A 144,179-nucleotide genomic window follows, 5' to 3' on the forward strand; every position below is an offset into this window, starting at 1 on the left:
ACTCCCAGGACCTGTCTGACGGCGTCGTGAGCAGGAGAACTTTCTCACACTCGCGGTGACGTTCGACAGGTTATAGGAGTTCACCATGAGACACTGGGCGGTGATAGCAGATGCTGCTCAGTGTCTCCGCTGGATGGTAGGCTGTATGGTCGCATCATGCAACAATGCAGCCTGTCATCTAGATGTAGCAGAGCTAGACCCATCGGTGGGAAAATGGATTATTATCTTCTCGGAGGAGAGGTGAGGAATATTGTTATTATTGCAGGGCTTTTAACAAAGAAACCTGTGGCCTTCAGCCACATGGAAAACCTGGGTCTGGAATGAAACGGACTGCACGACTGCCATCCTGCAGTCTGTTTCACAACACAACATCCCAGAGCAGGTTTTCCCTACATCTGCTTTGTAAACTAGCATGTCCAAGACTATACACTTTTTTTTATTCTGCATTGCAGCCACCGCTATGCCTGTAACTGCAATGCACGCCTATGGCCTTCATACGCCTCCGTACACATCCTGGGGAGACGGCACAGCGACTCCTACATGTGACATCGGTCACTGCTTCACCACTGCAATCACAGCGACACCTGCGACTGCAATGCCCCCTCATGACCTCAATATGCCTCCGTGCGCATCCTGGGGAGAACAAACAGCGACCCCTACCTGCCTCACAATATATATTATATATAATTCCTAGAAGCTTTTTTAAAATCTGACATGAATGAAAATTCATCTAAAAGGCAAAACAATATCTGTTGAGAGCCATCTCTGCATTAGTGAGGAGCAGGACTTGTTGTGGCTCTTTATCACTTTGCGTTGGGCTCCTAATAATAAGGTTTCTACCAAGTAACAATAATGTTTCAAATACAAAATAGACAAAAGAAAACCCTTTTGACTGGAACTGAAAAGATGAAAGTCACTAAGTCCAATAATGGCAGTGACAGAAGTGGTTTTTTCCAGTATCGTCCTCACAGTCAACAACTTAAAGCGGTAAAATGTGTAAAGTAATTGTCAAAACAATTTACTTGTTATAAAAAGCAATGTTTTTCTTTCTGAAGAAGGGAGGGATTCTTCATTGTTCTATTTCTCAGTTGCCGCTCTTGTGTTCCGTCTTCTTGTTTTTATTGATAATTGCAATCTTTTCCAGGGAATATTCGGTGACATCTGAATGCAGATGAAATCAGACTCTTATCGCTATGTGGATATCGTGTTTTCTTCCAGCCTCAATAAGAGCAGCGTCTCTACAGAACGCATTAGCATCCAGGAGAGAAGCGGCATTCACAGACGTATCTACACTGCTGCAGATTTCTTCCAGTTGTTAAATATGCAGCGACACGAGAGATAATATTATGTCATTAGGATGTAATAATAATGTGGAATGGAAGTAGAGCAGATCTCCCCTCTCTTTCATGTTTCGTCTTTTCTTCTCCGAGTATCCCACGCATTTCGGTGCTCACAGATACAATAGAGGAGGCTTCATGCCATTAAATATAAATATGAACCTGTGGGCGAGAAGATAACAAATATGAAACAAACTCAGAACCCCCCAACCCTGATCTGTACAAAGTCTCTTCTCTGATCTTATTTACTACAGCAATAAAGTATTTACAATATATGAAGGTAAAAAATGTAAGAAAAGATACAAAATGAATACAAATGTTCTAATAGAAGAACATTGGGTGAATCCTGGCATTGCAGAGATTCAGGAAACTCTGAATGTATCTCTTTGCTGGGCCATGCTGAGATATGTAGTACCACAGGTGGTCGGCTGGGTAAAATATCTCCATCTTTGTGCATTTATAGTTCTGCGACCACAAGAAGATCTTCTCAAAGTGTCATGGCACCCACCTTATGAAAATCAATGGTATAAGGTTTTATGCAAGTGGTCGTATGTTTTTCACAGAGAAAATAACAGAAGAATACAAGAATACCCTTGTAGAAAAGGGCGGACACAGACAGAAGAGGCCCCTGAGCGAGTACAATACATTACATGTCCATTAGCACATCATAAAGCCCCTGCTTCGGAGATGGATGCGGCCCCCTGACCTCTCAGGCCCCTGTGTAGCTGCACAGATTTCACCTACAGTATGTCCGCCCCTGCTCGTAGGCATATGAAGGTTACATCTGGTACCATGCTCTACTGGATGAAGCATGGAAAGAACACATTAACTTCTGGGGGAGAAAATGTCTCAATCGTATCCAGAGCATAAAATCCTCTGTAAACTAACAGCAGCACAATTCTGTCTCCTGCACAGAAACCTTGATACAATGTATCACTGCAGGGAAAATGTAGCAGCCTAGAATTCAGAGATGGGTCTAGAATCAGATGGTTCCATTACAACAGTTACATAGTTAGAAAAAGACCAGGTCTGGGTGAAAATGACTAGGTCTGTCAAAGTTATTAGATAAGAATGTGTCGATGATAAAATCCTAGCATGTTAGAGTTGGAAGGAACCTCCAGGGTCATCGGAACCTCTGGAGACCTCCAGGGTCCTCCTGTCCAACCCCTGCTCAATGCAGGAGTCACTAAATCATCCCAGTCAGATGTCTGTCCAGCCTCTGAAGACTTCCATTGAAGGAGAACTCATCAACTCTCGTGGCAGCCTGTTCCACTCATTGATCACTCTGTCAAAAAGTTTTTTCTAATATCTAATCTGTGTCTCCTCCCATTCAGTTTCATCCCATTGCTTCTAGTCTTTCCTTGTGCAAATGAGAATAAAGTTGATCCTTCTACAATGTGACAGCCCTTGAGATATTTGTAGACAGCTATTAAGTCTCCTCTTAGTCTTCTTTTTTGCAACTGTACTGTAACAGGAACATGGCCCAGGCAAGACATTACCTAGATTGTTTTTTTCAATGCAAATAGACATTGATGAATAAAAGCACAATGTAAAAAAGAAGAACTGATCAGACAGCAAAGCAACTATGGAGGGGGAAAATGTCATTTAGTAACTTTAACCATAGCGATAATCTGCAGTACCGCATCTCAGAACATAAAGTATACTGTTAGCGCACGGCATTAACTCACCAGGGATCACTTTATGGTAGCGGGAGCCTATTCGTGCCCCCAAACATCAGGAGTGCGGCACAGACTTCTCACCCTGCCATAAAATAGCGATGTAATCTCTAAAGACGTTTTGGCACAACTTCAAAGTGGTGGTGCGCAAGTAGGGTCCCAATCCGTATGCTAGTATAAAAAATAAGAGGTACTCAGGTGACCTATATGCGCCATGCTGCTGGTCAAGAAATATGTGATAGTAATAAGGTATCTTACCGGTGGTGATAGCATGGAACAGTATATAGGTCACCTGAGTACCTCTTATTTTCAGGCTCTTTTTAAGGAGATAAATTAACCCTCTATGCTCTAGCATTATTCTCGATGGTATGTAGCACCTTTTTGATATTATGGGCACATGGTGACTTAGACATGGGCATACATAATAAACGTCTACAATAGAATATCTTCTCTTTATAGATTGCCCTATATAAAAGTGCAGTCAGTACACTATATAGGTCCGTGCATACATATAATTTTGAATCTTTCAGGGTGTCTGTAATCATTAAATTCTGTATTACAATTTTTGCTATAAGCTGTTATTGGTATATGGCATAATTTCAATTTTTGCATATACTTGTACCCAAGATTACCTATATTGTATGTACTTTGTTTGATTTATTTGAAATTTTGTAATTTTTATTTTCAGTACATTGACGAAGGTCGTTGTGACCGAAACGTTTACTGTATGTACTGCACCTTATTAAAACACCCCCTTTTCACTTGCAATCATTCACGTGTGTGTGCCAAGTTCTTTTATACTAATAAAATAGCGATGGACTGTATCATCAGAAAATGGAAAAAAAAAGTTTTTGTATTACATGTATATATACAGTATATATATATATATATATTTTTTTTTTTTTCACATTGCTATCTTTCTTACGAGAAACCGTAATCTGGCAATTTTCATGCTGGCTACTAAGGCTTTTTTATATTCATACTTACAGGTCTTTCAGGAACAGTTTACAGCAGCCTCTTTATCATCAGAGGCAAGATTAATGACTGATAACACCTCTATACAGTAGATAACACAGGATCCAGCATTCACAATAGGTGACATCACAGCTCACCTTCTCCCCTAAAAACAGTGGCTAACACAGGATCCATCATTCACAATAAGTAATGTCACAGCTCACCTCCTCCTCCTCCAGCCTTCCCTTTACATTGATTTTTGCACACACTCTGTAGACTAATACAGTCTGACCGTTGTGACTGATGTGCAGTATATGTGAGGTTTACTAAAAGAAAAGGCAGTAATGAAGCCTCAGTGGCCGCTGTGAAATTGAAAGATTTCTATTTTTTTTCCTCCTTTAACGCAGATTGTGACATATTTAAAAAATGTAAAAAAAAAAAAAAATAGATGTAACACAAAATCTTGATCTCAATGACAGGTGACTTTCTGATGACACATTCCCTTTAACTCAACATTTCACATGCCTTTGAGACTCTTAAAGTTACTGACGATCGCTCTGAATCAGGTCTCTGATTAATCACATTATAGGCGAGCGGCAAATTGAATCGCTGAGTTTGACCCGAGGATCAATTTTCCCCGGCAGTTGTTAACAATCTCATCAATCTGCTCACGACCGACCCGGAGACAGAAACTGGAGACGATGACTAATTGTAACGCGCAGAACATAAAACGCTGCAGACTTCAGCCCCGATCAGCCTTATAAATGCTAATCATAAGCCTCAATGGGAAAGTAACGTGACAACATGAACTAAGAGTGGTGTCCTCCTGTGTCCCGCAGCTCTGACTGATGATGAAGCCATTGTCATGTTTGCTACATCTATGACTCTCTCTTGTGAGACATGCACATAAAGAGCCGTCTTGCACAGCGTGTCCACATAGGGCAGCGCCTTTCTGAATCCTGCTCATAGAGGTATTGTTCACATGATCAGGTTTTAAATACATTAGATAGGACTGCTCCGAGATGGGTATACTGTGACGTTGGTGGAGCGGCTTAGTATACATTTTTTTGCAAAAAAAAGTATCAACTAAATACCCAGTTTTTGTTATCCTCTCTTACCAGCACTTGCTGCTTACTGTTATATATTTTTTACAGCAGAGTATTTTTGCACGTTTGTCATGCTGTGTTTTTCCTTTGTGTTTCAGTCTTTGGGTGGTGTGAACACTGTCTGACCGACCTAGTACACTTTTGTGCATGTCACATGTGTTTTTAATATTTGCTACAATACAAATTTTATTGCAGAAAGACAACACCATAGATAAAAACATTAAAAGTCATAAAAATGACACATGGAACAAACAGGGCCCATAATAGAGCCAGCAAAGCGCACCCTATGTCATGAAAGCTGCTAAATAGGCTCGGAGCATAATACACATCAGCCGTGCACTGGTGCCTCTAGAAGAAATGTGTAAGCCAAGGCTGTTCCTGATGATGGAAAAAGAATTGAGCCCCAAACTACTGGACATACCACAGTATTAACTAGTTCAGAATAACAATGAATGAAAGTGTATGGAAAATGCCACATAACATGTAAGAACCATATGTATGCCCATGGGTGGTTAAACACAATATGAGTACAATAGACGTCTGTACCCTATGAGAGTCATGCACACAGACAAAGGTAAGGCGCACTCACTAAAGCAAGAAAAATACAACTATCTGTGAAGAAAATAGTAACCATGAACAAGCCAAAAGGCTAAAAAATGCAAAACCACAGCTATTGAATCCTGCCTATGTTATCTCAGAGTAGTAGCGCTCACAAGGGGGGATCTTGTGGAGTGCCCGACACGTGTCGCCCGGAGTCCTGATCGGTGCTGCCCGCTCCTGGCACGAAAAGTGATGGCGGCGCAGCGGAGAGCGGCATAGCAAGTCCACGGAGCTGCTAAGTATTCCCCCCCTAATTCCCGGTTGGATTATTCCTTGGCTTCATGTTACTAATTGGGACTGATCCATAGCACGCTTTCTGGCGGGGGATAACAGGAGTTCAGATGGTTGTCTTGTGGCAATGAAATTAGACAGACAGCTGAGTGCGGAGGGAGTTATTCACTGCTTGGGATTTCCCATGAACCCAGCGCTGCATTAATTCCTGTGATCCTCGTTTGTTCATGTGGAAAGGGGAGTGATGCTGAACATTTTCACAAGCAGGCCAATTTGTGACCAAAAAAAAAAAAAATGATGATGAAAACTTATTTACCTGGAGAATCATAATGATAGGTCAGTTTCAGCACTTATTGAACATTGGGAAAAAAAGCAAAAAAAAAAAAAAATTGTAGAATTGCTTTTTTTTTGCAATTTCATAGCACTTGGAATTTATTTCCTGTTTCCCAGTACACTATACGGTAAAATCAATGGTGTCGTTGAAAAATGCAAAAATAAAATAAGCTCCATACGGACACATTGATGTAAAAATAAAAAAGTTATGGCACAGGACTTGTTTCAAAAATGCATCAGGCTTGTTTAGATGTTCTTTTTCACACTTCTGATGCTGAATTTTATGGTGAGGACGCAGGAGAGGTTTTCTTCTGATGACTATTTCATGAAGGTCATATTTGTGCAGGTGTGTCTGAACAGTAGAACAATGTATCACAACTAAAGAGTCTGCTAATTCTTTCTGGAGGTCTTTTGCGGTCAAGCAGGGGTTCTGATTTCCTCTCTACAAGTCCTACCAGCTGCTCTCACTGAAATTTTGCTTGGTCTTCTAGACCTTATCTTGACCTCCACTGCTCCTGGTAAATGCCATTTCTTATCTACATTTTTAACTGAAGAAAGGGTAACTTTAATGTGCTTTGCCATCTTCTCATAGCCTTCTCCTGCTTTGTGGCCTCCACCATTTTCATTCTCAGAGTGCTCGGCAGCTGCATAGAAGAAACCATAGCTGCTGGTTTTTGGCTCAAGGTTAGAGGACGCTTGTTTTTATGAAGCTGGGAAATTTGTATCACCTGGCCTTTCCTAGCAATGATCGTGAAAGTCAAACTTTTGTATTGGCCCATTTTCATTTTTATAATTTTTAAAATGTAAAATATGAAAATATATATATGTTTTTTGCCTAAAATACAAAGAAAATGTGTCATCTGCAACTTTTAAAGATTATTTCATCTTCAGCTTGCTTAACTGTTCACAATAACAGCAATTTTGACCAGGGGTGCACAAACTTTTACATGACAGTGTAGCTGCCATATTGGACTAACATGTTTGTATACATAATATAAATCATACCTTTACAGTAATTAATAGGTTAAGAAACCAGTATGTAAGTATCATTGCTCCTCCATGTGATGATACAATGTTTATAGATACATTTGAGGGTAAGGCATTAGTATATTGACCCTCACAGTATAAGATTCAGAGTCTCACATTGGGGGACATTTGAGCCCAATCGTTTTCCCAATGATTTTCCCTACATAAGAACATCTCAGCAATCAGAGGAAAGTAATACGTGATGCCTAATAAAATCAATGAGCAGAATGAGGAAGGGACAGTTTTTTTGCCTTTTTGTGTCCGTCTTGTGGTTGAGCTTATTGAGGCTTTGTCAGAGGGAAGAACACAAGAACAAGACGGTTGTAATCAACAAGGAGAGAGTTACTGGACGGCTGGGGTCACACAACATTCTAAACCAGTCTCACTCTCTCCCAGAAAAGGGACAATTTCTACCTCCTCACTTGTCATCCATGTGCAATCCGTTTTACAGAACTGCAAAATGTCCATAAAAATCAAATGATATAAGGTGACATCCAATTTTTTTCTCGCACCCATAGACTTGAAAGGGTGATTCTCATCTTAGGGTCAAATAGTAACACGAGGAAAACATTTTCATACACAGATTCTGTCAGTGAATCATCCATCATCAGTATCTCACTGAATAACATGGGTAGTGTGTGACCCAATAAATTATACGGTGGGGGGAATGCGCCCCCACTCCGTACAGCATGGTCTGGAGCCGCGTACAGTTGAGACACAGGCCCAGAATATTAGTACACCCTGGGATGTGGACTAAAAGAGCTGCCTGCAAATTACCCTGGAGAAGTTTACAGACTTTGGGATGTACACGAGATCAAACCCCAAACTCCATCATCACTTCAAGTGGTAAACTAAGAGTGACCATGGTCTTCTGGCTTCTTAAAGGAACAGCAGATGGATGCTTGGTGTCACGACAGTTCCTATGGACTAAGACACTAAGCCTACTATATAACTTTACCTTGCTTTGCTTTCAAAGCTGCTCATCGAAGTGCCACCCCCTGACATCGGCGCCCCCTGACATCGGCACCACCTGACATCGGCGCCCCCTGACATCGGCACCACCTGACATCGGCGCCCCCTGACATCGGTGCCCCCTGACATCGGCACCACCTGACATCGGCGCCCCCTGACATCGGCGCCCCCTGACCCTGACATCGGCGCCCCCTGACATCGGCGCCCCCTGACATCGGCGCCCCCTGACATCGGCACCACCTGACATCGGCACCCCCTGACATCGGCGCCCCCTGACATCGGCACCACCGCCCAGGACTCCTTTTCGGGAAGGAAGTTTTGCAATTACTCTTTGCTGTTGTTAAGAGCTCGTTCACAGAACCTTATTTTCACTTGAACTGCTGTCCATTAAAAAAAAACAGATCACACTCGGACCAATGTTATTCAATGCAGCAGAGTGGGTGAGTGATTTTTTCTCACTCACTGAATCTGCATGTGAAAAAAAAAAAAAAAAAAAAAAACACATTATGCACAATTTTCTCCAAAAATTGGATGAGACTCAATCATTCAAGTATATTGGTGTGAGGAAAAAAATTGGATGCCAAATGGAGCCACGGAATAACATCCGATTTTTACAGATGCATTGCAATTCTGTAGCATCGGAAACTGTAAGGGTGTGTGCACACGTTGCGGATTCTACTGCGGATCCGCAGCAGTTTCTACTGCGGTATACAGTACCATTTTTGTCAATGCAAAATGAAAACCGCAGTGCCCACGGTGCAGAATTTTCTGCGCGGATTTGCTGCGGTTTCAAATCCGCAGCATGTCACTTCTTTGTGCGGATTCCGCAGCGGTTTGGCACCTGCTCCATGATCAGGTGTCAAACCGCAGGGGAGAACCACAGGCTAATCCGCAGGTAAAACCACAGGTCTTTTGAGCAGCAGATTTACCTGCGGATTTAGGCAAATCTGCGCGGACATATCCGCAGCAGATTCCGCAATGTGTGCACACACCGTAAACAGTTGTGTAATCGATTCACAGTCACTCCTGAAAAAAACAGTTTGTATACGTATGACGTGAGTGTCGGCTCACCAGGGTGGAATAAATGTGTATACCTATGTCCACATCACTATAATAATTAATAATGTAACCGTGCACGCACCTCCCTACGTTCTGGTGCCAAAATACTCAAGGCTGGGATAGTGTCTGTAGTTAGACAGGCATATTGACTGTTTCAGGCCACGTTTATTGCCAATATCAGCATCCGGAACGTCCAGATTTGCTGCCACGTTTCCGATTGTTCTGTAATTAAGAATCCTAATCCACCCCTAGGTGCTGACACGGCTCGCAACAGACTTCAGACCAAACTTGAACTTATTTCTGTTTCAGGAGAGATTTTCTGTGGAACTTTATCGTGCGGGACAAATGTTCATCTTGGATAGACTTCGTTCACATCTAAATAGCCAATAAGTATTTTCGATATAGTTGAGGATGGACTATTCTTCTAAGTTCATTGGAGTCACATCGGGACCAGAGCGGGATATTTGGTTGGGGGATAGAGGTTGTAAGATTGGTTGTAATATTGTACACTGTCATGCTGTACTGCAGGTGAGACTGTGCATTACACCCATATTATTGTCTCAGTTCTCAGGGTGTAAACAGGTCACAGGCAACCGCTTTAGAGAGGCACGCCAGTAGGTAGATTTATAGAAAGTGCAGTGGGTACAGATGGTTTGGGTGCCACGCTGTACAGCACAACGCTCTCATCCTCCTGGCTGAATGTCTGCATAATGTTTTGACTATTTTCTGGTTGCGTCATCCACATAACTAAGTAAAATAATTACGGTGAGTGAACTGTGTAGGAGTCGGTTTTCTCACCCGGGACTGAAGAACACATCCCGGTACATGACTTACATACTGATGACAAGTTAAAAAAAAATTTAAAAAAATCATCCCACCTTTCTGGATAAAACTCTGAACGATTTTTTATACACTGATGTGATCCAGATCCTCGGCCTGCGGGGATTAGGTGTTACCTCTTCACTTTTGACTCTAAATTTTTCTAATCTGGTATTAAAAAACTGACTTTCTAAAATGAATTAAATAAACAGTTGTTTGCTCCAAAAGCAAGGGACATTTCTTTTCAGTCAAGGAGTGGAGCCAAGGAAAGGGAGGAAAGAGAGTCAAATAAACTGCTTCAAAACGTCAAAGTGTGAATTGAGCCAAATGTCGAGATTGCTGAAGTAGAGTGGTGATCCCTCACCCCATCCAGATGATACGGGGGCTTCAGTTGTCTTCATGCACCGTCCACCATAGCTACATCCCTGATGTCAATGTGCCAAGAAGGAACTCTGTAACCATAATGGAGTCTCACCGACTGTGATATAAATTCCCTCCTAATATCTAGAACCTTCAATAAAAATGCAAATATGACTCCTTGAATATTAATTAGGTTTAATTTCTGGTCAGATTCCTGACCCGCGGTTCACACTCAATACAGATAATCTCTGAGCACACAGAAAGTAACAATGGATTCTGGAAGGGGACATTAAATATTTATGGAATATTTTTCCACTTCATTGCTCCTATTGAAAGAAAAGCAAATATAATCTCTTAGGTCCGCGATGAGCATCAGGTACAGAGAACTTTTATTCCCTCAATTTCCCTCCGCACAGAATTAAACAAAGCACAGAATAGAAACACATTCAAGAAAATAGCAACATTGTATCACAAGACGTTCTGTTACTGTTGTGTTGCCGGGATACGAGTTGTGTGACTTTGCCATCAGTGTGGCACTCCTTGCTCTGTCTAATTAGACATTGATTCCCAGGTTAAAGCGGCCGGTAAATACATTCATCTGCCCACAGGTTTCTATAGAAAAAAAGCACTTTATGTTGATTTAATAACTCTGAGCTACAATATGTAGAAAAGCAATTTACATTCCATCTGTGAGATGTAAGATAATGTATATGTCATGATGGGTTCTATATACAGTGTCTGCATATTCTGCCCTGCTGTCTGCACAATGTATATTATCATAGACATGACACAATTAGGTATCTGCTAAAGAAGAAGAGTGAGTCTTTTGAAATGCAAATTTGTCAGCTTGAATTTTTCCTAAAAATTTGATTCACAGTAAATTGATTGGATGCAAACCACAAATACTGCAATATTTCAAATTGCCCAGAAAAGATGTGTGAGAACACCTAGGACCATTTCCAACCCTTTGCAAGCCCTGACATGCAGAACATAGCCATAGTAATGACCTCTGGTGTCTGGCTATGGGTAATTGGATGGTAATCAGTGGTAATAAAAATCTCCTTTAATAACACACCGCACAGACTGTTTTTTTTACTTTTTAAAATCTAAAAACTGTTTGAAAATTATCCCTTTTGGGGAGCAGATGTTTGCTGTTCACACTCAGGTGGTGCACACAGAACAAAACATGACTTTTGGCAGGAAGTGTTGCACAATTCCTCTCTGTTTGGGGCATTTTCAGCAGGTTTCTTGTTTGTGAAATTAAGAAACTTTAATTTTTACCAAACATCCAAAAATTATCCTATTTTTTTCATGGCAGCAATAGATTTGCTGTTTGGAAAGAGAAGAAGCAATGTCTATTTTGTAACAAACTGTCCAATAATTTTCCCTATTTTAGAATCAGCCACAGAACAACCTGCAAGAAGGAATAAACCCACTCAATGGACCAAAAACAGTTTAAGCTGCAAATATTCAGCTTTAGCGCACTAAGAACTGAAACCTATAAATCCATATTCAAACAAATAAGCCACATGATTGAATGAAAAATATATATATTATTAATAAATACACAAGATGACTCGCATGTATAAGACAAATAACATGAAAGGCAAGAAATATTAAAATCGAAAAAATGGAAGCAGAGGAGCACAGAAATGATGAGCAGATGAGAACATAAATGAATATATATTAGATAGACAGGTACAGCAAATAACAAAATGGCAATATGAAAACGTTAGAAATATCTCTCATCATAACTGGTGTGCCGTACAGCAGAACTGCAATGGACGGTCAAAATGAATGAATAGTAGAATATATGTGTCACAGTATTTGTTTCCTATGGTAATGCCCCAAAGTAGTAGCAAAAGTAAGTCCAATAATATAATACCAGACCTGACTCCTCGCAATAAGTAACAAGAAGTAAGATGTATAAACCCAACAGGGGATAGAATACAAGCTGTTCCTTCCAGTAAGGAATCATTGGATGTGGAGTGAAGTCAGATTATTCCAGTATTGTTACATACAGTATATACAATTGTAGCAGCAACTGCACAGGATAGAATATAATGGAGCGGACAAGGAGATGTCCGGATATTTAGGCTCAGCACTGGTAACCCCAGCAGTACAGTATAGCTATAGAGCACATTGGGCAGGCAGGAGATGTGTGGCCATTGGCAGTGGCAGGAGAAGTGCCTGCGCAGGAGCCGCGACAGGAAGGAAAGAAGAGGACGTCACCGTTAGAAGATGTGAGGCGCCGGACCGGACCGCGACACCTATCGGACCAAAACTGGACCTGGACCGCCCCTGGGTGAGTATAAAATAACTCATTTTTCTTCTCTTTCAGGTTGCATCGGGGGCTTATCGACAGCATTACAGAATGCATTACAGAATGCTGTAGATAAGCCCCTGATGTCGGTGCCTGCAGCTGATAGGCGAAAAATAGGGTGGCAGATTCCCTTTAATGAGCAGGATATACAATTTTTTCTTGTAATGCGTCAAATCTAACTCTCTTTCAGAAAGGGATAAAACTCCCATATTGCTTTTATAGCGAGGGACTAAAAGCATGGCTGTCGAATAATGATCTGGTTGCCTGATGATAATGATAAATTTGTCAGCTAAAGGTACACCTGAGCATACAGCTAAGGGCCCAGTTATTTCTCTTTCTGCACCCTGCTATGACGGTAGGTAATCATGGCCAGCATGATTGTCATTATCTATTTCACAATAGCCGTCTCCTGCCTATGCCTGGGATAACATTGGGATAATATTCACTACCGCATGCACCGGTTGCTCCACTTAATCATCCTCCATCTCCTGCTCCACATTCTGCTGCATGGAACATTAAATTAAAAACACATGGGGCATGCACAAGAATGAACAGGTTAATAAGACAATGCTCACACCACCCAAAGACTGAGACACAGAAAAAACACATAGTATGACAAACGTGCATGAATACTCTGTTCTAAAATATATGTAACAATAAGCAGCAAGTGCTGATAAAAGATGATAGCAAAAACAGGGTATTTAGTTGATACGTTTTTTTGCAAAAAATGTATACGAAGCCACTCCACCACGTCACGGTATACCCTTCTCGGAGCAGTCCTATCTAATATATTTAAACATGATCATGTGAGCAATACCTACATGAGCAGGATTCAGAAAGGCGCTGCCCGGTATGGGCACGCTGGGCAAAATGGCTCTTCATGTGCAAATCCCACAAGAGAGAGGCGGGGATCTCCCAAAGCTTGCACAAGCAAGAAATTAATAAATTAAAAACACATGGGACATGCACAAGAATGAACAGGTCTGCTCCGAGAAGGGTATAACGTGACGTGGTGGAGCGGCTTCGTATACATTTTTTTTAAAAAAACGTATCAACTAAATACCCTGTTTTTGTCATCTTTTACCAGCACTTGCTGCTTATTGTTATATATTTTACAACAGAGTATTCATGCACGTTTGTCATACTGTGTGTTTTTTCTGTGTCTCTGCATGTAACATTAACCTTGAGGATCCCCAGTGATGAACCTTGTGAGCCTTCTCTGGCTGATGCAATCATCTGCTTTGTGTAAACGCATGATGGAAATTTTCTAGATGATTTTTGAAAATCAAACTATAAATTGTTTGAATTCACTGGATCCACTAAATTTCCTAAAATTCAACACAAATTAGATTTTCATTGAAACGATTCACTCATCTCCGGTAACTACATATTAGCAACGTTACAGTGTTCCTGTGGCTTCAGATGACTGTTCAGACTACGCTGTACTTTTTGTGTCAACATGAAGAATAACACTATTTTGTGCCATTATATGACTTCTATCCTGCATTCTTCACCAGTTTCTTCTTTTTGCATGCTCCATATCTAATTTTCAGTTCAGGAGAGTGGGCTAGCTGTAATTATGACTTTCATGGCAACACAGACTTGAGGGATTCCTTCTCACTTTTCTCTGTATAGCACATACAGTGGGGCAAAAAAGTATTTAGTCAGTCAGCAATAGTGCAAGTTCCACCACTTAAAAAGATGAGAGGCGTCTGTAATTTACATCATAGGTAGACCTCAACTATGGGAGACAAACTGAGAAAAAAAAATCCAGAAAATCACATTGTCTGTTTTTTTTTCCTTTTATTTGCATATTATGGTGGAAAATAAGTATTTGGTCAGAAACAAGCAATCAAGATTTCTGGCTCTCACAGACCTGTAACTTCTCCTTTAAGAGTCTCCTCTTTCCTCCACTCATTACCTGTAGTAATGGCACCTGTTTAAACTTGTTATCAGTATAAAAAGACACCTGTGCACACCCTCAAACAGTCTCACTCCAAACTCCACTATGGTGAAGACCAAAGAGCTGTCAAAGGACACCAGAAACAAAATTGTAGCCCTGCACCAGGCTGGGAAGACAGAATCTGCAATAGCCAACCAGCTTGGAGTGAAGAAATCAACTGTGGGAGCAATAATTAGAAAATGGAAGACATACAAGACCACTGATAATCTCCCTCGATCTGGTGCTCCACGCAAAATCCCACCCCGTGGGGTCAGAATGATCACAAGAACGGTGAGCAAAAATCCTAGAACCACGCGGGGGACCTAGTGAATGAACTGCAGAGAGCTGGGACCAATGTAACAAGGCCTACCATAAGTAACACACTACGCCACCATGGACTCAGATCCTGCAGTGCCAGACGTGTCCCACTGCTTAAGCCTGTACATGTCCGGGCCCGTCTGAAGTTTGCTAGAGAGCATTTGGATGATCCAGAGGAGTTTTGGGAGAATGTCCTATGGTCTGATGAAACCAAACTGGAACTGTTTGGTAGAAACACAACTTGTCGTGTTTGGAGGAAAAAGAATACTGAGTTGCATCCATCAAACACCATACCTACTGTAAATCATGGTGGTGGAAACATCATGCTTTGGGGCTGTTTCTCTGCAAAGGGGCCAGGATGACTGATCCGGGTACATGAAAGAATGAATGGGGCCATGTATCGTGAGATTTTGAGTGCAAACCTCCTTCCATCAGCAAGGGCATTGATGATGAAACGTGGCTGGGTCTTTCAACATGACAATGATCCAAAGCACACCACCAGGGCAACGAAGGAGTGGCTTCGTAAGAAGCATTTCAAGGTCCTGGAGTGGCCTAGCCAGTCTCCAGATCTCAACCCTATAGAAAACCTTTGGAGGGAGTTGAAAGTCCGTGTTGCCAAGCGAAAAGCCAAAAACATCACTGCTCTAGAGGAGATCTGCATGGAGGAATGGGCCAACATACCAACAACAGTGTGTGGCAACCTTGTGAAGACTTACAGAAAACGTTTGACCTCTGTCATTGCCAACAAAGGATATATCACAAAGTATTGAGATGAAATTTTGTTTCTGACCAAATACTTATTTTCCACCATAATATGCAAATAAAATGAAAAAAAACAGACAATGTGATTTTCTGGATTTTTTTTTCTCAGTTTGTCTCCCATAGTTGAGGTCTACCTATGATGTAAATTACAGACGTCTCTCATCTTTTTAAGTGGTGGAACTTGCACTATTGCTGACTGACTAAATACTTTTTTGCCCCACTGTATTCAGAAGCAAGAGAAGCATCAAGGAAGAGATCATAAACAGTCCCGAGAAGTATTGCTGTGACTTTAGCTCTGGCATGAGATAAAACACTTACTAGAAAAAGAGCAGTATGGTTGGCTTTATACAGCAGCATTGACCATCCAACACCTGGATGAGAGAAAACACAAACTAAAAATCAGTAGCAACATAACTGACATCATACAGCAGTCCTCAACAGTAGAACAATTAATCCACCATTGCAATGAGATAGGACCCTTACTGTGAGATAAAACACTTATGATAAAGGAGCAGAACGGGAGACGACATACTAAGCAGAGTAGCTGTGAATAAATCTTGGGATGAGTTGAGCACTTTCTAGAATAGTAGAATCAATTACATGGAGGACATTATATGGGAGTTATAGCTGTGAATCCAGGACTATGGTGAGAAACTCTTACTAGAAAACTGTATCTTGGGTCATTTTGTGCATCTCCCTGCTCCTCCTCGCCCCTTCACTCTCCTTTGATTTTAATAAAGATGCAATCTGATTACAGCATTAATCATCACTTGACCATAGGGTTTAGCTGTTTTTCAGAGTGAACGAGGAGATCTGGGGGCAGATGATGGGGAAGAAAGGGCTCATAAGTGGAGAAAGAAGCAGATTACTCAGATGAGATATTATACAAAGTTTAAATACAAAGACATGACAATAACCATTGAATTATACGGTTTCTCTATTTTATAAGTTTTAATGAATCGCTCATCTGATGCCCAGAAATATCCCGCACTCCTGGAGTGTCTTTAGTTCTGCCGGATGATACATTTTAGGGATAAAGCGCATTAGTAGGTACTTTATACCTTGCTCTTATTTATATTGTTTATCGCATTTACTCTTTGAAGTTTGTAGATTTTTATTCCTTTGGGTTTTCTGTATAAAATGTTCTTTTCATCTGAGCAACTTGATAGATTGAATCGAGCTTTTCGATACAGTTCTGCGGAGCTGGAATATGAATCTATTATGTTGATCCGTTCCAGAATAAAAGCTGAAATGAAAAGCACGACGGGTCCGCACAGCCCATCTGCTACTGTCTGCCAACAGATTTGTATTTTTTCCTTTTTTTTTTTGGCGCTGGCGTCTCTCCTTCTTACCATGTGTTAAAGGGTAGGACGTTATGTATCAGAAGGGTTAATTGCAGAGCTCGAGACTATTCTAGTCCTGAGTGTCGGCTTTTATACTAAGGGTTGTGCTGGAACCATCGCTTTCATCTTTCATGTATTAAAAAGTGCCAGCGGAGGTGAAGACTAATCGGAATTGTGGCGAGCATGGGAGTTTCTTTGTTCAAAAAGGGTCTTGTGCCAAAAAGGATCATAAAAGGCAGCACGTTGCTGTTATGTATAACCATAATTATACTATAATAGTTTCCTGAAAAGTTCAACTTTTAGGTGGTCATCAATCAAAGTAGAGGAGCTCAGCAGATGGCAGGAAAGGCCTTTAAATAATTGCCATCAGAATCAGCTCACTGGTGGACTCTTAGTTTACTCGTTTTGCAGCCAACTGTGTAAAATGGAGCACACAGTGAGTAAAAGCAAATCCATCCAAAATCTATCATGAAACCTGTACGCAAATATGACTTTAGGACAAAATATATACAGGTCATGTACATAAAAAAATATAATGTCCTGAAGGTGTTCACATCCTATAAGGCTCTCTTAGACCCTTATAAATGAAGCCCCCATCTCTGACAGAAGAAGCACACGCCAGCGATATGCTATGAGTGCTATTGAGGTTCTCCTGCAGAAACTGAGAAGCGCGGCCACTCATTTACATTGTATCGATGTCATTTGCAGAGCGCATTCGTGAAACGTATTCGGCATTTATAAGGCTGGCTTCACATTAGCGTTTTTTTGTGCAGCGCATCGTGCACATGCGTCATGCATACCTATGTTTAACATGGCGTGCGCATGGTCTTGCGTTTGCATGCATGCGTCTGCGTTTTCGTGCGCATGCGTTTTTTCAAGGTGTGCGCCAGACGCAACTTTGTTGCATTTTTGGGTCCGACCAAAGGCGTCAAAAAAAGCATTACAGTCTATGGGAACGCAGGTGTGCACATGGACATGCGTACGCATGCGTTTTAAGAGTAAACGTGGTCAAATACTGAACGTGTCCTGTCTCTCAATGACTGAGCTGCAATATCCTCTCACTGTCCAGGTTCACCATAAATGGCTGCTACATTCCCTGCCTCAGGTTTTATATAGACTATGATAGTCCCGCCCGGACTGGCTGGTGTGATAGCTGCAAGGTATTATAGTGGAGCTCATGCGGCCGCACTTGAGATCATGTGAGCCTTATTTCTCCATTTTATGGGCCTTTAATGTTGGGCACATGATCTTAATACCTATCAGCAGGTCTTTGGAGAGTGGGAGAAAACAGAATTTTTCTATGGAAATCCACGCAAACACGAGGAGAACATACAAACTCCTTGCAAATGTTGCCCTTGGTGGGATTTGGACCCAGGACCCCAGTGTTTCAAGCAAAGTACCGTATTTTTTGGACCATAAGACGTGCTTTTTCCCCCAAAATTTTTGGGGAAAGTGGGGGGTGCGTCTTATGGTCGCAATATACTTACTTGCGACCAAAGCTGGTGGCTGGTGCGGGTGCCGCGAGGCTCTGTGGTGGCAGCGGGCTGTGCTCCGGTGCAGGGGTAGCGGCTCTCTGTGCTCTGTGGGGGGCTACGCCGGCATTTCATCGAAGCCCGGAGGCCCCCGCACATCCGTTGCTGGCTGCCGCCATGTTGCGGTGGCCTCTGGGAACATGGACGCTGGCAAGATGGCTGCCGGTCTGGGGACGGCGCATGCGCAGGTTCAGATCTCATCCCAAGATCTCAGGAGATGAGAGTCAAATCTCGGCAACGAGATCTCGTCCCCCGAGATCTCGGGACAAGATCTCAATCTGCGCATGCGCCGTCCCCGGACTGGCATACATCTTCCCGGCGTCCATGTTCCTTGAGGTCACCACAACATGGCGGCAGCCAGCAATGGATGTGCGAGGGCCTCCGGGCTTCGAGGAAATGCCGGCGGAGGCGCCGCCCCTGCACCGGAGCACAGCCCGCTGCCACCCTCACCCCACAGAGCACACCTGCCCTAGCCCAGCACAGCTGCCCCAGCACAGCTGCCCCAGCCCAGCACAGCCCATCTGCCCCAGCACAGCTGCCCCAGCACAGCACAGCCCACCTGCCCCAGCACAGCCCACCTGCCCGAGCCCAGCACAGCCCACCTGCCCCAGCACAGCCCACCTGCCCCAGCACAGAGCCGCTGCCACAGCACCAGCCTGGACCACTGAATGACCCCTGTGACCACTCCTCCACCTGTGCCGGATCCCTTCCCAGGTAAGCTGAATTCGGACTGTAAGACGGACCCCCATTTGACACATTATTTTTTTCCCTATTTTCCTTCTGAAAATTGGGGTGCGTCTTATAGTCCGAAAAATACGGTAAAATAGCAGCTGATATTTTTTGCCGTTTGTAAGCAATTGTTTGAATTTGCCGATTGCACAAATTTCCTGAATTTCTACAGGAATCTGATTACCCTTCATTAAGCGCCATCTGAGGACACTTCTTCTCTGGATCAGGATATTAGACGCTCGGGCACAATGGATTTTCTGGGTGAATTAGCCAAAGTTTCATCTTAGAGAATAGTGAAATCCCGGCCATTTGATCAATTATTGATAACTATGTGGAGAGTTCTGAGATTTATAGGAAGTTTTCGTGGACGGCAGAGGTTTAGACAAAAGTTTACCGAGAGCTCGCACTATGCAGAAATCATTCTTAGGACCTTTCTTGTAGTTACATAGGGTTACATGATATTAATACTGAACATCAGCGAGGAAAATCACAGGATTGCTCGGGAAGGTTTGCTCTTATACGCAGGGATACATCCCTACAGGATCCTTTGTACTAAGTATCGCACTATATTCTCCGCCATTGATACATTTCCGTACAGGCAGACGCTGTGGACACGTCAGGATGGATTCTACTTCTACCTATAATCACTGTTTAATCTGAATAAGCAGATAAGTGACTATGACATGAAATGGGACATCGGGGTCCATCACTGGGTCATCCGGAAAATGACGGCTCATTAATAGAAGCAATGAGGATGATTGATGCCTGCGAGGGAGACGTCCCATCCATATGTGATGTCTCTTATATCACAGAGTAATTGCCCATACATCCTGTCAATGGATCTGCAGCAAACACAGACGTAGGTGGATGAAGGGTTGTGCTGTCAGACACTGGAAGTAGGAATCATTGCCTAGGAAGAATGTCTGCACCATTCTTGTCTGTTATCTTCACCATCTTTAAGATCTTTCTGAGTCTTAAGAGAATACATTATTTTTCACATTCAGAGCTTTCCTGATTATTATTCCATTATTCCATGGCCTTCAGGTCACTAATGTTGTCAGGTTTGCTGCAAACGCCTTCTTTATATCCACATAAAGATTTTACTTGGTCAGGCGACTGACGGCTACTCCAGAATGTTACAGGTCTTTTTTAAACCAAATCTAGGTGGACTGTGTGGTGCAGAGATCATTGTCCTATTGGAAGGTTCAAGGTCGCCCATGCTGCAGCTTCATTACAGAAGACAATAACGTTTTCTCCTAGGATTTCTTAATACTCGATTGAATCCATCTTGTCCTCCAAACATTACAGGTTTCCAGTACAAGAGAAATAAAAGTAGCCCCAGATCATAACGTGGCCACCACCATACTAGACTGTGGACATCACAGAGTCTCCTGCCATGCTTAATTGTAGATATCACTGAGCCCCCACCTTGCTTCATCACAGAGTCCCTGTCGTGCTTCTCTGTAGGAATCACTGAGCCCTCCCTATGCTTCAGCATAGATATCACTGAGCCCCCACCATGTTTCACTGTAGACATCACTGAACCCCTTGCAATGCTTCACTGAAAATATCGCCAAGCCCCCACCTTGCTTCATCACCGAGTCCCTGTGATACTTCTCTGTAGGAATCACTGAGCCCTCGCTATGCTTCACCATAGGCATTACTGAACCACCATACTTCACTGTAGACATTAAGGGGACACCGCCATGTTTCACTGCAGACTTCAGCGAATCACCACCATGCTTCACTGTAGGCATCATTGGGCCATCACCATGCTTTACTGTAGGCATCACAGAACTCCTGCCATGCTTCTCTGTAGACATTGCCGAGCCCTCGCTAGGCTTCACTGTAGACATCACTGAGCCCCTGCTGTGCTGTGCTGCACTGTAAACATTTCTGAGTCGCCAAGACCTCACCAAGCCCCAGCCTTGGTTCACTGTAGACATCACAGAGCCGCTGACAAGTTTCATTGTAGACTTCACCAGGCCCTTGACATACTTCACTGTAGACATCATCAAGCCACCACCATAATTCATCTTAGATATCGCTGAGACTTGCCACAAGCCACTACGTCTGGCAGATTCTAGAGGAACTCCAACCTTCACCCTGTAACACCGGTACAAAGATCTGATCATACAGTGGGGTCCACAGGATTGCTTCCACGGAAGGCCTGCCAGTCAGAGAAGTGAATCAGAGTCAAGAAGGGTCAACATGCGGGGTCCATGCCAAGAGGTCATGTAAGGGAAAAAAAAAAAAAAACACAAAACAAGTGATTTGTCAAAATTCAAGCCAAGGTCAGAAAATGGGAGAGATCAACAATTAACCCCTTATCTCCATGTTCTAGAGGCACCAAAAGTCCCAGAATGAAATAGGACTGATGTTGTCACGTGTCACTCGCAAAAAAGGCGTGGCGCCCTCTAGTGGCCAACGCAGAAACAGGGGAAAGGAACTGGCACCGATGCTTCAATTCTAAATAAATGCCTGAAGATTGTCTGACAAATACGTATATAGAAATGATTATGCGTCTGACATTTTCTTTCTAGAATCACAGAGGATAAATTATCACCGGCAATTGGATCACACACTAAATGATATATAAACATATGTATTTTGCGGTTGATCCTGGGGCACCACTTATTTAGCCTCATTAGGTAGTCAGAAGGTTCCTCAGTTGGCTCTTGGCTTCAAGGCTCGGATGCTAAAACTTAAAAATGGATCGCTCGACGTATTGACGTTTCTTCATCGACAAGGAAAATCTATTTGGCAAAATTGTTTGAAGAGCAGATAAAAGGTGTAATGGTGAATTCAACGCTGAGAATTTGTTTTATCTTCCTGCTCATCGAGAAGAGAGCGCATTGCATTAACAGTGGACGGACAATATCGACTTTTCTTGGCTTTTCCCAGGGATCAATAACTATAAGGAATGAGTTACTTACAAGTGATTGCTGGCGCTCGAGGCGATGAAGGAAAACTCTGCAGTGTCATGACTTCTACAGCGCGTCTGTCCGGCTCATATATCGCAGACAGGTTTACGGTGAAGGTCTAGTTTGGTCGCTCTATATCGGATGTGGGAAAGTTCATTACGGTAATTATATGGCTGAAATATCTAATCTCCGACAATTCTGTCAATCAATTTATCTTCTGACAAAGTTTTGATACAGTGTGCATCCTATGTGTGTGACAGTCAGACCAGCGATCTCTGCTTTGCTCAAGTGCTTTTATGTTAAAAGACGTCTCTGATACCAGGATCAGCTGAAGACACCTCCAGAGTCGAGGGGCCGGAGACAGAAGATCCTACAAGGGCTGGAGAACTAAATCACAAAATTGCCTCAAATCACTAAACCCGTATATAGCATGGGTTAATGTACCGCCAAATAGCTACAATATCACTGTTTTTGGCAACCAGAAATGAAATAATGGTTCCAAGAAATGGTACTTTGAAACTTTAAAATATCACTTTATTGTAAAAGACAATTAAAAAAACAAATACATAGAGAGAGATGTTGATCCAATAAACGAGGGAATAAAAAAGCCATAAGGTATCTATAATGAACAAAGCCCATAAATAAGGTATTACCCAACACTTGTAAGCAATGACATATAAAAAAGGTGTAGATATGGGTGATAAATACTGCACAGGAATACGAAACAATATAGCAGCAGTAAAGTATTCAGAAAACATAAAGGACCTGCCTTAGTAACAAGACTGCCATGCAAGGCATGTAATGAAAAGGCTGCAGGGACCCAAGTGTCATAGTATTACTGAAAAGCCGCTAAATAAGCAATGTGTCCTAAACCATAGAATCACAAAACTAGTGAATAAGTGGGCATTTCATACCTAATATGGGCACGTGGAAATCCCCGAGCGTCCCTTTGCCCCGACGCGCGTTTCGCTCTGCTTCTTCGGTATCAGCTGAAGACGCCTCCAGAGTCGAGGGGCCGGAGACATATGATCCTATGTGGGCTGTAGAATAGAGGACAATCTGGGGCCACCAGACCGGTCTATTACATGGCGCCTAGACCTATTGGTACCAGAAATGCTTTTTTTTCCAGGACCTTGTTGGTTTTTTAACTGATAATGTCCACAATGATCCTATTATACAAAATATTAGATATAAAGTGGAGGGGAATGTTTTTCTTCTGCATTCACAGGTCACTTCTGGGGTTGTTGTTGTTGTCCTTGGGGGGGGGGGGGTCGCTAGTAAACAGTCGTTCCAGATACTTGTAGTAACAGTTACTATTTCCCATGTATCGGATTCCTAAACAAAGACTTAAAATTTGTGGCTTTTAATATATTGGGAAACATTTTCTTGCTTTGTCATTTTTGTTAACACATGAGCAAATAAGATTAAACAAGACCCAAAAACCACTCAGACCTCGTCTCTTTTATTTAGGTCACTACTAGAGATCAGTGATCAAAATAATCTCAGATAAGGTCATTCACATCTTACTAGATAAATGTGACAACACAAAGCCCTCATGGTTGGGTAGAACTGTGATATACAAGATGCTGATCCTTCCTAGACTTCTTTAGATTTTTAGGAATGTCCAATTAATTATCTCTTCATCCTGGATTCAAAAATTTCACAAACAACTATCACGTTTCATTTGGCGTAAAAAACACCAAGAATAAGTAAAAATATTATTTTCAAAAGTAAGAATAAAGGGGTATGGGCCTCCTAGTTTACAATCTTATTACAAAGCAAATCTTACCCTACATAGTGGAAAGTGGCTTATACCCAACATGAAACACAATTGGGTTGCTTTGGAAGAAGACCAAAATAATTAAAAGCCATTAATATCCCTAATTGTACTACATTTATTAGTTCCCACCCTTCCACTACCTTCCCATCCATTATTAAACGCCACAGTTACACAATGGAAAAAATTCTATAAATTAACATCTCAGAACCTATCCTCTTTTCCACCAGGTACACTGCCATTACATATTTTCTTTCCCATTTTTCCTAATTTTCCATACAGTAAATGGTCTAAACAAGGCATCAAAGACTGTTCGTGTCGACTTACAGGTCCCAATAAAGATGATATAGCAAATGTTCAAGCTTTAAAATTTGCGGTCAGTCTATCAGATGAGGAAGTCTACAACCTCAGAGATCTTAGAAAATTTATTAGAAGCAAAATCTCTCTCCCCTTCGTTTTACCTAAGGCGATTAATACTCTTACAAAACCCCCATTTGGTTTCAGTGTGGAATATGAAATATATACCGTATATACTTGTGTATAAGCCGACCCCCCTAATTTTGTCACAAAAAACTGGGAAAACTTATTGACTCGCTTATAAGCCTAGGGTGCACAGAGATTGGCCCCAGATAATGCTGCACAGTGAGTGGCCCCAGATAATGCTGCACAGTGATTGGCCCCAGATAATGCTGCACAGTGAGTGGCCCCAGTTTTGCTGCACAGTGTGTGGCCCCAGATAATGCTGCACAGTGAGTGGCCCCAGATAATGCTGCACAGTGAGTGGCCCCATATAATGCTGCACAGTGAGTGGCCCCATATAATGCTGCACAGTGTGTGGCCCCAGATAATGCTGCACAGTGTGTGGCCCCAGATAATGCTGCACAGTGAGTGGCCCCAGTTTTGCTGCACAGTGTGTGGCCCCAGATAATGCTGCACAGTGAGTGGCCCCATATAATGCTGCACAGTGAGTGGCCCCATATAATGCTGCACAGTGTGTGGCCCCAGATAATGCTGCACAGTGTGTGGCCCCATATAATGCTGCACAGTGAGTGGCCCCAGTTTTGCTGCACAGTGTGTGGCCCCATATAATGCTGCACAGTGAGTGGCCCTAGTTTTGCTGCACAGTGCGTGGCCCCATATAATGCTGCACAGTGAGTGGCCCCAGTTTTGCTGCACAGTGTGTGGCCCCATATAATGCTGCACAGGGAGTAGCCCTAGTTTTGCTGCACAGGGAGTGGCCCTAGTTTTGCTGCACAGTGAGTGGCCCCAGTTTTGCTGCACAGTGTGTGGCCCCATATAATGCTGCACAGGGAGTGGCCCTAGTTTTGCTGCACAGTGTGTGGCCCCAGATAATGCTGCACAGTGTGTGGCCCCAGATAATGCTGCACAGTGTGTGGCCCCAGTTTTGCTGCACAGTGAGTGGCGCCATCATGTTGCTGCTGCAAATAAAAAAAAAAAATACTATATACTCACCTCCGTCGCTGCCCGCTGCTCATCAGCCTTGACGGCTCTGCAGCGACTGTTCAGGCAGAGGGCGCGTACTAACTACGTCATCGCACCCTCTGACCTGAACGTCACTGCCAGAGGACGCAAGACAGCACAGCGACGCGCAGCGGTGGAACAGTGACAGGTGAATATGGCTCCCCCCATCATACTCACCCCCTCCTGGCGCTCGTCTCTGCAACCCCCGCATGACTTTAATGAGCGGTACCACGTGACCGCTGAAGCAGGTAGAGCAGGGGCGCCGAGAACATGGGACAAGCAGGGGGGCTGCAGAGACGAGCACCAGGAGGGTGTGAGTGTGATCTCTGACACCCCCGCTCCCTCTCCCCCACCGACCACCCCAGTATATGACTCGCGTATAAGCCGAGAGGGGGACTTTCAGCCCCAAAAAATGGGATGAAAATCTCGGATTATACACGATTATATACGGTATATATATTCTCTTTTTAATTCATACACGGAATTTATCAAGCAAAATCACATGAACAAATGGGAACTAGATGTAAATAAAAAATTTTGTAATAAAACTTGGCGACAAACCTTTAAACTGATGTATAAAAACAGTACGAACTCCAATATTCATGAAAATTATTTTAACACCTTAAAGACAGTCAATACGTCTTTTAACTGACCTGAGATATAAGAATAGCCTCCCCGTACAAGTGAAAATCCAGAAGCTGTCAACTGTCCACTATAGCTGACAACTTGCTACATCAGCCACGATCAGTGTGGTCACCGTCCATATCTGTTTAACCCCTTAGATGCTGCTGTCAATAGTGACTATGTCATATAAATGTTTAAAATTGTGTGAGTGTGGCTTCTCCCTCTTTATCCCCATCGGCACCCTGAGATTATGATTGTGTGGTCCTGATGTTTGCCATGGCAAATCATGGACAAATGGCCGCCTTAGAGTCTGACGGCTGTTGTAACCTGCTCAGAAATTAGCGACATTTAGGTTGTTAAAAATCAACATTTTCATTCCTATCATTCCACTTTGTATTAATTCCTGAAAAGCACCTGAATGGTTAATAAACTACCTGACAGCAGTTTTCAATATGTCAGGGGGTGCTGTTTTTAAAATGGTATCACTTTTGGGGGGTTTTCTAATATATAGGTCCCCTAAAGTCACTTCAAACCTGGATAGGTCCCTAAATAAATAAATGTTGTAAATTTCCATGAAAAAATGAAAAACTACTGCTTCATTTTTTAGACCTCCAAAAATGCTAACAAAATAAAATAACATTTTACAAATGGTCCTGATGTAACGCAGGCATGTGGGAACTATTATTTATTAATGTGTTGCTATGGTATGACTGTCTGAATTAAAGGGATAATCATTCAAAGTTTGAAAATGGCTAATTTTTTACATTTTTGTCACATTTCTGATATTTTTTTTATAAACACAAAACATATCAACCTAAGTTTACCATTATCATAAAGTATAATGTGTCACGAAAAAAAACAATCTCAAAATCACTGGAAGCGTTTCAGACTTATTGCCACATAAAGTGACACTGGTCAGACTTTTAAAATTTGGCTCTGTTACTAAGGGGTTCAAATTCTTGCAAGATGGCATCTTACCCCTGTCAGGCTCAGCTTCCCCGTATTATCCAGACACACGTTGGAGAGGATGTGGAGTTAAAGGCAACATAATGCACATTTTTTAGTTGTGTCCAAAAATAAGCCCTTTTGGAAGGAAATTATGATCTCATTTTAAAAATAGGGAAATACAAATTCATTATGACTCCTCAACTCTCTTTTGTCCCTGGATTCTTCCTAAAGATATTAAATTAATCTCCTTTCATATTTTCTCAGTTGCCAAAATACTTCTAGGTGCCAGGTGGAAATCGGAGATCATTCCCAGTCTCAATAAGCTAATGGACAGATCAGACCCCATAACACCTTAGAATTAGGTTTTGCCTTGAACAACTCCCAAATTCTAAATCTAAAAGGGCATTATGGAGTTCAGTGTTTTCTCCCCATGAAGAGTCCGCTAAACTGATTGATGTGGATCTATCGCCAGTGGATTTGTAAAGTAGAAATAATTTAGGATTGTTTATCTTTACCATGTCACCTCTCAGTGGACTATTGTTTTGTTCTGTTCGCTTGTTTTATCCCTAATTTCCCCTTTGTCCTACCGTATCCAAGTTCACCTCCCCCTTTTTTCTTCCATTTTCCCCTTTTCCCCATTATCTAATTTTGTATTATTTCCCTTCATATAGTTTCTATGGTATTTTTCTTCATCCTTCAATAATATTATATATGTTGAATTTCAACTCGTGCTATATTGTCGCATATAACCTGTTCCCCTACCCTGATTTTGTAAAATTTCCCCAAATAAAAATTATTGAAAACAAAATAATCTCAAATGCCACTTCCATGAGAATTTAAAAGTGTTTGAAAGGGGTTAAAAAAAATTACGCTTCTCTGTTGTCACGCTGCTGAAATGCAGGTAGGTGCAGGCTTCACTAGATAACAATAGAGTGGAAGCAGGACTGCACCTAAACAGAGCTGGCCTGCAGTGCAGCAGTGAGGCTACCACAGGTGGCAGCAGACTAGTCAAACAAGCCTGGTCAGATCCTAGACTGTAATGCAGTACCAAAGGAATAAGCATACTCATGGTCAGAGACAAGCCAGTGGATAAGACAAAGGACAAAAGACAGAAGCAGGTCAGGATACAAGCCAAGTCAAAACCAGGGAGTCAGCACACTAAAGGGAAACACTGAGTCAAGACAGGAATAGGGGAAAACAGAGACACGGGTTCAGGCAGCAAACGTACCACGACAAATCAGAGCAACAGGAGTCAGCTACAGCAGCCCTAGGCAGGAACTATAACTGACTTCACCTGCAGGAAGCAGCAGCGATAAATAGCCAACCTGATCCCAGATTGAGGCTGGGAAAGGTTAACTCTTGGCATGACCAGACCAGGAAAAAGGGAAAACAGAACTCAAAACCCGGTTTGGATCATGACATCTGTCTTCGGCCCTCACCTTCTTCATGTAGCTCCGCTCCCAGTCCTCACAGTTTTAGAGCGGTCTTCAGTGTTTTTCACGTGTCTCGTCCGGTCTTCATCGCCTCCACCACTGACTAGGCACTCAACGCCATGATATTCAATGTCAGAGCTGTAGGCTCCAAACACCGGTCCAGACTGTGAAGACCAAACACCTGATGTGACCGGGACATTAAAGATGAGAGACAGGCTGCGCGGAGGAGGTGTGGGCCGGGGAGTATCATTTCCTTCAGACTCCGCTTATTGTTCCCTGGAGAGTCCCCTCATGGGAATCAGACACATTCGATTCACAGTGAATATACTGGACAAAAATTGAATTTCCTGGACAAATGCGAGTGAACTTCCAATTCTGAACATTTGCAGATCCGCTCATCGTTATTGACTACGAAAACATTAATAATTAATGATGGAACCACAAGTAAGGAAATATTTCACCTGTAGAAGAAGAAGCTTTCAATCCAGTATTAACAGGGTGATGGACCAATTTATATCCAAAGATTGAAAAATGCATCAAATTATAGAAAAAGATAAAACATTTGAAGGAATCGGCTGCGAGGAGGCTTGAAGCAATTCTATCAAACTTTCTGCTTCTTCACATGAAATGCGTAGAAGCTGTAAAATATTTATGTGGAGATTTAGAAGGATTTTCATTAGCACTTTATATATTCGGATGCTTCATAGTGTAATCCAGTGTGAACGGACCAAGAGGTCTATCCAGGCAGCACTGTTTTATTATCATTGTTTTCTAGATTTGTGTCTCAGGCTGTGTTCACACATCTTTTGAGTGAGGCTCAGATTTTTTTCACAACTGATCATAAAACATCAGGCATTGCCAAATGGCTCTGAACCCGGTCAGGAGTGGAGCGCCCACCAGGGTCATGGGGATACTCGGTACCGGGCCAATTCTTAAGGGGACGTGACCCTGGGCGGCCAGTGAAAAATGATGATTAAAGTTTATAAGAGATAATTCATGACGCCACCTGTGTTACTTGGCCAAGGATGGCCAATTCTGCTTAAAGAGACTGCTGGGGCTGATGGTGATGCAGTAGAGTTGATACAGCTCTCCACAGGTAGAGCTTAGTCCCAAGGCAATTATATTGTTAAAGATGGTGATGATGGATGTAGTGCAGGGTAGATGGCGCAGTAAATAACTACGGGGAAACAGCACAGCAGGGTGCAGTTTCCACACTTTCACTCACAGTTTGAAGTGCAGGCCGTGGCACTAGTTACAGATGACAATAGAAGTCCGGGGAGCCTGGAAGCAACTTAGGATCTACTAAGCCAGATGGGTTTTGAGTAGAGTTGAGCGACTTTTGGTTTTTTAGGGTCGCGTTTCGTTTCGTGAAACCCGACTTTTCCAAAAGTCGGGTCGAGCAAGATCGTCCGATTATAGGGAAAAGTCGGGGTCGTCCCGAAACACGAAACCCAATGTAAGTCAATGGGGAATAAAAGTCGGCAGTGAGAGGAGGACAGGAAACACACCTACAGTGCCCATTTGAATGCCAAAAGCATCAATTCTTCTTACTTAAGCTTGTCAACCTTAATTAACTTCATAATACAAGTTACGCACTGAAAAATGGGGGTTATTTGGCTAAAGTTGTGGGGGGGGAGGGCTGGCTGCAGGTTTTCATGTGCCCTGGGCGAAAGAGCGCCCCTTTAACACATACCACAACTCATCATGCTCCGATACGGCAGATAAATAGCGGTATAGTACAATGAAAAATACCTCACTTTTTACATCTCATGACGAGGCCCATCTATTTCTCCATACAGAATCATTGGTCCCATATAATGTTTGAAACAGTATATGATGAGCTCCACATAATGCTACAGTATATGTTGGTCCCCATGGATGAAGCTCCACTGTCTTATGGGCCCAAATAATGCTCCAAACATAATGGGCCCCATTTCTAATGCTCTAGTGTATAATGGGCCCTGTAAATGCTGCTCCAGTGTCTGATGTCCACCTTTGGAATGTTCCAGTGTATGGTGGGCCCCATCTATCATTCTCCAGAGTATAGTGCTCCCCAAAAATTGCTGTCCCAACATTGAAAACAATCAAATAAGTCTCCTCGCTAGGGAATCCCTGTACTTGTCTGGACAGGTGCTGTAGCTTGCTTAACAGCTCGCCAGCCGTTCTCACGCCCAGTATGGATTGCACGTGATTGCACAAAGGTTAGAAAGGGTACCGTATCCCCAGATAACATGTATGGATAGCGTACACATTCAAAATATATGTCTCAGGAGGCAGGCTCAGACGGTGTTAGGCCCAGTATGGATTGCACGTGATTGCACAAAGGTTAGAAAGGGTACCGTATCCCCGGATAACATGTATGGATAGCGTACACATTCAAAATATATGTCTATACAGCATGAGGCAGGCTCAGACGGTGTTAGGCCCAGTATGGATTGCACGTGATTGCACAAAGGTTAGAAAGGGTACCGTATCCCTGGATAACATGTATGGATAGCGTACACATTCAAAATATATGTCTCAGGAGGCAGGCTCAGACGGTGTTAGGCCCAGTATGGATTTGACGGTCCAGATTACACAGCGGAGGAGCAGGGAGAGGTAAAGATTGCAAATGCTGGGGCCCTGCCCAAGCAAGGGGGGCCCACTCGTGGTCGTCGGTACTGGCACTGGGCCCCTCATAGTACAGCGGTGTGTCTGACGGCGGGTGTGCACCACCACCGTCCGAGACACTTGATTGCACTATGAGGGACCCTGTGCCAGTGCCCCCGCCCAAGAGTCGGCCTACCCACCTGTCCAGGGCAACGGCACTCGCACGGTGTCGTGCGCTAGGTGTTGACCCCGGCCATGGGGGGGGAGGCAGCACAGTTAGGGAGTTTTAGAAAGTGGCATATGTTGATGTTGGACATTCAGCTGATGCAAAAGGCGAAATAAGTGAAGTACCAGGAAGAGGTGGACCAAAGCAAGCCATTTTTCTGTCACCCTATGTGTCATCAGGGGAAGGTGGGACAAAATCCTTGGAAACCCATGCGTGGTTCATTTTAATGAAGGTTAGATCATCCACATTTTGGGTTGACAGACGGGTCCTTTTTTCTGTCAGGATTGATCCAGCTGCACTGAAGACTCTTTCCGATAGCACACTTGCAGCTGGGCAAGCGAGCTCCTGTAAGGCATATTGGGCCAATTCAGGCCAGGTGTCCAGTTTAGCGGCCCAATAGTCAAAGGGGAATGACCTGTGTGGGAGAACATCGATATGGGAGGAAAAGTAGTTTGTAACCATAGTTGACAACTGCTGTCTCCTGTCACTTTCCATCGATACAGTATTACCAGTTGTGTGAGCGGTATTTGAAAAATCAGTCCACAACATTGTCATGAAACCCCTGTCTCCAACGCCACTTCTGCTGTGTGCACCATGAACACCTCTGCCAAGCTGCCCCCGGCCCGTACGGCTCGTGTGAGAACCATCACCGCTGCTGTGTGCTGGGAATGCCTCTAGCAACCGATTTACCAGAGTTGCTTGTTTATTAGCCAATATTAGGTCAAGGTTCTCCTGTGGCATGATGTTTTGCAATTTGCCTTTATAGCGTGGATCCAGGATGCTGGCCAACCAGTAGTCGTCATCGTTCATCATTTTGGCAATGCGGGGGTCCCTTTTTAGGATCCGCAAGGCATAATCTGACATGTGGGCCAATGTTCCCGGTGTCAATGATGCACTGCGAGTGCTGGGTGGAGGAGCACTTTCTGGCAAATCTACATCCCTCCAGTCACGCACAAACCCTGTACCAGACCTTGCCACGCCAACATTTTCACTTGCCCCACGAGATGCATCCTCCTCCCCTAAGTAATCATCCCCATCATCCTCCTCCTCCTCCTCTTCTTCCTCCACCTCGTCCAGGAGAGGTCCCTGAGCAGACAATGGCTGAATGTCATCAAGGATTCCCTCCTCCTCTTCCTCCTCATCAACATTGGCTGCAGACGCCTGCTCCTTAAGGTGCGTCAAAGTTTGCATGAGCAGACGCATAAGTGGGATGCTCATGCTTAGGATGGCGTCATCTGCGCTTACCAGCCGTGTGCATTCCTCAAAACACTGAAGGACTTTACAAAGGTCTTTCAGCTTCGACCACTGCACGCCTGTCAACTCCATGTCTGCTCTCAAAGTGCCTGGCCGTGTATCCTCCCACAAATGCATTATGGCCTGCCTCTGCTCGCACAGCCGCTCCACCATGTGCAGGGTGGAGTTCCACCTTGTTGCAATGTCGATAATGAGGCGGTGGTTGGGAAGGTGGAGCAATCGCTGCAGCTTCTGCATACGAACGGAGTGTACAGGCGACCGGCGGATGTGCGCGCACAGTCTTCGCACCTTCTGGAGCAGGGCTGTTAACTCCGGATAATTTTTGAGGAAGCACTGCACCACCAGGTTCAAGGTGTGAGCCAAGCAAGGTATGTGGCTGAGTTTTGAAAGGGCTATGGCTGCCACAAAATTACGGCCGTTATCACTAACTACCTTGCCTGCCTCAAGATGTACACTGCCCAGCCATGACTCAGTTTGTCGCTTCAAGTACTCGGCCAGCACCTCGGCGGTGTGTCTGTCGCCCAAACACATCATCTGCAACACAGCCTGCTGACGCTTTCCACTAGCTGCTCGATAGGGGGACACATCGTGTGCAACATTGGCAGCTGCAGATGGAGTGCTCGTACGACTGCGCTCTGTGGACGAGCTTTCGCTTCTGGAGGAGGAGGAGGAGGAGGGTGGAACGCCTACAGCCAACTGTTTCCTATACCGTGGGCTAGGCAGCACTGTCCCACCACCGCTGTCCCCTGTGGACCCTGCATCCACCACATTAACCCAGTGCGCAGTGATGGACACGTAACGGCCCTGGCCATGCCGACTGGACCATGCATCAGTTGTGAGGTGCACCTTTCCGCTCACTGACTGCTTGAGTGCATGGACAATGCGGTCTTTCACATGATGGTGGAGGGCCGGGATGGCTTTGCGAGAGAAGAAGTGGCGACTGGGTAGGTCATAGCGTGGTACTGCATAGGCCATGAGTTCGCGGAAAGCTGTGCTTTCCACCAACCGAAAGGGCATCATCTCAAACGAGATTAGTTTGGCAATGTGGGCGTTCAAACCCAGTGTACGCGGATGAGAGACTGAGTACTTTCTTGACCTACTCATAGTGTCTGGGAGGGTGAGCTGGACTTGAGAGCTGCATATGGTGGAAGTAGCGGTGGACAGGGCGGACTGAGAGAGGGTTGATGATGGTGATGGAGTTGGTGTTCTTTCTGATGGCCTAGAATCAGTCTTTCGTTGATATAACAGTGGGATTCCCTGACTGCTGTGGTCTTGCAACGACACCTCAACATTTGCTGCTGTGCTAACCGGTGGGCTTACAGTGGGGGAAACAATGTAGCGTTGCTGACTACCTTCGTTGTGATCAGTTGCACATGTGGCACTTGAGGTTTGGTGTTGTGTCCACGCTTGCAAGTGCATGCTGGTTAAAAGTCTAAGCATGCAACTGGTATTCAAATTTTTCAGATTTTTCCCTCGGCTAAAGGTCTTTGCGCACTTCTTACAGATAACCTTGGCCTGATCATGAGGATTTTGTTCAAAAAAGTGCCACACTGCACTCTTCCTACTTTGGCAGACATTTTGCGGCCTAGCACGCTGTGATCTTTTGACCCTCTGGACAAGCTGTCCAGCAACTCTTTTGATGTTTGGAACCTGTCTTTGGAGTGCTCCGGGCCTGCCAGATAACAGCTGTTGCGATGTCGATGTCTGCTGTGGATGCTCCTCATCTGAGCTATTGGAAGCAGCACCCTCTTCCCCCAATGGATGCCAATCTGGGTCAACAACTGGGTCATCCATCACCTCCTCTTCTATGTCATGTGCACCTTCCTCTGTGTCACCGTGTATGGTGGTATAGTGTGCGGGAAGGGGCACCTGAGTCTCATCAGGGTCAGAATCTGGCTCTGTACACTGCGAGGACAATGTAGTGCTCTGTGTGAATGTACCAGCAGAATCATCCATCAGCGGCTGTGCATCAGTGCACTCCATGTCAGATTCATCTTGGCCTGGGTAATTCACCATTTCACTTGATAATCCAGGCATGGTATGTGAAAACAGCTCCATGGAGTAATCAGTAGTATGGCCTGCGTCATCCTTCAATCTTGGTTGGGGTGAAGGACACAAGGAAAGGTGTGGTTCATGAACATGAGCCTCCAATGACGACTCAGTGCTTTTACTTTTTACAACTGAAGAGGAGGCGATAGAGCTGGAGGCTGAGTCAGCAATGTAAGACAAAACTTTTTCCTGATGCTCTGGCTTTAAAAGCGGTTTGCCAACTCCTAGAAAACTAAGCGTTCAAGGCCTTATGTAGCCAGACGATGACGCAGGGTCAGCACCTCCTGCATTCGGTCCTATTTTGCTCTTGCCACTACCATCAGATCCACCACCAACACCATCATTACCAGCTGCCAACCCCCGCCCAATTCCACGGCCTCTTCCACCAGCCTTCCTCATTTTTGGTAGAAATGTAGACAAAATCCAACAAACTATATAGTAATGTAAAACAAGGTACAAGGTGTCTATAGGACAGGGGAGATTTAGAATTTCTGCACACACTTGTGGACAGTGGACACTTTTGGATTGTGTGAGGCCCACTGATATCTGAGCGCTATGTGACAGGCTCGATGGCACAGCTGTGACCAAAGTGACGAGAGGATAAGGGAGATTTTGAATCTCTGCGCACACTTTTGGACACTGGACACTTGTGGATTGTGTGAGGCCCACTGATATCTGAGCGCTATGTGACAGGCTCGATGGCACAGCTGCCTGTGACAAAAGTGACGAGAGGATAATGGAGATTTTGAATCTCTGCGCACACTTTTGGACACTGGACACTTGTGGATTGTGTGAGGCCCACTGATATCTGAGCGCTATGTGACAGGCTCGATGGCACAGCTGCCTGTGACAAAAGTGACGAGAGGATAATGGAGATTTTGAATCTCTGCGCACACTTTTGGACACTGGACACTTGTGGATTGTTTGAGGCCCACTGATATCTGAGTGCTATGTGACAGGCTCGATGGCACAGCTGCCTGTGACAAAAGTGACGAGAGGATAATGGAGATTTTGAATCTCTGCGCACACTTTTGGACACTGGACACTTGTGGATTGTGTGAGGCCCACTGATATCTGAGCGCTATGTGACAGGCTCGATGGCACAGCTGTGACAAAAGTGACTAGAGGATAAGGGAGATTGGATTGCTTTTAAAAAAGCAGTTTGCGGAGCAGTGGGTAAACAGCAATGCCAGCGTGTCAGGAAGCCTTAAAAGGCAGCCCAACAACCAACACCACTGATACACCACTATATAGCCTCCCCTTGCACTGCACACACAGTGACTTGTGTGTTGTGCAGGCCAAATCGCTAGCAGCAGAAGCAGTTTTTTTGTCTTCTTCCCTGCCTAACGCTCTCCCTACAGAATCAGCAGCAACCTCTCCCTATACTAAGATCGGCAGAAGTAAGATGGCGGTCGGCGTGCACGCCCTTTTATACTCCCTGTGACGCCCACCAAAGCAAGCCAATCACTTGCATGCCCTTCTGAAAGATGGTGCTGACCCGTGCCTAGGTCATCACGTTGCCCACAGTGTCCGTGGATCCTGATTGGCTGAAAAAGAGTGCAAAACAAACTTTTGAAACGCGACTTTGGCGCGTAAGTCGCCGATCTCGTGGCCGACCTCATCCTAGGGTCGGGTTTCGTTTCATGAAACCCGACTTTGCCAAAAGTCAGCGACTTTTGAATTTTTTCGACCCGTTTCGCTCAACTCTAGTTTTGAGGCCTCCTTAATGCGCGGTCCTCTGAGGTCCTTGCTGCCTAAAGCTATTCTCAGTCCTCTGTTCCTTGTTGTTCTGAAGTACTTGCCCCTATGGCAGGTAGCTTGAGCCTATTGCAGGTGTCGCTTCTTTATGGTGGCTCCAGTCTTCTGCTGTGCCTTTGGGTGATTGCTGGGTCAGGAGACCTGCAATCTCCTGCCCTCCGGATTTAGCTACTGGGACTATTGTACCTGTCAGCCACAGACTCTGGCGTCCGGCTTCTAGCGCTGTAATCTGGGGTGAGCTTGGTCACAGCTCCACTCCCCAGGTTCTCTTTCACTTCTCCTCTCTTTACTCAGACTCTGTCTCTTTCCGTCCCAGACACTGACTGACTCAACCCTCCTCCAGGCCAGAACTAATAGAGAAGCTCCCCTGAAACCGGGTTTAGAGCTCCCCCTTCTGGTCTGGAGTCAGGAAAAGTGTTGGATGTAAGTGTTATCTGGTCATGGTACCCCTGCTTGCTTCCAGGCATGTCATAACCCCCTGTGAGGGAGGCAAATGCCACTGTGGCAGTCGGACTCCTGGGGTGCCACAAGAGCAAGATCGAAAAATCATTTCATCAAGTTTGTGATCTGGCACCAGACTGGTGACTGGATCCTTTAGAGATGGGAATGATCCCAATAAAGACAATGGGGTCAGTTCTCCCATCAGTTTCCATCTGTGTAAACTGAATATTGCCCCTAAATGTGGTGAGAAACAAAGTTGCAATTTCAGATACTGATAAAAGATGACAAAATCTGTCAAAGATGTAGGTTAGCACAAATCTGTCCAAGAAATTATATTCAAATCAAATTTTGATGCAAATTGATTTTTTCTTTAAACCTTTGTTTATTATGGGGTCACAGAGAACTATAAATAATATCGAGAGAACCTGAACTGTAATGTTTGGGGATGGTACTGAACTCCAAACATGGACTTCTCCCAGAAGTTTGTTGTAGCGTTCGGAGTTCCAGGAGAATTGTCTGTGTGTAAGAGAAAGCCCTTCTACAACCATTTTACAGCACCAAAGGTCAGGTCCCCATTGACTTCTATGGGGTTCAGTTCAGGTTCAAGTAGAGTTCTCGTACCCGAACCAAACTTTGGACAAAAATGCGATCAAACCCGACGAACCTAAAGATCCACGAGTCCGCTCATCCCTAATAGTATTAAAAAGAAAGCTCATTCATCCCCCAACTCTCCTCCCAGCTCTGCTTCCGTCATCTGTTTTGGTCCGGTTTTCACGAGGGCATCTTCCGTTCATTATTCAGTGTCGTGCTAATCTGTGAGGCGTCATGCGATGGGTCTAGTCAGCACTGGAAGACATCACAGATCGCCCAGTGACCAACATTACTTTATAAACTCTTTCCTGACCCTTTAATTATCCAGAAAAATTGCATTTTGCTGAATTTGCCTGAAGCGAATCTCAATAATCAGCATCGTGTCCCTTATTCTTTACAGCTCTGTCTGGCTTTCCTTGGTGACCCGGATAATTGATTCACAGACTTATTCGATGTTCATTCGTTGCGTTTTTGGATAAATTTTTGCTGCAGTTTTTAATGCAAATTTAAAAGCAGCTTTTAACAGGACCAGCAAAAGCTATGATATTGCAGCAACCTCGGGCACATACTTTTTTCCCCTGACAATTGTAAAGCTGCAGCATTTTTTAAATTTGCAACATGTCATTTTTTCTGCATTTTTTCAGCCATGGAAAGCAATGAGAAAGTGAGAAATGCTCAAACAATGCAACAGAGTTTATTGGTGCAGTTCTTACGGTGTTTTTGGTGAAGAACACCAACTTTATTAGACATACACTGTAGGCAAAGCACACAGCCAATCATCACCCACAAAATGCAGCAAAAATAGCGACAAATGTGATGCACATGCAACAAAAAAATGCCTTGAAAATGCTGAAAAATGGGTGTTTTGAGCACAGAATTTTTTATGCCAAGAGAGCAAGATTTGACTGCAGAAAAAAATGCAGTAAAAATGTGTAAGGGTCAGCCAGGACCATAGCTGTCTCATAATGAGCGATCTGTTCTGCCGTACCGCTGCCAACTGTCTCACTACCATCTGTAGTGTAGTCATCTGCACTGCTATGTTCTGCACTGCTGTGGTCTGTGCGGCTGTGATCTGCGCTGCTGTGTTCTGCAGTGTTGTCATCTGTGGCCCTCAGACTTGGACGGCTGGGCCTGTGTCTTTAACGTTAAGAGCTGACTGCCCTCCCACCCAACTGATTCAAATCTCAGCGGTTCCTCAGCTTAAGTGCCATTAACTCCTCCTCCTTTAAATATTTATAGGCTGAGTATGTGCTCCGCCCCCTCTAGTGGCCTAACAGGGGTACTACGCTTTCCCTACAACTATAGCAGTAATTATACATAGCAATAACATAAATATACATTACACTTTTATTGCTTAAGGTAATACACAGAATAGTGTAGCAGTACCTATGTGACACACACATAATGGTAATACACATGAACGTGTAGCAGTACCAGCAAAATACGAGAAAGAGAGATAGAATAACATTTTCCGTTCCCTTACATTCTTCCTTCCTTTAACAATGGTCATCCCTGACCATTCCATACCCACTTTATTCTTTACTGTCAATACTCCATGCAGGGAGGCATTTTAAAAATAATTCAACTTAGCTCAACATGAGCAATGTTCTTATTAAACTCTTACACTTTTTTTTTTTATCAGAGGTGCCTGGCTCACAGTCCTCCAGGTCACCTACAGTCCAAAAAACTATCCGTGGTAAGGAAAGTCTCTTTCCACGACAACGTTCGTCCATGGGACGTAAACATATATACAAAAGTGTTCCATGTATAAGGTCCTCAGTATTTGGGGTTGGGCTTCCCCTTCCTTTAAGGGCAGCACGGTCCCGCATATTAGGACCCAACGTATATTCAGTTATATCACCAGTTCTTGAGGGAAGGAAAATGTCCCCCTTCGTTTGAGGGTGGCATTGCCCCTTTGTGTCATGTACGCTGCCTGTCCTGAAAGCAGTCTGCGGCTGCAGCCGCATGTAATCTGGAATACAGCCTTAGGGCATGGTTCTGCTTTCCAGCAGAAAGGACGCAAAAGGCGCAACAACGGAAGAAAAAAAAAAAAAATCAACATTCACTTGAGGCCATCCAGCCATACTGCACCCGGCTATGGGGGCGCATTGGGGCTTCTCCACCCGTAGGGACGCGGAACAGTCCCTATTTCAGTTGGTGCAACAAGCACATTAATGAGGATGCAAAACAATCCCATTCAGAAGTGGCAATTCATCGGCACTCGTCCCATGCCGGTTCATTAATCCCAGGCTCTGTGCCAGGGCTTGGGCTTGGGCTGATGAGGTCTCTGCAGGGCAAGACTGAGGCAGAACTAGATGAAGCAGTGCCCCAGGGATAGGGAACTGACTGAGCCTGCCTATGCATAGGGAAGGGGCTCTTCGCTCCGCCGGGCCTTGCGACTTCAGATCTCTGGATCGGTGGCCTGGTCCCGGCAGCCACCGGGGTCCTCCGGGTTCAGGTAAGAGGGGTACATCAGCTGCAGCACCACTCGGTCGCCCAGATCGGGTCAGCTCTTCCTCCATTTTACAATGTTCGATAGTGGAGGGCACGGTCCTCTTTCCTTTAACCACATCCACCATGGGCAGGTCAGCAATGGCTGACAGACTGACTTACGCGCTCTTTATAGGAAGACACGCCCACGAAGGGCGGAGTCACTGTTGTCATTTTCTCTCGTGACGCCACTCGCTGCCATCTTTTTAATCGCCATCTTAGTCACTGAGGTGTTTTCAGTCCCAAATAAAGGTTTAGGAATACCCAATAAAGTGGTCACTTTCTGTATTTCAGTCTCTACTCTCTTTGCGGCATCTCCGCATGACAGTATGGCAATTCACATCAAATCCTCCAGAGTTTCCATAGCATTTGAGGCACTTGTCGCTTCTCTCACATCTCCAGTCTTATCTTTTCCTGTCACATCGACTTCATATTTTACAGCACTCCCACGCTGCACGACTTTGACATCCTGCCGACTACGCCAAGTGTAAGGGTTGGCCAGGATCGTAGTCATGGCCGAGGACTTCGTGGCAACGGTGTCCTGTTCTCCCCTCACATACACATGACAGCTTCCTGTCAGCATACCTGCAGCTCCATTCTTCTCAGGGCTTTCTGTAATGCACTGCACGCTCTCCTCAGATGATGTGGAACAAACAGAGTCACAGTCCCGTTGAACTTTAACAATCACAGCTTTACTCATATTTTCCGCTGCCAACTGTCTCACTACCATCTGTAGTGTAGTCATCTGCACTGCTATGTTCTGTGCTGCTGTGATCTGTGCAGCTGTGATCTGCACTGCTGTGTTCTCCACTGTTGTCATCTGTGGTCCTCAGGCCCTGGACGGCTGGGCTTGTGTCTCTAACGTTACAGAGCTGACTGCCCTGTCAGGGCGCTCCCACCCAACTGATTCAAATCTCAGCGGTTCCTCAGCTTAATGGCTGTTAGCTCCTCCTACTTTAACTATTTACAGGCTGAGTATGCGCTCCACCCCCATCTAGTGTCCTAACTGGGGTACTGCGCTTTTCCTACAACTATAACAGTAGTTATACATCGCAATAACATAAATATACATTACACTTTCATCCCTTAAGGTAATACACAGAATAGTGTAGCAGTACCTATGTGACAAAACACATAATGGTAATACACATGAACGTGTAGCAGTACCAGCAAAATACGAGAAAGAGGTAAAAGATAGAACAATAACATTTTCCATTCCCTTACAAATGCTGCATGTGAACACAGCGTACGGATATTCTATGAGACGCGCTGGTCTGATATAAAGGAGCTCAGCACTCGACTACTTAACTCGTAGTGCTTGGAATTGTAAGAACTGGGAGTTCAGATAAGTGGAATCGTAGCGACTTCTTGCTTAGTATTTATGCCGCTCTCTACTTTCATTACAATGTTGCAGTTTTCATTCTATTTTCCCCATTTTGATTCCCTTGACTAAAAAAAAAAAAAAACAGCATGAAAAAATGAAGTGATAAATTACTAAAAATAATTAAAACTAATAATAGTGTAAAGTGCAATATAGCAGAATATATAGAGAAGATACTGTAAATATAATTATCACCAAACATTTCCTAAGTCTGCGCATCCAACACAGCGCTCCATTTACCTGTCTCTAAAAAAGAATCTAATAACCGCATCATCAATAATGCATGAAAATGAGCTCGAGCACATTGTATCCAAATGAATTATGTCACATTTGTTTAAAAACATGAACATTTGGTAAAAAAAAAAAAAGGATTGAATCGCAACGACTTGTCTTTTAGTTGCTTCTTAATTTAGATCTAACAGCCAGAATCTGCAAATATTTGCCTCTAATTACAGACATTTCTCACACGACTTAACGATCTTCTTCCTTTAGCTTTTGCTTCCATTAAATGTCGTTATACGGAGTTACCTGTGGGCGACGCTGCCTCCGCTCTTTACATTTAACCTCTTTATTACAGATCAGGCAGCGGGAGGAGCGATCACTTAAAGGAGCAGTCACCGCCGTCTCGTCTTGTGCTCGAGGATCGATAAGTGCAGGTGGTGACGATGGACGATGTCGCTGTTGTGTCCGTTTGTTGCGCTTTAGATCATCTGCCACAATAATCAGATACAGTAAAACCGCCCAGTGTCCAGCCAGGTGTTTATAGAAGAGAGGAGGAGACCCTGTGCGGTTGGACTTTACCCCGACACCAGAGAAGAGGAATTTATGTAAGATTTAGGTCTATTACTAACAAACAGGGCTCATTGGATTTGCACAAAATAAATCTTCTGCAGATTGAATTTCTTGGCCAAATTGTTGGACATCTACAATCAATAGTTTTAATTCTACGTATATATAAAAAAAAAAAGGCAACATTGATTCAAAATCTCTCGTTTTATGCATCCAGCTCCCATGCAGAAATAGGTGTCTGACTACAAACAAGTTAGTAGAAGAGACGGTAGAGGGAGGAGGAGAAGCGACGGCCGGTTCAGACTCCAGAGGACACAGACATTTGCATATACAAAAGTGAACGCGATTTGTAATTAAGTTCTTCAAAAGTTGGATAAATGGCACTCACCCGCCATATTGGATCTTGTTTTTGAACTTGCAGATGATACATTTTTGTTACATTTGGATGGAAGGCGGAGCCTGGAATAATCTCCGATGAGGGGCCCCGAGCAGCCCCTCTGACGCCAGCACCGGTCACTTCTGACCCAATGACTTTCCCTCCTTTGGTTCTGGAGGATCTCGCTCAGTTTCATGCAGGAGAGACGATTTCCTCCAGTGATTCCAGTGCTCGTCAGACGTCTAATAGTTAATGTTCTCCGATTAGCAGTGAGATGTTCTTGCAGCACAATGTCACATTGCTCATACTGATACAATTTATGGGATGAAGCAGATGTTCGCTCTCGTACTCATTAAGTGGTCGGGTATTAAGAATCTCTAATTAATACTTAGCTCATTAGTCTGCTCGTTACTGTTTCTAAGGCCTCTTTCACACATCAGTATTTTTGATCAGTATTTCATCAGTATTTGTAGCCAAAATCAGGTGTGTCTCCAAAATAAGGAACAGGAGTCAGTCTTTCAATTATATTTTTTTCTCGGTAAGTTCCATTCCTGGCTTTGGCTACAAACACTGATGCAAAATACTGACCAAATACTGACGTGTGAATGAGCCTTAAAGCAGCGTGCCGGCACCAAGGCTCGCTCTGACTCTGTGCACACTACACCACTCATATAAAGCACATATCATTCATAGAGAGGTGATTCCTTACATCTGGAATCCAGTGGTCCAAAGACCCCATCATACTGATAGGTCGAGATGAGCAAAGCCATTCAGGCTGAATCAGATTCGCTTTCCATTTTCAGAAAAAAAAGTCGTATTTGCCCAAAAGAAAAATTCAACAATTTGATTAACTGGAATGGAGCAAAATATCTTCTTGATGGCCGGCGGCCACCATTATTCTCTCTCGGTAGTGCCAGAAAAGGGTTGAAAATAAATAAAGAAAAAAATACATTACGCTCACCTGTTTCCTCATCTGTTCTGGTGCTGCAGCTCCGCGCCCGGGCTTTTACAGCCTCACTTCCTTTTTATGGCTTTGCTCTTCTGTTTTCACTTTTCCTATAATGTCACGGAGCCACACTTGTCATGACAAGTTATCAGGTGGAGGGGAAAGGGATCCGGCGGAGGGGAAAGGGATCCTGGAGTTCTAGTGCTAAAACAGGTGAGGGTCAAGGTGAATATAATGGTTTTTCTTATTTTTTAACCCCTCCATTCAGCTCTGGGGTCTGGAGAGACTAGCAGCAACACAACTAATGGTTTTTACCGTCAGTCCAATTCAATGCAAATATTCACAAACTTGGAGAGTGTGAATATTGTGCCATCCTACATTAAGACGGTGCTCAGAGTGGTCCCATCTTCACTGGGACTCACATCTAGTGATGAGTGAATCCCTGAACATTCAAGTTCGGCCAAACAGTTAAATAGAAGTTTGAGTTGGGCACCAAAACAGTACGAAATCCTGAACCCCATTCACATGAATGGGGGGCCCGAACATCCAGTGTCTGACATTCAGTCATGTGCATGACAGTGCGGCAAACACTGGCTCTGATCTCATGGTGAATTTTGGTGAACTTACTGCGGTCTGCACTGTGAGACTTAAGGTACTGTCACACTTAGCGATGTACCAGCGATCCCGACAAACGATATGACGCGGTCAGGATCGCTGGTGCATCGCTAAGTGGTCGCTAGTGAGCTGCCACACAGGCAGATCTCACCAGCGACATCGCAGGGGTCGGGGGTCGTTACCTACCTGTCAGACGAGGCGATCCTGACGTCCTCCCGCCCGCGTCCAGGCGTCGCTCGACGGCGCCACAGGAAGCTCAGCAGGAAGCTGACGACGAGAAACGGCCCAGGCCGTTCTCGCGTGATCAGCGATAACTAGCGGGGAAGCCGGTTGGAGGTAAGTATCAGACATAGCGATATCGCTAGCAATATCGCTATAACATCACAAAACCAGTTATAGCGATATTGCTAGTGATATCGCTTAGTGTGACAGGCCCTTAAGTCTAACTGTTCTAGCAGTGATCTCACCAGGGGTGCGGATGGGAATGCAGCCTCAGTGACCGGAGGTAACCTCGATGACGTCACCGCTTTTCATTGATACTGCGCTCGCAGCAGCTCGTTCCCCAGTGGTTCTCAGCCTGGACAGTCGCATCTTGGCACCGTCCAGGTTGAAAACTATTTACAGTATCCCCAGACATGTAATTCGGCATGGGACAGAACGACAGAGAGGTGAGGGATATTGAAGTTTTTTATTTTTATTACAGGAGACGAGGGCTTCAGTGGAATTAGGAGTTAGGTGAGTACAACTGTGTTTGTTATTTTTAAATAAAAATGGAAAAGTGTTTTGTTTTATTTCTAATAAAGGACTTTATTCTGGCTTTGTCTTTATTTATCATATAACTATAGTATTAGTAATGGATGGGCGTCTTATAGACGTCTCTCCATTACTAAGCCGTGGGTTTGATGTCACTGCACAATACAAAGGGGACATCAACCCCACAAATGTGAACCCCACTTGCCACCAATACAGGGCAAGTGGGAAGAGCCAGGCAAAGGGCCAGAATTGGTGCATCTAATTAGATGTGCCTTGTATGGGCATCTGCAGGCTGCTATTTTTAGGCTATGGGGAGCAATATCAATGGTCCCTTACCAGCCTGAGAATACAAGCCTCCAGCTGTCTGCTTTAGCTTGGCTGGTTGTCAAAAATGGGGGGGGACCCGACGCTGTTATTTTAAATTATTTATTTAAATAATAAAAACTATGGCGTGGGGAGTGGACCTCTCTACTCTTGATAATCAGCCTTGCTGAAGCTGACAGCTGAGGGTTGCAGCCCGCAGCTGTGTGTTTTGCCTGAGTGGTTATCAAAAATATAGGCTGAACCCATGCAGGTTTTTTAAAAAAAATGTATTTATTTATAGCACAGGAGCGACTGATGAATACTCCCAGCAGCAGTGCCTGCTCTCGCTGTATTCGGCGATAGCAGGTGTAGGCTGATGGGAGTAGTAGCCCCATCAGCCAATGCCTGTGACCAGAGGTAACCTTTTAACCTCCGGTCATCTGACAGCGCGGTGACCGGTGGTAACGATTTTACTGCCAATCAGAGCTGCTAGTGTTTCTTGTGCTCTCATGCAGATGTACGAGAAACACCCGGTGTTCTGGGTGCTGAACCCCAACAATAGCACAGACTTCCTGGTGAAGTCTGATGTTTGGTACGGACGCCGAACTTTACTTTTTGGGTTCGCCCATCTCTACTCACATCTAATTCATGCATCCCATTCATATCCTGAGTCCAAGTTTTGCATAGAAATACATGCATTCGCACACTATGGTCCCGAGTGCCGGCGGCAGTGCCTGATATTGAGATGCGAGACTCATGCAAGTTTCTCGCGAGTGTGACCCCGGCCTAAGTAGAAGCCTTTGCAAAATCTTTTCTAAACCTGTGATTTGTAGAACTGCAAATGATACATATTCTTAGGATTTTACCATAATTCACATCGTAGCCAATGAGACGAAAGATGGAGCATCCGGTATAATGACTGGTATGTAGCATCATTATTCGTCTTTACATCCATTCTGTACTCTATTTTCCCTATAAAATGTAAAACTATTTATTTTTTATATATTGATGAGCATTAGAGATCCCCAGGACAGCAACAGGATCCATGGTGAAGAACGTTACATATCATCATGGTTGGAAAAAAGATCTCGAGCTGCGATTATTATGGATGATGTATTCAGCCACAGAATCAAAACTTCCACCGAGTACTGATTATCCGCTCTTTGAGTCATTGTTTTTCTCGGTCCTTTCATTTCTCCCTTTTTACGACAATAGACAGTATATCACTCATTGCACGTAGGCGGCCACGGTTCTCAGCAGTGTACAGTACATCCTATTCACAGACGATGAGGCGCCACCGAGAACGAGGATCTGGTGTGCAGCAGAAAAGATCATTTCACCTGATGAATGTGCGTTTCACTCCTTTAGGTGATCGGCAGCCTGTTTACACTGGAAATGTGAAACATCGCAACGCATTCAGATATCACCCGAGTGCAGTGCGATTCTCACAGATGCTGGAAACAGAGGAGATGGAGAAATTGCTTTCTCCATCTCCTCCACAGCTGTGCGGTGATTCTCTGTGCGAGATAACGGAGCGCAGAGCACCGACACTCGCAGCAGAGCCGGAGCCGAGGGTCATTAGCATCTCGCATCCGATGTAAGACACGAGCGCGTCTCCGGCCTTTGTGACTGGTCATCACTTTCTGCAGCCTCTGACTAAGGAGGATTCGAGTCTATATTTATTTTTCAGATTATGTTAGATATAAAGTAACTGCCCGTGTAATTGCTCCGTTACAGGACACACGGGAGTCTCCGAGAACAGTAGACAGGCTAATGGCGGTCATCATGAAGCTCATTTCTATGACCAGTTTATTAGCCCTGGATGCGCCTGAGAATCTCGCTGGGTTCATTACAGCATTATTTATAAATGCCAGGTCCATAACGGGCGGCTTTGCATCGTTAACACTCCTCATCTCCAAAGACCTGGAGGATGAAACCTTCTCCAAACCTGATCGTTACGTGACCTTCAGATCAGTCACTGTCCGTTCTGTCCCAGTGCCCAGGTTATTGCAGAGTCGTCTCTGTACAATTTATTGGTTGCATCATAATAAGAAGTCAAATTAATTAAGTGCACATCCCATTAATAGAAAAGTTTAGGGTCGCAACAACTTTCTAGCAAACTGTTTCTCATCTATATATACCAGATATGAGAGCTTTCTGCATAATCGATGGTTATATCGTAATTTTACTGCTGTCCTCCATATCTTCACTGCATCACACAGACAGTGCCACATTCACATTAGCAATTGACTCATTCGCCCCTCTCATGCATAGCAGAGTGCGCCGATTCAACAGTCAACCCTGGCACTACAACCTCACTGAGAAGCTCCTGCGAGAGTCCGGGGTTGCAGAGTTGGAAGAAAACACAATTGCAAACAAGAAGACTTTACCACATTCAAAATAGCAACTTTAGCAGAGGTGATGGCTGACATGAATGTCAAACAGGATGGCTTCATAACCCTCGTATCCGCCTTATCCCACAACCCCAAACACTTTTACTTCCCTCCTCATCCACCACTGCCACCTTTGACCTCCCTCATCTCTGCAGGAGACTTTCAAAAATAACATTGATCAAACTAGGCAAATCTTTACTGCACAACCACCACAACCCCTACATATTACAGACCACTGCCCTCCCCCCATAACCTTCCTCCCCACCATCACTGAAGGAGAGCTCACTCATCTCCCCTTCAAATCCCGCTTCACCACTTGTGCGCTTGACCCCATCCCATCTCCTCTCCAATCTCACCACCAGGCTTATCCCAGCACTAACCCATCTCCTCAACCTATCGTCAGCTTCTGGTATCTTCACTTCTGCTTTCAAACATGTGACGATCACACCCATCCTGAAGAAGCCATCCCCTGACCTGACCTCTACGTCCGGCTACCGCCCCATATCGCTGCTCCCTTCCACCTCTAACTCACTCTGACAATGAACAGAAATTTTATTCCAAAAAGTTACTTGAAATATCAGACACCACCTAAAGATTTACTCAACTTCTGAAAACAACTTGGAAACCAAAATATTTCAATTTTTTTTTCAGTCCATTTTTTTCTACTTAGTGTTTTGTGCTCACATCATTCTTATTGTGGATTTTGCTCTGCAGGTAAATAGTTAACATGTTAATTTTTCAGTTTTTCTTCTTTTTGTGCTTCGCTTACTGCATTTCCTTACATTTACCTTTCGGCACTTGTCATCCAGGCAAAACTTTTTTGCATTATGAAAGGCTGGGTTTTCAGTTTTTTTTGCTCTTTTTGACATTGCCCAAGGCTTCCCTGGACTGTACCGCAGGCACTCATGGGACTTTTCTATAGGGATCTCTACATCCATTCTCAGTAATGGAGTTCTGTATATAATTTAATGCATTCACAGTGTGTAATGCTGTCAGAACACATTTGACAAAAATGTGCAAATGTCATTGAGGGGGTATGCAGAGTTCAGTCACATAACCGGCTCTGTTGTCTTGGAAACAATATTGGTGCCCAGCAAAAACATTTCCATTTTGCTAAAAATGTTTAAAAGCCTAGAGGTGTCTGGTCAGGTCCTGGGTATTACTGTACCCTAATTATTGGGGATTCACGAGCAGTAGATAGAAGATCACTCAGCGGCATCAGTTTTAGCCCCCATTGCAATAAATGGGATTAATGCAGACTTAGGCTGCTTTCACACATCCGGTGGTTTTTGCTCCGGCGGCGTGCGGTGGAAAGCCGGACTGCCGGATCAGGCCTGCAGCGGTGACACTGGATGCTGATGCGGCGCCTGATCCGGCTTGGAAAGCATTTAAAGGAGCCACACCGGGGACGAGAGAGGCGGCAGTATGCGGGGGGAGAGAGAGAGATACGCGCACGCCGGGCACTTGTGGGTTAAACCTCACAGTAGAAAAAAGTTGATTCAGCTCACCCTTATAGTGATAACTTGACGCTTTTCGAACACGTGTAGTGCTCTTAGTCCTCAGTTAACTGGCCCTTGGCAGAAAAAAAGATTCCCCACCCCTGCCTTAGAGGGTCCGGTCTGGAATCTGAATTTATTTAGGGTCTAATGCAGTCATATTCTTTATCAAGTGATGGGAAATGAGGTCAAGCTGTGTTTCCCATCAGAATCCACTTGGGGATAGATATAAGATTTATCAATTCATATTACTTTTTTGGTTGTTTTTATGTATAACTGATGATATTTGTTCCCATGTTATACTAATATTCCCCCTTATTATCCTGTCATATCAGTGAAGCCGCAGAATCTAAATTTTTTCTTTTTTTAATTCCTTCTTAGTTATCTCTTCCTCCGTTCGTCACGTCGCCGGCTCTTTAATTCGCGCTCGCTGATTGTTTTTAAGGTTAAGCGCGGTATTAGGGGAATTTACACGGCATTTATCTCACTAAATCAGCCAGGATTAAAGATTTAGAGCCGATAGTAATCCAATTATTGAGCTCGGCAGGAGGTAAATATTTCCCGGATCGTCCTCCCTGGATGTTCCTGAAATGTAAATGACTAATAATGATAATTGTGTATTGTCACCATGTAAGAGTTTAATCCGGCCATGAGCACATCGATGGTATCCGCCTCGTTACCTGTAGATTAGGAAGTAATCGAAGCAAAACTCTTTAATTCACAACATCTCTTAGTTGGAACGTTGGAACAAGCCTCCCACTTTTTACTTAAAAACATAAATATCTATTTAAAGGGAACCTGACACCAGTTTTGTCATATATCAACTGAAAACTATCCCCTTATTCAGCGCCTGTGCCGCAGTCCTTCAATGGCTGTATAACCCCCTGACTACCACTGTATCCCCACCAGAAACCTTTGTAAGTTCTCTAGCCCTGTCTGTTAAGTCAGTCGGTCTGGTCAGTGTCCTCTCGGTGCCCTCTATCCCTCCTCCCGGCTGTTGCTCGCCGTCCTCCTTCTTTGACATTGATGACGCCTCCTGCGTCCACATTGCGACATTGATGGTCTATCCTTAGTATAAGTCATCACTATCAGATCAGTGCGGGGTCTGACCCTGCACACCACGATCAGTGGTCAGTAATCTTGGCGGTGATTGGATGGACACAGTGTATGACATTGGCACAGCACAGCTCCATCAGTTTAGTGGCTGATGTAGGGTTCAATTGAGTAGGAGCAGGTCAGAAGCCACCCAACAGTTGATAGGTCCGAGCTGCTGAGCTCCACAACGGTTTACATCCAGATGGCACCAGCTTTGAAAACTGCTGATCAGTCGGGTTGCCAGGTGTCGGACCCCACCGGTCTAATAAAGAGGACCTATCTAATTGTTAGGCTCACCTTACGAGGTGGACCCACTAAGTCACAGATCTGGAGGAGGGGTTACACGGATCCAGGGTGTGGATGCAGCAAACTGGAAGGCACGTGGGCAGCAAGGACGCGGCACACTCAGGATTCTTGGTAGCTGCAGGAGGGATGAAAGCACAATGTCCACAGTAGGTGGAGGACACCAAGCTAAAGTCTTAAATATCAATCCTAAAACATAGTCGTAAGTCTTAATGGGCCTTAAGTAGGATTAGGGAGACAACACCATTGAGCTACGCCAGAGAGACTGCAAATTCTGAAGTGGAGCACAACAGAGGGCAGCGGAATGTGGTGAAGAAAGCAGAGCCAAGGATACATGGGACCAGTGTGTGAGGTGGGTTGGTACTCGGTACCAGGCCGGTGTCAGGGGAATGTGTCACAGCAGCGGTGACCCGGTTCGTGGCCCTGGGCGCCCACGTAATGGGGGAATGTAGTTAATGGAATAGTTCGTGACACCACCTGTGGTGTTCGGCAAGTAGGATGTTAGGCCGACGCTGCATGCAGATCCTCTGGGGCTGGTGGTGTGTTGCAGCCTAGATGGTGTAGCTCCCCACAGGTGAAGCTGTAGCCCCAGGGCAGCGTGGATGCAATGGAAGAGGAGAGGTGCAGGCGGTGTGGAGAATGGTACTCAGCTATAGCGGTGCTGATTGTGTTAGCGCACAAATGAAGGGAGGACACCGGGGCTTGTAGTTCCAAAGCTTTACTCACAGTCCGTGGTACACACTGGAGCCTGCCTCCGGGCCGTGTCCTCCGGGTCAGAGACGCAATCAACCTCCGGGCAAGTTAGGATTCTCCCCTCCAACACTCCGCCAACATGTACCTTTTCTGAACGACTCCTCTATAGCGCCTTAAAGTGTGAAGATCTCCTAGTACTGAGTTACACTGGAGTTCCTCAAGACTGATGTTCCCAAGAACTACTTGTACGGCAGACAGCTGTAGCCTGCTTCGGGGACTCCCTACTCCTGAGTCCTGGCTCTCTATTCAGTTGCTGTTGTGCCCCAAGTCTTAGATGGGAGTAGTGCATTTACAGCCAACTACTCCACCGGTGTCTGCTGCAGAACCATAAGTGTCCATACAACCTCGGGGACCGGGCCCCGGCCTTGCGCTGAGAACCTATAGGCAGGGTTCCTCCTCTAACCCACGTTCTCTCTGTTCTCTCTACTCCTTCGTTCCGTACGTGTCTTTCTCTCTCTTATGGAAGCTTATGCAGCACCAGACACTGGATAGTGGTCAGTCTTGGGTATTGCAGCTCAGATAACATTAATTTGAATGGGAGCAGTCCTGCAGTACCTGGCACCGGCCACTGAACATTTGGCGGTGCTGTGGTGTTCCTACTCTATTCACTGTACAGAGCTAATAGCAGCTGATCAGTCAGGGCGCCGGGTGTCAGACCTCTCATACTGATGAATCACAGTAGAGGAAAACCCCTTTAAACTTTAATTGCAGATTGTTTTCAACCCTCTGTAATTCAGGTTTCAAATAAAACATAACAGGAACACATAACTCTGCATAGGAGCTGCGTACATACAACTACAACAAATCCGGTTTCCGCTCTTTACACTCTACTGAAACTGCCCTCACTAAAGTCTCTAATGATCTGCTAATAGCTAAATCTAATGGTCATTACTCCATGCTAATTCTCTTGGATCTCTCTGCAGCATTCGACACTGTGGATCACCAGCTCCTCCTCACTATGCTCCGTTCCATCGGCCTCAAGGACACTGTTCTCTCCTGGTTCTCCTCCTATCTCTCTGACCGCTCCTTTACTGTATCTTTTGCCGGTTCCTCCTCCTCTCACCTTCCCCTTACTGTTGGGGTCCCCCAAGGATCGGTTCTAGGCCCCCTCCTCTTCTCCTTGTACACTGCCCCTATTGGTCAAACAATCAGTAGATTTGGTTTCCAGTACCATCTCTATGCTGATGACACCCAATTATACGCTTCTTCTCCTGACATCACGCCAGCCTTTCTAGAAAACACTGGCGATTGTCTAAACGCTGTGTCTAATATCATGTCCTCACTAAATCTGAAACTGAACCTGTCAAAGACTGAACTCCTGGTCTTTCCTCCCTCTACTAATGCACCTATACCCGACATTGCCATTTCTGTGTGTGGTTCCACTATTACTCCCCAGCAACATGCCCGCTGTCTTGGGGTCATACTTGACTCCGAGCTTTCCTTTGCCCCCCACATTCGATCACTGGCTCGCTCTTGTCATTTGCACCTCAAAACATTTCTAGAATTAGACCTTTTCTTACTTTTGACTCTGCAAAAACTCTTACTGTTTCTCTTATTCATTCTCGTCTCGACTATTGTAACTCTCTTCTAATCGGTCTCCCTCTTACCAAACTCTCCCCTCTCCAATCTGTCTTGAATGCTGCTGCCAGGATCATATTCCTCGCCAATCGTTACACCGATGCCTCTACCTTGTGCCAGTCATTACACTGGCTACCCATCCACTCCAGAATCCAGTATAAACTTATTACCCTCACCCACAAAGCCCTCCATGGCTCAGCACCACCTTACATCTCCTCCCTTGTATCAGTATACCACCGTACCCGCGCCCTCCGTTCTGCTGATGACCTGAAGTTAGCATCCTCAATAATCAGAACCTCTCACTCCCGTCTCCAAGACTATACACGTGCTGCACCATTTCTTTGGAATGCACTTCCCAGGTCAATACGATTAGTCCCCAATCCCCACAATTTTAAGCGTGCCCTGAAAACGCATTTATTCAGACTGGCCTATCGCCTCAACACATTAACCTATTCTATCCCTGTGTGGCACAGCCAAGAGTTTTACCATAACCAGGTTCCCCGCATCATGTTCCCACATGCTTTATGTCTCCATTAGCCCTCTGTGTCTGTACTGTTACACCCTTAACATTATGGCTGGTCCATACAATCAGGGCAACTGTTACCACCCACCTTTCGTGTCTCCCTCTTTCCTCCTAGACTGTAAGCTTGCGAGCAGGGCCCTCATTCCTCTTGGTATTTGTTATGATCTATGTGATTATTGTTATGCTGTAATGTCTATTGTCTGTACAAATCCCCTCTGAAATGTAAAGTGCTGCGGAATATGTTGGCGCTATAGAAATAAAATTTATTATTATTATTATTATAACAAATGTTTAATAAAGATTTTATAATCCAAAACATTTTTGATATATTGGAGCAATAAAAAAGTAAATTGAAAATTTATATATACCTTTTAATTAAAGGGTCCACAATGAATTTCTAATATTTTTCATATATTTTATTTCCCTTTTTTATTTGTTTTTTTATTTAGAGCTTCATTACTATAATAAGGAATAAATATTAATACTGGCGTTTCCCCTTCGCCCGTGCTTGTATATTTTCCCTTTTCTGGTCATTGCTGTTATTATGATGAGGTTTCCGGAAGCCTCATGACATCAATGTGTAGGAGGAAAATGAGACGTTTCGGTGACTTTTATGCGGTCGTTTCTATAAAGGTCATTAATGTGACAAGTCTGCGAGCCGAGTCCTGACATCGGGATGTAAATTCTGTAAACTGAAAGATACAAATATGTAGTCGTTGCTAAGGGGAAGCACGCAGTGTGGGGTACAGCACGCAAGCATCCCATAAGCAAAGCATCACAGAAGATAAGCATCCAGCAAAACGGCAGTTATACATGGCATGGAATTAACATTCATCTTCTCTCTTCACACAGGTAATCAACTGAGCCACCCTGCATGTATTTACTCCATTCACTGCTAGCAAGCAGCCTGAATGATACAACTTCCCACCTCTGCTACCTCTATTCTCTGCTGCTATATATCCAAATGGTACAACTCCATACTTCTGCTGCTTTACCATTTTGCTGCATATTTTAATGTGCTTGCTAAAGCTTCGGTATAATTCATTTGTTGCACTGTATGTAATACTTACTGCTTTAGATCCGTGACTGGGGCCTTTCTAGATCTTATCAGGTGGAAGGTGCTATAGCATATTGACACATCTTGGTCTAGTGCCTTTGATCATCTAACCATCCCCTGGTGTGCTGGCCCCAGCTGCCAAATTATACCCAACCAGCTCCCACAATCCCTCTCTCCTGACCCTGTATTGTAGCCTATATATGTAGTAGTTGCTAAGGGGCAGCACGCAGTGTGGGGTACAGCACGCAAGCATCCCATAAGCAAAGCATCACAGAAGATAAGCATCCAGCAAAACAGCAGTTATACATGGCAGTTAGTCAGGGCAGGAGTCAGGTAACCCACACTTTGCTCTCCCCTTTAACCATGTGCTTTATTTTTATCCTCCTGTGTTCCCTTGCCATCCACATTCACCACCCCATCCCCCCTCCATCACGACTCATACACATCAGCCCCTCTATACTTCCCTTTCCCATGTACAGCTCCCACGCACTCCTCACCTTCCTGAGAAACCTCAGCCCATCTTGCCCAAACACATCACAGAAAAAGCCACTTACAATTCCAACAACTATTTGCTCCTTATCTTCCAACTCCTACTGATTTCAGGGGACATCTCCCCCAACCCTGGTCCACCATCCCCCAACCTCAACCCCTACCCTACCTCATATCGAAACCATAATAATCTTATTAACATTACTTGCTCTCCCTCATCTACATCTTTTAATTGTGCCCTCTGGAATCCACGGTCTGCTTGTAACAAGCTTCCTTTCCTACACCACTATTTTCTGAACAACTCTCTTAATCTGTTGGCCCTCACTGAAACCTGGATTCAGGATTCTGACACTGTCTCTCCTGCTGCCATTTCCTATGGTGGCTTACAATTCTCTCACTCCCCGAGACCCACAAACAGACATGGTGGTGGACATTGTCCCCACAATGCACTTTCCAGGTCATCCCCCCAGTTCCATCACTCTTATTCCCTTCTTTTGAGGTCCACACCATCAGGCTCTTCCGTCCCCTCTCCCTCAGGGTAGCGGTCATATACCGGCCCCCAGGCTCACCCACCCACTTCCTTGACCACTTTTCAGCCTGGCTGCTGCACTTCATGTCCTCAGAACTACCAACCCTCATCCTGGGAGACTTCAACATCCCCATTAACAGCCCTACTTCCACATCTGCATCCCAGCTTCTATCACTAACCACCTCTCTAGGCCTCTCACAGCATTCAATCTCTGAGACACATAAGGACGGTAACACCCTTGATCTGGTCTTCTGCCAGCTTGTTCAATCTCCCACTTAAATAACTCACCGCTTCCACTCTCTGACCACAACATTCTCTCCTTCACGCTCACAAATCCTCAACCACCCCAGCACACTCCTACCTATCACACATTCAGAAATCTACAAGCCATTAACCCTCAGACACTTTCAGATTCCCTTTCCCTACGCTCATCACTGTCCCCAATCTCCTCTTTTTCCTAATCTGGCTGTTCATCACTACAATGAAACTCTTAGAAGCACCCTTGACCAAGTAGCTCCCCTCACCTTCAGAACCTCCAAACACAGAGTAAAACAGCCCTGGCTCACATCGCAAACTCAACTTCTCCAGCGATGCTCCAGGAGTGCTGAACGCCTATGGAGAAAAACCCGCACACCAGAAGACTTCATCCACTTCAAATTTATGTTAAGAACCTATAACGCTGCCCTTCACCTCGCCAAACAGACCTACTTCACCACCCTGATCTCCTCACTAGCCAACAACCCCAAGAAACTTTGACACTTTTCACTCCCTCCTCAGGCCTAAAGCACAAGCCCCTATCACAGACATTTGTGCTGATGACCTGGCCTCCCACTTTACAGAAAAAATAGATAATATCCGTCAAGAAATCTGCTCCCAACCACCAAGTGCTGTGACTCCCAGCCCTTCCTGCATCTCCCCTGGCTCACTTTCCACATTTGATCCCATCACAGAAGAAGAAGTCTCCAGACTCCTCTTCTTCTCGTCTGACTACATGCACTACCGACCCCATGCCCTCACATCTCCTCCAGTCTCTCTCTCCAGTCATCACAGCCCACCTAACTACAATCTTTAATCTCTCCCTCTCCCCGGGCATTTTCCCATCCTCCTTCAAACACGCCATTGTTACTCCATTACTAAAGAAACCTGCTCTCGACCCATCCTGCACAAACAACTACAGACCAGTCTCCAATCTCCCCTTCATCTCTAAACTTTTGGAACGCCTAGTTTACTCCCGCCTTACCCGTTACCTCTCCTCTCACTCCCTTCTAGACCCTTCGCAGTCTGGCTTCCGCCCCTTACATTCGACTGAAACTGCACTCATCAAAGTGACCAATGACCTTCTGACAGCAAAACGTAACGGTGACCACTCTCTGCTCATTCTTCTTGACCTATCTACAGCTTTCGATACTGTTGACCACCATCTCCTACTTTCTAGGCTCCAGTCACTAGGCATTAAGGACACTGCTCTCTCCTGGTTCTCTTCCTATCTCTCTGACCGCTCCTTCAGTGTTTTGTTCTCTGGCTCCACGTCATCTCCTCTTCCTCTTGCTGTTGGGGTACCTCAGGGCTCAGTCCTTGGCCCCCTTCTTTTCTCTCTCTACACGGCCCCAATTGGACAGACCATCAGCAGATTTGGCTTTCAGTACCATTTTTATGCTGATGACACACAACTATACACGTCATCCCCTGACCTTACCCCCGCTGTACTACAGAACGCCAGTGACTGTCTGTCCGCAGTCTCCAACATCATGTCCGCTCTCTATCTGAAACTCAACCTCTCTAAAACTGAACTTCTTCTGCTCCCGCCGTCTACTAACCTCCCTAAATCTGACATTTCCCTCTCCGTGGATGGTACTACAACAACAACCCGGCAGCAGGTGCGCTGTCTGGGTGTTATGTTTGACACCAATCTCTCCTTTACATCCCATATACAATCTCTTGCCCGCTCTTGCCGCTTACACCTAAAGAACATCTCTAGAATCCGCCCTTTTCTCACTATGGAAACAACAAAAACCCTCACTGTTGCATTGATCCACTCCCGCCTGGATTACTGCAATGCTCTATTAATTGACCTCCCCGTCACTCGACTATCCCCCCTCCAGTCCATACTTAATGCAGCGGCCAGGATCGTCCATCTGGCTAATCGGTACTCTGACGCATCCGCTCTTCGCCAGTCCTTACATTGGCTGCCCATTCATTATAGGATCCAATTCAAAGTACTTGTTCTCACGCACAAAGCTCTCCACAGTGCGGCACCCCCTTACATTTCTTCCCTCATTTCTGTCTATCGGCCTAGCCGATCGCTGCGCTCTGCAAACGACTTTCGACTAACCTCTGCACTAATCCGTACCTCCCACTCCCGACTCCAAGACTTCTCCCATGCCGCTCCTATCCTCTGGAATGCTCTACCCCAAGAAATCAGGACTATCCACAATTTGCATAGTTTTAGGCGTTCCCTCAAAACACACTTGTTCAGAGCGGCCTATCGCGTTCACTGATCAAAGTAATTCTCTGTGTAAGTGTGCGTGTGTAGCCCATTCACTATCTCCATCCATCCTTCACTCCCTCAAGATGGCTGGACCTTCATTGTAAATACACCATTGTATATACACACCTGTACTCTGTATCTCCCCCACCTCATTGTAGATTGTACGCTCTCACGAGCAGGGTCGTCTCATTTCGTCTTATTTTGCTTCAATTATTGTATTGTTAACGTTGTTACTTATGATGACTTGTGTTTTGAAACTGTTAAACTGTAAAGCGCTGCGGAAAATGTTGGCGCTATATAAATAAAGATTATTATTATACAAAAAAAAGAAAAATCTGCGAGATTAGAGAATAACGAGTCCTGAGTCGGCGCACGTCTTGTCTAATTATTAGGCTTCTATGCGTGGAGTTACTGCTCCGGCGACTCCATCATTTCCATCCTTCATCCACCACATGATGATGTATCATCCATAGTCGCATGCTTCTCATCTACAGGGTGTCATCTACTCCAATCCTTCTTCTGAGTTGATTTTTGACCATGACTGCATGGGCTTCAGTACCGGAGGAACCCAAGACTCTAGTGGAGGACTGGAAGCCAGGGGCAGGGATTCGCATGGAGCCAAATGAGGACTATAAGACCAGTACGCGTACTTTTCTAAATGATTTTAACCCTTTCACCACCCTCAAAAGAATCAAGCAACTGGCCACACTTTAGATAAAATTTTGCCAACAGTCTAGATCTTACAGAATTCAAATTTTTTTTTTAGATTTCATAATAAAGCTAATTTGTTATGAATTGATTTTCCAATCTTCACTGTAGTAACTCATTCTGCAGTCTGCTATGTACAGTGATACGTAGAGGATGCCGAAGTCACTCTGACACATAAAGGCTGTAGAACATGCTGCCACAAGAGGTGGCGAGTTCTCCTTCAATAGAAGTCTTCACACAGAGGCTGGACAGACATCTGTCTGGGATGATTTAGCGAATCCTGCTTTGAGCAGGGGGTTGGACCAGATGGCGCAGGAGGTCCCTTCCAACTCTACCATTCTAGGATTCTATGATAAACACTCCAAAGTTTAGAAGGAAACCTAGTTACAAAATTGATTTTTAGCTAAACTTGTGTGCATTTCTTTAAGAGCCCATTAATCTCGCCCTGCCTCATACACATTCCATGTTTTCTGACTCTTTTCGTCATCCACAGTTCACATCTTACTGACAATTTAATTTCTATTTCATTGATTTTTAGATTTATTGTTGCAAAATCAAGTGGTCCTCCATAATTTTCTATGTAAATCTTTCCTTGGATTGCTTCTCCATGCCCCGGATAGTCCACCTTATTAACCAGCATATCTCATCTAGATATATTGGGAAACAGAATGTAACTTTACTCCCAGCTACCCAGAGTAATTACCCCGCACACGTGAGCGTGCCCAATGGCGAGATGGGGCGCTCATGTTCTCCCGATTCAGACTCATTATTATGAATGTTCTGTAGGACGGAGGAAGAATAAGAATATGTGATTGCCGTCTCTGGCGCCGGTTACCTCCATGATATTTTCAGTGTAAGGAAAATTCCATACATTAAGGTGATTGTTTGGGAAAATTGCGGAAATATTGAGCTCTTAGCAAAGACAGAAAACCATTACTGATTGTACCTCCAACCATGGAGCTGGGCTGACGCCGGTGCGGGAGATGCATGTAGGGAAAGGTGTTATTACAGAGACGGCGCTTACGCTTTGCGTCTGAGGTTTTCTAAAATGTGACATTATCTGCAATCACAAAGGGGAGGAGGAGGTTGTCAGATCGGCAGGACTTGCTCAACTTCAACCAAACGTTCCAGTAATGTGAAAATGGGTCACCCTCACACCCAGGGCAGTGGGGTACTCGGTACCGGGCCCGATGGTCCTCAATGGGAGATGTCATGGTAGCTGGAACCCGGCTCGGGGCCCTGGACGCCCATTGTAAATGTTCAGTGTCACTGGGTAAGTCGTGACGCCACCTGTGGTGTTCGGCAATAGAGATGTAAGCCGACGCTGCAGACAGATCCTCTGGGACAGATGGTGTGGTGCAGCAGGGATGTTATAGCCCTCCACAGGCAGGAGTTCCTCCTGTCCGATGTTCTTATGAACTCTACTTGTACAGCAGACAGCTGTAGCCTGCTTCAGGGACTTCTTGCTACCAAGTCCCAGCTCACTATCCAGTTGCTGTTGTGCCCCCAAGTCTTGTGTGGGAATAAAGTGGTCACTACTTCTATTCCTCCGGTGTCTGCTGCAGGACCATTAGTATCCATACAACCTCGGGGACCGGACCCGGCCTTGCACTTGGAACTTCTAGGAAGGGTTCTCCTCTAACCCAGGTCCTCTGTTCCCTTTTACTCCTCACGTTCCGTACTAGTCTTTCTTATGGAGAATCAGGCTTTCAGTCTATGTTGCCCTCTCTCTTCCTTTCCCGTGCCAGCAGACCCAGGTCACTGGGATCTGCTGCAGCACTTCCATCCATCTATCCCTCTCTCCAGGGATCTTCTTCTCTCCATCTCTCTAACCAACTGAACTAACTGTTGTCCTAAACTCTTCCCGCTCTTTGTAATGTCATCTAACTCCACCCACCTCCCAGCACGTTTCGTGTTCCAAGCAGGGAGCCACCAATGGGTGCTTTGCTATACTCTAAGCAGGGAGCCGCCGAAGGTGCTTTGCTACACTACTTTGTGGTGTGGGGGTGCAGGTGTTGGAGTGTGGTCAGGAGTCCCCACCTTACCTGGATGGTGGGGTACCACACCTCAGGAGGAGGTGCAGTACCTCTGTGGCGACTGAGCCTCAGGGGCGCCACAATAGTAATAATTTTGGTTCTTTTGGGTCAAATCAAACAATTGTGCAGATCTGAGAACCTCAGTCATCCACATTCTGGTGAGGTGCAGATGTCCAATGTCGCCTCATGTCTCTGGCACTGATGTAGATCTGTACAGGCCTCCAGCATTAGATTCATGTGTCCTGATGAAACACTGCTAATATCCTGACATTTTATGTATTTATCCTCCTTAGGCAGGAAATGACCGGAGAGGAGACAATTTTGAAAAATTCATTTCAGGTTCCATTTATCCAAATTGGCAGAAAAATTAGATTCTGACCAAATTCATTTAAATCCCAAAATGTCCCTAAGAATATTTTATTATTCTTTGAGGTCTGTCCAGACACATAATAAATGGAGGGCCATGAAGGGGTTAGGATTACACTCCTAGTAACACTCCATTCGGTCTTCGGCTCTTCCAGCCTCCCAACGACTATTTGGGAATAATGGTCCAAATTCTGAGACCAGCGATCCCAATAACAGGACACATCCTGAATGGAGCAGACATGTACTATCCCCATTCACCGGGGCTGTGGAGCACTGCGCTCGGCCATTACCGGCAGGTGGCAGTCCTTTAGACAATTAATGGCTCGAAGGTCACACATGCGCACCTCTGCTCCATTCATTCTGTATGAAGCCACATACTCAGGATTCTGAGCCTCAATTTGGAGATTCCTGTAACTCCCAGCGATCAGCAAGGGATCCCATATCTTCATGGTTGTGAATAACTTGATGTTTTTGGGGATTATTCCTTTAACAACAAACAGTGAACAGTGACCTCAGAGTTTATGAAGGAAGAATAATGCAGGTAACTTTAGAAAATAAAAATCTAAGAAAGTTAGGAAAAATGTCCTTTGCCAACGTTTTCCCGTTCAGATCTTTCTCTGCAATAACGGTACAAAATGCTTCACGGTCAAAGTTTCCATCCTTCCCACCTCTGTAGGTGAAGTCATTAGAGCAAACGAAATTGCAGTGATCAAACTCTACCAAGAAGAAATGCAATCAATGGAGCAAATAAAATAAAAGGCATTATCCAAAATGAGTTTTCAAACGTGCAACAAATAGAGCAGAAGCCAAACCCCGAGAAACCTCAGACCCAAAAATCACATAACTGTAAAACTAAATCATCCCATAAACACTGCTGGTCCTTACTTACAAATACCCGATTTACATCCATCTCTGGTATAATGCATCAAAATCTCAACATTCTACGGAATGACAGCACATCGGATTCAATATTAGGAGATGGGATTAGGACCGTTCCTAGACCCACACTGAGCTCATATTGCCCAAACATAAACTCTCTTTCCCCCCATCGGTTATCCATGAGTGGATACTGTCTCCATGTAAAACTTGCATGCACTCTAAAAAAAAAAAAAAAAAAAAAAACCTCAACGTGTTTTATGTTTAGGAATTAGGATACAAGAACATTTAACAAGAAAAAAAATTCTCAATTGTGATTCCAAATTTGTAGTTTATATCATTGAACGTTGCCTTTGCAGCTGGAAATATATTGGTTCTAAAGCTAGAAAACTAAGAAACAAGATAAGAGAATATCGTTTGATATCAAGCATCCCACAAATCACAATGTTCCAAATATTTCTAATTATTATATAAGATCACATAACAGACAAACCACAGATCTCGCATTATAAGCAACTGAACATGTTCCCAAACACACGAGGCGGAGATAAGGAAAAACCGCTGCGTAATAGGGAAGCTTTTTGGATTCGTCTCCTCAACACGCAGGTTCCTGCAGGGTTAAATTGGAAATGGGAAATTATGCTGCATTGACTGAATGGCATTTACATCGTGCATTATTATTTATTATCTTTCTATTCATTTTTCTAATGCTGTACATGGTTTTAACTATTATGCGCCAGCTGGGTCTCCGCCAATGTCATCATCCTAATCCTCGTGCCTCTTTACCAATGACCCAGTCCTCATTCCCTTTCCTGTCCATATATGATGAGGGTAGCAGTGTGATTTATGCCGCATCTGGCCTTTTTTCACAGCAGCTGCCACTTTCCCATGTATGAATGTTCGGACACCGAGTCCGTGCTCAGATCAGCGACGGGTCATTTACATCCTGCGCATTATGTTTTCCATTCTGTGGTCACTGTATACATCTGTATATACAGATCAGTCACCTGTAGTGCTGCATATAGAGGACTTCATGAATTTTCTGCCCTCCGCTGTAACCATTGTCACATCTTTTCTTAATGAGCATTTTAAATGCATGAAATCACAAAGAAGTGAAGAATGGCGGCGCGATTGGTTATGTTGGGGGGGGGGGGGTAACGTGCTGGCATTACTCCTCAGCTGCACTTCATGCTCCAGGAGTGCTGCTGGGGTTTTCTTCTTTCACGTTTACAGACTTGAAGTAAAATCTAAAATTTAAAATTTGAAGCCATTTATAATCAAGTGGTGGAATGATGTAAATCGCAGAATGAAACGTCGCCAAAAAAGTCCACAAAACATGCCGTCCAGACCGATTCTCACATAACTGTGAAAGCCAGTGATCTGCCCCCCTAAAAATGTATCTACAACAGAGTGGTTCATAGATATGTACCCGCCAAAAAATCTCTTTTTCCCATACCAGTGAGCCAGCCTGGGTGACCCTGGGTAACGGCAATTATTTGCTTCATGTCCGTGCAATATTGGAAAAGATCAGGTAATCAGGAGCTGAATGAAGGAGCTTCAAGTGCCACACGGGGCCCCCTCATCCTCATTGGCACAAGGGGCTCCCCCATGCCCATTCGCACAAGGGGCCCCGCATCCTCATTGGCACAAGGGGCCCCGCATCCTTATTGGCACAAGGGGCCCCACATCCTCATTGGCACAAGGGGCTCCCCATCCTCATTGGCACAAGGGGCTCCCCATCCTCATTCGCACAAGGGGCTCCCCATCCTCATTGGCACAAGGGGCCCCACATCCTCATTGGCACAAGGGGCTCCCCATCACCAGTGACACAAGGGGCTCCCCATCCTCATTGGCACAAGGGGCTCCCCATGCCCATTCGCACAAGGGGCTCCCCATCCTCATTGGCACAAGGGGCCCCGCATCCTGATTGGCACAAGGGGCCCTGCATCCTCATTGGCACAAGGGGCTCCCCATGCCCATTCGCACAAGGGGCTCCCCATCCTCATTGGCACAAGGGGCCCCGCATCCTCATTGGCACAAGGGGCCCTGCATCCTCATTGGCACAAGGGGCTCCCCATGCCCATTCGCACAAGGGGCTCCCCATCCTCATTGGCACAAGGGGCCCCACATCCTGATTGGCACAAGGGGCTCCCCATCACCAGTGACACAAGGGGCTCCCCATCACCAGTGACACAAGGGGCTCCCCATCCTCATTGGTACATGGGGCTCCGCATCACCAGTGACACAAGGGGCTCCCCATCAGCAGTGACACAAGGGGCTCCCCATCACCAGTGACACAAGGGGCTCCCCATCCCCATTGGCACAAGGGGCTCCCCATCCTCATTGGTACATGGGGCTCCGCATCACCAGTGACACAAGGGGCTCCCCATCACCAGTGACACAAGGGGCTCCCCATCACCAGTGACACAAGGGGCTCCCCATCCTCATTGGTACATGGGGCTCCGCATCACCAGTGACACAAGGGGCTCCCCATCAGCAGTGACACAAGGGGCTCCCCATCACCAGTGACACAAGGGGCTCCCCATCCCCATTGGCACAAGGGGCTCCCCATCCTCATTGGTACATGGGGCTCCGCATCACCAGTGACACAAGGGGCTCCCCATCCTCATTGGTACATGGGGCTCCGCATCACCAGTGACACAAGGGGCTCCCCATCAGCAGTGACACAAGGGGCTCCCCATCACCAGTGACACAAGGGGCTCCCCATCCCCATTGGCACATGGGGCTCCGCATCACCAGTGACACAAGGGGCTCCCCATCACCAGTGACACAAGGGGCTCCCCATCCTCATTGGTACATGGGGCTCCGCATCACCAGTGACACAAGGGGCTCCCCATCAGCAGTGACACAAGGGGCTCCCCATCACCAGTGACACAAGGGGCTCCCCATCCCCATTGGCACATGGGGCTCCGCATCACCAGTGACACAAGGGGCTCCCCATCACCAGTGACACAAGGGGCTCCCCATCACCAGTGACACAAGGGGCTCCCCATCACCAGTGACACAAGGGGCTCCCCATCACCAGTGACACAAGGGGCTCCCCATCACCAGTGACACAAGGGGCTCCCCATCACCAGTGACACAAGGGGCTCCGCATCACCAGTGACACAAGGGGCTCCCCATCAGCAGTGACACAAGGGGCTCCCCATCACCAGTGACACAAGGGGCTCCCCATCCCCATTGGCACAAGGGGCTCCCCATCCTCATTGGTACATGGGGCTCCGCATCACCAGTGACTCAAGGGGCTCCCCATCACCAGTGACACAAGGGGCTCCCCATCACCAGTGACACGGGGCTCCCCATCACCAGTGACACAAGGGGCTCCCCATCACCAGTGACACAAGGGGCTCCGCATCACCAGTGACACAAGGGGCTCCCCATCCCCATGGGCACAAGCGGCTCCCCATCCTCATTTGCACATGGGGCTCCCCATCACCAGTAGCACACTGGGCTCCCCATCCCCACTGGCATTGCCCAGGCTCTTGCACAATAGTTCCCTTCCCAGAAAAGCATGCCTGCCTGGTGGGACAATCACCCACAGTGCCCGGCTGGGGAGCCATTCCTTGTTTTATAGACATAGCGCTGGGGACACAACCTCCATCTCCATTTGAGCGTTGCTGCACATTTCTTTACCGGCAGCGTCGGTCGGCCGCCTGCAGTTACGTTTTCCTTAAGCTTTCTCCTTAAATCCAATTATATGTGAAGCTTTTAGCAGGATAAGAGCAGCGCAGCACAATCGCTAAATCTTATCGCCCAGCACGCCCGTGAATTGCATCGCTCAACATTACATCTAATAAATAATCTGACTCCAACATAAGGGATTTATTCTGACATTTTCCCGCTATAAAAAGAAAAAGGCTTAAATAATATTAAAAATGAGACGTCAAACCGAAGATTTCTATCAGCGGCAGCGTTGTTCTCAGCGAATCCTGCTGGGAGATCTGATAATCATGTTATGGGTTAAAGGGTCCTTGTTTGTGAACATAAAATATGAGCTCAGATAAATCCGTCGTATCTTGTGTCAGAAAGTTTCCATATTTCTTGCTTCACTCCTCATCATCTGGGCTGCAGATTCTCCTCCTTCAGAACTAAAATGGTTGTGAGTTTCTGCCACGTTACCGCAGAGCGGCAGCCGTCACCGGTCACCGTGTCTACAAGACTGGCTCCCCAGACTCCTCACTGCCATCTCTGATGTTCGGCTCACGTGGTCACAAGCTGCTCCGGAGTAACTCACATTACTGGATAGAATCAGTGCTGAGGCTGCTGGGAGTACAGGGTTCTGTTCTGTTTTTGCTTTGCCTGAAAATTTCTCCTAAAGACAAAACAACTTGCTATTCCATTTTATGGTTAAATATTCAAGTAACCAGGTGTGCCCGATGCTATCGCATCAGGAGGGCAGTAATATCACGATGGGGGCAGTGGCCCACCCACCTCCGTGCAGTCACAGCCGGCAGGAAAGACGGTGTTTTGCGGCCTGTGCTGGAGATGGTGCGTGGCGCCATCAGAGGGTGGCCGCACCCAATCTCCAGCACAGGCCTCAAAACCACGGTCTTTCCTGCCGGCTGTGACTGCACGGAGGTGGGTGGACAGGCAGCAGTGGGATCCGCCGCATGTAGTCAGTCGGTGGATCCTGGCGGGGGTCCGGCGGCGGCATCCCTCTCATTAATCCCCCCTCATTACACCCTTTCATTACACCCCCCTCATTATACCCCCTCGTTACACCCCTTTCACAGCCTCATGATCGCAGCAGCGGCCTGGATCCGAGCAACATCACTTAGGTGTTCCAAAATGGTGGTTGGCGTACTTCCGGTGCGGCGCGGTGGATTGTGGGATTCAGGGACATCCAGACGGAACTGGATGACGGGCAAATTAAGGCAATTATATATATAGATTTTAGCAATCTGTATTCCATTGACATATTAATCCTTTTTGTATATCTATTTTCTACTGCAGCTGACTTAAGCAGGGAGAAAGTAAAGGTCTGCAAAATATATTAACTGAGCTCTAGCAATGAAAGAAGATTAAAATCAATTAATCAATAAATCATTTACGGCTCATTCAGATGTTATTTTTCACTCTCAAGTTCTATATATGATTTTCACTGATAGTACTCATTCCCATTATAGTCTAGGCATACTGGTGCTGCTGACATTCCCATTATAGTCTATGCATACTGGTGCTGCTGACATTCCCATTATAGTCTATGTATACTGCTGCTGCTGACATTCCCATTATAGTCTATGTATACTGCTGCTGCTGACATTCCCATTATAGTCTATGCATACTGGTGCTGCTGACATTCCCATTATAGTCTATGTATACTGGTGCTGCTGACATTCCCATTATAGTCTATGTATACTGGTGCTACTGGCATTCATATTATAGTCTATGTATACTGGTGCTACTGGCATTCATATTATAGTCTATGTATACTCGTGCTGCTGACATTCCCATTATAGTCTATGTATACTGGTGCTGCTGACATTCCCATTATAGTCTATGTATACTGGTGCTGCTGACATTCCCATTATAGTCTATGTATACTGGTGCTGCTGACATTCCCATTATAGTCTATGTAGACTGGTGCTGCTGACATTCCCATTATAGTCTATGTATACTGGTGCTGCTGACATTCCCATTATAGTCTATGTATACTCGTGCTGCTGACATTCCCATTATAGTCTATGTATACTCGTGCTGCTGACATTCCCATTATAGTCTATGTATACTGGTGCTGCTGACATTCCCATTATAGTCTATGTAGACTGGTGCTGCTGACATTCATATTATAGTCTATGTAGACTGGTGCTGCTGACATTCCCATTATAGTCTATGTATACTGGTGCTGCTGACATTCATATTATAGTCTATGTAGACTGGTGCTGCTGACATTCCCATTATAGTCTATGTATACTGGTGCTGCATTAATTTACTTTTTCTGCTCAGACCCAGTTTCTCATATTATAGTCTATGTAGACTGGTGCTGCTGACCCTATTTCCTGTCTGCTTGAGACCAGAAGCTTGAAAAGACTTCTTGCAGTTTTGAAAAACTGATAATGAAACTGATGATAAAAACTGACGCATTAATGAAAATCTGATCCAAAACATGGATTAAAATCAGTTCATCTCATGTGTGCAATAAAAGTAACGTCTCAATGAAGCCTTAGGCCTCTTTCACACATCAGGTTTTCGCCATCAGGCGCGATCCGGCGCTTTTGACAGAAACCGGATCCGGCGAAATGCAATGCCGGATCCGGTTTCCCCCCATTGACTTGCATTAGAGCCGGATCGCGCCGGATGGCCATGCGTTTCATCCGGTTTTCGCCGGATCCGGCAATGTGTCGCGATCCGGCGTCTGGAAAAAACGGCTACTGTAACGTTTTTTGTCTCCGGCGAAAAAGCCGGACACGCCGGATCCGGCGCGTCCGGCTTTTTCACACAATGAAAGCCTATGAGCGCCGCAATGCGCCTGATCCGGCGAAAGCCGGATCCGGTGGCCGGATCCGGTTTTTTTGGTCTGAGCATGCTCAGTAGCTCTGCCCACAAGACATATATAAAAGCAAGACAGTGGGACCCACAGCCACACCCAACATGCCACCCAAGAAAGCAACCAAGCGCAGCAGGAGAAGGCAGCAGACCACTGCAGCACCATCAGCACCACCACCACCCCAAATGGAGCAGCAAATGGAACATGCTGAGCAGGGGAGTCCAGCAGCAGATGAGAGACGGTAATTATCAAATCCCCCATTCCTCCAAACTAGGGCCATGGAATATCAAGATATTCATTGGCCCTTTGTTTCTCTTTATTCAACAGCCGCCCAAGAGATGCAGCAGCAGCAGCAGCAGCAGAAATGGCATCACTGGCAGCAGCAACAGCAGCAGCAATACCCACAGCCATGGAGTCTGGCCATCAACAGGACAGCACATCTTCTTCTGGGAGCCCCCCCTCGCATCGTCAGCGTTTGACGGTAAGTTTTTATTTCCAAAATCCATCATCTCTGTAATATATGTCTATTCATTGCCTTTTATTTCAAAACAGGAATCACAAGATGAAGAGGAGCTCCCAGAAGAAGAAGGAAGGGGTGGACAGACACCTGGAGTGGGCTCACAATTGGTAAGATTTTGGCATCAAACGCAGAAACACAACATCACACTACACACAACACATAGAAAACAATGTTCTGCAGACCACACACAGCAAACAAATGCCTACATCCAAAGACATAACATTTTTTGTTTTCTTCTCTAGTCTTCCCAATCTGGTGCTCGGCCAAGAGATCCTCGCAGTGCCTCCCAGGGTCGTCGGCGACAGCAACGCGGCGGTCACCAGCGTGTAAGTATAAATATTTTTGCTTTGTTTTTTTGCACTTTTTATTTCATTTCTTTTGTGGAGGCTAATTATGTTATTTTTGTCTTTTTCTTTAACAGCCTTCACAGCGTGCTCCCGACTCTGACGGTGAGGATGGAGGACTCGATGTGGACCACCTCATCGATCTCGTCAGAGAAAGGGAGCCGCTCTGGAATATGGCTGACCGCCGCCACGCTGACCTGATCGTTACCCGACGACTCTGGGAGGAAATCTGTTCGCTCCTTGTGGGCCGCTGGGAGGACCTCGAAGCTCGGGCCCAGATTAAAGAGCGTAAGTATATACAGTACCGGTTGCTTGATGTAAACCAGTGTTTCCCGAACTCCAGTCCTCGTGGTCCCCACGGATCATGTGTTCAGGATTTCTATTTACTATGGAAATCCTGAAAACATGACCCCTGGGGACCATGAGGACTGGAGTTTGTGAAACACTGATGTTGTATACTAACCACTTTGTCCTTTCTCGTTTCAGGGAACAGAATTGTGAATCGGTGGCGGTCTGTGAGGGATCGTTTCAAGAAGGAGTTCAATAAAGAGATGCGGGCCCCGAGTGGATCTGGAGGACGCAGGAGCAAGTACAAGTACGCACGAGCCCTGTCGTTCTTCCGGGAAACAATGGTCACCAGAAGGTAAATATTACACATCACATGTGAAAAAAATGTTAGATGTAACTTTTTTTTTTCAGCCAGGGCCATACCATGTCAGTATTTTAATTGTTTTTTTTTCTCTTTATTCCACAGCACGGTGAGCAGCACTCGGGAGCCTGCACGATTGGACCCTTCTGAGGCGATCCCTGAGGAGACCGGCACCGAGGGACACTTCGACCGCCCCGGTACATCTGCACCTTCCCAGCCTTCCCACACATTCGACCCATCTGTCCCATCCACCAGCACAGGAGCATCGTGGCCGCCTACATTACATGAAGCTGCTGGTGAGGAGATCGCTTTCCCTTTACCCCACCCTTCTGCCCCTGCCACCTCTAGTACACCTGCGGGTACTGGGCGGCAGCGGCAGAGGGGTCAGGAAAAGAGTTATGCGCAAGAGTTCTTGCATCTGAATACATCTTTCCAGAACTGTCTAAAAGTCTTGTCAGAGGAAATCTCCGCAGGCTATCAGCAGATCAACTCCAGCATTCTGGAGGTGAAGACACTTCTGCAAACCATGCATTCAGAAGCAAGATCTTCGCCAAACCACACCTTTTTCAGGTCTGTTGTGGAGCGCATGGAAACGCTCTCTCCTGCCCAGCAGATGCATGTAATGCATTCATGCCACGCTGCTCTCCAGCAAGTTACCTCCCAACCTCCTCCTCCCACCACAGTAGTTCCTCCACATGCACCCCCTCCAGCCACTTTCCATCCTCCCCCTCCTATTACATCTGCACCCCCTCCAGCCACTTTCCATCCTCCCCCTCCTATTACATCTGCACCCCCTCCAGCCACTTTCCATCCTCCCCCTCCTATTACATACCAGCAACCTCACCAGTACCAGCAACCTCCCCAGTACCAGACATCTCCCCACTTCCAGCAACCTGCCCAGTACCAAACTCCTGCCCCGTACCAAACTCCTTCCCCATACAACTTGCCATCAACATCATCTGCTCCTACAGTCCCTGCCCAACCCTCCACTCCACCGCCCACCACCTCTTCTGCCTCCCACATGTCCACCCATTCTGTAGCTTTTTCCACACCTTCACCTCTAACTGTTCCTTCCCCACCACGATCCCAGTCCTCTCTCCACACTCCCATTGTCGAAGTGTCCCGCAGCCCCTCCAGCAGTATTTCCACCCCACACTACACAGATTTGTAATGTGTGTTTTTTGTAATAAAAATGCCCATTGGGTTTAAAACCTTTATTAAAAAAGTTTTTTGCACTTTAAAAACATTTTACAAAAAAAAAAAAAAAATTTAAATAAAAGTTAAATTATTGTTTACACTGGTTGTCTGTCATTTCTTTCTGCGGCGAACTATGTTTAAAAAAAAGGTTAAATACAGGGTATTTCAAAGGTAAAAAGGTATTCAAAACCAGGTATATAACTGTGGGTAAATTTTAGCTTTTTGCCACAGTTGTGTTCCTGGTTGTGTTTGAAGCAAAGTATTTCACCTAAAAAGTTGTGTTTATTGTTGGTGATTTCCTAACAATGTACACAACTTTTGTTAAAAGGTGAAATACTTTGCATAAAACACAACCAGGTACACACCTGTGGCCTAAAGGTAAAAATAGTAAGACCATGACAAGATAGCCAACTTTGGTTGGCAAAGGTATATACTGTTGGTCCAGAAGGTACACAAGTTTGGTTAGGGCACAAATCTTTCACACTCTGTCATCCTGCCAGTGTACTCTGCCGTGAGGTGACATAAAGTATAGTGCAAAATTGTCCCTGAAACCGTCACAGAACTTCTAGTGGTAATATTTCCAATGACAACATCCATCTTCGCCAGTAACTTGCTCTTCTCTCCAACCTGCACTTTCTTCTCTACAACCTGTCAAAGAAGGGCTGTAGGAACATGCTATATATAGTTTTCCAGTAGCCAATCCCATTCAGAAGGCCACAAGGGTCAATTTTAAAAACCGGATCAGGCGTAATCCGTCGAAAAATGGATGAACCGGATGAGACGGATCCGGTTTTGTCTGTCAAGAACAAGACGGATCCGGCAGAAAACCGGATCCGGCACTTCAGGTTTTACTAAACATTTGCCGGATCCGGCATTCCGGCACGACGCCGGATCGCGCCTGACGCCGAAAACCTGATGTGTGAAAGTAGCCTTAGTGACATGAAGATCCTCGTTTTTTCTACTAGTGTCAAAAGAACAAAAAGTAAGAGAAGGGAAGACTAAGTTCACAGGAGCAACAATCTGTCATCCAGAAAAAAATGGACAACTTTTCATCTGATTATTTGCCCCCATGCCGTCTGTCTGTCCATTTCAGACATCCAATCCCATGCTAGAAATTATAATTTATCCATTAAACATTAATGCCATACAGATACAGATGGAGTCTATTTTGCGCGCTTTCTATTGAAATGTATTTAAAAAAACAGATGAGACTCGCGCCTGCTGAGATTGTCGTCACACAGATCATCGATCTCTATGGAAAAATGTTTATGTGAAGTAACGCATTGATTAGCACTGGTCCATCTTCTTACAATACACGTAAGTTATGAGGAGAAAGGGTCCAAGAGTGAACAACAATGGGTGAAGCAAATGGTTAAGGCTACTTTCACACATCAGGTCTTTTCCAACAGGCAGGATCCGGCTATTTTGAGAAAGAACAGATCCGGCGAAATCTGCCGCCGGATCCGGCTTTCTCTCATTGAATTGTATTAGCTCCGGATCGCGCTGCATGGCCTTCCGTTTCTTCCGTTTCTTCCCAGATCTGGCTAAAATTTTGATTCCGGCGTCTGGAAGAAACATCTCAAGTAACGTTTTTTGCCTGTGGCAAAAAAACGGACAGCGTCGGATCCGGCGCTTCCGGATTTTTGCTACAATGCAAGTCTATGGGCGCCAGAATGCGCTGGATCCGGAAAAAGATGGATCCGGCCACCGGATCTGTTTTTTAAGTCTGCGCATTCTCAGATCCAATTGGCCAGCCCCCAGGAAACTGATATAGTGAGACCCTCATCCATTACCAACCAGCTAGACGGATTTGGCGGAAAAACAGATCTGTTTAATCAGTTTTCCACAATTTATGCCGGATCCTGCCTGTCAGAAAAAACCTGATGTGTGAAAGTAGCCTAAGGCTGTGTGCACACGCTGCGGATTCTGCTGCAGTGTACAGTACCATAATATCCTATGGAAAATGCAAACCGCAGTGCAGACGGTGCGGATTTTTCTGTGCGGATTTGCTGCGGTTTCTAATCCACAGAAAGAATTGACATGTCAATTATTTCTGCGGATTCCGCTGCGGTTTACCATCCCCTCCATTGTAGAGGTGATAAAACCGCAGGCTAATCCGCAGATTTTACTAAATCCGCGCAGATCAATCCGCAGCAGAATCCGCTGCGTGTGCACACACCCTCAGGCTGCTTTCACACATCCGGCTTTTTGAATCTGGCATGATGCGGCGAAATTTGGAACAACCGGATCCGCTACTGGATCCAGTTTTGTCCCATAGAGTTGTATTGTCGCCGCACAGTGCCTGATGGGTATGCGGCGCATCCGGTTTTTGCCAGATACGGCAAAAAGTAGCCGTCCGGCGTCTGCAAAAAACGTTCGCTGCAACTTTTTTTTGACAGCGCCGAACCGGTTTTTCTCACAGCGCATGCGCGGAGACTCTGAGTCTCGCGCTACTCTTTTAAATGTGGGCACCACCGTATCCGGCCATACAGGCATCCGGTGTCTCCGGCACATCCCGGATCCGCCCCTACGGCTTTTCGCCGCACGGCGCCGGAGACACAAAGCCGGATGTGTGAAAGAAGCCTAAGATGAAGCCAGCAACAGAGGAAACATTGCTGCATCCTATGACAAACACCCTGGAATTATTTGTAAATGGTAACAATAGGTCACTCTAAATTTGAAAACCTGCTTTACTAGATAAAACGTACAATGATTCATAATGCATAAAGTAAACCTGCAAATAGGAGCGATACATCGTAACTATTGATAACACGACCAGACCTCAGGGGATTCTCGTGTGAAACGTGTGCGATCTGTCGGATGCGTCGGCTCCAGTTTCTATGAATTCCTGTATATTTGCAGATGGAGATGAAATCATAAAACAGCGATCCCCAGGTTTTGTGGAACTACAATTCCCACCATTTTCTAATAACAGGAAGGAAAGACTCACAACAGAGCGTCGTTCACCACCGCTGCACCCCGCACTAATGGGAAGATTATAACGAGCCGTCCGGTCCGCGCATAATATTTGCACACTTTGTTTTCCATGTGTGAAAATCTTGGAGAAAACTCAGAATACAGAAGCGACACATGTGGCTAATTATGTGCTAGTTAGGTGTCGTCTGCCGGCTCTGCGCATCAAAACACATCAGGACACACTTATTACAGCGTCATAACGACGACACAAAGTAACAGGTAGTCACTGCTGCTTGACGACTCGGGAAACGTCACTTCACCAGGGGTTTATATCTATAACTTCTCTGCTGCGCATGGAAAGCTGTTCTAGACACTGTGAAAAGATCAATAACTTGATGATATATTTACATATACTGGGGCCATGAACTGTGCATCAGCCTTCAACCATATTCCAAAAGACTTCAATCAGGCCACGTTCACACGTTCAGTATCTGGTCAGTATTTTACATCAGTACTCGTAACTCGGAGTGAGTGATAAATACAGAAGTGGTAACTAGGGATGAGCGAGTATACTCGTTAGGATTCGGTACTCGCAGTACTCAAATCCTAGCGAGTTAATTTCACTTCGGATCTCCCGCCGACACGTGTTAGCCAATCACAGTAAATCTGCCGCCTTCTTTGCTGTGGCATTACTGTGATTGGCTGGCCGTGCAGCGTCACTGTATCGCTGGAGCCCCTGGAGAGCGGTTGCATCAACTGATGCGGCTGCTCTTCTTGGGAGATCGACATGGGACCCTCGTTATTAATGGCATTACTGCAGAAAGGTGAGTATAGGTTGCTTTATTATTTTAATTTTTTTTTTACAGGTGATCGATGGCTTTGGGGAATTAGGTGTGTGAGGCGAGTATGTACTTTATGTTATGTGTTGTATGTTATGTGTATGTACTGTATGTTATATGTTGTATGTTCTGTATGTCTTTTTTTATTTTTTACATTCACCACATTAGCCGGATGATGGGAATACTACTTTCCCATCATCCGCTAATCTCACTGTAGCCGGCATAGCCGGATGGGACAAGTAGTCCCATCTGACCATGCCCACACATGAGCACAGGCCGGCACAGCACCAGCAGAGGCCGGCACAGCCTCGCACAGGTCCGGCAGAGCCTGGCACACACATTCTCCAAGCGCACAGAGTCTCCACCCACACACATTCTCTGCCCATTACTCGAATTTCCCATAGACTTACATTGGACTCACTACTCGTTATGAGTACCCGAGTATTAGGAGGTACTCGTAATGAGTATGGCGAGTCTGAGTATTTCACTACTCGCTCATCCCTAGTGGTGATGTGTTTCTATTAGATTTTTCCTCCTATTGTTCTCCTCCTAGTTTTGACTTACAAATACTGATGTAAAATACTGATGTAAAATACTGACCGTGTGATCATGGCCCAACTCCCATTACCAAGCGCTGATTTGTGACCACATCAAAGTTCAGCTCTAATTTCATGTGGGTTATGCTTGTAAATCAGCACAAGGGAGTTCAGTATGAGGGTTCACTGCGATTAAATCAGACGAATGCAATCCAATTAAAAATCTGATACCGTTCATACCAATTTAATGCTATGCTTGTGTTCTCAGTGGCATTTCTTTTCCCGCTGTGTTGAGAGAGAGAGAGAGATCCGTTGCCAACCGTTGGCGGATTCCGCCAATTAACGGTTGGCAACGGATCCGCCGCCCATAGGCATCCATTATAACGCATGGCGGACAGCGACGGATCCGCTGCTAGCCGCTATTTTACCGCACACAAAAAACGTTTCATTGTCCGTCCACTTAATAGAGCAGAAAATTATGATGGATCCATCAAAAAACAGATGAAACGGATGACCATCCGTCCAAATCAGCCGCAATGCAAGTGAATGGGAAAAAAAACGGATCCACCAAAAAAAAGGCGGATCCGTTTTTTTTGCAAAATGGCGGATTTTGACTGACGTCAAAAAACTGAAGTGTTAAACAGGCCTAAGGCTGCATAAAATGGTCGAGACTCACCGATGCAAGTCAATGGGTGCAAGAAAGTAAAAAAATATTGCACTCTGCACAGACCATGCGATTTTTAGGCACTCATCTCGTAGGAAACCCGACATTTCATCCACCGATTACAGTAAATTCACAGCGTGAACGGTCAGAAGAGAATAGAAAGATAGAAAAGATGTCAGTGAGATATATAATCTGTGCAGTGCGTGGGCAGCTTACTGTACTTGTGTTTAGCTAATAAAGGAAAACAAAAGTGGCGCTGGGTTCCCCTTATTTTTATTAACCAGCTGAGGCAAAGCAGACAGCTGAGAACTGGTCTTAATAGTTTGGAAAGGGGACAATAAACATGGAGCTTCCCAGGCTATTAATATCGGCTCACAGAAATGTCTCACGCTGTGAGCAGCGACATCCAGTAAGGTGTCGGCTTTCCCTCAGCTGGTTAATAAAAATAAAAAGGGGGACCCAGCTCAGTTTTCCTTTATTTATTAGCTAAATACAAGTACAGAAAACCACACACATGCACTGCACTGATTATATATCTATCTCAGCTACTTTATATACGCAGATGTGAGCGTATCCTCAAACAGGTAAAAATGTTTATAAACTCCAGACCAGGACAAGCTCACTGAGGGATTCTCAGTTAACCCATTTTGCAGCCAACAAAGTCTGTAAATTTTTAACAAAACCCAATTGCAAAAATTATTTTAAAAAGGTCAAAGTACATATTTAAGTAGAAAAGAGATTTCTCCGAAGCTGCCCACACAAGAGGTGAGCAAAAGTGCAGAAATTTGAATAGATCAATTTGCTATAATTTAGCCTGAGATTAAATAAAATAAACACAAAAAAAAGAAGGCACGACCTGGCTCTCACCTGTTCTGCCGCGCAGTCCCGCTCCTGTCGGTTTGCTTGGCCCCATTGCTGGTGTTGTCTTCACTGTGCCATACACAACCCATAGCCCAGCATTGTCCCGCCTGCGCCTCCCCAGCCGGCCGCCATATTGCTCCTCTCATACTTGGTCTTCTGCCCGTTTAATTCTGGGTGTTTGCAGTTTGGGGATGATTTTTGAAGGTGCAGCGAAACAAATGTTCAACATAAAAGCCATTTCTATGGTTCTGGATTAAATTTAACAAGAAAATGAGAAGTAAAAACCGAAACATTTCTCTAGACGTTTCCTTTGGCTAAAACTAGTTAGTAATTATCCAAAAGTTTTCTTTGCATAGTAAAGTGAACAGAGGAATATATTGAATAATTCAACGCTAGGTGCAATCAATTATTGATCCCAACATATGAAATGCTCGCTCACAGAGGAAACTTTTCTCCTTTTTTTTTTTTTCCAGGTTTTAGTTGAAATGAAAACCATGTATGAATGCATAAAATTGTCAGGTCCTAAAACTAAAGTCTGAGACTAGAAAGAGGTTAATGGGTGAGGAAACATATGTAGAAGTCAGGAGGGAATCTGTTCGGCGGAGACTCGGGGAGCATGGAATTCAATGTTCTACATTTGGCTTTGAAAAATAAAACTATTAAAAAAAATACATTGAGTTTAAAAATTGCAATTCATTTTCTTATTTAATTGTTTTTCTACTTTGGCTACAAAAAAAAAGAAAAAAAAACTATTCTGTAAATAGTCTCCAATTACTATTACTTTACAGATCCAATCCACATAAGACAGAAAACCAACCAAATTGGAGCCTCATAAGTAAAAAAGAGCAATGATAGAAACGTGAATGTAATAAAGGAAAAGGAGCAAAAGCTTGGACCAGACAGGTGGGAATGGGTAGAATAAAGACCGCAAGCACCGGAAATCTGCAAAGGGCTCATGCTCACTTGCGAGAGACTCTCTCGTAGGAATACCCGGCACTGGGACCGGAGCGCGGATACATGTACCTCTATGCAGCTGCACGCTCCAGTCCCAGTGCCGGGTATTCCTACGAGAGAGTCTCTCGCAAGTGAGTATGAGCCCTTATTCAGACGCTTCAGGAGGACGATCCACATTCAGACGTTAAGGGCTATGTTCACACTTGATGCTTTTTCAGTGTTTTTTATGCAAATTTTCAGCTGCATTTTACAGCACCAGCAAAGCCCATGAGATTTCTGACATCTCCTGCTCACACATTGTCCTCAGTATTTTATACTTTGCTTGATTTTTGCACAATGGAGCAAGTCACTTATCGCAGAGTTTTTCTCAGCATTTTTCACCCATTGAAAGTAATGGGTGGTGAAAAAAAACGCTAAAAACAGCGGCTATCAGGTTTTGCATTTTTTTTTGTGTTAAAACCTGATGATGAAGTCTAATATGTTTTTTTTTTTTTTGCACTAAATTTTATCAGCATGGACAAGAGACAAATGCAGCATGGCAAAAACGCAGCAAAAAAACGCAAGAAAATCCAAGCAAAACCGGCTTTTATTTGCAGATTCTTTACTGTCACAGCACATGCATGGATATAGTCTGTGTGTTGGGCTCTCCATGCATGTGCTGTGACAGTGACACAGCCGCGACACGTGCAGCTGCTGCGCCTATCAGCCGGTGTGATCCATGTATCCGGGTTCCCACTGCAGCTTGTTCAGTAAGCGCTATAGTTTGCAGAATAAGCGGAGACTCAAACAAAATCGACTCCTGATCCCTTCTGATGCTCTAGAGGCAAAGTCACTTCTGCGTACCGCGCTGTGCCGATACAGCGGATACAGTCATCAGCAATGTATGGCCCCTCCAAGCAGCAGGAATGCAGGGAGTGTGAACTTTCGGCGGCGGCTATGCGGTGACTTTGGAGGCCACACTTCTCATGCATTTAGGCCTCATACTCACTGGCGATAAAATCGGACGATTGCAATCTGACCCATGTTAGTGAATGGGTGACATCTCACTTGCGATTTTTTTTCTCATCCAAAATCGGTCTGAGAAAAAAAAGATTTGCAGCGATTTTCGCCAATACAAGTCAATGGGTGCGATTAATAAAACGGACCAAAAACAGATACATCACCATTCTGTGGTATAGAACACTGTAAATGGTCCTGTAAATGACTGTCAAAAAAGAGTTGCTGGGAAAAAAAAAAAACGGATTGAAAACGGAAGGAAAGATTAGAAATCGCATGACACTGGCGTTACACTCCACCCTTTTCCCCGGTCCAGAAATCGGACTGTTTTCTTAATCGCCAATGGGTATGAGGCCTAAGAGTTTGTTCGGTGTCTCAGTCTGCTCCTTGCGGCGCAATGCAAGTGAATGTGTTCACATTACAACCCCAAAGGCAACTGCAACCGCAAAAGGCAAAGCGTGAAAATAATCCAAACTTGTAAGGTTTCTTGTAACTTACTTGGGGGTCACAATGTGAAACCATACTCTGGAATTGCACTGCAATGTAGAAGACGCTTACAAATTGTGGCCTCACGCCCAAAGTCACCATTCAGCCCCAGCCTTACTGAGAACAGGAGACTGTCCCTGCAAGTGATCAGTTGTCCCCTCGACCTCCTGCTTCTGGTAAATGCATTGCTTGTACCATTGGCGCATGTTCACACCTGCATTACTCTACATTACACAGTGATTAATCACTGGGGGTCCAGAACTGAGACTTGAGTCCCATAATGAACCCAGCTCTGCTACATCTGTATATTGTAAGTACTAGTAATAATATTAATTATTATACAATGTATCACATCAATATTATAACTTGTTTTAATTACAACATGACTTTACGGAACAGCAAATATCAGACTGCAGCGGATTGTGCTCAAATTTAGCAATTCAATCCCATCAATAACTGGAAAATAAAAAACTATTGATCTTTGTTTTCCCCCAAAGCCTATAAACAACATCGATCTATCAATAATCCTGGATTTATCCTGCAGGCAGAAATCAGAAATGCAAATTGATGAAGAAACATTTAATCAGAGCAAATTGGATTTTACTCTTGGACGATAGAAGTGCAGTAATTAGACATCATTACTCATCGGCTAAATAACATTAATTAAAAAATCTTTGGTTGGAAAGTTAATATTTTGCAAAAAAAAAACTTGATGCAACAGAGATGCTTTATTGTCCCGGTGTAATGAACTTATCAGGATACACAAATACCGTACACATATAATGCTGGAGCAGATGTAGACACCCACATCTGCATACACCATCGATTACCAATATGTCGCTACTCAGTCTTTCATGATATATGAACTCCAACATCAGCAGAGAAAGTGCTGAGACAAAGTATTCTAATACTGGACAATAGACGAAAGCAGATCAATGAGAATGGGAGGAAAGAAGACTACATGAAGTCAGTGGATTGGCGCTGGTATCAGGAAAATCACTAATATAATACTGCCCCTATGTACAAGAATATAACTACTATAATACTGCCCCTATGTACAAGAATATAACTACTATAATACTGCCCCTATGTACAAGAATATAACTACTATAATACTGCCCCTATGTACAAGAATATAACTACTATAATACTGCTCCTATGTACAAGAATATAACTACTATAATACTGCCCCTATGTACAAGAATATAACTACTATAATACTGCTCCTATGTACAAGAATATAACTACTATAATACTGCCCCTATGTACAAGAATATAACTACTATAATACTGCCCCTATGTACAAGAATATAACTACTATAATACTGCTCCTATGTACAAGAATATAACTACTATAATACTGCTCCTATGTACAAGAATATAACTACTATAATACTGCCCCTATGTACAAGAATATAACTACTATAATACTGCTCCTATGTACAAGAATATAACTACTATAATACTGCTCCTATGTACAAGAATATAACTACTATAATACTGCCCCTATGTACAAGAATATAACTACTATAATACTGCCCCTATGTACAAGAATATAACTACTATAATACTGCCCCTATGTACAAGAATATAACTACTATAATACTGCCCCTATGTACAAGAATATAACTACTATAATACTGCTCCTATGTACAAGAATATAACAACTATAGTACTGCTCCTATGTACAAGAATATAACAACTATAGTACTGCTCCTATGTACAGGAATATAACTACTATAATACTGCCCCCTATGTACAAGAATATAACTACTATAATACTGCACCTATGTACAAGAATATAACTACTATAATACTGCTCCTATGTACAAGAATATAACAACTATAGTACTGCTCCTATGTACAGGAATATAACTACTATAATACTGCCCCCTATGTACAAGAATATAACTACTATAATACTGCTCCTATGTACAAGAATATAACTACTATAATACTGCTCCTATGTACAAGAATATAACAACTATAGTACTGCTCCTATGTACAGGAATATAACTACTATTATACTGCTCCTATGTGCAAGAATATAACTACTATAATACTGCCCCTATGTACAAGAATAGAACTACTATAATACTGCCCCCTATGTGCAAGAATATAACTACTATAATACTGCCCCTATGTACAGGAGTATAGCTACTATAATACTGCCCCTAAGTACAAGAATATAACTACTATAATACTGCCCCCTATGTACAAGAATATAACTACTATTATACTGCTCCTATGTACATGAATATAACTACTATAATACTGCTCCTATGTGCAAGAATATAACTACTATAATACTGCCCCTATGTACAAGAATAGAACTACTATAATACTGCCCCCTATGTACAAGAATATAACTACTATAATACTGCCCCTATGTACAAGCATATAACTACTATAATACTGCCCCTATGTACAAGAATAGAACTACTATAATACTGCCCCCTATGTGCAAGAATATAACTACTATAATACTGCCCCTATGTACAGGAATATAGCTACTATAATACTGCCCCTATGTACAAGAATATAACTACTATAATACTGCCCTCTATGTACAAGAATATAACTACTATTATACTGCTCCTATGTGCAAGAATATAACTACTATAATACTGCCCCTATGTACAAGAATAGAACTACTATAATACTGCCCCCTATGTACAAGAATATAACTACTATAATACTGCCCCTATGTACAAGAATAGAACTACTATAATACTGCCCCCTATGTACAAGAATATAACTACTATAATACTGCTCCTATGTGCAAGAATATAACTACTATAATGCTGCCCCTATGTGCAAGAATATAACTACTATAATACTGCCCCTATGTACAAGAATATAACTGCTATAATACTGCCCCTATGTACAAGAATATAACTACTATAATACTGCCCCTATCTACAGGAATATAGCTGCTATAATACTGCCCCTATGTACAAGAATATAACTACTATAATACTGCCCCCTATGTACAAGAATATAACTACTATTATACTGCTCCTATGTACAAGAATATATCTACTATAATACTGCTCCTATGTGCAAGAATATAACTACTATAATACTGCCCCTATGTACAAGAATAGAACTACTATAATACTGCCCCTATGTACAAGAATATAACGACTATAATACTGCCCCTATGTACAAGCATATAACTACTATAATACTGCCCCTATGTACAAGAATAGAACTACTATAATACTGCCCCTATGTACAAGAGTAGAACTACTATAATACTGCCCCTATGTGCAAGAATATAACTACTATAATACTGCCCCTTTGTACAAGAATATAACTACTATAATACTGCCCCCTATGTACAAGAATATAACTACTATAATACTGCCCTCTATGTACAAGAATATAACTACTATTATACTGCTCCTATGTGCAAGAATATAACTACTATAATACTGCCCCTATGTACAAGAATAGAACTACTATAATACTGCCCCCTATGTACAAGAATATAACTACTATAATACTGCCCCTATGTACAAGAATAGAACTACTATAATACTGCCCCCTATGTACAAGAATATAACTACTATAATACTGCTCCTATGTGCAAGAATATAACTACTATAATGCTGCCCCTATGTGCAAGAATATAACTACTATAATACTGCCCCTATGTACAAGAATATAACTGCTATAATACTGCCCCTATGTACAAGAATATAACTACTATAATACTGCCCCTATCTACAGGAATATAGCTGCTATAATACTGCCCCTATGTACAAGAATATAACTACTATAATACTGCCCCCTATGTACAAGAATATAACTACTATTATACTGCTCCTATGTACAAGAATATATCTACTATAATACTGCTCCTATGTGCAAGAATATAACTACTATAATACTGCCCCTATGTACAAGAATAGAACTACTATAATACTGCCCCTATGTACAAGAATATAACGACTATAATACTGCCCCTATGTACAAGCATATAACTACTATAATACTGCCCCTATGTACAAGAATAGAACTACTATAATACTGCCCCTATGTACAAGAGTAGAACTACTATAATACTGCCCCTATGTGCAAGAATATAACTACTATAATACTGCCCCTTTGTACAAGAATATAACTACTATAATACTGCCCCCTATGTACAAGAATATAACTACTATAATACTGCTCCTATGTACAAGAATATAACTACTATAATACTGCTCCTATGTACAAGAATATAACTACTATAATACTGCCCCTATGTACAAGAGTAGAACTACTATAATACTGTCCCTATGTGCAAGAATATAACTACTATAATACTGCCCCCTATGTACAAGAATATAACTACTATAATTCTGCCCCCTATGTACAAGAATATAACTACTATAATACTGCTCCTATACACAAGAATATAACTACTATAATACTGCCCCTGTTGTGAACACTTTTGACCTGGCTTCTGAGTTTGGGCTCCCTCTGGTGGTTGCTGCTGATAATGGAGCTGGTCTGGCTGACAGAAGTCAGTCACCTGAGGAGGATGATTGGAGGTCAGGTGTTACAGACTGGAGAGATTTAAGTGAGCAACCTTCCCTCAGTTGTTGCCAGTGATTTGGTTTTCTTCCTGAGTATTTTTGGAAGGCTGCTTGCCTCCTGCTTTGTCCTGCACCTTTCAGATAAGTTATTTTTTCTGCTTGAATCTTTTTGCATTTGATCCATTTTTCGCTTTCCTCTGATTTCTGCTTTGCTGGTGTGAGTTCAGCCTTGTTCCCTGCTGGGACCTGTGCTGGACTCTGTTCCATATGCCACAGCTCATGTCAGTCTTTTCAGTATGTCTAATTCCCTGTTATATCAGTATCTTTTGTTTTGTATCCAGTTCACACCAGAATTCTGATCTAGTGGGGGAGAGGTCGTGTGGCCTCAGTATTTTTGCATATCAGATGTTTTGGATTTTTTCTTAGGGTTTTTTGTGTGATTGCAGACAGTATCCTTTCCTGTTCTGTTCTATCTAGACAGTTTGGGCCCCATTATTTGCTTACACTGTTCTCTGCCTGTGTTTGTGCCTCATCTTGTCTCACCAGCAATATATGTTTGGGGGCTATCTATTCCTTTGTGCTTCTACTCCGGGGCAGTTTAGCTTTCCCCTTTCCCCTTTCTCTCTTTAGGCTTAGTTAGCTCTCCAGCTGTGCTGAGGCATCTAGGGCATCGTAGGTACGTCCCACGGCTAATTCTAGTTGTGTTGTCAGTTTAGGGGTCTGCAAGCCGCCAAGTTACCAACCTCTCTGGTTATCTGGTTGCCTAGCCTATTCCCCGGCTATCCTCCTTGGTGACCTAATCATAACATGCCCCTATGTATGAGACTATAACTACTATAATGATCTGCCAGAGATCTGTTGGTAATATACTGTTGGATCTCGCTGACACAGACATATTCTTGGGTAAAACAGATTTCTGTATAAATTTTGCTCTGACAGATGTTTTATCATTTCAAAAGTAGAAAATCGTATCTTGATATTTATATGTAAGAAGTGACATTTAGAGATTTTCTTTTGATATCGTAAATACAATGTGCCAGAAATTGTGAGATAGAAAGAAAGGTTTAAGCAGGTTTTCATGTTGCATGCTACATAAAAAGCCAAACCTGAGAATTTCCAGTTTTTCTCTTGTGTTTAGGTGTATAAATAATTCTAAGGAATCTTTGCTTATTTTTGGCTTTGATGTGTCATTTTCAGGCTGCAAATCTCACGTTGCTTTCACCTCTATCTTCAGAAAGAAATATCTGTGATTCATTCTCAGCAACACTGTAACATCCAGCAATCTGTTACAACAGTTCACATTTCATCTGGTGCTAAAATCCAGAGATAATTAGAAATAACCGCCAACATTATTAGAGTGACGTCTATATGATATTGTATGTAAACAAATGTAGCAGAGATGAGTTTGTCACCAGATCCAACTCAAAGTAATAAAACCGTTTGTATGCTGTAACTTTCCATTGTATTAATTTGGCACTTACCACATTATTATAGTTCAGTTATGAGAATACCGGTAATCTTATGGTTAAATCCAAAATTCTTTCCTGATTATTTTCATAATATGTTTTTATTTTGATTGTGAGTTGAAACTTTTTTGTTGTCTGTTGTTAAGCTGCAAATCCCTTGTAAATACAAAACCTAAATGATACAATTCATGTTGGCTGTAACTTGAATCCAGTAAATTGTCCAATAAACTATTTGCAATGTACGAAATGAAAAAATGTGATTTTAGTGAATCAGAATTTTGGGGGGAAAATTGAAAGCAAATTTAATTTGCCTTGAACCAATTTGATCATCTCTAACAAGTATAACAAAAATTCATTTAATCAGCCCAAAGTATTGGACGTAAAACCATAAAAATGTTCCAAATGCGAGATTGACGTCACTTAAGTCTTTGATTGCAGCGAGAGAGGAGGTTAAATACAGAATCTGTTCCTCTGTTACAATGTTACACCGAGGTCATCTCATTAACATGCCTGGAATATTCCACTTCATTTATTAAGATTCTTCACAGCTAATGGCATGAAGCGTTTCTTCATCAAGCTGTGCGATTATGAACTAGATCAAATGTCTAATGAAGTGCGGGCTCAATTTACTGAAAAAGTGTGAAGAGTTTGAGATTACACTGGAAAATCGATTCCCCTTCTATACAGCTGCAAACGGATAACAACACACAAAACACTAAAAACACATAAAAGGTCTATTATAATAATAATAATAAGCTTTATTTTTATATAGCGCTAACATATTCCGCAGCGCTTTACAGCCTGCACACATTATCATCACTGTCCCCGATGGGGCTCACAATCTAAATTCCCTATCAGTATGTCTTTGGAATGTGGGAGGAAACCGGAGAACCCAGAGGAAACCCACGTAAACACTGGGTTTCTATTATAAAAAGCAACTTTTTCTTGAAAACCAGAAGACAACAAAATAACCAAATATCTACAGGAACACATAGAAAGCAGAAGGCAACATGGAATGCCGCTCCCCAGATGAGGATGAAGGGTCGGCCGTGGTTTCTAAGTATAAAGTTTTGTTTTTGTTTACACCACAGGGATCATGATGACATTTAAATGGTCTTCACTGTGGTATCTGCAAACTTTGCAAAAATCAACAGCACAAGCAAATAAAATAATACAGTGTATCCTAAAGAAATATGGAATTTTCTTCATTCCTGAACCACTTCTTTTCCACCTCCCCGCCCTCATTAACTCATAACTGTTAAATCAAAAAACTATTAAAATCACTTCTTGCTCAATACACCAGAAGCTTTCAGCTAAGGCCTCTTTCACACTTCAGTTGTTTGACGTCAGTCAAAATCCGCCGTTTTTAGAAAATAACGGATCTGCCATTTTTTGGGGCGGAATCCGTTTTTTCCCATAGACTTACATTAGTGATGGATTGCGACGGATGGTCGTCTGTTGCATCCATTTTTTGACGGATCTGTTATATTTTTGGCGTCCGCCGTCTTGAGTGGACGGACAATGAAACTTTTTTTGCCTGCGTTGCAACGGCAGGTAGCAACGGATCCATTTGTTGCAAAGCGGAAATGGAGCCATTTTTTCACACTTTGACGGTTTGCAACTGACGTCAAACAACTGAAGTGTGAAAGAGGCCTTACCGAGACCTCCAGCTACAACTGCCTATTAATAATTATGTGAAGTGAAGAAGGAAGATAAGGAGCAGAGTGATAGAGAATGGCATGTGATGCTGCTTTCTAGTTAATGTTTAGTCTCGACCCAGAGCTGTATTTACAGCTACACTGCTTAGTAGTTCTTTATATTGCTTTTTGTTGTCCTCAATACTTTAAAAGCTTTCTATAAAAATATCTTATCTCACCACAGAGCTGGATTCACAACTCTTCCATTCAGCATTTTTGTGTGTTATCGTCCATGCTTCTGATTGTTTATAATGAATGTTTTATCTCACTTCAAAGCTCCATTCACAATTACACTGCTTAGTACTACTGTTTAATGCAGTTTATGATGACACCTAAGCTGCTGCTTTCCAGTAAGTGTATTTCCTTCAGTGCTGGATTCATACTCGGCACTGCTGTATAATGTCCTCCATGCTGCTGCTGCTTTCTAGTAAGTGTTTTATTTCCTCCAGTGCTGGATCCACACTCAGTACTGCTGTATAATTGTTACACCGTCCCTGCGTACTCACCCGGCCATCGCTCCCACGCCGCAGCCTCCCGCCGCCCGACATCCACGGAGGTCGCCTCTGGCAGGTGCGCGGCCGGCGGCGTCCCTGCATGCAATGCACATGCGCCATAGGCCACGGCTGCGCCTCCCTCCTGCTTCTTGTGCTCCGGCTATGCCCTGACCCGAAGCACCTCCCTGACCAATGGCAGACCAGACAGGAGCATATCAGGCCGCTTCCCCCTGAGGGAGGTGCCTGATTGTTGTGTTTCCTAGCACACTGACCTCGCTGCATCGTGTGCTCTCGGCTCATGCAGTTTCGTTCTCGCCTGCCCTCCGCAGCAGCCTCTCAGTCCTGCTACCTGGGTTCCTTGCTCTCTTCCGCAGTCCTGCCTCCAGTGTTCCTGTTCCATCCTGCTCCAGTCCTGCCGTCCTACTCCAGTCCTGCCTCCAGTGGTCCTGTTCCATGGTCCAGAGGGTCCACTCCTGGAGTTTTCAGCTCCAGACCACCCGCGCTAACAATAATGTCTTCCTTGATGCTTGTAAATGTGCGCTACACTGAGTTAGGAGAGCTGGAATCCGTCATGTCTGTGTGTGCCATGTAATGGAGATGTCTTGGCAGCTATAATACACCAAACAGTTCAGAAGCAACTGAAAATTAGAGACAGAGACGATAGGAGTCATATATTGGCCAGAAGTAGTGTTATTCCGCGTGAACACACGACGTCTTATTCTGAAAAGTCACATGAAATCACAGGTTTAAATGACTTTTGATGGTAAGAACAACAATCTGCCGTGCTCTTCTTGCAGCCACAATTACCAAACTACTGACAAATTTCCAGAGGACCCCAGTAAAATCTATAATACCCCTGAGTGTCCATGAGGATCGATCAGAAAAGAAACAAATCTGTCACATGAATCCTGGCCCTCCTATAAACAGGACACTGAGCAGTAATGTTACAAACCTGGTGATGACTAAATTCCCGGAATTATTTTTGCACCGGTGGCGATCGGTGGAGCGAGTGAGGAGGAGACACGAGGATCCCATCACACAAATGAAGGTAATTCTTGGTGACACCCATCACTTACTGCTCAATGAATTTCATATATTCCATATTTTATTAATGCAGATCCCGGCCCGCCGCCTCTTCTGTCCAATTTATAGCTGTTTAGCCCTAAAAGTTGCTTTGATTATTGTTACTGTAGTAAAATAAGACACGTTCTGCCAGAAACATAAAAACATGAATAAAAAGAAGGAGGATGTGCTGCACGCTGGTGGATGTTATTAAAGTGTTCGTGGGAAGAAGCAGAAATGATGAATCCGCCGCCATCTGCTTTATTTCTTATAAATTATGGATGACTAAAGCTACAAACAAATCAAATGCTTCGGGGCATTCTCCGGTACAATGAAGACGTTCACCGGATTTTCTGGCGAGATTTGTGAAATTTGTATTTTTAATTTACAGATCTTGGAAAACAAAGTAACAGATCATCAACAGCAAACGTATAAATTAAACACTGGTGTGGATACAACTGACATCAATTTTTGGTTTTCTTGGTTCATTAGTAGATTTTTTCTAGAGATGAGCGAAATCAAGCGTAAAAGTTCGGTGTTTGGACCGGCAGTCAGTGTTCTAAATGCCGAACACGGACTTCTCCCGAACGTCCGTTGCAATGTTTGGAGTTCCGGAAGAAGTCTGTTGCAGATACTGTAGATACATTTTCCAGGTGAAAAGTTTGGGTCCTCATAGCTTTCAATGGGGTTAGGGTTCTGGTTCAAGTTCGGGTACAGTTCTGGTCCCCAAATCGAACTTTGAAATAAAGATCGGGTCGGGTTCCACGACCCAAACTTTCCCTAATTTTTACCTCTGAGTTAAGATGAGAAAAACTATTCTAAGCCAATCAAATTTGTTTAAAACTTCCTAAAATGTACTGATTCTAAGATATATACATTTTTGAACATTTCATTTGCACAAATGCAGAAAAATGGAGTCTTTTTGCTGAGCTTATATGGGTCGGGAAAGGGATAAAAAAAAAAATTGTCATCCACATCTTGTCCCTCTTCTGCTCCTGCTGCCTCATCTCCCCGACTCTGTTGATTTCTTAAGGCTTTTACTTGAGCGCCGCTCTCTCCACCACTTTCTGCCTGTGCTTCCGGTACTAGTTACGGCTTGATGCACATTCTCACACTATGGCGCCATTAACTGCATGAAGTCAGCACCGTAAGCACCAGTGACGATTGAAGGGGAGACCGGTGCCGGAGCAGGCGCCAAGGAAGTCAGCAGAGGACCGGCAGGGAGATGCAGCAGCACAAACAGAAGAGGATGACCATTTATTGTAATTTTTTTATATGCTTTGGAGTCAAAATAAATTACTTTTTTTATTGGTAATGGATCAAATTTCCTCGCCCCATTTCTGCAAATCTGACAAAATCAGGTTTTGACTGATTTTTTTCATTTCTTTCTTTGAGGATATTTTTAATTTAAGGGTCACATCTGATGGCCACGCTCTATGATATCTACAGGACAAGGAGCGGTGGGGCCAATCTTGTCATCTAGAAGGCTTCAATATGGCAAACTTGTCTGATAATGATCAAAGTAACTCTGATTCTCAGAAAAAGTACAGAATATTATTTCCAGATTTCATTTCATATACTTAAAAAAAACTACTTCTACGAAGCATCAAATTAATCTTCCCTTGGATAAATAAGGTGATAAATATGAAAATACAAAGGCTCGATATTAATGTAGCAAAGAGGACGTAGCTCCTAATGTCCCCCACAGTTGTGTGTTACTTTGTGTCACACATACAATGAGTGAGAACGTCTGGTTTTATCACTCGGGGTCGTTCTCACATTTGGTGACAATATTTATGGTGGTCTATGGATATTTTCACCCAGCAAGCACAGCTACAAAGCTGAGTACAATGGTAGAACGTCAGTGAGTTTGAGTGTAAAAATAAAACCAGCATTCTCATTTTTGGACCTTTTCAGTTATGATTTGGTGGAAAAATAATTTATGAAATAAAAAAAAAGTTGATAATTTTTTTGACACATTATTTATCTTCAATACAATATGATACAATTACCGTCACTAAAACACTCAAGTGTTCAGACGTCTGTCATAGATTCTATGAAATGTTTAGCTCAAACTGAACCTGGGAATGACCAAGATAAAGCCACACATCCTCACGGTCTTAGGCTAGTTTCACACTAGCGTTTGCGGGCGCAGTGCAGGGCCGCCGCTAAGCCCCACCTCCGGCCGCGCCCCCTCCGGTCATCAACCTCCTCCGATCGCATGACTGTGCATGCGATCAGCACACCCTATACTTAGCATTGGGTGCGCTGATGGTGCGCTGGTCGTGCACTGGTCTGATTTTGCTGGCGCTGCTCCCAGCACACAAAAGCGCGCTGTGTTGCATTTTTGTGCGCTGGTCGCAGCGCCAGCAAAATCAGACCAGCGCACGCCCAGCGCATGATCAGCGCACCCAACCCTAAGTAAAGGGTTCGCTGATCGCATGCACAGTCATGCGTTCGGAGGAGGAGATGACCGGAGGGGGCGGGGCTTAGCGGGGGCCCTGCGCTGCACCTGCAAATGCTAGTGTGAAACTAGACTAACCTGCAGATTCAGCCCAAAAATCAGCAAAAGAGCGATCGGCTGAGGGTGTGAGATTGACCTGTGCCGCTAGGAATGATTCCTTCTGCTAATGCACTATGGGGCAACACTAATCTTATGAAAAGGAGCAGATAATAATCTATGAAATGACAAAATGCTGGAATTTTCCCTTAAATAATCATGTAGAACTGTCCCCGCGGTACATGCCCGGTGCATTCATTACACGCCCGCGGTATTGTATCGCACGACTGTGTTATGTAATGTATAAAATGGCCTCATTCTCATCGCCCAATGTCCGGAGGCAGCAGAAAAGCTCTTTACTTTTTACAAGTTCCTCCTACTAAAAATCCTTTACATTACAGAATGTGAATTTTTATTAAAGATAACTAAGATTTTATTCTTCACTTCATAGCGAAAAAATCCTTCTAGTTCTTTTCCAAAAGCAAAACTTCATTCAGGCCTCTCTTAAGAGGACCTCCTATTTCAGGAGAAACGCGGCTCCCCCCCCCCCCATTTTTCTTCTGTACTTTTCAGCATACTGATGGCTTAGAAACCATCAAAGCTGTGAATGAGCCGAGTCGAGCATTTCTCTGCATTCTGTAAAGTGGTAACCTGTAAAACTTCTCGCTTCCAAACAGCCGCAGCCGCTCCCTAATAAATATTAAATATTCCCATTACAGTAAATGAAACGAGGCTCCGGCAGCGGCACCTTTGTTTCTCCATCTCTGTGTGTGCAAAGTGTGACTTCCAATACATACTAACAGCCCGTCTCCTCCATCCCTGCTGCACCGCTGCTTCTCGGGTGATCTCATCCCTCTGTTCACACTCTTCTAAATAATACAGCACAGATGCATTATAGGTACAGACCAGACACAGTATAGACACAGTATAGATACAATATAGATACAGATCAGAAACAGTACAGATACAGACCAGACCCATTATAGATACAGTATAGATGAATTAGAGATACAATCCAGACACAGTATAGACACAGTATAGACACAGTATAGATACAGTATAGACACAGTATAGACACAGTATAGATACAGTATAGACACAGTATAGATACGGTATAGATGCATTATAGATACAGTCCAGACACAGTATAGATACAGTATAGATGAATTAGAGATACAATCCAGACACATTATAGACACAGTATAGATACAGAATAGATACAGTATAGATATAGTATAGACACAGTATAGATACAATATAGATACAGATCAGAAACAGTACAGATACAGACCAGACCCATTATAGATACAGTATAGATGAATTAGAGATACAATCCAGACACAGTATAGACACAGTATAGATACAGTATAGATGCATAATAGATACAGTCCAGACACAGTATAGATACAGTATAGATATAGTATAGACACAGTATAGATACAGTATAGACACAGTATAGACACAGTATAGACACAGTATAGATACAGTATAGATGCATAATAGATACAGTCCAGACACAGTATAGATACAGTATAGATGAATTAGAGATACAATCCAGACACAGAATAGATACAGTATAGACACAGTATAGATACAGTATAGATGCATTATAGACACAGTATACATATAGTATAGATACATAATAGATACAGTCCAGACACAGTATAGATACAGTATAGATGAATTAGAGATACAATCCATACACATTATAGACACAGTATAGATACAGAATAGATACAGTATAGATACAGTATAGACACAGTATAGATACAGTATAGATATAGTATAGACACAGTATAGATACAGTATAGACACAGTATAGATACAGTATAGATGCATTATAGACACAGTATACATACAGTATAGATACATAATAGATACAGTCCAGACACAGTATAGATACAGTATAGATATAGTATAGACACAGTATAGATACAGTATAGACACAGTATAGACACAGTATAGACACAGTATAGATACAGTATAGATATAGTATAGACACAGTATAGATACAGTATAGATACAGTATAGACACAGTATAGACACAGTATAGACACAGTATAGATACAGTATAGATATAGTATAGACACAGTATAGATACAGTATAGACACAGTATAGATACAGTATAGATATAGTATAGACACAGTATAGACACAGTATAGACACAGTATAGATACAGTATAGATATAGTATAGACACAGTATAGATACAGTATAGACACAGTATAGACACAGTATAGATATAGTATAGACACAGTATAGATACAGTATAGACACAGTATAGACACAGTATAGATATAGTATAGATACAGTATAGATATAGTATAGACACAGTATAGACACAGTATAGATACAGTATAGATGAATTAGAGATACAATCCAGACACATTATAGACACAGTATAGATACAGAATAGATACAGTATAGATATAGTATAGACACAGTATAGATACAGTATAGACACAGTATAGATACAGTATAGATACAGTATAGATATAGTATAGACACAGTATAGACACAGTATAGATATAGTATAGATACAGTATAGATATAGTATAGACACAGTATAGACACAGTATATATACAGTATAGATGAATTAGAGATACAATCCAGACACATTATAGACACAGTATAGATACAGAATAGATACAGTATAGATATAGTATAGACACAGTATAGATACAATATAGATACAGATCAGAAACAGTACAGATACAGACCAGACCCATTATAGATACAGTATAGATGAATTAGAGATACAATCCAGACACAGTATAGACACAGTATAGATACAGTATAGATGCATAATAGATACAGTCCAGACACAGTATAGATACAGTATAGATACAGTATAGACACAGTATAGACACAGTATAGATACAGTATAGATGCATAATAGATACAGTCCAGACACAGTATAGATACAGTATAGATGAATTAGAGATACAATCCATACACATTATAGACACAGTATAGATACAGAATAGATACAGTATAGATACAGTATAGACACAGTATAGATACAGTATAGATATAGTATAGACACAGTATAGATACAGTATAGACACAGTATAGATACAGTATAGACACAGTATAGATACAGTATAGATGCATTATAGACACAGTATACATACAGTATAGATACATAATAGATACAGTCCAGACACAGTATAGATACAGTATAGATATAGTATAGACACAGTATAGATACAGTATAGACACAGTATAGATATAGTATAGACACAGTATAGATACAGTATAGACACAGTATAGACACAGTATAGACACAGTATAGATATAGTATAGATACAGTATAGATATAGTATAGACACAGTATAGACACAGTATAGATACAGTATAGATATAGTATAGACACAGTATAGATACAGTATAGATACAGTATAGACACAGTATAGATATAGTATAGACACAGTATAGATACAGTATAGACACAGTATAGACACAGTATAGACACAGTATAGATATAGTATAGACACAGTATAGATACAGTATAGATACAGTATAGACACAGTATAGATACAGTATAGACACAGTATAGACACAGTATAGATACAGTATAGACACAGTATAGACACAGTATAGACACAGTATAGATATAGTATAGATACAGTATAGATATAGTATAGACACAGTATAGACACAGTATACATACAGTATAGATGCATTATAGACACAGTATAGATATAGTATAGACACAGTATAGATACAGTATAGATATAGTATAGACACAGTATAGATACAGTATAGACACAGTATAGATACAGTATAGATATAGTATAGACACAGTATAGAAACAGTATAGACACAGTATAGACACAGTATAGATATAGTATAGACACAGTATAGATATAGTATAGACACAGTATAGACACAGTATAGATATAGTATAGACACAGTATAGATACAGTATAGACACAGTATAGATACAGTATAGATATAGTATAGACACAGTATAGATACAGTATAGACACAGTATAGATACAGTATAGATATAGTATAGACACAGTATAGATACAGTATAGACACAGTATAGATACAGTATAGATATAGTATAGACACAGTATAGATATAGTATAGACACAGTATAGACACAGTATAGATATAGTATAGACACAGTATAGATACAGTATAGACACAGTATAGACACAGTATAGACACAGTATAGATATAGTATAGATACAGTATAGATATAGTATAGACACAGTATAGACACAGTATAGATATAGTATAGACACAGTATAGATATAGTATAGACACAGTATAGATACAGTATAGATATAGTATAGACACAGTATAGATACAGTATAGACACAGTATAGATACAGTATAGATATAGTATAGACACAGTATAGATACAGTATAGACACAGTATAGATACAGTATAGATATAGTATAGACACAGTATAGATATAGTATAGACACAGTATAGACACAGTATAGATATAGTATAGACACAGTATAGATACAGTATAGACACAGTATAGACACAGTATAGACACAGTATAGATATAGTATAGATACAGTATAGATATAGTATAGACACAGTATAGACACAGTATACATACAGTATAGATGCATTATAGACACAGTATAGATATAGTATAGACACAGTATAGATACAGTATAGATATAGTATAGACACAGTATAGATACAGTATAGACACAGTATAGATACAGTATAGACACAGTATAGATATAGTATAGACACAGTATAGATACAGTATATATATAGTATAGACACAGTATAGACACAGTATAGATACAGTATAGATACAGTATAGACACAGTATAGATACGGTATAGATACAGTATAGACACAGTATAGATACAGTATAGATACAGTATAGACACAGTATAGATACAGTATAGATACATAATAGATACAGTCCAGACACAGTATAGATACAGTATAGATGCATTATAGATATGTGGCGCCCCTGAGGGTTCAGTCACCACAGAGGTACTGCACCTCAGCTAGAGGTGTGGTATCCCGCTCTCAGGTAAGGAGGGGGCACTACCCAGATCCCACACACTTACATCCCACACTGTACCTCTCAGGGCCCAGGTAGATGGTGTGGGTGGAGGAAGTAGATAAGGGTAGGACTGCTGGAGAGAAAGCTGACAGTTGGGAGTGGAGAGTTGTCATGGTAACAGGAGTCAGGAAGGAGAAGGCAGTTGGTGCTGGGGACTGTAGGAGAGAGGAGCATGTCCCTAGACTAGTACAGCGTGAGACGAAAGAAGAGAGAAAGAAGGGGGTTCTATGGGCACGGGAAGTGAGGAATCCACCCGTGGCGCCCGAATCCACACAGACTGTAGTTGGGTGGTGAGACCAGGTCACAAGTAGGGGACCAGCCCCAGACTAGTGGGGAAACTATGGACTCAGCTAGAAAACCGGAGGCTGTAACGACTGTATGTGCTAAAGCCAACTCCATACACATTCGCTGAAAAGGCAGCAGCATAGGATCAAGGGGACTAAGAGAACGTCGCCTGATAGGATCCGAGGCTGCTGGCTTGGGACACTGTGTGAAGGCGCAGGGCAGAAGAGGCAGGAGCCAGCGCAGTGAGACGGCCAGGAAAAGAACATCTGAAGGGGGTTCTGACACGGTGTACCCCAAATTACCTGGGAGCTGGCTGGGCCACCGACCCGGAGGACACAGCACCCAGACTGGGGATTGTAACTGGAAGAACTGTGAGTAAAAGTGTGAAGACTGCACTCCACTGTGTCCTCCGATTATTTACTGCGTCATCTACCCTGCACTACAACCATTACCAACATCTTTAACACTATAATTGCATTGGAGAGCTGTATCAACTCTGCTGCATCACCAACAGCCCCAGCGGCCTCCTTAAGCAGCGTCGGCTATCTCCTTATTGCCGAACACCACAGGTGGCGTCACGACTTTATTTCAACTAACTTCCCCATCTTTATTTGATTGGACGCCCAGGGCCACGGACAGGGTCACCGCTGCCGTGACAAAACCCCTGAAGAACTGACTAAGGCCCAGACCAAGTCCCCCTGGCCCTAGCGGGCGCTCCAGATACAGTACAGGCACAGATACAGACCCGACACATTATACATTAGATACAGTATAGATGCATAATATATACAGTGCAGGCACAGTATAGATACAGTATAGATGCATTATAGACACAGTCCAGACACAGTATAAATACAGAATAAATGCATTATAGACACAGTATAGACACAGTATAGATGCACAATATATACAGTGCAGGCACAGTATAGATGCATTATAGATACAGTACAGGCACAGCATAGATACAGTATAGATGCATTATAGGTGCATTATAGATACAGTACAGGCACAGCATAGATACAGTATAGATGCATTATAGATACAGACCAGACACAGTATAGACACAGTATAGATACAATATAGATACAGATCAGAAACAGTACAGATACAGACCAGACCCATTATAGATACAGTATAGATGAATTAGAGATACAATCCAGACACAGTATAGACACAGTATAGATACATTATAGGTGCATTATAGATACAGTACAGGCACAGCATAGATACAGTATAGATGCATTATAGACACAGTATAGATACAGTATGGATGCATAATATATACAGTGCAGGCACAGTCAGGGCCACCATCAGGGCATTACTGCCCTGACTGGCGTATGGGGCCCGGTGGGCAGAGGGGGCCCGCATCGGGCCCGGTCTCCTCTGGTCACCGGGCTGCTACCGGCAGGTAAACTGGGCCCTCGGCGCTGCCGCAGCTAAACGCTATTGACAATGCGGATCCGCCGGCCCGCACATCAATAGTTAACAGCCACCAGCCAATAGGAGGCTGGCAGCTGACGTCAGCCGCAGCGCGCACCTCGCCGGCGTCTGACGTGTTATGGAAATATATATGTATTTCATATAGATCTCACTTGCCTGCTATAGGCTATATACTCATGTACTCTTATATAGGCTATATACTGCTATATACTCATATATACTGCACACAGATACATATTCACAGTTTGAACCTTGTAACTAGTTGGTGGAAATGACCTACTGCCCCCCCCATGAGAGAGTCTGGGGAGCAGATGGTATCTTATGATAGAATTGTTTTGTGATATTTGTCCCAGACATAGAAAGAGGAAGTTTAGGCCAGATGTGCCAGCCGATATCAGAACATTGCTGACATTGTAAGACAAATAGCAGTATATCATCTGATGCTTAAGTCACCTTAGGTCGACGCCCATATATGTTTATGCATTAAAACTGACCAATTAGCTAAGAAGTAAAGCCTTTATGTTAATGAGTAGCCACACCTTTCTGTACAACTGATAAAACCAAGTATATTCAATAAACTTCCAGAGTTTTGCTGGGAGGTATTGCTGCCAACCAAGTCTGGCGTCTTTCCTTCTTTGAGCGCTCAATAAGACTCTGTCTAATTAGGACAGGCCACAGTATGCACAGGGGTAAATCTACCCAAATCAAAAGTAAATCCATCCACAACAAGTGGCGCCCAACGTGGGGCCGTGAACGAAAACGCACGGGGATCCTGCTCACCGGAGAGGACAGAGGTGCCGGTCAAGGTCTTGGCTCATGGGAATGGAGATTTGCGCAACTCCACAAGTAAGGTAAGAAAATCTAGTTATCTTACCTGAATGTTCCCTGTGCCCAGTCCGGGTCAGCAACTCTAGCTGGTCAGTGTGGTCACCAAACCCAGGTAGTGTTGAAAAGTCCACGAGGAAATCCAAACCCTGGGATAAGCTGTGTCTACTGTGGTCCTGAGTGTCTAAGATCCGGGTGGGAGAGTTGGTGGGAAATTGTGACAGACTTGTGTTTATGGTTCATGGTAGACCGATAACGGGGGAGTTTGACCCACTCAGATAGGTCCTCACAAATACACCTGGACACAGGGGGAGGACAGGTGAAGCCTTGCCCAGGGACAGGTGGTGGGGGCCTTACGGAGATATCATGAGGCAAATCTCACATCAAGCTATCACAACAAACACCCGTGCACAGGAAGGGACAACAGCGCCCACGCCAGGCCACGCGGTGGTGTTAGCTTAGGGGAGATATTGCGAGCCAAACCACTTGACAGGTTGCCACCAACACACCTGGTCACAGGGAAGCACAGGAGAAGCCGGCCCAGGCATCAGGTGGTGGCAACATAGTGGGAGTTATCACATTACTGATACTGACGAGCCAGTCAGGACGTCCGGTACAGCGTGTTAACATTCCCGGGTCACCAGCGCAGTGCACCCAGTGTGGTTGGCAGTTATCGGTTACCAGCAGCTGTTTCACATAAGCGTCACAAGACAAGGGCTTTCGATCTCTCTCCCTGGACGTCTATATGTGAATTCATTGCAGGTTTTCCGCAAAGATCTGAAGCAGAAAGAGTTGCTTTTTTTATTGTAAACTTCCTCTTTTGCCTGCAGGGTGTGCCCCTGATATATATATATATATATATATATATAATTTATTTATTTTTTATTTTTTTTCATATTGCTATATTTTGGACTCTGCTTTTCCCTATTTTATGTTTTATCTTGCATTTTTGGTGGAGATTTTTATTCTTGTTACTGCAGTATGAGAATTTTCGGGAAAGCTGGGTCATTTTGAGTCTGTTTTTTTTTTATTTTCCATTGTTTTCAGATTTTGCAGAGACGCAAGCATAAAAAGAGGAAGTTGGGTGCCTGCATTCTGCATTAACCCTTTTATTATTGGAAGTGTACTCGTATTTGTTTTTTTATTTTTCTAAGTGGTTTTTTTTCAAAGTTTATATACTTTTTCCCTTTTTTATCTCTTCTTAGTTTTCTTCCACCTTTTGTGACATTTTATGAGTTTTTCTAGGTTTTAGTTTTCACTTCTTTTTTTCTGTTTTTGTTAAAAAGAGAATTTTCACTTCTTTCTTCCAGTTTTTTGTTAAAAAAAGAAGAATTTTGAATTTTTACCTGCTTTGGTAATTCCTGTGTTATCTTGCCAATTTTTGATTTTCCATATTCTTGTTTTCTTTTTGTTCCCTTTTAAGCAGGTTAAAAGGGGTTGCAAGGTATTTAAAGGTTTAATCACTTACCTTTTTTTTGAAGTTTTTGGAACAGACACAGTAGGTGTTATTCAGAAAGTTAAGCATGTCGGTTTCTACGGGCAGCTCCGTATGCTGTAGCATGGCATAATGTATTGAAAGGAAAAAAGGGAAGTAGCTAGTTGAGCTCAATTGCAGTCTGCATTTCTTAAAGTGACAGAGCATTTAACGCCGCAGTAGGTGCTAGCAGATAGTGTGAACAAGACAGGATTGTTTTTTTTTGTTTTATGTGTAGGAAAAAGTGTTTTCATACTAATCTGTGCCGTCTGAGAAGGACCACAGGTCTAAGAATGCCTTCCGTGACGGCAGGGGGGGGAAGGAGTCCGCCCCCCCATCTTCTCTCTCCTCCCATCTCCCTCCTCCCTCTATCTCTGCTATTCTCACAATGCAAAATCTCCTCCCCTCTCTCATCTATCTCTCCTCCTATCCCTCGTCCTCCTCCTTTTCTCTCTCCTTCCTCTCCTCCCTTTCCATCTTCATCACCAACGCCCACCTCTCATCCCTCTCATCCACCGCACCCGTCTCCTCTTTCCTCCTCCTTGTCTTCACCATCTCCTCCACCCTTTCTTCTTCTTCTTCTTCTTCTTCTTTTCTCTCACCCACCTCTCAGTTCATCGTCACCCGCTGGCCCAGTGCCAGATCCAGACAATGAAGTGTCCCTAGTTCCACAGGGGACTCTCTCTAAAGAGACAGTTATGACACCGGGAGAAGAAAGTGAATCACTCCCCACACATGACAACACAGGTGCCCTCCCGATACAACAGATAGCAGAAGGGAGGTGTGGGCCATCAGACACTGCACCTGCTAACTCTGAGACTGAAGATCCTATGTGCCAAACGGAGCTGCAGTCTCAGAAGGGGGTGAAGTACACACACAGAAAGAGGAAGTTTAGGCCAGATGTGCCAGCCAATATCAGAACATTGCTGACATTGTAAGACAAAGAGCAGTATATCATCTGATGCTTAAGTCACCTTAGGTTGACGCCCATATATGTTTATGCATTAAAACTGACCAATTAGCTAAGAAGTAAAGCCTTTATGTTAATGAGTAGCCACACCTTTCTGTACAACTGATAAAACCAAGTATATTCAATAAACTTCCAGAGTTTTGCTGGGAGGTATTGCTGCCAACCAAGTCTGGCGTCTTTCCTTCTTTGAGCGCTCAATAAGACTCTGTCTAATTAGGACAGGCCACAGTATGCACAGGGGTAAATCTACCCAAATCAAAAGTAAATCCATCCACAACAACGTCACTGTCAGTCGCTGGCTAGAGCGCGCTGCATTGTGGAGGGAGCACAAGTGTCGCCCGCCGCTGGACTGCGGCCAGGTAAGAAGAACTTTTTTTATTTTTTTTTAATTTTTGAGAGTGGCGTTCCGGGGGGCCCGGGAGAAACAGAGTTGGGGGCAGAATGCTGAACACAGGGGCAGATTGCTGGACATGGGGCAGAATGATGAACACTGGGGCAGAGTGCTGGACATGGGGCAGAAAGATGAACACTGGAGCAGAATGCTGGACATGGGGCAGATTGCTGAACGCTGGGGCCAAATGCAGACATGGGGCAGAATGCAGACATGGGGGTAGAATGCTGGACACTGGGGCAGAATGCAGACACGGGGGTAGAATGCTGGACATGGGGCAAAATGCTGGACATGGGGCAGAATGCTGGACACTGGGGCAGATTGCTGGACATGGGGCAGAATGCTGAATACTGGGGCAGATTGCTGGACATAGGGCAGAATGATGAACGCTGGGGCCAAATGCAGACATGGGGGCAGAATGCAGACATGGGGGTAGAATGCTGGACACTGGGGCAGAATGCAGACATGGGGGCAGAATGCTGGACATGGGGCAGAATGCTGGACATGGGGCAGAATGCTGGACACTGGGGCAGATTGCTGGACATGGGGCAGAATGCTGAATGCTGGGGCAGATTGCTGGACATGGGGCAGAATGCTGAACGCTGGGGCAGAATGCTGGACATGGGGCAGAATGCTGAACGCTGGGGCAGATTGCTGGACATAGGGCAGAATGATGAATGCTGGGGCCAAATGCAGACATGGGGCAGAATGCAGACATGGGGGTAGAATGCTGGACACTGGGGCAGAATGCAGACACCGGGGTAGAATGCTGGACATGGGGCAGAATGCTGGACACTGGGGCAGAATGTAGACACGGGGGTAGAATGCTGGACATGGGGCAGAATGCAAGACATGGGGACAAAATGCAAGACATGGGGGCAGAATGCTGAACACTGGGGCAGAATGCTGGACACTGGGGCAGAATGCAGGATATGGGGCAGAATGTGACAGGGAGACACAGGAGGGGGCAGAATGTGACAGTAAGACACAGGAGGGGGCAGAATGCGAGACACGGGGCATGATTGGAGACATGAGGCAGAATGGAGATACGTGGCATGATTGCAGACAGATGGGGCAGGGTTGGAGACAGATCGCACAGGATCATGGAACAGGATGGATACGATGGAGACAGATGGGGCAGGATGGGGAGATCATATGGGGCAGAATGGATACTCATGAGGGTGGGATGAGAGACCATATGGCTGAAGCCAGGAATGAGACACATGGGAGTCAGGATGTGGGATATTATTACCATAGGAGCTAATTAAGGGATATTATTACTGCAGCGATGTATTTTATTTTTTGAGGATACTGTTTTAAATAAGGGGCGGTCCTGTTACTGTGCAGAGTGACACTATGTCGCCTTTTTTTCTTCATGTGGTGTAATGTAGAAGTGGGGAAAAAATAAGTAATGTGTTCTGCAAGCGGAGCTCTAGATAACTGTGTTATTTCCTGCAGAGACGAGCCCTGGCTGGAAGACGTGATGGCGGTCTGTGCTGGATGAAAGATGAAAAGCAAGGATGAAGTACTTCACCTAGAGACATCACTGGTGAGTTAGTGTGTTACCTGTACACTGACACTATACACTGTATACTATATACAGAGCTCCTGTGTATAATGTCACCAGTGATCACTGTATTAGCTGTACATTATATACAGAGCTCCTGTGTATAATGTCATTGATAACTGTTATGAGTTCATTCTTTGGTTCACCAGTTGTGAGTTCTCCTTCCAGACTCCCTCTGGTGGTAACGGGAGGTAGTGAGGCTGATTTGATCGGTGGAGATCTGCCACCTGAGAATGAAGATGATGATTGGATCTCAGGAGTCTCAGATTGGATTTAAGACAGCCAACGCCCTATTCAGTTGCTGGTGATTCCTTCTGCTTGTCAGGTCTTGGTTCTCAGCTCTGTTCCAGTCAGCTCAAGCTAAGCTTCTCTGTTAATGTTCACACTTGATTTTTTTGTTCTATTCAGTTTTTTGTGTGGTCAGCGAGCCCCGGCTTGGGCTGTGCTGAATTTCCACTCTTATTTATCTGTGTTTGCCAATTTGCTTTTTGTCCCTTATTAGATTGGCCTCTTTTTGCTCTGTCTCAGAATATTTCAGAATGCTGATATAGTGGGAGAAGTCTAGTGACTTCAGGGTTAATTTTGTTATCAGAAGTGTTGGACATTATTTTGTAGGGTTTTGGGCAGATTGCAGACAGTGTCTGTCCTGTCCTCTCCTTTCTAGTGAGTTTGGGCCCCATCGTTTGCTCAGCCTACTTTCCTACCTGTGTTTGTGTTTTCATCTTGTTTCACCGTCAATACATGTGTGGGGGCTGTCTATTCCTTTGGGGTCTGCTCTGGGGCAGTTAGTTTTCCCTTTTCTTGCTTTAGGCTTATTTAGTCCTCCGGCCGTGATGAGACATCTAGGTTCATCGCAGGCACGCTCCACGGCTGCTGCTAGTTGTGTGGTAGGATCAGGGATCTGCAATCTGCATAGTTACCAACCTCTCTGGTTTTTCTGGGCTTAGCATGTTTAGGTTTTTTCCTCCTCGGTGACCCATTCATAACAGATAACTGTATTACCTGTACACAGACACTACATACTAAGTACAGATCTCCTGTGTATAATGCCACTTATGGTGATAGTATTGTGTTTTTTTTATTAATGATCAGTATTGTAGTATTCAGTGACCATGTGGTGGTAAAATGTGGTCTTGGCATGGTGCGGTGGTATTTGTCCCTTTTATGTGCTATTATTTGGTCACTTTGTGAAGGTAATATGTGGTCTGGTCATGGTGTGGCGGTATTTGTTCCTTGTATGTGTTATTATAGGTCACTATGTGGTGGTAATATGTGGTCTGGACATGGTGCAGTGGTATTTGTCCCTTTGGATGTGATATTATTGGTCATTTTAAAAATTGAAAAATAAATAAAAATATACCTAAAGTATATTGCATATTTTAACAAATATTTAATAGGTTAGAGTAGAGTAGAGCTCGGCCAAAAGTGTCTACCCTGTTATGGTGGCGGCTTAAAAAAATATTTTGGCCAAAGCAAAAGCTGCCGGCTATATGTGTGATCTGGTGATGTGAGAAGTGGAGTTTTTCCAAAAGAAAGCAGTGGGACTGTGGATAATTCGAGGGGTGGAGGCGGAGCTGGGTGGAGCCTGGGTGGATTCTCAAGGGGGCCCGAAAATTTTGCCAGTATGGGGCCCCGAAATTCCTAGTGGCAGCCCTGGGCACAGTATAGATGCATAATATATACAGTACAGACACAGCATAGATACAGTATAGATGCATTATAGATACAGTACAGGCACAGCATAGATACAGTATAGATGCATTATAGACACAGTATAGATACAGTATGGATGCATAATATATACAGTACAGGCACAGTATAGATGCATAATATATACAGTACAGACAGTATAGATACAGAATAGATGCATTATAGATACGGTACAGGCACAGTATAGATAAAATATAGATACAGTATAGATGCAGTATTGATGTGTAATATATACAGTGCAGGCACATTATAGATACATTATAAATACATTATAGATGCATTGTAGATATAGTACAGGCACAGTATAGATGCATTTTAGATACAGTTTAGATACAGTATATATGCGTTATAGATACAGAATAGATACAGTACAGATGCAGTATAGATGTGGTATGGAGACAGTATAAATGCAGTATAGATAAAGAGTAGTAAGATATTTTGAATGTGATTGTGTCACAAACTGGAAGCATTTATTCCATGATTATGAAATCCACAGAAGAGCTCCATGTTGTTCTGTAAAAGATGCATCAGTAATTGACATTTTCTAATTGTTTAACTTTCAATTCATTAATGGGAAACAAAAACAAATGACTTTGAGAAAAAGCAGAAGAATCAATCCTGTTCTGGTAGTTGATGTGTCTTCTTTGTGTGATCTGTCCTAGTCTTCTTTTGAGATGTGTCCTTGTCTTCTAGTGTGATACATTCTGATCTTCTGGTGTAAGGTTGTCAGGTTGGATGAAGTATAAGTAAATGCACAACAACAGGAAGAGGGAAGGAAGAACCCAAACACTAGGAAAGGGTCAAGTGGAGACCGGCCCCTAGGCAGATCTACAGTAGAATCACCGTGTCTGCCCTAAATGTCACTATATAGTTTCTGCACCTATCGCCAAGCAGGAACCTAATCCCTGACTGACCCTATTGATAGGTCCTACATAGGGAAGGGAAGAGGCAAGCGCTAGTCAGTCCCAACTAAACTAAAGACAGAGAGTGAAGACAGATGGGGGAAAACACTTAGCTTGAGAAGACAACTGAGATGTCACACCAGCAATCCTCCAAGGGTCTTCAGAGAAAGACACTAGATGACTGCTAGAACTGACTGAGGCAGGTATCAGCTAACACCAGCACCATGCTGCAGCAATTGAGCGTATTTAAACCTTCAGCACAGGTGTGTGATTAGCAGCAATATGTGGAGGTAACTATTGGGTCCTAGAGGGAGAAGGATATTGCTCCATAGCAGAGCTGGAAAAAAACAAAAAGGTGCTTGAGCTAAACGCAAAGACTTTCTACAGCCCGATCCATGTTGATTGTCTGTCACACCTGACACATTCATGACAAAGGTGTCCTGATCTGGTGTGAGGTGTCCCACGTCTTCCGGTGTAAGGTGTCCCAATATTTTGGTGTGAGGTGTCCTCGTCTTGTGGTGTGAGGTGCTGTGGTCCTTTGCTGTGAGGTGTCCTGATCTTCTGAAGCCAGGTTTCCTGGTCTTCTTGTGTGAGATGTCCTGGTCTTCTGGAGTGAGGTGTCCTGGTCTCCTGATGTGAGATGCCCTGATCTTCTGGTGTGATGTCCTGATCTTCTGGTGTGATATGTCAAGAACTTCTGGTGTGATATATCCTTATCTTCTGGTGTGAGATGTCCTTGTCTTCTTGTGTGATGTGTCCTGATATTTCTTTTGAGATATGTCCTGATCTTGGGATATGAGGTATCCTTGTCTTCTGGTCTGATATGTCCTGATTTCTGGTGTGAGAAGCCTTAATCTTCTGGTCTGATTTGTCCTCCTGATCAGGTGTGAGGTGTCATGGTCTTCCAGTGTGAAGCGTCCTGATCTTGTGGTATGAGGTATCCTTGCCTTCTGGTCCAATATATCCTGATCTTTTGGTGTGAGAAGTCCTGATCTTCTGGTATGAGATGTCCTTGTCTTTAGGTGTAAGGTGTCTTGATCTTCTGGTGTGATATGTTCTGGTCTTCTGATGTGATATGTCAAAGTCCTCTGGTGTAATATGTCCTGATATTCTGGTGGGAGATGTCCTTGTCTTCTAGTGTGAGATGTCCTGGTCATCTAGCGTGAGATGTCCTTGTCTTCTGGTGCGGTATGTCCTGGTCTTCTCGTGTCACATGTCCTGGTCTTCTAGTGTGGGATGTCCTGTTCTTCTAGCATGGGATGTCCTGGTCTTCTGGTGTGAGAGGTCCTGATTTTCTCGTGTGAGATGTCCCGGCTTTCTAGTGTGAGATGTCCTGTTCTTCTAGCATGGGATGTCCTAGTCTTCTGGTGTGAGAGGTCCTGATTTTCTGGTGTGAGATGTCCTGGCTTTCTAGTGTGAGATGTCCTGTTCTTCTAGTGTGAGATGTCCTGGCTTTCTAGTGTGAGATGTCCTGTTCTTCTAGTGTGAGATGTCCTGGTCTTCTGGTGTGAGATGTCCTGGTCTTCTAGTGTAACCTTCAGGAGCAGAAAATTGTCCCTTAAGTAACCCTGGCCAAGTGTACCATGTGGACCTGTGCTACCTAACATAAAAATGTTTCCACCCAGTTACTCTACAAATTAACCCCCAATAACCCAGCTTATTAAGGCTGTGCACTCCAGCTAGTCTAGTCTTGCCAGTCCGCTATTTACATCGCCCCATAATTCCCCAAACACAAAGCACACAATCACAATCAAACGACAGCGTCTTATAAAATAACCACGTTCAGGGCTAAACACCCGACATTCGGTCATAATAACAATAAAACAGCTGGGGAGATTGGCGCATCATTAGGAGATACTATAAGCAGAGCAACTAAATGGAGCAGCGCTTGTAAGGGGGAACTATTGACTACGTGTCTTTAGCCCGATTACAGACCATTGGAAGCCGCCTATATGATTTTCAAGTTCACTTGGAGTTTTATAACTTAGTAGAGCTCCCTCTAGGGGTGGGTGCAGAATATCAGAAATATATAATGAAGGGGAGCTGTGCGGGCAGGTCCATATCGGGCGGTCACTGTCCTGTAGATCCATGGCAGCTGTGTAATTTGCTTGTTAGGTTTGCTGCTAGCGGTGGTCTGCCCGCAGGTCATGGTCCTTCTTCATCCTCCTTGTTCAGTAGGTGACACCGGTATCTATGAGAGAGCAGAGTATTGTCAGATGTGCTACAATGAGACGCTGGACACGAGACGCTGTGCAGTAATTATCAGTGCCCGATGATGGCAAAACATATGACAATGTTTCCTCATGGGATATCGCGTCCCTATGTTTAGGTGAGGGTAACAAGCTGAATATGGCGCAGCGGGGAGGACGATGAACACGATAATGCAATCAGCAGTGGAGGCTGCAGACGGCACGGAGGTCCCAGAAAATGTTTAATTCACAAGGAGCAGAAATCACTTTTAGCGAGAGGCTCTTGTGGCGTCTCAGCAGACGGCTGTTTGCTTTTATATGACAGTAAATCACATAATGATCGATGGATCCAATAATTGTCTTCACAATGATGAGAAAACCTGGTGCATGCGGAAATACAGGAGGAGGACGGGGATCTGATCCGTCATGTCACACCAGATTCACAGGACAAGATCCATCACCACAGTCCTACAGGTCACTCATCCGGCGGCTCACTATGTGGTCAAGGTATAGGGCATCCTCACCTCTAGATATGTCCTATCAAGGGGCATGGACCTCATGGAGAGCATGGATGGATGGACAGATAATAGATCGAAAGATAATAAATAGATTGATAGATAATAGCAAGATAAATAGATAAGAGAAAGATACAGTGGGTACGGAAAGTATTCACACCCCTTTACATTTTTCACTCTTTGTTTCATTGCAGACATTTGGTAAATTCAAAAAAGTTTATTTTTTTTCTCATTAATGTGCACTCTGCTCCCCATCTTGACTAAAAAAACAGAAATTTAGAAATTTTTGCAAATTTATTAAAAAAGACAACCTGAAATATCCCATGGTCATAAGTATTCAGCCCGTTGCTCAGTATTGAGTAGACACACCTTTTGAGCTAGTACAGCCATGAGTCTTCTTGGGAATGATGACACAAGTTTTTCACACCTGGATTTGGGGATCCTCGGCCATTCTTCCTTGCAGATCCTCTCCAGTTCCGTCAGGTTGGATGGTGAGTGTTGGTGGACAGCCATTGTCAGGTCTCTCCAGAGATGCTCCATTGGGTTTAGGTCAGGGCTCTGGCTGGGCCAATCAGGAATTGTCACAGAGTTGTTCTAAAGCCACTCCTTTGTTATTTTAGCTGTGTGCTTAGGGTCATTGTATTGTTGGAAGGTGAACCTTCAGCCAAGTCTGAGGTCCAGAGCACTCTGGAAGAGGTTTTCATCCAGGATATCTCCGTACTTGGCCGCATTCATGTTTCCTTCAATGGCAACCAGTCGTCCTGTCCCTGCAGCTGAAAAACACCCCCATAGCATGATGCTGCCACCACCATGTTTCACTGTTTGTATTGGGCAGGTGATGAGCAGTGCCTGGTTTTCTCCACACGTACCGCTTAGAATTATCACCAAAAAGTTCTATCGTCGTCTCATCAGACCAGAGAATCTTATTTCTCATAGTCTGGGAGACCTTCATGTGTTTTTTAGCAAACTCTATGCAGGCTTTCATATGTCTGGCACTGAGGAGAGGCTTCCGTCTGGCCACTCTGCCATAAAGGCCCGACTGGTGGAGGGCTGCAGTGATAGTTGACTTTGTGGAACTTTCTCCCATCTCCCTACTGCATCTGTGGAGCTCAGCCACAGTGATCTTGGGGTTCTTCTTTACCTCACTCACCAAGGCTCTTCTCCCACGATTGCTCAGTTTGGCTGGACGGCCAGGTCTAGGAAGACTTCTGGTGGTCCCAAATAACTTCTATTTAAGGATTATGGAGGCCACTGTGCTCTTAGGAACCTTGAGTACTGCAGAATTTTTTTTGTAACCTTGGCCAGATCTGAGCCTTGCCACAATTCTGTCTCTGAGCTCCTTGGCCAGCTCCTTTGGCCTCATGATTCTCATTTGGTCTGACATGCACTGTGAGGTGTGAGGTCTTACATAGACAGGTGTGCGCCTTTACACATCAAGTCCTATCAGTTTAATTACACACAGTTGGACTTCAATGAAGGAGTAGAACACAAGGAAATGGACAGCATGGGACTTACATATGAGTGTCTGAGCAAAGGGGCTGAATACTTATGACCATGTGATATTTCAGTTTTTCTTTCTTAATAAATTTGAAAAAATTTCTACATTTCTGTTTTTTTTTCAGTCAAGATGGGGTGCAGAGTGTACATTAATGAGAAAAAAATGAACTTTTCTGAATTTACCAAATGGCTGCAATGAAAAAAAGAGTGAAAAATGTAAAGGGGTCTGAATACTTTCCACACCCACTGTAGATAGATAATAGATAAATAATAGATAGATAGATAATAGAAAACAAAAAATGGAGGCAGCACACCAGTAAAAGGTGAAAATAATGCTTATTTAATAGCCCATAGTGGCGACATTTCGGCTCAAAACTGTAAGCCTTTCTCAAGATAGATAGATACATAGATATATAGTAGATAGATAACAGATAGATAAATAGATAATAGATATATAATAAATAGATGATTAGTTTTATGTCCATGGAACATTTTTCTCATCACAGATCATGGATCCCTTTCATTACAGAGCATGTAGGATGATTTCTTGTTGAAATGATTGATATTTTCATCACTGGCAGATTATTTATATTCCACTTCTGCCATCTCATTATCACTAATAGTCATCTAGAGATTTATGGATCAGATCTAGATTGTGGGCAATGGAAGAAAAAAATCCAGAATTATCTAACCAACAAAATAGAATTAATGGAAAACAGAGAAATATCCAAACCCCCGGAGTCTACTGCTGGGGCGGACACTGACAGCCTGGGGCCCCTGCGCAAGAAATGTGTCTGGGCCCCCTCCTTTTATGGCGACAAAGCTACATATACTGTATATATATATATATATATATATATATACACAGTATATATATAGCCACACACACATACATGTATATATATTGCATAGTCTCCTTTATTATGTATACTGCTGTCCCTTATACAGTGCCCTCTCTTGCTATGTACAGCACTGTCCCTTACATATTGAATTATATAGAGCCCTGTTTTTTATTACATACCGTCCTGTCTTGTTAGCTGTATAATGCAATGATGGCTGATGGAGCATGGGAAAGCTTCTATTCTAATGGAGGAGATGATGACTGGTCGTCTGGTCACCGGCTCCTCCATCAGCAGTCATTTTATATCTAAAAAGATAGGGGAATATGTAAAAAAGAGGGCGCTGTGAATAATAAAAATAACAAGAATACAGTACAGTATGTAAGAGACAGTCCTGTACATAACAGCAGAGGAAGCTATATAATAAGTTACGGCACCATATATAACTAGAGAGGATGGTGTGTAATAAGGGATGGTATTATACATAACAAAAGAGGAAACTACATAACAAAGGATGGCGTTATACATAATAAGTAATTACGCTATATACTAAGGGACTGTGCTAGACATAATAAGTGAGTACACTATATACAAAGGGACTGTGCTATACATAAAAAGTGACTACACTATATACTGAGGAATGGCGCTATACATAATAAGTGAGTACACGATATACTAAGGGACTGTGCTATATATAAGTGAGTATAATATATACTAAAGAGCGGTGCTATGTTTAATAAGTGAGTAAACTATATACCAGTGTTCCCCAACTCCGGTCCTCAAGAGCCACCAACAGGTCATGTTTTCAGGATTTCCTTAGTATTGCACAGGTGATAATTGCATCACCTGGACAGGCAAGAATTCAAACACCTATGCAATACTGAGTAAATTCTGAAAACATGACCTGTTGGTGGCTCTGGAGGACCAGAGTTGGGGAACACTGCTATACACTAAGGGACTGTGTTAAACATAATAAGCGATAATAACATCTTCCTCCACCTCCCCCTGCTCCTAAATCCATTATAAATCCCCCTTCCTCCCTTCCCAATCCCCCAAACCCCTCATTGTCCTCCTCCTCCCGCATCTCATTATTGTCCTCTCCCCTACCCCATCATTACCCTTTCCACCACCCCATCATTGTCCTTTCCACCACCTCCATTGCTTTCTCCCCCACCACTCCCATCAATGCCCTCTCCATCACCGCCATCATTGCCTTCTCCCCATATCACCCCATCATTGCCTTCTCCCCATCACCCTCATCATTGCCCTCTTCTCTGCCTACACACACACAGACACCCACAGCACCATTCACCTCTCTGCATGTTCCCTACAGCGCTACACACACACCACCACTCATCTCTACACACACATACGTACACACACACACAGCACCTCTCACCTCTCCGCATGCTCTCCCGCAGCCGCAGCATCACCAGCAGCTTCCTCTCTCTGATACAGCTGCAGCTGACTGCTGTGTGAGACAGAAAGCGTGGGCAGGAAGCAGGACGGATCGCTGCAGCTTTGCTGCCATTTTCTCTTGGCTCTGTGCAGCTGCATCGGCTGCACATGCGGTATGTCCTCCCCTGGTCTACTGTATATCTCAGAGGATGAAGGAGTGATCATACTGGAAAACGGAATGCAAATCTACTCTATCTATCTATCTGTCTATCTATCTATCTATCTATCTATCTATCTATTATCTATCTGTTTATCTATTATCTATCTATCTGTCTGTCTGACTGTCTCTTTCTCTGGCCTTACAGCAACCGACATTAGAGCAACTTTCCTTGTAAGTGAATTAACCTGTAAGGAATAATGTAGAAACTTCCTGCAGATATTGACCTTGGCTGGACCCAGGAACCCAGGACGGTAACACAACAGACTAAGGCAAATTTCTATTTATTCTATTAAGAGAGATGAGCGAATCTTTAGAGAGTCAAATTTGCAAGTTTTGTCCATTTTTTTCCCAAAAAGAACTGAATGCAAGTGTATAATGCTCTGCAGTCTGGTTGGAGTGTATTGAACACAACGCAACCTCAGACTTAGTAATGTCCAAACATCTTCCACATAAATGATTAAATTGTTCTTTACTGTTGCTCTGTCACACTGTCTGTAATGTGTATTCAGTGTTATATGGCTTTCTCTTCATATCTCTATGATTGAGTTGTGACATCCTCTCATGATCCCTCACTAGAAAGCGCCTGCTGCATTCCCTGCCTCAGCTTTTATACACGCTCTGATACTTCCTCCTGATTTGCTGAGTTTCATCATATGATAGCTGCAAGGCATTATGGGGAAACCTGCAGCTATCACATGATAAAAGTCAGAGGTCAGTACACAGAGGAGCAGTGTAGTTGGGAGGATAAGCAGGTAACATTCAGGATATAGCCAGAGGTTGGTACAAGGAGCAGCAGTGTAGTTGGATGGATAAGCAGGTAACAGTCAGGATATAGCCAGAGGTTTGTACAAGGAGCAGCAGTGTAGTTGGATGGATAAGCAGGTAACAGTCAGGATATAGTCAGAGGTTGGTACAAGGAGCAGCAGTGTAGTTGGGAGGATAAGCAGGTAACATAGTCATGATATAGCCAGAGGTCGGTACACGGAGCAGCAGTGTAGTTGGATGGATAAGCAGGTAACAGTCAGGATATAGTCAGAGGTTGGTACAAGGAGCAGCAGTGTAGCTGGGAGGATAAGCAGGTAACATAGTCAGGATATAGCCAGAGGTCGGTACACGGAGCAGCAGTGTAGTTGGATGGATAAGCAGGTAACAGTCAGGATATAGCCAGAAGTCGGTACACGGAGCAGCAGTGTAGTTGGGAATATAAGCAGGAATCGTAGTCACGATATAGCCAGAGGATGGTACACCGACTAGCAGCACTGAGAGGAGAAGGATACATTTGTCTCTCTAGTTATAGCACTATGGCACTTTGCAACAAGCTAGTCCCCTGAGGAGTTCACTTGGATGAAATGCGTTGGGACAGCTGTTTAGGGAAAGTGCAGGGCATGTGCAATATAGGGCTAGATATGGACTGCCCTCGTCAGGGCGGGAGTTTGGGGGATAAATGTTTGATAGCCCCATAGGGATCGACAGGGTATTGTCCTCCCATATCTCTGTTCCAGGGACCCTTGACAATATATAGGATTCCTGAAGACTCCCGTCTCTGCTGCAATATTGGGTGAGACTGTTCCCATTTTCTTTCATGTCTCATCTCTCTATATATTTTCATAGCTGCTAATTATTTTTCAGCATTTGTATCTATTGTATATGTGCAAATGGGGTCACAGCAAGCATACTGTATATATGCTGAATGGTAAATTTCTAATTGCTGTATCCTAGCGCTATATTGTTATCTAAATGTATTTGGGTGACAATTAATATCCTCAATGGTGTGTTGACATGGTTTTTTCTCCCTGTTTTATTAGGGATCCGTTATTTGATCAACAATTTTAAATTATTTTTTGGGGTGACACACACTTCAGGCTTTTTATCTAACAGAGTAAAAGTTACGTTTTAATTTCACCTTTTGCTGTATATGGTATGGTGCTGGGCCGCCGGGTATTGGATCGGGCCAGGAGACCTGCAGTCCTCTGCCCTCCGGATTTAGCTGCAGGGACTTCAGTAACCACGCAACCATGGTATCCGGTTTCTAGCGCTCAGCTCTGGGGCGAGTTTAATCACAACTCCACTCCCCAGGTTCTACTCGACTTCTCTCCTTCTGACACCAGGTAAGGGAACCCCTTCTTGCTTCCAGGCATGACATTCATCCCTGTGAGGTAGGCAATGCGACTGTGGCAACCGGACTCCTGGGGTGCCACACATGGAGCAGCAGTGTAGTTGGAAGGATAAGCAGGTAACATAGTCAGGATATAGTCCGAGGGTAGTACACAGAGCAGCAGTGTAGTTGGATGGATAAGCAGGTAACAGTCAGGATATAGCCAGAGGTCGGTACACGGAGCAGCAGTGTAATTGGGAAGATAAGGAGGAATCGTAGTCAGGATATAGCCCCGACTAGCAGCATATTTGGGAGGATAATCAGGAATCGTAGTCAGGATATAGCCAGAGGTCGGTACACGAATCAGCAGTGTAGTTGGGAGGATAAGCAGGCATTGTAGTCTGGATATAGCCAGAGGTTTGTACACGAAACAGCATTATAGTTGAGAAGATAAGCAGGAATCAGTCAGGATATAGCCAGAGGTCAGAACATGGAGTAGCAGTGTAGTTGGGAGGTTAAGCAGGAATCGTAGTCAGGATATAGCCAGAGGTTGGTACACGGAGCGGCAGTAGGATCGTGAGGATAAGCAGAAGGTGGGAAGAAGCTAGACTAAAGGCTTTGAGCTGAATAATCTCGCAATGAAGGAAGTGCAGTGCTAGGTTTAAGTAGAATGCTCAATCAGCAGATTACAGTGTGAGCCAATCAGGAACTTTGGGTGGAGACATCAGGAACAACACAGGTACCAGTATCTGGGTTAGCAAGGAACTGTCCAGCACGCTATCTGGCTCAGTGGGAAGAGCTGATGCACAAGAGCTGCTGGGTTTGAATCCTGACAATAGCAGTGAGTGTTTCTTGGGGGATTCACCGACTCCATAGAATTTTCTAGAATTCAGCACAAATTCAATTTGCAACAAATCGATTCTCTCACCTCTATCCATTAATGCAATTTGAACTGCATATTGAAGTTTGAGTGTTCCTTAATCAGACACTTTTTGTAGTTTGATACAAGATCATTTATTAATTGCAAAACAATTAAATTTGTCTAAAGGAGGAAACAATAAATATATACAGAAGTGCAAGAATGAAAAATCAGCTCATCATGAAGAGGCAAAGGTAATATGCAAAGATGAGGAGCGCCTTCTTTTATATATACATAATTTAATGCTGTGTCTCTGTCTCCTTTATGTGTTTTATCATTCACTCGTTTGTCTTATTGGATACATACATGCGCTGCTCTGGATTCTCTTGTGGTTTATCATGCTCAATGTATGGCTACTATCATGTCTATCTAAAGACAAAGTTTGATATTTCAGCTCCATTATCTCCAACTTGAGATTCTCCAGCTCTGAGTTTCCGACACATGGGTTTGGTAAGAACACAGACCATGCTCATCCTTGTTTTATTCCAGGTTCTCAAGGTTTGACAGAAAGAAAAAGTTGTTTGTTGTAAACTTTTTTTGCAGATTGTTTTTGGCTTTTTTAAGGAAAGTTTTCAGTTCTTTCTGCTTTGACTAATTGTGCTGTTATTATTTGTCTTGATGTCCTGCATCCTGAACCAGAACACGAGCCCCAGATGCTGCGCATGTGGAAATGGGCAGTTCCATGCCGAGAAGGAGTATTTTCAAAATTTTCAAATGTTTTGGGAATAGTTAATTTTTTGTAAGTTGGTACTTCATTACACATGGCATAAGGTGGCATCACTGTTTCTTTCAAATTTCATATATTTCCAAGATGGCAGAGGGTTGAATGTGAACACCTACTGTTCTTACTGGAATCATACAGTGACAGGCTATATTGGTAAGTGGATTATTATTAACTAGAAACATGCAGAACTTAAGTTCAGTAAATATAAAAGAAATCCTGTTAGGAAACCAAAATACTATAATATCTTTGGTTCTATAAGATTATTGTTTACCGGAAATTTTGCACCTATCCATTGTAGACATTTTCTCAGTAACGTAAGTTACCGAAAAGATAAAAAGTTTTTGTAGGATTGAGAACTAAGCATAAATTAAGTTGTAACTTGCAGAGTTCTTATATTGCATAATGTATTAACTATTCACTAAGTTTCATGTTGCTGCTAAAAGTTTCACAGTTTCTGCATGAAGTAAACTTATTGTAACTTAAGTTCCCATCAGCTTTGTAACGTAAGTTACTTCAGCTTTTCAATATAAGTTACCTGCCTTTCAATTTTTGGACAAGACTTACAGTCAGCTTTTTGAAATAATTAAATACTATCATAATTTTGATGTTCATTTTACTTTATATTATAAGGTCTGTTACAGAACCACTAAGCACCCAGAATATGTTGTGCAGTTATATGTATGTATAATAGGTTCCATGTGAGATGCATGTCCCTAATGCATCAGCCCACAGGCTGTGCCCCTGGGCAGAGGGGACACGATATTCTCCTTTTGTCCGCCCTCCCCCCACCTTTGTAATTCCCACAGTAAACATACGCAGGCTCCGGCCACCTGCGGCTTTTGTAATGCATGTCTGGCCTGCCGCTTTTCTATTGGCCTGCCCTCTGTATCTGTGTGATATATTCTGTGTCCTGTGAGTAAAGTGTTGTCAGAATGGAAATACGTGGAGAAGCAGTGATCTTTTATATGCGCCCATGTAACCAAGGAATTCCAGCCAGCGTCATTCATTCAGACTCCAGCCAACGCAGAGCGGACCTCCGAAAACACGGGGTGGTACTGAAAGAGGTACCCCAGCTTGGTAGAGCCCGTTACAAGGTCATTCTTTGTATTTTTAGAGTCACAATGCCATTAACGCCAGCTAAAAAGATTCAAAGTGATAAGTCACCAGTTCCATTACAAAACAGCGAAAGTGAGGAGGTTACTTCCTACCAGCACACAAAGAAAGAAATGTGTAGTAAAAAAACTATTTGAATCATTTTGTGAACCTATCGAAAGTACAAGTTCTTCATCCAAGAGAGCAGGACCAACAGCATTGAAGCCCAGTACTGCAGATACAATCACATTATTTTACGAAAGAGACGATATAACAAGTAGAGCTTCCCCAGGTGTAAAAGATGTTGTGACAGTGCGCTCCTCTGAGTGTTCTAAGAAAAAAGTGCAGACGCGGCATCTGTACCCATCACTGTTGGAAACATATACAGTTTTTGTTGAAGAACATCCTGATATTGAAATTGCCAAAAGCAAATTTTGTGTTCTTTGTCCACAACCTGTAAGTAGTAAGATTCCACACAATGTGTCTGTGCAAATACCATGAGAATTGTAAGCTTGCTATTGAGGCCTTCCGTAAAATATGCAACACGTTTCCACCTTATGGCCATAAATTTATTGACTCTTTGTGAAATACCAAATGAGAATTGTTGGTTTTCAAAGTGTGAAAGATGTAAAGGAAACCTTATGTTTACATTAACTTCAGATTTAGATGTCCATGAAATTCCTGCTAGCAATGCAAATTTCATGCCAAAATTCCAAATTTCATGCCATAGGGTATTTTGCAGGCCAATGTATTGGCTTTAGAACCACTAAAAACACGGTCTATTACAATGCTAATACTGCAAGTCCCCTGATATTGAATACAAAGTTGATGACTGGGTTGAAGTAATGTGCGATGGCAGAAAGGATCGTGGAGCGGTTACTGAGGTTGCACGCAATGAGATGAAAGTGAAAACCATGGAACTCTATGGCAAGAATAAAAATACCTGGAAATGGCCATCTAAAGACGATGAAATTCATTATGATGTCTGCCATATTTTAAGAAAGGTTGATCCTCCCCTGAAAATGGGTTCTAGGGACATTTGGGAATTTTTTGATTAGCCAGCAAGTTAAATGAGCAGTGACCACACATTTACATCCTTGTTGACGTTCTTCATTAGCTGTGTCTGAAGTCATTGGACTGGACCACACGTGTAGGCCTAGATTAAAATTTAGTCTACATTATGTAATTGATAAACGGTCGTATTTTGTAATCAAAATTTCCACTCTGCAAAAATGTTGACAACTGAAGTATGAATATTGATTGATTACATTTTTGTACTAAATTTTAGCCTACATATGTAGTTTACACCAGCGAATTCACAGGCAACCTATGTTTTGTCTAAATAAAGTCAGTTTTTGCCTTCTCATATATGAACACTGACAAAGCTGAACACGTTCTTTGTTTTGTAACGTAAGTTACTCTATTGTGTTGTAACGTAAGTTACCAACATTTCTTGTAATAAAAACTGGTGCATTTAACTTGAGAGGTTAAAATAAATTTGTTAGAGTTGCTTGGACTATTGTTTTTTAATACAAGAAAAATAGTGCTTCTCCCCTGTTTACCAGAACAGAATATTTGGCAGTCTCATGATATGGACAATTGCCTTTCCTTTTTTTGTGTAATGTAAGTTACCAAGTAATAACACTGTATTTTGTATTTAATTTGTATTGTTTAAAAATCAAACTGTGTTGAAATCTATTGAGAATTGTTTAATGTACCATACACATTCACTCATTTTTGCGCCTGCCTTCAAAGAACAGTCTGTAGCCATTATCAGTTTTTGGCTTGTGAGTGTAACGTAAGTTACCATGGAACTGCCCAAATGTAGAACAGCGCTCGTAACTAGAAGTCATTAAAACAGGAAAAAACAACAAAACCCCTTTCTCATTTTCAGCAGCGCCACTGAGTATAGGACGTGCTCGGACGTAAAGTCAGAGATCTGGTTTCTCTGATTAGCGCAAATTAGCTTCAACCCAAGAGGTCAGTGAGATCCTGACGGTGAGGAACTTACCTGTTACCAAATGATCTCCGCTTTCTGTCGCAGTGATCATCCCCCTTCTGAGACATTACATTGAACACAAGCAGCTCATGGTAATGTCAGGGAAAATAATTTGCCTTTCTTTTGCTTTTTTTTGTAACTTCTTAATTGTATTAGTTGTTTTCTAAGGTTTCAAGTGTTATTATTATCATTGTATGATTGGTTATGATTGATATTATTAAACACTGGTTTCTGCGATCTTGGATCTACTGGGTGTCAAAAATACTATAAAAATAATGAAAAATATAAAAAGTACTATAAAATACTATAAAAATAATATAAAAATGCTGTTTAAATCCTGAATAACCTTACCCTTCTCACCATTATTGTGTATTTTTCCAATACAGCCTTGCTGTTGGACAGACAGGTTGCTACAAATGTATTGCAACCAGATTGTCAGACAAATCAGAACAAAAGCTGATTTACAACTGGACCAAGGAAATAGAAGAGTGAAAGCTCCTCAACTGCAGTGACTGACATGTTTTTTGGTTTTCCACCAGATTTTCCCTCTGCTTTATCTCTTAAATTGCAATTAGCTGGTGAGTAGATACTGGCTGCTGTAATGTCGCCCATAGATAACTCACCAATAGATGAATTCCTGTTCTCCTTTCTCTGTAGCACATGGGGCAGAGGCAGCAGCATCAAAGATGATACATAGGATATTATGAAGCACTACTGAGCAGTGTGGCTGCGAATCCAGCACTGGAGTGAAATTAAACAGTTGCTAGAAGCTGGACCTGCCTCTCACTCTGCTGATTGCTCCTCACTACTCCTCCACCCTTGTTTCTCCATAGAGTATAATTGGAGGTGTAACCTGACTCCTCACTGCACTGGCAGTCAGTATTGCTTTGATTAAGATGGAGTTCATCTGATATTCTATGTGAATGATGAGTTCAGGAGACTGAGGAGGGGAAGGAAGAAGTGGATCGTAGGTGGAGAAAGAGACAGTCCTCTGTGATAACATATGTTACAAAGTTTCTGATATTCACCTGTATTAGTGATTTAGGCTTGGTGGAATGACAGCGACTGTTTAACTTTGCATTTATGATGCAAATGTACAAGACAAAAAATATTAGTGACAGTGTACGCAGCCATGCAGTCTTTAAAGGGGTTGTCCGATACTTTAATATTGGTGCTCTTATCTTCGACTAGGTCATCAATACCAGATCAGTGGGGGTGCGACTCTACTGTTTGGAAATGGACAGCTTTGCCACCCTCCTAGTGGCCGCAGCTGGGTACTACGCATAATTAGGTGAATAGTGGGGTGGACATGCAGTACTGCGCTGCGGCCACAATGCAGCTGACAGAGTTGCGTTATTCTGTTTTGGAACTAAGCACATCCGGCCGTTGCTGGCACCAGAAAAAGCTGACGGTGTCACCCCCCATCGATCTAGTATTACTGACCTTCCCTAACGAAAGGATATCCATACTAAACTACCGGACAACCCCTTTAATCCTTAAACCTATATAATAAAACAACATTTTCCACCCTCGGCTGGATACGTAGCGTTTATACAATTATTGCACGTGATACATTGTATCTTTTACTTCTGGAGCAATGCCAAGGCATCAATCAGAGGCAGAACATTTCCATCCGCTGCTGCTCTGGGGATCTCGACCAACACTTCAGAAATATCCAGACACTTTCTCCAGCATGGCTCCTCCCAAACCTGCGGAAAACGCACTACAACCCGTCCCCTGACCCATTCCTGATTTGTAGGCGTCTCGTTATGGTGACTTCTGTCCACAGGAAGATTTTATCTGCTCGAATTACAAATCTACAATTACAAAATGCATTTATAGGATTTTGCACGGAGAGAATCAACCAAAACAGTGAGGAGTCGGGTTACAGAAGACCGATGTGTGCGACCACCTGCGACTCATCCTGAGAGGTAAAAGAGCAATCTGATCGAATGATGTCATTAACACCTCGAGTGCTGAGTCGTTCTGCACCAGGACCTACAGTCACGGCTGACGCCCGGCTGGGAGCACGCCACTTCACGTGCAAATGCTTTCTCTCTGCAATTTCATTACTTTCAGCTTTCTGCTGTTCCTCCAGAGACGTTGGATTCAGTGGATCCCTGCATGTAACCTGTGATTACAGCCAAGTGTCAGACGTCTGTGTCAGAACTGAGGCCATTATCTGCTGTACAGCTGTAATCGCCGGCCTCCCATCAATACTAGAGACCACAGATTACAGCTCCGGAGACAATTTACACGACTCAGACGTTATTTTGTTATCTTTGGGTTTTCAGATGTAGAGTAAATGGCGTCAGAGACAATTGGTCAAGTGCGAATCACAGACGAGACAAATGGCAACAAAGTCATCCAATTCTATTCACGGAACAAGTCTGGACTCAATGGGGCGAATTAAAAATGTCAAATATGGAGACAGAGCCGAGGTCACACGTGCCGCAGATGATAGGACGGATCGGTGCAAATCATCTCCCTGGAAGTAGATTTTTAACATTTTAACACTGGAGTCAAATCATCAATGACTATTCCTAAGAAATCTTCAGTTACACGGTTTGGAACGTCGCTAAATTTCTGCGCAACTCAACGTTTAACATTCTGCTGCCAATCCAGGAAACATTTTGAAAAGTCATAATTTACAGTACAGAGTGTGAGTGATCAGACAACTGCAGGTTCAAGTCCTATAGGGGAACTAAACAGTAAAAATGTAAATAATTGTTTTAAAAACTATAAAAAAAATAATAATTTTAGAAAAGTTTAAATCACCCTCCATACTATACCGCCTTGAAAAATGACAATAAATAAGCATAGTCGTATCATTACAAAAACTCTGATCTATCAAAAAAAAATTGAGTAGCTAGAATTGTCATTTTTTTTTGGTCACCGCACTTTTAAAAAAGTTCAATAAAAAGTGATCGTAAATAATGTGATGTGTACGCTAAAATTGTATCAATAACAACACCAGCCCAGGATGCAAAACCACATAGCATTATCTAAAAGAAAACGTGATGGAGATGGCCCCAACTTCCTCCAGTGCTGCCTTCATTAGTGTCGTAAGATGAAATAATGATGCAATTGTCTTTATCCAGAGTGATAGCTCTGCACTTTTACCTGCCATCGTAAGTAACGCCTCAAACTGGATTGTAACATCAGTACTCATAATAAACTCTGCTTCATTACAAATACAGCTCTGCAGCATCGGTAACTGATATCCCTGCAGCGATGCTGAGGCAGGGCGATACACATGGTCATGTTTCCAGCACTTCCTACATCTGTCACCTTCCTGTTCTGCGGCTTCTCAGTCACATTGGTTTTCATGGTTCCACTTCCACACTGTCATGTTCTGTACCAGGGGATTAATGGTGGCGCTCACTGTGGTGCTGAAGCTTTCTGGAAGTCTTTGTCCTGAAACACAAAACGCCTAAGAGTTCGTTTTGCTCCGTTCTGGGGATGACACATTTATGTGGATACAATGAAAACTCACAAAGAAAATGTACAGTAAAAACATCATTTTTGTGTGATTTCGGCACAACACGGATCAGGGGTGGCCGGAGACAAAAGCCCCGGAATAGCGTAAAACCATTGTTCACTCTTAGCAGTTACTTTTACAAGCCTGTTCTGATTCATTTCCCTACAATATGTTATGGGGTCTGTGCTACATTTCCTCTGACTGATTCCCCCAGCTGTGGAACTGCAAAATTTAAAAATAAAAATCTTGCTATGTACAGCCACCACTAGGGGGAGCTCAATGCATGTGAGTGATTGGCTAAACTGATTTGTGAAATGCTATGCAGTTAGCGCCCTCTGGTGGGAGAGGTTTTTTTTTTTCACTTAACGGGTTATCCACTATTTGGTCAATACCTTCTTAAATATTATATTCCTCAGACTAAAGTAAAAATAATAGAAACTCACCTCCTACTGGAGTGTGATGTCAGCACTGGATAGCATTGCAATGCCGCGTGAGCACTGCAGCCAATCAGTGGCCACTAATATGCAATAGATATCACACTTCCAAGGTTCGGCCGAGGCAAGTGTACACTAAAAAAAAAATATATCAAATCCCAAAACTAGACCAAAGTTGTAAAGGATACACTTCAGATTATAATAGAATAAAAAAAAACAGAAGTGTGAAACTGAGATGAAGATAAGATACATTTTATTAACTACATAGTATCATACATCCATCATAGCTGACCGTCACTAGATAGGCATAATTACAGGGGGACGTCCCCCTGGAAGAAGCGACAAGCGAAACGCGCATCGGGGCCCTCTCCCTGCCTGGTCTACTCCATGGTAATTATGCCTATCTAGTGACAGTCAGCTATGATGGATGTTCAGCTTAATGGTCATGCAGCTATTTGGTAGCATACTAGGCACTTGCACTATTATATGAATCATAAGCCTGTGATTCTATCCATTTTTGCACTAGCACTTGGTTATGTAGCCACTTGGTATCCTAGGCACTTGCACCTTTTTTATTTTTTACATGACCAGTCAGTTTCAGTTTAGATCTAATTTTACATTTGGCACTTTACTATTTCACACTGTTATTTAAATTTTTGGGATTCGTATGTGATGTGGCTACATTGCCCTACACTTGTTATTTTACCATATGTGATTTCATATTAACTTTTACTCTGATGTAGACCGCTTGGCGCTCATTCTGTTCAGTCTCAGTCCCCTTATGCATATGTAATGTTAATATTCTGATTCGTGCTATGTAGTTAATAAAATTTATCTTATTTTCATCTCGGTTTCACACTTCCGTTTTTTTGGATTCAAGTGTACACAAAGCAGCACATTAGCGGCCACTGACTGGCTGCAGCGCTAAATGTCACCTGAGCCACGGAAGGCCAAGTGCCGGCATCACTGGAGATGAATATCTGCTATGCTTACATTGGGGAACATTGCATTAAAAATGGAGATCTCCAAGTCGCGCACATCCCCTGTAAAGAGCACCGCCACTTATCCAATGAAATATCATAGATGACACTGAAAACTTTTGCTTTACAAAGTCCAAGTCTGTTAACAGAGCCCTGAGCGTCGCCTCCTCAGCGTCCGTCCGTGTTCTGTAGGATTGGAAATCTTTACTGGAAAGCTCCTGTTGACTCCTATGGGGCCGAGTAAATTGCTGTAGAGATGGAGCATTACGCGGCTGCCTGGTGTGATGCGTTGAGGCGCTGTGTGTGTTCTTGGCTTTTATTGTATTTTTGCGCATGCATACACTGACAGTAATGAGGATTTATGTGCCTCCAATAACACAAAGAAAAGAATATTACTCTATTACTCTTAAGATTAAACTGCGCAGAGTCCCAAGAATCTATTTATTCTGCAGATTTTCAGGATAAGGGGCTTTTCATGTTTCTGCCGCTTTCTGCAGACTGGAAATTATTACAGTTCTCCGAAAGTAGGAAACGCTAAACCCGATCTGCTCCTTTATATTCACGGCTGCTTACAAATACTTAATGAGGTTTACTAAAATAATAGTCAAAAATAAAGCAAACTAATTCCGAGCGCTGAAGGCGTCCTCCTCCTCCTCAGAGAAGAAGCGGAGAGAATCCGGCAGGAAGGGAAAATCTTTAGAATTCTAAATGGTTACAATGAAGCTACAGGTGATATGGATTGTATCATCCCATGTATCAGGTAACAGGTCAGGTAAGGAGGGCACCTCACAGGTCAGGTAAGGAGGGCCCCTCACAGGTCAGGTAAGGAGGACCCCTCACAGGTCAGGTAAGGAGGACCCCTCACAGGTCAGGTAAGGGGACCACCTCACAGGTCAGGTAAGGAGGGCTCCTCACAGGTCAGGTAAGAAGGGCCCCTCACAGGTCAGGTAAGGAGGGCCCCTCACAGGTCAGGTAAGGAGGGCTCCTCACAGGTCAGGTAAGGAGGGCCCCTCACAGGTCAGGTAAGGGGACCACCTCACAGGTCAGGTAAGGAGGGCTCCTCACAGGTCAGGTAAGAAGGGCCCCTCACAGGTCAGGTAAGGAGGGCTCCTCACAGGTCAGGTAAGGAGGGCCCCTCACAGGTCAGGTAAGGAGGACTCCTCACAGGTCAGGTAAGGAGGGCCCCTCACAGGTCAGGTAAGGAGGGCCCCTCACAGGTCAGGTAAGGGGACCACCTCACAGGTCAGGTAAGGAGGGCTCCTCACAGGTCAGGTAAGGGGGTCCCCTCACAGGTCAGGTAAGGAGGGCCCCTCACAGGTCAGGTAAGGAGGGCCCCTCACAGGTCAGGTAAGAGTGGCCCCTCACAGGTCAGGTAAGGAGGGCCCCTCACAGGTCAGGTAAGGAGGGCCCCTCACAGGTCAGGTAAGAGTGGCCCCTCACAGGTCAGGTAAGGAGGGCCCCTCACAGGTCAGGTAAGGAGGGCTCCTCACAGGTCAGGTAAAGAGGGCTAAAGACTCGGTAGAGAACTTTGGCTCGAATTTTCAACATAAAATTTCGGGGTGGTGCGTAGCCATTAACGCTTTCTTTAAGTTGTTTTTGGCATTTACATTAAAAGCCCCAAATATTGCAAACTCCCACTGAACGCTCCTTGCTCCGCTCAAGCATATCCTAAACCAGCCGAGCCCGCATGCAAAACTTGTACAAGGCCATTGTGATTGGAAGGGGGGACATTTTTATGATCCCTACACCTATTATAGTTCTGCCTCCCCAATTGCTGAGCCCCTCCTCGCTCCGTAGTCTTGGCCAGCAGATACTCGGGGGCCGGAGGACTTGAGCACGAGGTTTTGTTCATTGGACTGATATCCTATAGGGTAATATACGGTGCAAAGGTCGTTGCTCTGCCCCTCTACGTTTCTGAGATATGTTTGTCTCTTCCCTGTATGTCATTCTAGTCTTTTTTCCAAATTGGGGAACAGTTCATCCTATTGTTTGGGCATCTTCTTGAGAACCACGCCCAGTTGGCTAAGAAGATGGGAAAGAAGAGGAATATGTCAGTAACAGATATACTGTCTATATGTGTATTCTTTCTTTTTTTTCACAGTGCTCCTGAATCCAGGGATGATTTTCTTTTGTTCATGCTTCGCTCTGTTCCTAAGGTATGTCTCCTTCTTGCCTGTATATAAATTTTGCATTTTTAGCCAAGTGGGTGTGGTCTTCAAGAAAACACCAAAGAAGCGGAAAAATGAACAATTTCCAAATGGCTACAAAGTCTAGAGTTAGATACATATATACACAATGTCAAGTTCTCTTTAACACAAACATAAAGTTCAATTTGAGTTTGCTTCCACAAAAATGGGAATGAGCTACAAATTCTAAAAAGCCGAAAAGATTCTAAAGAAAAAATAAAATGTTAATGTTTAATGTAAGCGGCTGTAACTTTCCATCGATTGGACGCTTCCCTAGTTTATTACACTGCGCTCAGGAACATTCACCTTCTCGGAGGCTGATGATGGAGTTCAATATTTGGTGAGAAGTCGGAGCTTGACCTGGAATCATCCATATAAATAAATCCGGCCGGTCGTGCATCCTTAATGATTACACCACCTGAAGTCAAGAACGGAAAACATCTTAAGTCACTTGAGCAATTTTCCTGCTTTTAATTCATGCGTAGAATTTTCTTCATCACCGCAGGGAACAAATCTGCAACATGTTTCCATTTGGTGCATTGAACGCCTCGTCCCTTATGCTCTAAAGAGGCAAGAAACTTCTACACATTGTGTAATGAATGAACCCAAGGGCTGAACGCTATGTTTTTAAAGGGATCACATCGCTTTTTTTTTCTTTTAAAAGGGATTTTCTATTTTTATCGAAAATTTTATAGTGTGACCATCGTTTCAGGAGAACTTGCAGCAGAATGTCTGTGTCTGCCTCTAGCTCCTCACCCTTTATTTCTGTCTCTGCCTCTAGCTCCTCACCCTTTATTTCTGTCTCTGCCTCTCACGCCTCCCCCTTTATTTCTGTCTCTGCTTCTCGCTCCTCCCCCTTTATTTCTGTCTGCCTCTTGCTCCTCCCCCTTTATTTCTGAGTCTGCCTCTCGCTCCTCACCCTTTATTTCTGTCTGCCTCTCACTCCCCCCTTTATTCCTGTCTCTGCCTCTAGCTCCTCACCCTTTATTTCTGTCTCTGCCTCTTGCTCCTCACCCTTTATTTCTGTCTGCCTCTGGCTCTTCACCCTTTATTTCTGTCTACCTCTCGCTCCTCCCCCTTTATTTCTGTGTGTGCCTCTCGCTCCTCCCCCTTATTTCTGTCTCTGAATCTAGTTCTTCACCCTTTATTTCTGCCTCTGCCTCTCGCTCGTCTCTCTATATTTATGTCTCTGCCTCTAGCTCCTCACCCTTTATTTCTGTGTCTGCCTCTAGCTCCTCACCCTTTATTTCTGTCACTGCCTCTCACTTCTCCCCCTTTATTTCTGTCTGCCTCTCGCTCCTCCCCCTTTATTTCTGTCTGCCTCTCACTCCTCCCTTTATTTCTGCCTGCCTCTCACTCCTCCCCCTATATTTCTGTCTCTGCCTCTCACTCCTCCCCCTTTATTTCTGTTTCCGCCTCTCGCTCCTCCCCTTTATTTCTGCCTCTGCCTCTCGCTCCTCACCCTTTATTTCTGTCTCTGCCTCTCACTCGTCACCCTTTATTTCTGTCTGCCTCTCACTCCTCCCCCTTTATTTCTGTCTCTGCCTCTCGCTCCTCCCCCTTTATTTCTGTCTCTGCCTCTCGCTCCTCCCCCTTTATTTCTGTCTCTGCCTCTCGCCCCTCACCCTTTATTTCTGCCTCTGCCTCTCGCTCCTCTACCTATAATTTTATCTCTGCCTCTAGCTCCTCACCCTTTATTTCTGTGTCTGCCTCTAGCTCCTCACCCTTTATTTCTGTCTCCTTCTAGCTCCTCCCTTTATTTATGTGTCTGCCTCTAGCTCCTCCTCTTTATTTCTGTGTCTGTCTCTAGCTCCACCCTCCTTCCCTGCGCATAGAAATCTATGAGCACCAACTGACATCTCCTATCTCAGTAATGGGAAAATTTGTCTTCACTGAATACCGATTTTATAGCAGAATTGAGAGTGAATGACTGGACTAGGAGGAGATAGATAAAGATTACTCTGATAACATTTATTACAAAGTTGATTCTTTACATTAGTACCAATAATTGATTAAACTAAATTTTAATATGACTTTGCTTTAAAGCATCTCTCTGCCTCCTACAATTTAAAAATTGCAATGTAGAAAACGTCAAAGCCCTGACATCTGATTCCATTGTGAATGTTTAGAGCAGTCGCTGGGAGACCATGGTCACCTGTACCAGTCACAAGCACCATTGCAACCTTAAGAAGCACAAACCATAAGTCATTTACTAGTGCTACCCCTTTATGCCTCAAAATATGTCCATGTGCCCAAATTCCATCCTTTTCCATAGAAGTACAGCTGGAAGGTTTGGAAGTGCAGCGCGGTCATTAGATAAAAGTATACTCTTTTTTACAAAACTGTATTGTACATGAATTGTTTTCTAGCCAACCAAATTGGGTCCCTATTTCTTTCTTTCTCCATATGTTTAGAGACAGCAGGCTCCTTGTTCTGTGATGTGAGAGTTGCTGCTCCCTTTCTCACTCATACTGAAATCTTAGAAGCTGCATCTCCCTCCTCCCCTCCTCACCATCTACTAATTACTGTTGTCTTCTACATTTTGGTTACTGAAGAAATTTGAGAACTTCTAGAACATGTCAAATGAGGTACAATAAAAAGTCAGCCATGCCTTCTTGTTTTCTGTTCACTAGTCAGTTCTGCAGGGGAGGAGCATTCTGTGACTCTTAGATCTGATTGGCCTAGAGGATCACTAAGAGAAGGGTCATTCAGTAATTACAAGGGCACAAACTAGATACTAATGTGTCAAGTGTATAGCTGTCACGGGTTTACTGCGACAGGGGCCAGAAAATCACGGTGATGGATTTCAAGTACTCCTGCACTAATTAGAAGCCACCATCATGTTAAGCAGTGCAGGTTTCTGCTTGCAGTGCAGGGGTTAGTGTCTTCAGTTGAGAGATCCTGGAGCTTTTATGTGGTGATGGTCTCAGCTGTTCAGTTTTGGCCTCTTCTCTCTGCAATATATATTTGCCTCTGGCAATCAGAGATTGCCAGTGTTAGATTCATACTGCCTGGATCTGGAGTTGGAAGTGTTGGTTGTTAGAAAGCGTTTGGAGTGTTGTTCTGCAGACTGATGCTTGGTGATTTGTTTGTGTGTATACACCTATTCTCTTCAATTTGTTTTTTTTTTCTTCCTTTACTTTTCGGTGATGTGCTCTGTTGTTTGTGAGCACATATTTGCATGATTGGTATTTTCATTTAACCCTGTATGTCTGCCCTTGTTAGTCTGGTTTGTGTATTCTTATACACTACTACTCCCCACTTCCCAGGGTGGGGTATGGGACAGATAAGGGTTGATTTAGGACCTCAGCAAGGCACATGACCCTGGCGTCTTCACCATGAGAAGCAATCCGTGGACCAGGGATAGCTTGGACATGCCTGGCTTTAGGGGTAGGGAAGGAGCCCCTGGTCCCAGGACACCTGACAACAGTGCTGTTACATTAGGGACATTTAAAAAATATAATAAACTATTATTTATAGAACCCAAACATTAAGTATAAATCATGTACAAATTAAACTTCTAATGACAATATAATGATACGTGATGTGTTCTACTCTCTTTGGCACAAAATAACATTTTTGCTTTTTAGGAATGACTTTTAGTAACAGAAACAGATTTTTATTTTATTCACTGCCAGGAGCAGAGGCTTTCTTCTCCTTTATTTTTAACATATAGACAGAATGTACCCGCACCCCCTCCTACCTTCACTCACAGACAAGCGGAGCCCTAAAAGAGCAGCTAGTATCAGAAGAGCACCTATTATTTCAAAAGCATTTAAATGAAAATGGTCATTTTTTATATCATGATATATATTAAAAAGGCAAAGTTATGAATCTTGCAATTTTCGTACTGGCCCCTTAGGCAAGTTTAGACCCATATTTTCCGTCCTTTTAGGAAGAGATTTCAGCAGTCTCCTTATCATTAGAGGCAGGATTGCAATGATTGATAACACCATTATATACAGCAGATAACACAGGATCCACCATTCACAATAGGTAATATCACAGCTCACCTCCTCCTCCTGTACAATGACTGATAACACCTCTATATACAGAAGATAACACATGATCCACCCACTATTTACAATAGGTGGTGTCACAGCACACCTCCTCCTCCTCCCTTCACAATGACCTCTGCACAATGCTCATTAGATGCTTCAATACAAAAGATCAGGTCTGTTTATTGTAGTCTAATATTTACATGGATTTCCTGAAACAACATGAAAAACATTAAAGTCTAAAAAAGCCCCAGTGGTCGGTGTGAAAATTTTCAAGATTCTTATATATACATATATATATATATATATATATATTATGATATTGTGAGGTAGCGCTGTCATTCGGGTAGGGGATACTCGCTTGGCAGCCGATAAATCACATCCGGCACCGTGTTTTCATAAAACCAAAACAGTTCATGCGGTTTATTAAGTATCATAAACCCACAGCAGTAACATAAACTTCACTTAATCAGCATAGCGTCCATGACAGAGTTCACCTCTGTAATCCCTGTAGTCATACAGGTTATGCATACACTATGTCAGTACTCAGGCTCTTCAGCCTCTCAGATATCTCACCCGTCAGGGTTCACTCATGGTTCTTTCTCCAGGCTGCAGACGTCCATTCCCTCCAGGGAACTCTCAGGCACTTGCAGCCATTAAACACAGCGTCCACACGTGCTGTCAGGCAGGAAGCCCCATCTCAGCGGGACCCGACCAGGTCCCAGCATTCACCCCCATGTGACCTACCCTGGCCACATTATAGGGTCCATAGCCACGCCCACCGAGTCACATGACTCTGACCTCATCACAGGTCCTTCAAGCCTTTACACACTCTTTACAGGTTTGTAGGTAACCAGGTCCGCCCATCTCTCCAGTTACCTGGAGACTTCTCCCTTACACATTGAAACAACACTTCAGCAGTATCACTGCTGATCAACACATAAGTCTCCATCCCAAAGCCACCCACTTTGAGATACATAACGGCCATTCAGTATTCTGCGATTCATCCTTTCTCCTGGGACATCCACACAGCGCCCCCTAGCGGACTCAGTGGTTACTACACCACAATATATATATATATATATATATTACAGATAACGTGCCTAAAACAGATATTTAGATAAAAAGCTCGACGAAAAAAAAACCAGTGAACACGAGGACCTTATTTGTACAGGCTCATATCCCTTTAATAAAGTTTGGGTTTTGTTCTCGCCTTCCTCCTTTAGCATCTTACAATATCTCACATTACTTTCCTGCTGCAGAGCCAAATTACCAAGCATGCGAGTATTTTACTTACTTAAATTACTTTCTTCGACCATGAATTTTACATTAGAAAGAAATACAGTGATTTGCAAAGCGCCATAAAAGCGGTGATAGCAATCAGGACGTGCGTTAAACAAATCACGGCTCTATGAGTAATGGAAGATAAACACGGAGCGAATTTCCTTTGTTTTGCTGAGATTTGAGGACGGTTCAGGAGTCGCAGAGACGCTAAGTTATCGCTTCTGAGACCTGACTCTCCGCAGTCTGTGGAATAGGAATCACCTGGACAGATTCCCATATACTGCACAAGTGACAAGTGGGTGGAAAACTAAGGATCATGTGCAGGAAAATAAAAATTCACCCTTGGTGGAAAACTATAGTGGGTGGAGAAAGCAATGATGTGAGACACTGTAATAAGCCACTATCTGAAGAGGATGTAGTGCGCACTCAGAAACGTCATATTGTTTGTGATCCAGTGAAAGGTTTCTTCTCCAGCTTTGGTTTATATAGAGGTTCATGTCAGATCCAGATCTATTTGTTCCTCCCCAATTATCTTCCACTGATACATTGACGATGTGTTGAGGATTGGCGGCCACACTGTGATGACAGCGCCGTCCTCCATCCATGATCACAGCTGTAGTGTCTCTTCCACGAGGAGGACAGACAATTGTAACCACATAATGTTCTGCTTGGTTCTACATTTGTCTTTTCTACAAGAAGAGAAGGAGAATCCCTGAGTTATAAAGTGAATGGAGACGAGAGAAGGGCGCAGCGGGGGGTCACCCTACAAATTATAGATAATAACACGAAGGATGGAAAGAATTCTACTAAAAGGCAAAAGAGTAAAAAGAGGAAGTACGAAAAGCATCAGGGATACAATGTATACCGAGAGGGAATATTTCAAAGCTCTTCATAATCAGGCTCGACAAAGGGCCGTGCAGGTGTGAAACCTGCTGCCTGGGAGCGCAGCGGATATTTCTTTTCTGCCTTTTTAATTTTTGTGCTATTGTGCTCAAATTTTGTTCCTTTTATACTACTGGATCAATAAAGCAATTCTTTTACGAAGATGTGAGTGCCGGCTTTACCTTGGACCGTTGTCTTCAAACACTCACATCATTTTACCATTTGCATTAGGGCATGTTCACATTTAGCAGCATTTTTTATGTGTTTTTTACCTTCATTTAACAGTAACAGCAAAATGAATCTCAATCGCCCTGCGCACTTCTTTTTCTTTGTGTTTTTTTTTACTTCTGTCAATTATTTCAGTGTTTTTTTTTTACTGCAGATTTTCACCACTGAGATTAAAGTGTCTTAGCACCAAAAAGACATAAAAATGCACCTAAATTCATGAGTAATTTTTGCTGCAATTTTCTGGCCAGAATTTGCATTCTTCATGCAGTATAAAGATGTATCAGGCTGTGTGCCCACGTTGCGTTTTTTTAAGCGTTTGTGCCGGATCAGACGCTTCAGAAACGCTTAAAATAAGCTTCCCATTCATTTTAATGCATTTTGGCCTTTTTGTGCCAATTGATGCGTTTTTTTCTGCATAGGAAACGCTTAGCGGCTACAAACGCAGCATGTTCATTATTTTCCGCATAAGTCCGCATTTATAGCTATTTCCTATGAGTCACGTGGAAAAAAACCTAAAAAATGCAGTGGAAATAAAACGCGCGTTTTCTGGGAAGGAGTCCGGTTTTGTGTCAGGTTTTAAACACTAACGTGGGCACATAGCCTCAAAAATTCTTTGCGTGAACTTATCCTGAGCAGTTTGGTGCATACTGGTGGGCATTTTGGTTCTGGAGTGACCCCCATAGTGTCACACAGGACCGGTCTGTTGACCATCGGTCATTTCGCCATGTCCCAAGCATTGATGTATTATAAGTCTATTCTTGGAGCTGCAGCATTGTTGTACCTAAGACACATAAGTGCTGAGCACTACCCCTAGACCCCTAGATCTCAACAGGTTTGCACTGTATAGATTCAAGACCCCTTCTCACCATGGTAATCCCTTGAGTTTACAACCCATACTGAACCTCGATGCACAGTGGTGTAACTTAAAGCTCATGGGTCCCAATGCAAAAGCTCGTAAGGGGCCCCCAATTATTGCAAGTCTTTAAGAGCAATGGTCTTTGTTATATAGGCCAAAGGGACTTTTTGGACCTCTTAAGCTTCAGGGGCGGGTGTGATTACAACCTATTGTAGATACAGCCTTGTCGATGCCCAACCACAGCCCCCGCCGGTCATTAAAGGGAAGCTGTCACCCCCCAGGGCGTTTTTAAGTAAAAGAGCCACCTTCAGCAGCACTAAGGCTGCATTCTGTGAAGGTGGTTCTTCTGTTTCTGACCCCTAGTAATGCAGAAATATTGACTTTTATATATAGGTCCTCATATCTGTAATGCGTTCCATAGGTATGGAATTTCCCCCTGTATCAGCCACCTCCCAGACGTCCATCATGCCCCTGTGCATTGCCGCCTCCTCCTGTGTAGTATGCCAGCACCTGCGCTGTGACAACAGTTCTCGGGCATGCGCCCAGATGCAAGACAAGGGGCATGATGGATGGCTGGGAGGCGGCGCCCAGATGCAAGACAAGGGGCATGATGGATGGCTGGGAGGCGGCGCCCAGATGCAAGACAAGGGGCATGATGGATGGCTGGGAGGCGGGGACCAGATGCAAGATGGGCATGATGGACGGCTGGGAGGCGGTGCCCAGACGCAAGACAGGGGCATGATGGATGGCTGGGAGGCGGGGCCCAGACGCAAGACAGGGGCATGATGGAAGGCTGGGAGGCGGTGCCCAGATGCAAGACAAGTCCCATGATGAATGGCTTTGAGGTGGTGCCCAGATGCAAGACAAGGGGCATGATGGATGGCTGGGAGGTGGCGCCCAGATGCAAGACAAGGGGCATGATGGATGGCTGGGAGGCGGCGCCCAGATGCAAGACAAGGGGCATGATGGATGGCTGGGAGGCGGGGCCCAGATGCAAGACAAGGGGCATGATGGATGGCTGGGAGGCGGCGCCCAGATGCAAGACAAGGGGCATGATGGATGGCTGGGAGGCGGGGCCCAGATGCAAGACAAGGGGCATGATGGATGGGTGGGAGGCGGTGCCCAGATGCAAGACAAGGGGCATGATGGATGGCTTTGAGGCAGCACCCAGATGCAAGACAGGGGCATGATAGATGGCTGGGAGGCGGGGCCCAGACGCAAGATAGGGGCATGATGGAAGGCTGGGAGGCGGTGCCCAGATGCAAGATAGGGGCATGATGGAAGGCTGGGAGGCGGTGCCCAGACGCAAGACAGGGGCATGATGGATGGCTGGGAGGTGGGGCCCAGACGCAAGATAGGGGCATGATGGAAGGCTGGGAGGCGGTGCCCAGATGCAAGACAAGGGGCATGATGAATGGCTTTGAGGCAGTGCCCAGATGCAAGACAGAGGCATGATGGACGGCTGGGAGGCGGCTGATACAGGGGGACACACCATACCTATGGGATGCATTACAGGTATGAGGAGCTAATTATAAAAGTCAATATTTCTGTGTTACTAGGGGTCAGAAACAGAAGAGCCACCTTCACAGAATGCAGCCTTAGTGCTGCTGAAGGTGCCTCTTTTACTTAGAAATACCCTGGGGGGGTGACAGGTTCCCTTTAAAGCCTGTGTCTGGTGCAAACCTCCTGCCACCATTAACCCTTCAGCCGGACGGTGATATTTCTTCCCTACTGATATGCAGACCGGCCGTGATTTAGATGGCAGCACTGGGAGCTCATTCTCGGTAGTCCGCTGGCTGTTCCAGCAGAGCGCTCTGATTCTACAGTGATAATTACCTGATTTCATCTTCTCGTCTCAAGGCGTCTTACTCACATTTGTAGCTTTATGTTTCCAGGCAGATGACGAATTCATATTTAATGCAGGCGCAGGAGGGATCAGCTCATGGAATAAATGCATTTTCAATATGTTTGCAGGATCTGAGCACCTTCGATAACTGTTTTCTGTGATTTACCACGACATTGAGAACGGAAGGAAATGAGGCAGAATGAAGATTAATGATGGGGTACGGAGCTGCGTGCACCATATCAATGCGGTCCCTGCGGTAGGAGAGGTAGGATACATCTGTGCCCGGCTCCTCGCCAGCTTGGTTGCGAATGCCTTTTTCTGACTAATTCATTATATTTTTATCCTGATTTGAGCAATTATCTCTTACATGACTGCAGTCCTCCGAGGGTTTGTGTTTTGTTGCATCGTCTATTATGCATTAGGGCACAATGTCTGCGGATTAATCATGTATCAGCTCATTATATATTTAGCCGGAGACGAGGTAACGAACCTGCAAATAGTCCCGAGGCTCCAAAACTATATTTCAAGTTTAGAGGAACTTTTCTGTGTATGACGAGAGGACACGAGTCCACGACCCTTCTGCTCCGGCTACAGGTCAACATGTGGGGAACCAAAAAGGTCGCCTTGTCGCTGCCTCCTCCAGCCCGAGCGCAGCTCCACCTGTCATCAGAGTGCAGCTCCACTTATATCGCGCCATTAATTTCACAGCACTTTGCATTTATTATTGGCACTGTCCCCATTGGAGCTCACAAGCTACATTGCCTATCAGTATGTCTGGTCCATAGAGAGTCCAATTATGAGACACGGGGAAATCTTTTCATGAGAATGTACAGGATTTGCCAAATTTTCCCAAGAAATGGGATTTGTGGTAAATCCATGTTCTCCAAAGCCTCCAACTGCCCTGAAAAACATATGTAACAATATTCTCCTCTCCCCACACACTAATCCCCTGATCTGCTGTCACACACAATTTTCAGGCTGCGTTCATGTGTCATGGTTTATTTTCTATTGTTTTTATTAAAAATGGTGTTTTGTACTTAATAAAATGATATGCAGTATATTTCATATCACAAGTGTGTTTGTTAATTTCTCTTCTTCTTTGGTACACAAGTTGTGGTTTATTGCTCCGTTTGCAATGGAGCTCCTACATTTTTGCCACAATTTTGAAAATGGCACAAACGTATCATTTTGCTGGCACAAAAAAATATGACACGGCCAAAACATGTGAACGCAGTATTATAGCTTCTTCAGTGTATTATGGCTTTCTCTCCCTATCTCTAATGCAGAGCTGTGATGTTGTCTCACTCTCCAGATTCACTTCACTATGGCTGCTGCATTCCCTGCCTCGGCTTTTATACAGGCTCTGATACTCCCTCCTATTGGGTTGCGCTATACCATGTGATTTGATAGATGGAGGACATTATGGGGAAGCTCGCCCAGCCGTGACGGAGGTCATGTGATCCTTGTCTGGCTGATGCAATCTTCTGAAAAATGTGTAAAAAGGCAAATCACAAATTGTTCAAATGCGCTGGATTCAGTGAATTCCAAAAAGTTCAGCATATATTTGCATCAAATCAATTTTCTCATCTCAACCCCCTATCAAATCTAATACTAGCAGCAGTTATACGGGCACATGAATATATTACTCTCATGTGACCCCAGTGTCAAAGGTGTTCTCCAAAACTACCAGTGAATTTCATCCTTAATGTCTAACTATGTCATGTCATTTATTTATCCGACCACTTTTCTAATCTACTTCAATGAAAAATTCCCGACCGTTTCTACTGTAACTTCCTGCTTGTTTTTTTCTTATTTCCGATGATACTTTTGAGTCTTCCAGAATGCACTGTGGATTCTCCAATGGATCATGATCAGACGCTGCTGTCACTCTTATTGCTTGCTTTTCCACCCTTGAACGAAGCATCATCATCATAAGGTGGTGATGGAAACCAGGCGAGCGACAGCAACACAGCCTCCGATGACCATTAATTTCAGGGTAGCCATGGAAGCTGTGGGGCGGCGCTGTCACTCACCCTGCTTCTATCACTGCTCCCTGATGATGTCTTGCTTCAGTGAATGAGTTGGTGGGGACAGATGAAGTGTAGCGGAGTGATAGAATCTGCGGCCACTTCTTCATCACAGGACATCATCAGGGTGTAGTAAAATGTGGCAAGTGACCACAGAGCTGGGTGGAAAAGAAAGCCCCCCTGCTGACGATCTGTTTCAGTGCCAAATGAATTGTCATCAGAAATAAGAAAACAAAATATGGACAGGAAGTTAAAATAGAAAGCGAACGGCAGGGAATTTTTCATTGAAATACATTAGAAAAGTGGTTACATTTTTAATTAAGTAGTTGGATACATTGTATGAAATTCACTGTTAGTTTTAGACAATCCCTTTAAGTAATTACATTTACATAAATAAAATAATGAGGAAGTTTGAGTACAGTTCTATTACTACTCGGCATTGGATCCAAAGGGATCATTCACAGAGCGTCCTTCTACTTCTTGTATGTGGAGACTTCCTATGACCTGGCACCATTTATTCAATGTCACGGGGCAGCAAGGGGAAAACAGGGGATGTGGAACCAGGGCCCCTGAACTGCCCCTAAGACTAAGGGGGGTCCTGACTCTCCTTAACTTGGGGGTACACTTAATGGTAGTGAGGCCCAAGTCTCCGACCTGTCCCTATCTCTTGTTTAAAGTGAGATAAACACCCAACCCCCTCCCCAGGAAGTGAGACAGGGAATAAAGTAAACTGCATCAAAAACCAGGGAAAGGGTAATACAGACACCTCGGGGTTAAATAAGCTGAAAGACAAGACTTAGCTTGCTCTGCTGCAATGCTCCGGGATAGCAGAGTTAGTCGCTTAAAAACAGCAGACAACTGAAGATCCACAGAACTCTGTCAGCTCCTGAACTCCAACTTGGTTGGTCTCCAAAGAGAAACAATATCACCAACAGTGAGTTGGTGCACCTGGTGAGCTTATGTAGGAAGGTGGGAGTGGTTTTCCACCTGCATAGATAATTAATCACAGTGCAGTAACACCAGCGGCCACCGGGGAGGAAAAGCTCACCAGAAGACCAACTAAACATGCAGTAACACCAGCGGAAAAAAATAATATTAACCCTTGATGGCCTGAAAGGAAAAAAGTTTTAATATGAGAGCCCGAATCTGCCACAGAACCAAAAATGGATCGTGACATTCAACTATAGCACACAAGACTGTCCGGATTTGTCCTAGTGTGAAGATAAATGGTCCAACGCTCGGTGAATATTTGCAAAGTTTGATAATTACACTGTTCATATTTCCAAATGTTGTCAGGTTCAGTTATCAAATCAGCCATTTGTTCTGGATTTTGACCTCCTGAATTCAAATCTGGCAAAGAAATGTTTTTGTTGTCTCTTGTTTCTTTGATATCAAAGCGTTTTCCTTCTGCTACATATAATTAATGCATGAAAGGTTTCGGTACTTTGAAACATTAGTATTTTGGCAAATGTAAAGATGAAAAATATTTTGTTATGATAATTATCTGATATTCATTTAGAAGAAACTTTGCAACAATTCAAATAAGTAACTCCTGTCTAAACACTACTGCGAATTATAAACAGTTGTAGAAACCGCACTACAATATTTGGGCCTCATTTTTGCTTGTCTCTTGTACTCCTGCATTGGATCATCTTTTAGAATTGTCTAACAGTAATCCGCAGCATCGATGGATTCCATATTCCTTTATATCTTTTCTCTATTGCCACAATATCTTGGCGACATCGCTCACTGTGCCCGTCACTCACTGCTCCACAGCTGGGTGGAAGAAAGTCTAGAAAGATCCTTATATGTTTTAGATTTTCCGCCAATTCTTCCTAGTTATCTGCTCTTGAGTTTAAAAAAATAATGAGATACCATTAATGCGGATGCGACCCGTGCCGCCTTTTCCTTGCCCTACAATGAACTGAGAAACTCCTTATTTTGAAGAAGCTTTCGGATCTGAGGTCTAATAAAGACTCTTTATCTTTGCTTCACTCAACCTTGGAAACATATCAGTGAGATACTTGAATGGTTTTTCATTTTTATCCATTACCTTTACAAAGTTCTTCTTTAGGCCCAACTTGATATCCAATGATGGTAACAAAATCTTATGTGGGTGAACGAGTGCTGGATGCCGGACACTGTTACTAGTTCCTGGCTGATGTGATTGTCGGAGAGGCCAGTCTCTAATATTGTAGAGATATTCTCTTGCATGACTTTCCCACTCACAGAAAGCAGCAGGACTTTGTGTATCCACCCTGGAGACCAAGTAAGAGAACAACCATCTTTAAGTCACCACATAGGGACCACAAATGTTGGTCATGGTCCAGGCGCCTCAACAGCTGCTTCATGTTGTCGTAGGTTTATTTCATGTGGATGGCAGAGCCAACAGGAATTGAAGGTAGCGTGTCACCATTATGCACCAAGACAGCTTTTAGGCTTGTTTTGGACGAAATGATGAACAGCCTCCAGTTGCGGAACAAAGAAATCCGAACATTGCGCTTGAAGATTCCAGCACAGTGCGTATGATTTAGCAATGTCTTTCTTTAGCCTCTATCATCTTGGTTGCTGCCTATGCAGAGCACAACATTGTAGCACTGCTGCTCTGCATAGGCAGTGATTGAGATGACAAACCTACCCATTGCATTATTACTGACAGCTTTGTCATCTTTGTCGCTTACAATGCAACAGCTGATGACAAACTGTTCTCGACTGCATCGCTCTGCATAGGAACTGACAGCATCAACCGAGACGACTGCCACTGGCTGCTTTACTCCTGAAGCTCGCCAGCCATCTGATGCTTGAAAAGAAGTGGCAGAGGGAGCAGGCCTAAGATTTTGCCCCTATAGACTTTGGCACCAGAGGTAACCACCACTGGGCTTGTTCCCCACGTTATGCCTCTGCTTTCGGCCGCTCCATGCATGAAGGACTGGGTGTGACGGCTGCTCCCCTGTGTTTCTCCCTACAATGCTTCTATTTGTGCTTGTTTTGCGCCTTTTTGTCCTCCTTTTACTTTGTTTTCCATCTGACATAGAATCATTTTCATAAACTCACAGTGATCGCAGCACAAAGTGCGTAATTATTTCATAGGAAGCGGCGTGATTGGAGTCGGTGGGAAATGATTGTGTATTAGTAGGATAAACTGTTCCGAGGTTTCCAGCGGCTCCATTGTTTTGTTACTGAGAACCTGAAACGTCGTCGGAGTCGATCTTGTCGCTTGCAGAGTCATTGTAATATTTAATGGTGACAAATACATTATCTTGATTGTAAAGCAAATGTAACGAGCGGGAACAGTTGTACCACAAGTCCCGGATTCTGTCGCTCATAGTGGAAGGAACAGCAATTTTATGTTATTCTGTTGCTTTTATTATTTGCAATAAAATAAATGTCTTAATTGCAACTTTCAGAAAATCATTTAGTCCTGTGAGCGTCGTCGTAAAGAAGTCACAGCCCCGGCCATTGCGTGAGGTGGACGGAAAAACATGCACAAATGCAAAGTACCAGAAAAGTGTATAATGTCATGTGCACCAAGGAAGACGTTTGTTACAATTTGTGCTGTTTTTATGCATATTTCTCCTATAAGAACAGGGGCTCAATGGTTAGCACTGTACTATATATAGGACAGAACGGTGGCTCAGTGGTTAGTACTGTACTAAATACAGGCAGCACGATGGTTCAGAGGTTAGCACTGTACTATTTATAGTGCAACATGGGGGCTCAGTGGTTACCTCTTTACTATATATAGGGCAGCATGGTGGCTCACTGGTTAACAATATACTATATATAGGGCAGTGCGGTGGCTCAGTGGTTAGCACTGTACTATATATATAGGGCAGGACAGTGGCTCAGTGGTTAGCACTGTACAATATATAGGGTAGCAGGATGGCTCAGTGGTTAGCACTGTACTGTATATAAGGCAGGACAGTAGCTCAGTGGTCAGCACTTTACAATATATAGGGTGGCTCAGTGGTTAGCACTGTACTATATGTAGGGCAGTACAGTGGCTCAGTGGTCAGCACTGTATAATATATAGTGTAGGAGGACGGCTCAGTGGTTAGCACTGTACTGTATATACGGCAGCACGGTGGCTCAGTGGTTAGCCCTGTACTATATATAGGGCAGCACGGTGGCTCAGTGGTTAGCACTGTACTATATATAGGGCAGCACGGTGGCTCAGTGGTTAGCACTGTACTATATATAGGGCAGCACGGTGGCTCAGTGGTTAGCACTGTACTACATATATAGGGCAACACAGTGGCTCAGTAATTAGCACAGCACTGTACTATATATAGAGCAGCACTGTGGCTCAGTGGTCAACACTGTATAATATATAGGGTAGCAGAATGGCTCAGTGGTTAGCACTGTACTATATATAGGGCAGCACGGTGGCTCAGTGGCTAGCACTGTACTGTATATAGGGCAGCTCGGTGGCTCAGTAATTAGCACAGCACTGTACTATATATAAAGGGCAGCACGGTGGCTCAATGATTAGCACTGTATTATATATAGGGCATCACGGTGGCTCAGTGGTTAGCACTATATTATATATAGGGTAGCAGAATGGCTCAGTGGTTAGCACTGTACTGTATATACGGCAGCATGGTGGCTAAGTGGTTAACACTGTACTATATATAGGGCAGCACGGTGGCTCAGTGGTTAGCACTGTACTATATATAGAGCAGCACGGTGGCTCAGTGGTCAGCACTGTATAATATATAGGGTAGCAGAATGGCTCAGTGGTTAGCACTGTACTATATATAGGGCAGCATGGTGGCTCAGTGGCTAGCACTGTACTATATATAGGGCAGCATGGTGGCTCAGTGGTTAGCACTGTACTATATATAGGGCAGCACGGTGGCTCAGTGGTTAGCACTGTACTATATATAGAGCAGCACGGTGGCTCAGTGGCTAGCACTGTACTATATATAGGGCAGCACGGTGGCTCAGTGGCTAGCACTGTACTATATATAGGGCAGCATGGTGGCTCAGTGGTTAGCACTGTACTATATATAGGGCAGCACGGTGGCTCAGTGGCTAGCACTGTACTATATATAGGGCAGCTCGGTGGCTCAGTGGTCAGCACTGTATAATATATAGGGCAGCACGGTGGCTCAATGGTTAGCACTGTACTACATATATAGGGCAACACAGTGGCTCAGTAATTAGCACAGCACTGTACTATATATATATAAAGGGCAGCCCGGTGGCTCAGTGGTTAGCACTGTATTATATATAGTGCATCATGGTGGCTCAGTGGTTAGCACTGTATTATATATAGGGCATCACGGTGGCTCAGTGGTTTGCTCTGAAGCCTTGCAGTGCTGGGGTCCTGGGTTCACATGGGAAGGCAGTTTGTATGTTGTCCCCTTGTTTGCGTGGCTTTCCTCCGGGTTCTCCGGTTTTACACTCCACTGACATACTGATAGATTGTGAGCCCTAATGGGGACATCGATGATAATGTACAGTATGCACAGCGATGTGGAATTAATGACGCTTTATAAACTATGGAAACATTCACTCCTCACTGAATTATCAAATAAAAACATCACAATCCTGGAATCCTCAAAATTCAATATAAACTAACAAAGACATCCGGCGGAATCAAAGGAAACATTTAATATCAGCGACTTCTGTCATCCGAATTCTTTTAACAAATATCATCAAAGCTGTGAGCAAAAATTCAACATCTGGGAATTCACGCTGGAAGACAAATCGAGCGCGCGGCGGTAACCTCTGAGAGTGGAGGATGCGGGGATCTTGTGTTTGAAGCCCGAGGATGGAGGCTCCTTGTGGTGGAGAGTCGTGAGAAATCACAAGTAAAAGAACACAGGAGGCAGCAGAGTCCTGCGCTGCTAATAATAGGGTGGTGGTGCCCAGAATAGGCGGGAATGCAGATATAGCAATCCTCAACATGGCACGCACCGCGTTACTGACCGCGCCAAAGCACATTAATGCCACACGTCAGGGCTTGGCCAGTAACGTGTTAAGTGTCAGGTCAATGAGCTACATCAGTCTGTGCATGGAGTCTTCGGGTTATGTAGTCTCTTCACCGAGGAGGAGAGCAGGTCTTCTAGCGCCCCCCCATTGGAGGTAGCAATCCTAGAGGTCAATATTCAACCTTTCTAAAGGCTTGACGTGTGACTCAGGATTAGGCCGGCGTCACACTACCGTAGAATACGGACGAGTGCTATGTGAGAAAACATCAGCTGGCCCAGTGTTATTTTACGGGGCAGCTCACATCAGCGTTTATTTTCTCAGCCGTATTCAGCGTGCGAGTAAAACAGCAGCATGCCGCGATTGTCACCGAGACTCGGCCAGGACTTGCCAGTGCAAGCCTATGGGTAAGAGAAAAAAAATCGCACATCACTTGGACCATGCAAGTGCTTTCCAATTTTTATGCACCGGTGTCCTTTGAAAAGCCGGCAATTCATGTGCCGCGTACAGTAAAATCACGCTAACACAGGTTAGAATAGATAGAATAGATATATACACATAGAATACATCGATATACAGATGTCAGTGACACACACATATATATATGCATATATACTGTATATATTACATAGATAGGTAGAAGAAAAGCCGGCAATCTGTCTGCCGTGTTCTGTAAAATCACTGCAGGAGCCGACAGGATAGAAGAGATGGATTACATACAGTAAATACATATACAATAGGTAGATATATAGATGTCAGTGACAAATACAATGAGTACAGTGTCTATCTCTGTAATATATATACATATACAGTATATATATACAGTGGTTGCAGAAAGTATTCAGACCCCTTTACATT

At 43.7% G+C, this 144,179-nt stretch overlaps 3 long non-coding RNA genes across 3 annotated transcripts in view; 1 reads left to right on the plus strand and 2 right to left on the minus strand.

The window, feature by feature from the left end:
• Window positions 1-665: 665 nt before the first annotated feature.
• Window positions 666-77,813, minus strand: LOC141049164 (uncharacterized). Its single transcript, XR_012220268.1, has 2 exons — window positions 76,902-77,813; window positions 666-1,499 (listed from the first exon to the last, which is right to left on the minus strand). It is a non-coding gene; the product is annotated as an uncharacterized lncRNA (long non-coding RNA).
• Window positions 77,814-120,204: 42,391 nt separating this feature from the next.
• Window positions 120,205-135,492, minus strand: LOC141049166 (uncharacterized). The gene is made up of 3 exons (XR_012220270.1): window positions 135,388-135,492; window positions 126,573-126,684; window positions 120,205-122,602 (listed from the first exon to the last, which is right to left on the minus strand). It is a non-coding gene; the product is annotated as an uncharacterized lncRNA (long non-coding RNA).
• Window positions 134,934-144,179, plus strand: part of LOC141049165 (uncharacterized) — a 21,624-nt gene continuing 12,378 nt past the window's right edge. Inside the window, exons 1-2 of the long non-coding RNA XR_012220269.1 lie at window positions 134,934-135,029; window positions 135,489-135,625. This is a non-coding gene — a long non-coding RNA (uncharacterized lncRNA). The remainder of the gene's footprint in view (window positions 135,030-135,488; window positions 135,626-144,179) is intronic.

The sequence above is a fragment of the Dendrobates tinctorius genome, unplaced genomic scaffold (genome assembly GCF_039654945.1).
Source record: "Dendrobates tinctorius isolate UK_male_01 unplaced genomic scaffold, ASM3965494v1 ptg000143l, whole genome shotgun sequence".
NCBI classification, from domain to species: domain Eukaryota; kingdom Metazoa; phylum Chordata; class Amphibia; order Anura; family Dendrobatidae; genus Dendrobates; species Dendrobates tinctorius.